At 49.2% G+C, this 128,675-nt stretch overlaps 3 protein-coding genes, 1 long non-coding RNA gene and 1 other non-coding gene across 5 annotated transcripts; 3 read left to right on the top strand and 2 right to left on the bottom strand.

Moving 5' to 3' along the window:
• The first annotated feature begins 67,602 nt into the window (after window positions 1-67,602).
• Window positions 67,603-67,730, top strand: LOC134557370 (U6atac minor spliceosomal RNA). The gene has a single exon (XR_010082040.1). It is a non-coding gene; the product is annotated as a U6atac minor spliceosomal RNA (small nuclear RNA).
• A 1,334-nt stretch (window positions 67,731-69,064) lies between these two features.
• Window positions 69,065-79,905, bottom strand: WDR5 (WD repeat domain 5). The gene is made up of 14 exons (XM_063409545.1): window positions 79,751-79,905; window positions 78,039-78,229; window positions 77,182-77,290; window positions 75,853-75,926; window positions 74,853-74,942; window positions 74,201-74,290; window positions 73,463-73,546; window positions 72,586-72,641; window positions 72,387-72,433; window positions 72,157-72,232; window positions 71,792-71,825; window positions 71,014-71,088; window positions 70,667-70,754; window positions 69,065-70,180 (listed from the first exon to the last, which is right to left on the bottom strand). The coding sequence occupies exons 2-14, from the start codon at window positions 78,117-78,119 to the stop codon at window positions 70,080-70,082; spliced, it is 1,005 nt and encodes a 334-aa protein (XP_063265615.1). The 5' UTR covers window positions 78,120-78,229; window positions 79,751-79,905; the 3' UTR covers window positions 69,065-70,079.
• LOC134556989 (uncharacterized) lies at window positions 79,592-85,701 on the top strand. The gene is made up of 3 exons (XR_010081970.1): window positions 79,592-79,741; window positions 82,071-82,220; window positions 85,607-85,701. It is a non-coding gene; the product is annotated as an uncharacterized LOC134556989 (long non-coding RNA).
• A 2,332-nt stretch (window positions 85,702-88,033) lies between these two features.
• BRD3 (bromodomain containing 3) lies at window positions 88,034-124,174 on the top strand. The gene is made up of 12 exons (XM_063410187.1): window positions 88,034-88,167; window positions 103,985-104,311; window positions 104,906-105,043; window positions 105,996-106,143; window positions 107,570-107,784; window positions 109,534-109,905; window positions 114,189-114,317; window positions 114,692-114,883; window positions 115,203-115,438; window positions 115,939-116,231; window positions 118,011-118,139; window positions 119,291-124,174. The coding sequence occupies exons 2-12, from the start codon at window positions 104,111-104,113 to the stop codon at window positions 119,404-119,406; spliced, it is 2,169 nt and encodes a 722-aa protein (XP_063266257.1). The 5' UTR covers window positions 88,034-88,167; window positions 103,985-104,110; the 3' UTR covers window positions 119,407-124,174.
• Window positions 124,175-125,718: 1,544 nt separating this feature from the next.
• Window positions 125,719-128,450, bottom strand: BRD3OS (BRD3 opposite strand). The gene has a single exon (XM_063410188.1). It carries the CDS (start codon window positions 128,432-128,434, stop codon window positions 128,165-128,167), a length of 270 nt encoding a protein of 89 aa, XP_063266258.1. The 5' UTR covers window positions 128,435-128,450; the 3' UTR covers window positions 125,719-128,164.
• Window positions 128,451-128,675: the final 225 nt, after the last annotated feature.

Below are 128,675 nucleotides of genomic sequence, written 5' to 3'. Positions count from 1 at the left end.
GTTGGAAATGCCTCTACCAGGCTGCCCCAGTGCCAGGGTGCAAAGCAGAGATGCTTCCTGCTGTGCTGTGCCTGCCAGGAAGGACAAGTCCAAGGTGGAGCAGGATTTAAGAATCCACCTAAGGGTGATGCTGCAGAAAGAGAGGGTCCTGCAGGACCTGGCTGCTCAGCTGTGAGTCTCCTGCAACTCCCAGCCCTCATTATTTCACTCCAAGTCAGCGCAGCAGCAGTCAGACTTCAGAGTAAAAACTGTCCTACTTTCCAATGACTGCATGCAGCCCGTGCCTCTGATTCCCGCTGCTGCGAACGCGCACTTGCAGCGGCGTGGGCCTCTCAGGTCTGGGAGGTTCCCCTCCATCCTTGGGTGACATGAGCTGAAATTGGGGTTCATCTGTCTGGCCCCAGTGCAGTAAATTGTCCCAGCTGGCAGCAACGTGGGGCAAGGTGGCTTCAGAGCCAGATGAACCCACCACAGGAGCATTGCGGCCGTTCACTCAGTGCAAGCACGTCTGTCACAGCTCTGCAGGGACCAGACACCCTCAGCAAATAAAAAATGCCTTTTCTTCCCCAGCCTCACAGCACAGCGGCTCTGCCTGGAGCCCAGAGGCAGCACAGAGCTCCCTTGCCTTCCCTTCCTCCTTCCTTCCCCCTCGCACGCGGAGATATTGCGTTCATTCATCTCGGCGGCCGCGCCGAGCTCGCGGCCCGGCCATACATTATGGTGATGTAGGTCTTCATTTCACGCTGTCAGGGGCTACAACAACTGTATCCATTACCCAAGAGGCCAAACAGGGCAGCTCCCCTTGCTCCTGCACCTCTGGGGCTGTCCCCTGGCCCTGTCCCACCCGTGAGGCTCCGGGAAGGAGGGCAGTGCCCGGTGCTGCGGGTGCGGGATGGGGAAAGGGGGAGGCAGGAGGAGATGGATGGCCCCGAGTGCCACGGACACAATGAGGTAATTCCACCCGGCAGAGCCTCATCAATCCCCCGGCTCCAGCACGGCGTCCCCACGGCCACGGATTGCCGGGGCCATAGCCCAGGTGTGTGGCTGTCACAGAGATAAAAGAGGCTTAATTAAGACCCAATAAGCTAAGTGATTTGTTATCTCGGCGCAATATATTACTCCAGCCTATCGATCCCAGGGAAGCACACGGGTCTGAGAGCCACCGACCAGGCTGGATCCCTCCTTGGTGAATATCCACCCTGGAATTCCTGCTGGAGCACCAGTTCCTGCTGCTGGCTGCTGGCAGAGGCCAGGATCCAGCCTGTAAGGTCTCCCCACTGCTGGACATACCCACAAAGATATCAGCATTTGCTTTGCCTGAGGGAAGAGCACAGTGAAATCTGGGAAAAGGCAGTTTCCATAAACCAGCATGAGCTCAGCTGTGGAGTGGGAAGGCCCAAGGGCTGTCCCTGTCCCAAGCAGGGAGCCAGGTCCTGGACACACATGCCATGACCTTGGTGCTCCAGCCCAGCCAGCTCCACACATCCCCAGAGCTGCTGAAACATTCCCTTCCAGCTAAGATCAAACCATTTATTTTTCAAAACTTGAAGGAGGGGTGAAGGGGAGAGGGAGGGGAACCCAATTCCTTTAACATTCGAAATGTTAAACTGTTCATGGAGTTCTTTGATCTTTTGAGGTTTTGCTGCAAAGGGAACACCCTTTCCCTATTGGTTTACTGAGTCACGCTTATTACTTCAATGCAGAAATATCCTTTATGTCAAGTGTATAAATATCCAGCTCTAAGCTTCAGAAGCCTTTTTCTTTTTTCTTTTTTTTTTTCTGTCTGCCTTTTTTTTTTCCCCAGAGGAGCGTGTTTCATGCTCTCCCTGAGCTGCCTGCACTCCCCCTTGCAGTCACTTCTCAGCAGGAAAAGTGGGTGCAGGCAGCACCCAGGGCCACCCCTCTCTGCATCCTCCCCACATTTCTTGTGGGGAATTCACCAAAAAAGCAGGAGGGAAGAAGAGAGCAGAACCTCCAGCCTGGAATTGCGGATGCGTTAAGATCCCGGGATGCCTCTATGGCGAGGAGGTGCCCAAAAAAAACTCCAACACGGGCTGGGGAGCGGCTGCACGGCTCTCCCACGTTTTCTCCCGCATCTCCAGCATCTCCGGGCCGAGGCCGGGGTTCAAAGTGTCCGCAGGTGCGGAGGAAAAGCCCCGGGCTGGCAGAGCCCGGCTGGCAGAGCCCGGCACCCGCCCGGACCTCCCGCAGCCCCGCTGGAGCCGGGCCGCTCCTCCCGCCTGCCCCACGACTTGGCCCCGAGCTACGTCTGCGACTGGGCTTGTTGGAACAGTATTGATGGCAGGCAAGCCGGGGCTTGAGCCCCGGGAGGGTTTGCTGCCTTTGGGAAGGAGGCGGTGATGCCCCTGCGGGATGCAGAGTGCAGCAGCCCCTGCTTTGTTGGAGCTTCCTGCCCTCCAGGACCGGCCATCCCGGTGCCAGGGGTGTGCCAGGTAGTGCAAGGCACGTTTTAGACCATGGCACAGCTCTGTGTTTCCTTCTTCTTCAAGGGAAGACCCCGCAGTGCTCAGCAAACCGTGAGCCTCGCTCAGAGTTTAGCCAGGCAAACGGAGACATTCCCGACAGCCTCCCCAAAATGGGACAGCATTCCTGCTCCAGCCAGCCTTGGCTGAGAGGAGTCAAAAAGCTCCTTGTAGGAATCACATCTGCTGTCCAATTCTTGCTGTGAGCTGAGATGGATGCTCAGAGCTACCTCAAGTCACCACCTCTGAGGAACACCGAGCAGACCCCTGAGCAGCTGCGTGTTGTCCTGTGTCCCCAAATCAGGAACTACATCAGGAATGACAACCTGGCGAGCTGGGGCAGCAGCCAGAGACCTCCCCTGGCAGGGGGATGAGGGCTGGTGCTGTGTCAGAGCCCGCTCAGGGATGTGTCTGCCCTGTGTCCCCCCTTCCTCTGCAGCACGGCACGGCAGGGATGCACCAGCATCACCCCCTCGTGTCACTTGGGGTCTCAGATGCTTTTGCTGGAAGTGGCACATCCAGGAATGCTGGTGGGCCCTGATCCACCCTTGACCATCCCAGGAGCTGAGTGTGGGAGCTGCTCTGGCCTCTCCAAGCCCAGGCTGATGAGGCTCCTGGCTAACACCCATCCCTGTGCTCCCTCTTCATCCCAGCATGGAAGCGGGGCTGTGCTTTCCTTTTTCTTCCCTTTTTCCCCCTTGTTGGAGGTCACACCCTCCCGTTACATAACCAGGAGCCAGCTCTGGGCAGAGCAAGGAAACTTGACATTCACATAACCTGCCAGGCTCCCTCCAACAGGGATTATTAAGTCATTAGAGTCTGTTAGCAAATTTTCCCAAATACTTTTTGCTTCTTCCCAGGGGCACCTGGATGGTTAATGATCCCAAACTACGGGCTGGGTTTAATTCACCCACTCTGGTCAAACAACTTCCAGTGATCCTCAGGGTGTGGGAGAGCTGGAAGGAAGGGGTTGGGAGGGACCCTTAAGAAAATCCCCTCCAAAGGATGCTCCTGTGGAATGGCAGAGGGAGGGAAGGGTTGGCAGAGGGAGAGGGGAGAGGTGCCCACGCCAGGGAGGGGTGAGGGGGTGATTGATCCCCATCCTCCCTCAGTAACACACACCCCCCTTCTCTCCTCGGCTGAGCTGGCAGCCCAGGGCAGTATTTCTAACAGGCAACTGTATTGCCTAACTGGAGACAGAATAAAAAATAATCATAAAAAAACCAGTCAGGCAGGCCAGTTGAGTAGACAGGAGATAGGTTTCACCCACCTGCAGCTGACTTGTCCTCACGTTCTCAGGCTGAGCAGTGTGCACATCAACACCCGAGCATCTGAGGCTGGTGACAGGGACATCCCCTGGCCCCAAACCCCACCCAGGAGCAGCACCAATTCAAAATCCACCCTTTTATCAGAGTATCCATCACATTTTTGTGCTTGTTGAGGAGCAAAGTCTGGAGGAAGGGTTACAACTGCAACCCAAGGCATAAAGGGGAAACCCCACAGCCTCCTCTTATTTTCAACCCATGACTTTCAATAAGAATATTGTACACTTAAAAGGATTTCTGATCCATTTGGCATTTAGAAAAGCCTTCATAATTTTTAAGAATATCAGTAAAACTAGCAGTAATAATGAACTGATGTCTACTGAAGGGTGCCTCCAGGAAACTGTGAATAATTTCAGATAAGCAGTACAACCCTCTGATCTCCATGACCCCACAGAGGAGGCTGTGATTTCTGTCCCAAGCCATTTTTGGTTAATATCTGTGAGGAAGTCACCTGGCTACATCCAACATGAGGTTCAGCACTGGCATGGGGCTGCAGAAATCTCTCTGATTTCCCAGGAAAGTGCAAGCACCTAGAGCACCCCACAGCTCCCAAGACAGAGGATGGAGCCTTGAAATGGATCCCCTGACAAGGACCAGAGATCCCGTGGTGTCACCAACCCCTTCACCACTGGGCAGAGAGCAGGGAACCAGTGAGGCAGAAATCCACCTTCTTTGCAAAGTTGCTCGTGGAAAGAGATTTGTCACAGGAGCCTGTTTGCTCCAGAAATAAATCTCCCTTTAAGGCAGGTAAATCTCATGCAGAATCTGTAAGATACCCTAATGTGGCATTAAGCTGAAGTTAAGGTTATATTCCTCCAGGGATGCCAGATGGGATTTGCTTTCCTTGAAGACAGGACACATATTTTAACTTTAATGGGTTGATGGAACCCCTTTTATCTTGTAAATATGAATGAGGAAGGGGGAGCTGTTAAATAAATGGAGGGGTTTTACCTGAACCTTTTTCCCTGTCATTGGCTTGGACTGTGCTAAAGACCTTTGTTTTCTCAGCGGAAAACTCGCTCAATCATTCAGAAAAGGAACTAAATGCTTTTTGAGAACATAACCTTTATTTTCTAGATAAATGGTTCACTCAGAGCAATTTGCATGTGGGAAGCTGGTATATGGCACAGGGAAAAAAATTATATTTAAAACCCAATAGCAATGTAGGTCATGATACAAACATCTACTGCTGAGATGACTTCTCTGGGGTTGGAGAGTTAGGGAGCTCAAGGCAATGTAAAAGGATGGGGAGGGTTTGTGCAGCAGCTCAGCTCAGGGCTGAGTGGGCACATGGAGGAGTGAACTGATCCACACTGGTCCGGATGAAAGGGGCTGGGCCCTGGGAAGGTGCAGTCAGCCAGATGAGAAACTCTGCAAATGGTTCCCACCTCCAACACCTGCCCTGGAGCCTGGTCCCCATCCCAGCCCCTCTCTCTTTCCAGAACTGATACCACCAGCAGTGTCCATTCCCTGGAGCTGTCACACTGACCCCAGTGACCTTTGGCCACCTCTGCCCAAGCACAGTTCCCACAGCAAAGCCATCCCAGGGAGCTGCTGCTGCCACACCAACAGGGAGGGCCAAACCAGCATCCAAACCATTGATTCCTGATGGTTCACCTTCCTCCAGCAGCTGCTTTCCCTAAAGTTCTCCAGAACAGTGCACCCCAAAACTTCTCATCCCCCTGTCTAAGCTGCTACAAACAGACTCACTGACCCAAATCACCCAATCCAGCCCAGAGGCAGCCCCCAGACTTCCAGACCTCGGGCTGGGAACTCCAACCCAGCTCTCTAAAGTGAGAAAGGACCCTGGGAGGCATCGACCCTGCTCCAGGCTGTGTCCCTGCCATGGCGAGGAGGAGGCAGAGCCTGGGAAAGGCGCCGGGAGCAGCTGCACTGGAGCACGGTGCCAAGCCCAGCTGCTCGTTAATTAGGGTAACATGTTGTCTCTTGTACACACCTCCAAAGACGCTGCATTAGCTTGATAAGTATTTAACACTTGGCACAGGGGGAAATTTCCACTTAGCATCCAGCAGCGCTGAGCAGCACGGAGGGAAAGGTGGCACAGGCAGGGCAGGAGGTGGCACAGCGCTGGAGAATCCACTTTGCCCTGCTGGGACAACACCAGGCAGGAGCTGAGGGGTTTGTGGGCTCTGCTATCACACTGGGAGCTTGCAGCCCTGGGATAAAGCCCTGGGTTTAATCCACCCCTCTCCTGGGGGTTGTGGCTGCTCGTGCCTTTCTTTGAGAGGCTTTTGGAGCGTGCTGGCCGTGACGGGCGCGCTGCGCCGCGCGCATTGTGCCGGGGTGCAGGTACCGTGCAAACACACTGCCAGGGCAATGTGCTGCTGCCTGCCTGACATCTTCATCCCCACAGCTGCCTTCCTGCAGGGGGGCTGCAGGAAAAAGGGTCAGACAGCTCCTGGGACAGCAAGATGTCCCCAGAGCTGAGGGAAAATGAGCTGGGATCCACCCAGGCTGCAGAAAAATGGTCCTCGTTGCAAAACTCACCTTTTGCAAGCACAAATCCCTCCTGAGTGGGGAGGGATGAGAGTGATCAGACTCTCTCCAGCTTTGGGGACTCATCCCAGCCCCACATAAATTGGGGTGGGGGAGCTGGTCCCAGTCCATCAGGCACTCCCCAAGCCTTACACAGGGGCCAGGCAGCAACCCAGCCTCCTCTTTCCACTACCAGGTTACATTAGCATTTTCCATATGTTTCAGTGCAGATAAATCTTTTGTCTGAATCGAAATCAGTAATTATGAGTCAGTGTTAGCACACAGCAGGTGAGTCAGGCACAGAGGCATTTTTGCCTCGTACCCTCAAGGTCTCAGACATTGCTCTCCCGAGCCTCCCGTGTGTGGTCTTTGTTCAGGGCTTTCACAAACTTCATGGCCAATCCACCAGCAAACCCCAGCCAGAACTGCCACCTCCTCCTCAAATCCTCAAGGTGGGAAAGCAGCCTCAGCACCTGGGAAATGCACAGGTGGTCCCTGCTCACTCCATGCCCTGTTCACTTGTCTCCAGCTCTGGCAGGACGTGGGTTGTTCGAGGGGATGTTTTATAGATGGGTGCGGCTGGTTGGAGATTTGTCTCCCCACACCCTTTGATCCCCCAACTCATCTCCTCACCCCATCTCCTCTCCTCACACCCCCGTGGAGTTCAGCCCCATCCTTCCCCTCACTGTGGCACTTCATCCTCCCACACAGCAGGCTGGGCTCTGGAGAAATGATCAAACCCTCAGAGGTGTCGTGGGCTGCGGGCTGGTTTGGTCACCCAGGTGTGTGGAAGGAGCTCCAACCCCACAGCCACGAAGGAGAGCCCATCCCAATTGCTGAGCCAAGCTTTAAAGATGTGTGGGCAGAGCAGTACATGGCTTAAATCCTGCATCTCTGCGAGGGACACGTGTTAATGTCACCAGGGTGAGACTCACCCACGGCTCCTCTGCTCCCTCAGAGTGGAACTTCCTTAGGGGCTTTGCCCCAAAAAGACAGGAAGCTCATGGCTCCAAAAGTTACTAGGAGAGAGAACACAGTCCAAGATACCTCCACATCCAGCATAATCATCTAAATTCCATTTAATTTAGAGGGTAACAGCACCCTGAGGAGTGCCACGAGCCAGCACCACACACGCAGGGGAGGCAGAACATCCCCACACTCCTTGTCCGAGCCACAGCAGATAAAAATCCCTCTGGCATGAGCCAGGAAGGAGCTGTCAGCCCCCAGCCCTGCGCAGAGGAGATTAGCCCAGCAAGCCTGTTTGCTTTCTTTGCCTTAAAGCACGCAAACCCCAACAAAACAGACTTTGTTTACTGCCCGTCCTAAACCGCTTAGGCAGGGGAGATGAGCTGAAAGCTTAGACACGCTGCAGAGCTCCAGCCAGATGTGGTTTCCAATGGCCGAGTTAGGCACCTCTGAAACCTGAGGTTTATTAATGAAGGTGCCTGCTGAACCATAACGAGCTGTTGTAATTACCTCGGCCACAGCATCCCCGCGGCCGGACAGCACCGCCACGAGCGCCCGGCCGAGTGACCACAGCATCTTGGGGAGGTGAGGAAATAGGTGAAGGTCACTCCCCACGCTGACAGGCTCTGGTGGATGGCTGGGGAGAGATAACAAACCATCAGGGTCACCCCGATAAGGGATGAAAAAGCTCCAGAGATGAGGAATAATGATGTGTGAAGGGCAATGTTTCCCTCCCGATGACAAGCTCCTCATCAGAGCCCTCCAGAGCTGAGGGTGCCCTGCTGAGGGACCAAGCCCAGCTGGGCAGCACGGAGGTGTGTCTGATACTGGGCAGGAGAATCCTTCCCTGCATCCCAAATGGTCCCTTCCCAGTTAAACCAGTGCAAGGAGCAGAAAGGAGGGGCGTTCTCCTTACGGCAATTCCATTAGTTGATCCCAACACCCAACTCCAGTGGTCACATCTGGATGAGCTCTTGGATGCTCAGGAAATGACGCTGGGCTGTGTTTAGGTAGGAGCAGCTTCAATTGGACTCAGCCCAGAGCCCCCAGCAGAGGGAATGCAAAAACCACCATGGCTGAGGACCACAGAAGCATCTACACCAAACCACCAGGTTGATGGAGACCAGGAAGATCAAGGAAGACAAATCCCAGCATCCAGGAGGGGGTGACAAAGCAGGGGGCCCAGGTGACCCTCCCCAGTGGGGGCACAGACCTGTCCCCCTCCCCTGTTCCCCAAAGCACAGCCCTGCTGATGGAAGTCAGCACCTCGCAGAGCAAACATTCACTGGGAGCTTTTCACACCTGGTTCAGCCTCTTGAAGTTTCACACCAGTGAAGAGCTGTGACCTCAGGAGGGAAGGGTATCAGCTGTATTTCCCAAATATCAGCAAATTGTGTGAGAGAAAGAGATATGCTAAGGGGGCAGACTGCTCAAACCATTACCATCCTTCTTAGTACCACTTAGCTGAACCGTTAAAAAGATCCAGGGCTCCCAAAGACAATTAAGCTCAAGGGAAGCCATAAATCTCAATAAACATCAAGCCAAGTTTTCTTCACTGCTTGAAACAACAGATATAATTTCATTGGTTACTGAGCTCATGCTCCCAAAGGGATTTCAGATAAAAAGCCACTTATTCAAAACACCAAAGCCAGGCTTCTCCTGTCTCTCAGGCTACCGAGGGGTCAGATTTCCCAGCATGGGAACATGTGCCCCGCGGTCTGCAGAGGTGGAGCCTGGCTGCAGCAAACCTTGGCAGATTTATGATGTCTGTGGCACGGCACTGCGACCTGCCACCAAGGTCAGGCACCTGCCTGGGGACGTGGCTGATCCCAACGGGAGGCAGCCACGGGGCAGGAGGGGACCTGGATGCTGGGCACAGCCCTCCACCCTCTGCTGAGCTCGGCAGGACGTGGAGCTGGTGGAGCTGGACTGCTCTGGGACCCCAGGGACCAAGGTCACGCACGGCCAAGGTTGTGGGGAGCATTTTCTGTATCTCCAAGCTGGCTCCCACCCCTGCCTCATTATCTCTGAGGTACTCAAGGAGCCCAGAGGGGCAGCACAGAGCACATCAGCTCTCCTGGCTGCCCCAGCAGCCTGCTGGCACGCTGCCCTTGTGCCGTTTATCCAGCTCACAACCAGCCTCTCTCACTCGTGTGCTTTCCACTGCTGAGATCAGAGTGAGAGCCATGCCAAGGCAGCACATGCCAGCCTCAAGTCCTCACTCCAGGGTTTTTTCCTGGCAGGTTCTGTGCTCAACAGGGCTGGGGCCTCGGTTTTGACAGCTCTCTGCAAGGTCATTCCATCTGCCAAGCGCTGCTTCCTTGTGCTTTGATTTAAGTTCTGGCACGCTTCTTGTATTGATTTCTCTCAGATGTATTTTATGGGGAATAAGCACTCAAACCAGGAGGCCAAGACCTCCTGCATTGTGCACGGCATGGTAATGGATGAGCTCCTTCTCACTCTCCCTCCTTCCCCTTGTCCCCAATTCTCTCACCTTTTGTTTAATCCACTTGCAAATGCAGTGGGGTGAAGGACACCAAATGCACAAACACACGAAACGCCCCTGCTTTGGATGCTTCCCAGGGGATGGCTTTGGGCTGAGAGTAGAAAAACTTCTCCCTGTTTTGGTCAGGAGTTTCAGCTGCAAAAGCATTTCCCTGGTTGAGGCTGCCTGTGGGATCTCCTTGACCACTGGGCAGTGGTCAAGAGCCTCAGGAAGCATAAAGAATTCAGCCTTGTCATTATTTAGCACCTAAGAGCTGCAGGTGGTAGAACCGACTCAAACCTCACCTTTTCTCCCCAAGTGAAACCATCTTTAGCACCAGAAATGCCCTGACGGGAGGGCAGGGAGTGTGTCCTCATATCTGTGCTGCTGTCTGTGCAGACTACCCAGGGCCAAACACATCCAAACATTCCAGGGAAGGCTTTTCTGCCAGCTGAAAATCTCCTGAGCTCAGCAGAGGAGGAGGCACGCGGGATCCTGGGGGACAGCCTGAGCTGTCCACGTTTCCAGCCCGGTGGTTTATCAGCATCCAAGATGTGCACTCTGCGTTTGCTAGAGGTGACCTTGGCAGTGCTGGCGTCCTGCTTAACCCCCAGCCTTAGGTGAGCCCTAAAAATCACCACCAGAAACAGCAGAACATTTCAAGGGACAAACCCTCAGCAGACTCAAGGGATGGGTTTTCCCTATTTTTGTAAACTGTTACTCCTTTTGGTGTCATGAAGAGTGACATCTTTTTAGTGTGCTAGTAGAGGATTTCCAGAAAAGGGGAATAGAGAAGTTCTCACATATAGGAAAGATTATATAGTTAAAATATTGAAATGACACTCAGTAATTCTGACATTTTCTGACTTCAAACCATTTCAATAATCCTTAATGTTTCTGTTTGTCACTTATCTACCTGTATAAACTTGAGGGGTTTTTCAACCACAGCACTGTAATACAGTAAATTATTGCCTATCACATATGCATCCACTACGTATGTGCAAACATAAAATATTAAAACTAGGAAGAAGGAAATTAGTGTAGTGGTTCTGTAACTACTTGGGATCCCTATTGCCAGCATCAGGTTTCCCAAAATCCCGAATCCAGGCTGCTGAAATGCCAACATTGGTGTAAAAATGAGGACTCCAAAACTCCCATTCAATATATTTCCTGTGACGACACAAACCCAAGGAGTCAGGATTTGGAAGGCAGCCCTCGTTCTGTCCACGGGAGGAATAAAAACATGGTTATTGTTTTTCTCAGTGAACTGCAAAGCCTGTTTTTAAGTGAAACCTGAGCTTCCCATCCCATCACGTGCTTCCAGGAGCTCGAGCTTTAGGAAGACCAAATACTTTGAAACTCTGGATAAGACCATTAGAGTTGCTTAATTTCCTTTATGTCCATCTGTTTCAGTTCAGCTCAGTTGCTTCTGTCCCAGACAAGACATTTGGCTCTTCTAAATAAATCTTATAGCCCATTTGGATTAAAGACTTTCTGATGCAGCCTCTGAATATAATCCCTCTGATTTGCATCTCAGAGAAATCGAGTTAAAACCGGGTAAGAACCATACACGGAGTGCTTGGAATTGCTGGAGTATGTGAAGCACTCACGAGGTCCCATATGGATAATGGTGCTTTTGTTTGGAATTTATCGGGAGCTGCTGCGTTCCCCTGGCTGTGGCCGCGCCAGGCACACTCCGGGGCTTTGGAGGCAGACAGGGTGAAGACATAATTGACTGGTTTTGCTGTTGTCCGAGGCTCGAAGTCTTACACCCCAGAACCCGAGAACGCTGCGGGGAAAGTGTGAGACGCACTTAGAGACTCCGGGGCGGCAGATGCCACCACGGGGACAGCGGGGGACGAGCGAGCGAGCGGCAAATCACACCCGAGCTCCATCAGCGCGGGGATTATTCCGTCCATCACCTCCCAGAGGTGTTTTTCACATCGAGGGAGAGCGGGGAGCCTTTGCTCACCGCACGGGCAGCGCTGGCAGGGTCGCTGCGCTGCTGTCGCGCTGTCCCCAGGCTGGCGCTGGAAGCTTTATCCCGTTCTGGAGCGGGTCACGGGATGCCGGGGTGCTATTCCTGGCGGTGACGCAGCCGCCTTCCTGCCCAGGCAAATGCTTTTTCCCTTTCCGTGTCCCAGGGTACCTGTCTGTGACACATGCCTTGCGAAACGGCTCCGAGATTCCCCAGATAAGCGGCTCCGTTCGAGGCTGGCTGCTGGAGGAATTTTGGCAGCAGCCCAAGCGCTCCCTCGCTGCTGTCCCACTGATTCCTCTCAGGAGCGTTTGAAGGCTCGAGGTGTTTGTGCTGCTGAGGCGTGGGAACAGCTGCTTCCCTCTTTTTAACCTTCAGAGCGGTGAAATCCTGGGGAAAAAAAAATAAAAAAGGGAAAGTTACATAACTCTAAAAAAAAAAACAACCTAAGCAAAGCTTTGCTCCGCCACCAGTGCTGCCCATGGCAGAGCTGTGCTCTAAATGGATCCAAGACCCTGTCACAGCCTCCTTCAGTGACATAATTAGGAATTGTAAGAGGAATGGACATGGTTGCAAAGTGCAACCCTGCTCCCAAAGATCCCAAGATTATCATCAGCTCCTCGGTGCGGTGGGGACCTGAGTCACAGGGCAGGGAGGAGGTTTGGGTATCAGCCCTGCAGGGTTCCTGCAGAGGATCAGATCCACAGCAGGACTCGGGCAGGAATCCCTTCCATAGGGCAAAGCAGACACCCACGCTGCTAATAATGATAATAATTAATTACAAGGACAGAGCAGAACTGCCCCAGCCTGAACCTTTACCCAGAAAAACCTCATTTTCTCTGGATGAGAAGAGCCTCGGGTGTTTACCACTGAGGAACAGGGGGGAGAGCCGAGCTGGACCCAGCACAGACCATCTCCCCCTCCCCTCTGCCACAACCCCAGAGCCGTCCCAGAGCCATTAAAATCCAAATTCATTTCCACAGCTTGAACCGACTGCCTGTAATACAGAATCTGCTGCAGCTGTGGTTCAGTGTGGCACCTGAGAGCTGGGAGGTTAATGACACAGGGCTGTCAGCAGCCTTAATTATATTCCCATTTTTCCAGCCCCTGATTAGCTTTAGAGCTCATCTGGTGTCAGAAATTTGGTGCCTAAGCTTTGACAAAAGTGTTTCATTATTACTTAATAAACGGGCAGAGAGGGAGGGCACGTCTTTAAGCTCTGGCTTGTAAAAGCTTCCTCTTTTTTCAGCTTTTTTTAAAATTTAACCTCCCAAAATCTCCCTTACCTCAGCCATTTGGGCTGACCCCATTCTCAGTGCCCAGCCAAGAGCCCCCCACATCGCTGGGACCCCCAAACCTGTCTCAAATTCCCCCATAAATGTGCTCTGTTCAGCTGAGAGCCTGCTGCTCTCTGGCTGCTGATGGCCAATTAATAAGAACCATTTATTACTGTTCTATCACCCCTAAAATGAGCCAGGTGTTCGCAGGGAAAAAATAATAAAATAAAAGGAGATTTAAAAACAATAATAATAAAAGCACAAGCTTCAAATCAAAGGATCCAAATGGCTTAAAATCTAAAGCAGAGCTTAGGTTCTTCTCGAGATTCAATTTCCTCCAGCACCCAGTGAAGTTAATTAGCTTGAATATTAATAGAGGTGGTGAGAAGGAGCCTGGTATCTTTTAGCTCCTTCTCTAAAAACGCAGTGAGCTCCACCACAAACCTCCCTGTCCTTGCTCAGACCCCCAAAGGCAGCTTGGCACCCAATTCCCAATGAATTCCCCCCAGATTTTTTCATCCCTGAAGGTTTGTCTTTCTTATCCTTTTGCAGGAAAATCCTGGGGTGGAAATTTGGGCAAATAATCCCAAAATACTGGACCAGTGCTCAGGATTGAAATGGCTGGCGCTGCCTGAGTGCCTGGAGGAGGTTTTTAAAGCCAAGCGTGGCTCCTCAGCATCATGAGCTGGATGTTCCCTCCCACCTGGCCTGGCAGTCAATCCCCTAAATCCCTGCTGTGTTTGTGAACATCGCTGACAGCGTTTTCCCTGTTTCTGTGAGGATGAGAGGGGCCTGCCCAGCAGAGCACTCACACGGGGCAGGGTTCACGGTGCTGGTCTCTCTCTGGGCTTGGCCACGTTCATGGCACTTGCCTGAGATGAAGGACGCTCTCAATGACTTTATCCTTGACCTCTGATCAGTCAGAAACCAGGGAAGTTTCCAGCACCTCCAACCACTTAATGTTTAACTTTTGCTGTAGCTTCTGGAGACTGATACAATTTTGGCTTTGCAAAGGCAGCTGGGGCTGGAAGGAGCTGACTGCAAATCATTAGCAGGACTCTTCTCACCCTGGCTCTTGGCTGTTTAATTGCCAGGCAGGGCAACATGAGACATTCACTGCAAAAAGCTGCAAGCACGTGAAATTCGCCTCGTTTGAGGTTTGCTTCCAGCAGAGCAGGGAGTGATAAAAACCAGGCTGATATTTATGGAGCCACTTCCAGTGTCCCCAGTGGTGGCAGCACTGGAGTTTGGCTCAGAAGGTTTCCAGAGGCTGGAGGTGGGCAGGGAAGCAAAAAGAAAATTCAGTGAATGGCCTCAGCCCAGCACAAAGCAGGTGTGGGATATTTTTGGCACAGTCCCACCACGGTGTCTGATGTTCCTGTCCCTCGAGTGATTAAAAGAAACCCCATCAAAAAGGGACCCAGGGGAGGGTTGGTGACTTCTGTGTGTGCAGCTTATAAATTATTCCCATGTCCAGGAATACCTGAAACTATTGGAAAGAATCCACCTCCTTCCCTTCTTCCTCCACATTAAAAAAATAATTATTTGTTGAGGAGGGAAAATCATCTGGAACAGGAATGGTTTTCCATCAGTGAGGAAAGCTGAGGTGGTGTCTCGTGATGGGTGAGGTGGACATTCCCTCTGAATGGAGGAGGACTTTGGTCCAGCTGCCTCCCAGCAAGGCACCAGTACCCCCAGTACCACCAGTACCACCAGTACCCCCAGTACCACCAGTACCCCCAGTACCACCAGCCCTGCAGCCTGTCCCCATGCCATTTGCAGGGCTGGTGACGAAGGGCAAACACCAAACGCTCATTGCACGGAACCCACCCAGGCTAATAACAGTATTAATTACAGCACACGGCCCCTTCTTCCCACTGTAAATCTCTATTAGCAATAAACTGGAAGGGTCATAAAAAGGAGTTTACAATGAACCCACCAGGCAATATGTGCCTGAATCCTTGGCTTTGTTGCAGCTGGCAATAAAGCCCTCTTTTATTAGAGCACATACCCTGCCCTGGAGATAACGTGCAGGGCCCAGGACTCCTCGAAGAAAATGATGCAAAGCTGTTGTGTTGCACTTTGATTTGCTGCAGAGCCCTGTGGAGGTGGGAAAAGCCGAGGGATCCGGGTAACAGGCTCCTGTTCCCTCGCTCCCAGCCTGACACTGAATCACCAGAGCGGGAACAGCCTCGGTAATTCTACATCGTAAACGTTCCCCTGCCCTGCGGGGGGGGGAAACTCGAGGAAACAGGGGAAAAAAAAAAAGGAAAAAGTAAAATAAGGGGGGAAAAAAAAGTTGGAGGTAAATTAAGAAACACAAGGAAATCTCTGGTGTTAGAACGGAGCAGCAAACAGTTGTGGTGGTGTCATGGGCAGGGGTTAATGTTTAAGCTTCTGTTTTTGTTTATAAAAGTCAGGAGCAGATAGTGCTGAAGATCTTGGGCACAGATCCATCCAGGGGCACGAGGGCCAGGCATGGAACAGATTTGTTGGCTTCCAAGTCCTAGGCAGGCTGGTTCCAAAGGAGGAAAAATATTAAATAGAAGGAAAAAACCCACCCAGAATGCACAAAGCTCAGTATCTGCAACTTGTGGGACATGAGAGAAGCACGCAGGTCCCAGAAAAGATTTCCCCCTCTGCTTTCCTCCCCAGCAACCACAAAGCTGCACTTTGATGCTCCTTGTTTGCTTTGCTGAGGGACAAACTGACAGGATCACTGTCAGAATCACTGGACAGCCCAATGCTGCCCCTCTTCCCCCTCCTGTCCCAGCACAGGGTGACTTCAAGCCCTAAAATGGGGACCTGCATCCTCTGGGCTTGCAAGACCCTTTAAGAGGCACCAACACTCATTAATTTAAGCTCAGTGGAAGGTGCTGTAGACATGGGTGTGAAATCACCAGTTTTTATTAGCTCGCTGCTCAGGTAAGATTGTTCTGAAGTGCAGATCAGCCGTGTTCTCTTATATATCTTATATATCTTGCAGTCTTAAAAGTAACAATTCTGTCACCTCTGCAGCCATTTCTCTGCTGTTTGCAGCCTTGCTGGAGCTTCAGTGTTTAGCTGGAGGGCTTCATCTCCTTCAGACAGCCACCTGTCAATTATCCATCCCCTCCATAAATAAAATAAATGGCTGGTGGCTTTTGTTATACCCATAAAACCTCGTTCTTCCTCTGTGTTTGCAGTAAAGCTGGTGGCACCACGCTAGAAGACAAACAGATTTTTCCAAGGAGTTTAATACCTGGCTGCAGCACTGTGGTTTGGACTTTCTTTCAAGCTGAAATTCAACCACAGCACTTCACACTGCTGCCTTTATGCTGCTCTGAGGTGTGTTTCCATTCTTGTAAACACTCACAGTTTTGGTGCTGCTCTTGGGCAGGTTATTGTCCCTGGGAATGTCCCAGGCCAGCTTGGACAGGGCTTGGAGCAACCTGGGACAGTGGGAGGTGTCCCTGGCCATGGCAGGGGATGGAATGGGATCAGCTTTGAGGTCTTTTCCAGCCCAAACCATTCTGGGATTTTATGTCTGCTGCCATGGACAATGGTGAGACCCCGTTGTGGTTGTCAGATGAGCAAGACAAGTGCTCTCCTCAGTGTGGCCTTTTTAAAATTCTCTTCTCCTTCCACCTGCTCCAGAACTTGGCATCCTCAGGGAAATCTCTCATCCCACTTCTGCACTCTTCTCTTCCCAGGTTAGAGCTTTTCCCAGCTGGGTTTGCAGGCCAGACACACTCTCAAAAGTCAAGAGGAGAAAAACAACACGCTGGAAGCGCTGGAGCCCTGGGCCTGGCTTTTTAAAGATGAAAATTCCGCAGAAAAATTACTCATTGTTTTTTGTGGCTCTTTTACAGAGACAGAGAAAGAAAAGAAACTGATGTAATAGGAGATATTAGCCAAGACATCTGACTAAGGCACCTCACTCCTCATCCACCACATCCAGCCCACTTGGAACTGCTGCTGCCAGCCCCAGCCTGGGCTCTGCTCCTGCTGCCTGATGGGGCACACACAGGGCTGGACCCCCATCTTTGGGTGGGTCTGCAAGAACCACCCCAAAATCAGCCCCTGAACCCACCCCACAGGGGGAGCAGGGGAAGATGGGGAGCACCACCAGCCTGCAGCCAGGCTGGGAAGGGACCTTGGCTCTGTGCTGGGCCCTTTGCCACCAGCCTGTCCTTCCCTGTGCTACTGAGAGTGCCGGGGCCAGCGAGGCCACAGCTCCTGAGTCATCCCCATCCAGCCCTCCCCAGCTCCAGCTCCCATCCATCCCCATGACGCACATGTGGGAGGGGACATTTTATATATATATATATGTATATGTATTTTTACTGCAGCTGGTGGCCCTGTTCCTGAGGACAGAGGAATTATAACCCACTGCTTTCACGGTGCAATAAAGAGCATGTGTTGTACCCTGCATAAATTTAGGTCCTGAGCTAATGAGCGAGGAGATTTTTCCCCTTCTCTGCCCTGGACTGTGCAGATGAGTGCTCACATTTACCCAGCACAGGAGTGGGAAGGGCTGGCTGGGTGAGAAGTGGCAGCAAGGCACACATGTGCACACACAGGGACACATGGCCCTGTGCACACTCAGCCAGAAAAACGCTGCCACTCTCTAAATCTACCCAGCAATCCCGCGCTAATCTGCTCAGCCACAGTCCCAAATATAACTCGGGGACAATAAATAAACTAACAGGAGTTAAATAAGTTCAGCTTCTTAACCTTTGCACGGATCAATCCCTGTGTTATTTCATTTTCCCCTTGTTTCTGTCCGTCCCCACGTCTTGTTCCCTGCTTCTCCCTCCCTGTTGGCTTTGGGGACAGCAGGGCACAGCAGCCAGGAAGAAGACCCAGATCTGTGAAAAAAATAAATCACCAACCACTTCCTCTCTGAAACCTGAGGTTGTTGCTTCCTGCTCTGCATCCTCGATCTCAGGAGGTTCCATCTCCAGGAGGATTAACACCCTCAGGGTGCAGGAGTTTAAAAATCCCGTGTTAAAAAGCTCTGGCCGTGGCTCCTGCTTGTAAATCCCACTCTGCCAGTCAGGAGTGAGATGGTTTTGAGGTCTGTGGAATACCTGGTGCAGCATGTGCTGAAAGAGAGTTTACCCTGTCTTTCAGCATGACTCATGCCACACACTCGTGGGGAAAGTATGATGCTGGCACCCAGCAGATGCCACACTGGAAGGGGACAGTCCCAGCTGCCCTGCTCAGCACATCCACCTTCTTTATTACCCATCCCAGTAGGAATAAAAGTCTTTCCTCCCAGCTGGACTCGCTGTTCCCTCAAGAATGATGAATCTCCAGCCTTGCTTCTGCCAATCTGCACAGGCCAACAAATTTTAGGTCTTTTTCGAGGTGGTCAGTACAGCCACCACCCTGCTTTTTCAAAATCCCAGGAGGGTTTTTTACTCTGAGCTGGGAAAAAGAAGCTGTTTTCCAGACTCCCACCCTCGGAGGATGAGTCGGAGGAAATTAGCGATGATGCACCACTGAAAAAATCAAATTGTTCGAGCAAGTTCAAAGCTGAGCCAGCCTGGAGACATCTGCACACCACATGCCAGGAGCAGTGGAACACCAATAAATCCTCGCAGGATGGCACCGAGGGAAGGGAGCTGGAGCTGCTCAACCCAACTGGGAAAGCTCCCAGTGCTTCTGTTCTGAGGTGCCTGAAGGGACCCAGTGGAAAGGAGGGAGAGCTGAGGGAAGTGAGGGAAGAATAAGAATTTTTTGGGAAATATTGAGCTACCCCTATTCATAGAATCCCAGACTGGTTTGGGTTGGAAGGGACCTGAAAGATCTTATTCCAATTCTCATTATTCCAGGTTGCTCCAAGCCACATCAAACCTGGACCTGGACACTTCCAGGTATCCAGGGGCAGCCACAGCTTCTCTGGGCAACCACAGGGGCCTCCCCACAACTACCTTCATTTTGGATGTGGTTATTGCTCCAGTTCCCAGAATGAGGTGACCACTGAAGTCTATTTTCTGATTGAAACCCAAAATCATTAGGCCAAATCTAAAGAAAACCTTTCTAAAATTGGAAGGCAACCATGAACTGAGACGGCAGAGAAAAAATGGAGGCGAGAGTCCAATTTTATTTCTGGAGAAAAGGCTGGTTTTAAAATAAAAATAAAAGAACCTTGCCAGGTGAAAAATGTCCCTCCCCTTCACCAGAGATCGATAACACGACAGGATCAGGCGCTCAGGCCAGCTGACCTGTGGCTGTTTGCAAAAGGCTTTCACTCTGCCCATGGAGCTCAGAGTAAAAAAACTTTACAATGTTCAAAGAAAAGTGAGTAAACAACCCAAAATCAAAGGTCCAGCAGCTTCTCATCCAAATGGCCTCAAGATCATGCATGGTGGAGGAGGAGGTGTCAACCCAAATGGGAAAATCCCGCTGTACCTGAGCAAAACAGGAGCTTTGCCATCGACTCCAACAGAGGCAGGAATTATTCACTGTGTTTTTCTGAACTTCTGTGTCATCCTCAGCTCCATCCCTCTGGATTTTGTGGTTGAGGAAGCGCCAGGCCTGGAGCAAGGCAGTCGTAGGAAAACTTTCTGTCCACATTTAGCAAGCACAAATATCCCCTTGTGAAAATCCACATCAGTGTGGCGGGTGGATTCCTCCACCTGCAAGACTGGGCTGGATTCTTCCACCTCCTCCAGGCTGGGGTGACAGGAATGCTGTGGGTGGGTTACCTTGCTGGGAATTCCCACACTGGCAGGTGCCACACTCCATCCCCAGTGCCCACAAACTGGGTGAAGCTCCTCTCCCCTCCCAGCTCCAGCCTTTCCATGGCCCCACAGCAGACATTGCCTTTTCCAAGGAAAAATTACAGTTGAGCATCGTTTGAACAGCATGGCCAGCCCCATGGTCCTTATTATATAGGAAAAGCTCTCCTGCTCTCCAGGCACAGAAATTCAAATAAATCAAAATACTCTCAGTGTCTGAAATATCCATCAGTTATGGAGAAAGGAGACAAAGGGAAGGAGCAGGGTTAGGGCTGGCCCACAGCTGAGGAAGAGACGTGAGAACAGAGCCTGGTGCCTGCCCTTCCTCTGAGAGAGGAGTTTCACACAGACCTGAAACCAGATTGTCAGAGCAGGGAGTTTGCAGAAGTGCTCCAGCACGGGGGGACTCCCATGGGGATGCTCGAGACCAGACTTTCCTGAAGTGCTCACCTGATCTGCTGCGCTTTTTGGAAAATCTGACCCACAGAGCAGATAACTCTAGACACTGCTGTCTCATATAGGTATAGCTGACTCAGATAAATATATAAATGTATGTGTGAGTGGCTTAACACACTTGCCTTCCTTCCTCCTCTCTCCCCCCAAGTTTTGCATGTCTGAAGCTGTTTCAGATAAAAGATACTCAAAAATGAAAATGCATTTGGGATGTCTGGGAACTGAAGAAGTCAGACTCAGAGAAAACCAGACGAGGTTAGAGCCCAAAAATCCCTGTCTCCTGCCAGGAATCTCAACCCACTGCTGACTGCAGGTCGAGGCTCCGTGTGCTCGGCAGCAGACAGGGTTTTTTCCAAAGTGTATTCCATCAGCAGTAATGGGTCTTTCCTCATAAGCTCTGTTTTCATAGTAAATCTTCAGTCTTACATTGCATTACAGAGTTCAGCTGCCGCTAATCCTTAAAAACAATTCATTTCCAACTGCAAAGTGCAATAAAGAAAGGATAATCACTATTAATATTAGTTATTGTTATTGATTTCAGCTTTAAAGAATTGATTTTCAGTCCTGGCTGCATTTATGAGTCTCTTTGCTGAAGATGCATATACAGGGCCCACCACTATTTTTAGATCTTTGCCCCAGCTCCAGGAGGAAGAGGATGGAGAAGGCAAGGGAGAGACCTCATGGGGAAGATCCTGATGGGTGAGGGAGGGCATCTCCATGAGGCTTCACGTGCACACATGGAGGAAAACATGGAGATTAAAAGGAAAATGATCAGTGCTTTCTTCCAGGGAGTCCTCCCAGTCCCTTATGAGCCATAAATTCATTTTTACCCCCTGCCAGTGAGTCTTGCTTTGCCTGGAGTTCTCCTGCCTGACATTTCTCCCCACTCCACCCACAGTTTGAATGCTAAATATGGCATTAAAATAGAAATGAAGTGGTTTTAGTGGAGGTGACCCTTTCCTGTGGGGGGCTCAACCCTCTGGGGACACTCAGCATCCTCCACCAAGCAAATCTGAGTGAGGACCCCAAAACAGGCAACGAGCTCAGGATGGGATGGGATTCCAGGGAGGATAATCTGGGCAGGAGCTCAGGGATGGGATGAGGGTGGGCAGGTAGGAAATATTTTACCATTTGTGGTCAAAGCAGAAGCCCAGGAAGAGATGCTGAGAGGAGACAGTAAAGTTTCAGTTCCTTGTTTTTAAGGCAAGAAGGGGGTTGGGTTTTTTGAATCAACATCTTGCTTCAAAAAGTCACTAAAGTTCTGTCTCAAGGGCATAAAAATATTGAGAACCTCAAAAGCAGAAGGGAAGGGGTTGGTATTTTAGGCCACCAAAATGTTGCAGTGGGCTTAGACTGAAAAAATTTCCAACATATTGCTTGGGAAGAAATTTTGGAATTTTTTTGCAATTCCAGTCACCCTGCAGCAAACGCTTCTTTTCCCCAGTTGTTTGAAAATGGCAGTATATATAAAAAATTCCATATGTAGCTCTATTTTCTGTGAGCTTTAAAAGCTCTCCCTCTAGATAGTTTGAATATAATCTGGTGAGGATGTGGGAACGAAACTGGGATAAAAACCCTTAGCCTAGCCTGCAAAATAATTAAATGAGCGTTTAACCAAGATCATTATTTTCCACAGTTTTATTTATATGCAAGATTGGATACAATGGTCTGGAATATTGTTCCACACTATTACTGTGCCATAAATTATTCGAGCAAAGCACAGCAAGGCATCATAATGCAATATATTTTTATAGTGCCATAAAGTAATTACGCACCAGACAACAAAATCCTACAGAAGTGACATATTTTATGCTTAAATTATAATTACATTAAAAGCGTCTCTTCCATTTGATGTTTATGGAGCGCACACAACGGCTGTCGGGAGGCCTGGGAACAAAGGGGATCTCTCACAGAAAGCTGGGCTGGGCCAGAGAGATGCAGCTGGGGAATACTCCTTGAATTTTGGCATTTTCAGAGTATTTCTGATAATTTTGGCAGTGTCTCAGCAGCCAAGCTCAGAGTGACACCACTGTTCCTTGGGTTAGGTCTACGGATATAGGCCCAGCTAGGAAAAACAATGCAATCTAATGGTGTTCCAAGAATTGGGCTGGGGTTTTTTCCCTTTGTTTCACCTCCCCTGGACATGAGGGATGAGGAATTACCGAAATTAACATTTGTACCCGCACAGAACTCAGCTACAAGGAAATACAACAACCTCCCTCGAAAGCCGCCTCAAACCATCTTCTTCCAACACTGTTTTTCTATAAATCTTGTGATGTTCTTGGGATAAATTCAGTCCAGATGTGGGAATAACACCCCAAAAATTGCACTTAGAGCAAGGGGTGGGAAGATCCCAGAAAAAAGAAAGGGTTCTTTGGCAGGAAGAGCCTGGAGCCATGGATTTTTCACCTCAGAGAGGTTTTGGCCTGCAGAAAACCTCTTCAAATGGGGCCTGGCGATTTTTCCTCACGGATGGTGCCTGGTTTGGGTTAAAACCAACTAAAAAATCAGATCAGTGATGCAAAGAGGGGTTGTTAATCCAGGGCAGCTGCAGGAGGGGCGAGCCATGGGGCAGAGATGCTCCCATGGGTGTCCTCGAGCCAGGATCTCCTGTGGGAGCAGAGGGCAGGAAAGGGGCAGCTCTGCCCAGGGGACATCTGGGGACAAATCCCCACTCGGGAGAACCCAGCGTGTGCACAGCAGCCGCTCCTGGCAGGGGAATTATGGCTCGAGCCTGCAAGGAAATGGCTTCTGTGGTTGCAACCCAGCTTTTCCTGGAAAGTGCCCAGCTCCCACCTCGCGGCTCTTCCTGCGTGACTCACGGGCGCGGGCTCCCCAAGGTGGGCGTTTGGCACCCTGTGGAGGCGGTGACACCTTCCTAGAAGTGTGACGGGGACCGTAACCGGCGAGACAGCCAGGGGAGAGCGTGGAGGGCTGGGCCCCTGGCTCTGCCAGGCCTGGCTTTGCTGCCCGTGTGTTCTGCCGCCTGCAGAAGACGCTTTGCTGCTGCGTGCCTCAGTTTCCCCATCCGTGCGGGAGGTGTGCGTGAAGGGAAGGAGGGCAGGAGCTGTTGTGAGCCAATAACGCTGTGCAAACACTGCCACACTCAGGAGCGGGGTGAAGATACACAGAGTGCCCTTCCAGAGGCACCCAAACCTACAAAACCCGGGCTGTGAACGAGGGCAGCTAAAGGTCCTGGGAAGGCTGCATTGCTCTGTCTCTGTTTCTGTACCCCCACATTAACTAACCAACTAACTAACTAACCAACTAACCCATCTGTTTATCAGTCTACTCTCTATTTATCTATCCACCCCCTGCATATGGAACAGCCCTGCTCTTCCAGAGCTGACCCCCTTCAGAACAAACCCACCCTGCAAGGGTTGGTGTTTTGCTAGAGAAAGGTCACTTCAGCTGTTTGTGTGAGAGCTGAGGCCAGCTCAATATCCTTCCTGTCCTGACATCCTTTTCCAGGCCAAAGCCCTTTCTGGAAGCACACAGAGGAAAAGCTCAGAACAGTATCTGCCTTTACTTCCCCCTCCTGGGCTATGTCCTTCGGTGTCCCACTGTCCAGGGGTTCTGCTCTGTGCTGGAGGAAGGAATGGATCTTAAATCATGTCCACACATGGCTGCTCCCCTGGTTTACCCAACAAACAGCGAGGTCTTCTGGTGTGTGGGAGCAGCCCTTAAATTCAGTGACCCAGAGAGCTCAGAGCAGAGCAGGGATGGTTTGAAAGCCTTTCCTGGCTCCTGTGGTTTCTCTCCTCTTGGATCTTTGTCGTGACATGCCCAGACAATGTGACAAGACCTGCACAAACTCTGTCAGCCTCACTGTGCTCCCTCCAGCACTGAGCTCTTCCTGCAAGCTTACTCCAAGAGAAAGAGCAGCAGAGATGCTGCAGGCTCTGCTGGGAGAGGAGAGGGCAGGGGTTAAATTCAGGCCTTGGAGAGCTGAAATATTCCAAACATAAGGCGGATGTGGCACTTCCCAGGCTGCATGTAAATCAGAGACACATGCTCCCTCTGCTATGGCAGCACATGTGAGCTGTTTATTTGGAGGACCCACATTGCCACTTATTTTTGTTTCCACCCCGTCAGGACTGGAAGAAGTTTGCTCCAGCTCTCCATGGCAAAATAACAGAGTGTCTCTCCTCCCCCAGGACCGAGGACATGAGAGCTACCTTCAATTTCTTGACCAAAAGAACTCAGCGTTGCCCTTTTGAGATGAGCTCCAGATCCCCCATCACCCCTGGAGCTTTCTCTCCCTCTGAACCCAGCCAGGAGCAACTCAACATCAGGAAACAATTCCAGGGACTGTTCCACATTAGCCACAACCCGATTATTTTCCACAGCCTGGTGATGTCTTCCCACACCCCTTCCCTGGCCACGGCGATGCCATCGATGGCGTTGGGCAGGCTGGGGGTGACCAGCCCGGGGACAGCCAGGAAGGGACGGGCAAGGTCTGTGCCTTTGCTGTTTGCTCAAGCCTGGGTTTGCCCCAGTGCTGGCAGCAGCATCCTGGGGGTGAAGTCCAGTGCTACGCTGTCAGTGGGCAAAGGACACGGGCACTGCGGAGATCTTTAGGCAGCCAGAAGATCAAAGGGGACAAATGTCCACGGAGGACAGAATGACAAAGTCAGGGTGAGAAAGGGTTTCATGTCCTGGGCATGGGCAGTGCCCTGAGAAACTCTCCAGTGCAGCAGTGCTCAGGGCTGGCTCCAGCTTCCCTCTTGGGTGTCTCCGCTGGGTATTTTGCAAGCAGAAACTCTTCACTGGCTCAAACCAGCCCTGGCTTCAAGCCAGGACCTGTGGCTGTGGTCAAGGCAGGGCTGAGGCACCCCTAACAAGCCCAGCTCGCTCTGCATCAGCCCCCACACAGCCCAGACTGCTCAGTGTGACTTTCGAGGCTTCCCACCCATCACAAGCTCCTCACCTCCTCCTCCATGACACCCTGGCTCCTTTTGTGCCCAAACTCCATTTATTTATTGCTTGAACGAACTCCTTTGCTCAGCACCCAGCCCAGGCTGGGCCAGGCTCCCCGCAGGGCTCACGACACAGATTACAGAGGTCTGCAAATGGGGTTTGGGGTCCTGGGAAAGGTCCTGCTGCCATCCCTCCTCTCCTCTTCACTCTGAGCTCTGTGCTGGGGCGGCAGCAGCGCAGCACCACGGGCTCTGCCTTTCTGCAGGGTGATGAAGGCTCTGCTGGGCTGGTTGGAGTCACTTACCCCGGAGCTCCCAGCACCACAGCAGCGCTCCAGGAGCACAGTGATCCCTCTGGAGCACAGCACCAGCTGGGTCCCCCCAGAAGGGTGTATTTCTGTGTATTTCTGTGTATTTCTGTGTATTTCTGTGTGTTTCTGTGTGTTTCTGTGTGTTTCTGTGTGTTTCTGTGTGTTTCTGTGTATTTCTGTGTGTTTCTGTGTGTTTCTGTGTATTTCTGTGTATTTCTGTGTATTTCTGTGTGTTTCTGTGTGTTTCTGTGTGTTTCTGTGTATTTCTGTGTGTTTCTGTGTGTTTCTGTGTATTTCTGTGTATTGCTGTGTGTTTCTGTGTGTTTCTGTGTGTTTCTGTGTGTTTCTGTGTATTTCTGTGTGTTTCTGTGTGTTTCTGTGTATTTCTGTGTATTTCTGTGTGTTTCTGTGTGTTTCTGTGTGTTTCTGTGTATTTCTGTGTATTTCTGTGTGTTTCTGTGTGTTTCTGTGTGTTTCTGTGTGTTTCTGTGTTTCTGTGTATTTCTGTGTGTTTCTGTGTGTTTCTGTGTATTTCTGTGTATTTCTGTGTGTTTCTGTGTGTTTCTGTGTATTTCTGTGTTTCTGTGTATTTCTGTGTGTTTCTGTGTGTTTCTGTGTGTTTCTGTGTATTTCTGTGTATTTCTGTGTATTTCTGTGTGTTTCTGTGTGTTTCTGTGTGTTTCTGTGTATTTCTGTGTTTCTGTGTATTTCTGTGTGTTTCTGTGTGTTTCTGTGTGTTTCTGTGTGTTTCTGTGTGTTTCTGTGTGTTTCTGTGTGTTTCTGTGTGTTTCTGTGTATTTCTGTGTATTTCTGTGTATTTCTGTGTGTCTCTATCCAGCTGCTCCCGTGTGACCGGAGCAGAGAGCGAGGGCTGGCCCAGCTCAGCCCTGTGGAAGTGGCCTTGTGTCACCCAGGGAAGGCTGGGCCCCCGCTGTCCCCATCAGCCAGATGTGACTTGCCCAGTGATGTGTGAGCTTCAGCTTTCTTGGTTTTCCTTCCTCCCCGGTGCCCCCAGCTGATGGCAGGGACTGGAGGAGGCAGCTGAGATGTCAGGGATGAAATCTGCTGTCCCCCAGCACGCAAATCCTGTCCCCAGTGACAGATTCACCCTGACCCCTGTCCCCTGTAACACCGGGAGCTCCTGGGTTCCCAGACCTCTGGGTGAGTTTTGGTACCCAGCCATGCACAACCTTCCTCCTCTGGTGGTAAGAGAAGGGCACAGAAGAGAGAAAATGAACCTGGATCCAACATCTGGTTCCCCCCAGTCCCAAAGAGGCGGAGGGACTGGTGTAACTGGTCAGTTTAACAGGTGGGAGGCTCACACTAGGCAGGTACAGGGACCCAAAGCCACTCTGGAGAGGATGCAGAAAGGCTCTTCGCAGCCATACACCAGCTTGGTTTTCCCTGCTGTATTCAGACTGAGGTGTTGATCCCTGCTGAACCCAGGACTGATAAGAAAGAACCCACCTGGAGCAGCCCCCACAGCATTTTTTGGCTCTGTGATGCCCATACCCACCCCACAGCCAAAGCTCCCAGACAAATCAGGAGTTTGGAGCTGCTGGGGCTTGCCCAGCTGGAGGGGATGTTTGTGAACCCACTCACAGCACCACAGTGCGAGAAAAACAGCCAAGGGGGGCTGGAGGAGACAAAAAATCCAAAACACAAACAGAGCTGGGAAGGAGGGAGGGAGGGGTCTTTGCTTTTCATGCCCAGGTGAGGCACGGCAGGGAGGAGGAATGTTTTCCTCCAGATTCCCTGGGGGGACTGGCCTCACCCCTGAGTCCCTGCTGGGGCACCTCACCCTGAGCCCCTTGGAAGGCAGCAGCTTTGGGGAGGGGACAGCAGAGTCCCCACTCTGCAGCCTCCTCCATCCCAGGGACTTCTGGAAACTTCCCTGAAACCTGGCAAGGGCACAGGCGATGCTTGCCTCCCACTCCACACAAATCAGCCTTTATCTCCTGGCTAAGTGGGCGAGAGGTGCCTCTTCTGAGGCTGATGAGAGCCGGGAAAGGGCAGTGCCCACAATGGCTCTTTGTAACGGGGCTGAGGAAGGCCGGGCAAGCAGAACAGGTTTGCTTCACAAAGACCAAAACCCTCCCAGGAGCAATTACCAGGGGATCTGAGGGTCAGAAAATCCCCAGTTGCCTGTAAATTGGATGTAAGGACAGGCTGACCTGTGAGGACACAGGTAACGGGGTGAGAACCATTCAGGGAGGGCTCCTGGGGACGCTGCCGGGGGTGGAACTGCTGATCAAAAATCCTGCACGGCCAGGCAGCTCCCCATGGAGACAAGATGTGGGGAAGGACTGACTCCTGCTTAATTTGGAGCTGGAAAAGATCACACTGCCTTAGATGGCTTGGAAGCATATTGAGCTGACTGTCGTGGTCCCAGGCTGTTGTGCCGTGTCAAAAGAAGACGTTTTGATCAGACTGAAGCAAAGGAAATGTTGAATTTTCCCTTCAGGGAAAGAATTCCTAGGACTGTGAATTTCATCCTGGCTGGAGATTGCCCTGCTTCAGCATTTCCCATGGGACAGAGAGGTTTTATTCTTTTTTTTCCAAGCTCTTGTCCTCAAGACCTTCTTCTGAAATTCTGGGCTTAGTCTTCCCAGAGGGTCAGGTTTATTCATAACTGAGGAGGCCAGGAGGCCTTTTAAGCAGTACTGTAATTACAGCTGAAATGTCCAGACTCCAGAGAGAGCAGCGGCTGAAGATGAGCACAAAATGCCTCAGGAGCCTGGAGGAAATGAGGAGATCTGGCACACGGGTTTGGACAGCCACGGATATGCCACGAAAGCCCTCATTAGTGTTATTCTACATTATGTTTATGGCCATAATGCCAAGGCAGAGCTCCCACAGGGACACCGTGCAGGAGCATCACAACAAACGGTGGTGAATGGAGAAACATCTCCCACCTGCTGCTGTCAAAGGCTCTTTCTCCTCTAAATGCAGCAACACAGACTCAGAGGCTGAGCCCAGGCACTGCAGCTCGGCAGCTTTAGCCCACAGACACCTCCTGAGTCACGGGATGGGTTTCTATTCCTGTTTCCTGTGCTTTGCAGGCCAGTTTGGTGCGAGATTGTGTCACCCACACTCACACAGACGTCTGTGTTGAGGCCCTGCCACCTCCATCCCCTGCCGTGCTGGAGATTTCCACCTCCACCTGCCTGCACAGAGCAGGAGCACAAGCACAGCCCCGTCCAAGGCTGGCTCAGCTCGGTGCCAGCCTGCAGGGACACGCTCCAAAGCGTGGCAGCTCCTCATGGGAATCAGAGCAGACAATTTCCAGAACACACCCACCTGTTTCGCCATCACTTCCCAAATTTTGGCCCTTCAACCACCCACGCCTGTGAAGCACATTCCCAAATCCCCTTCCCACCTGCTGTACCCGAGACTGGCATAACCTCAGGACTAAACCAGTGGATGGATTGGGGATTCTGCTTGCTGTTAATAACCCACTGCCAGCCCAGAAATGGGATCAGCTTTTGCTCATGGCAGCAGATCCACCACTGGTTCCAAGAGTTTTGGGGCCTCCTCAATTCAATGTTCAGACTCAAAATGCAGGGGTTGACCTGAGTGATCATGAAGAGCTCAGAGATATTTGGACACAAGAAAGGCCCCAACCCAGCAATGCCAAGAACCAGCTGCACTCTGAAAGCTGCTGAATCTTCTCTCCTGCCTCATTCCTGCCAAGACCATTCCAGGTGAATCTTTTACAGCTCATTTTTCCCATCCAGGAGAAGCCCTCATCAATGCTTTAGTCTGTGCAAAGTGCTTGGAGTTCTACAAACTGCCCAGTGCTGGTGCTAAGGCAGATGTTGAAAGCAGGGCTTGGGCTCCATTTGGCCCAAAAACTGTTTGGATTTTGATTTGGCCATGCTTGCAACAATCAGTTAAAATTTAAGCAATGCCCAGAAGTCCTGTTGGCCAAAGGACATGTCTGAAGTGAGGTGTGGGGTTAAATCAGCTTTTCCAGTGGAGCCTAATTGAGTTAAGCATTCCCAGGATATGCCTCAATCCCTACACCTTTTCCAAAAATGAGATGTGAAGATGAGCTTACTTCACCTGGATAAAGACTTGGAGTGTTTTATGCCCAGCTAGTCTTTCCCAAAACATCATGTTTTCCATTAAAGGGAGCCATTCAGGAAATGAATGACTCCAAATTTCCACTAAGGTTGAAGCCATGTAAACAGGGACAGTGCCCAACAGTGCCACCCCTCTTGTGTCACTGGCTCATAGCTGACAATGATGGAACAGCTCCTGATCCCACTGTGGCATCAGAAGCTCCTCGTGATTCTGCAGAGCTTTTGAGAACTCGAGTTCCCTTCTGCTGAAACGATTCTCACCTTAAAAATGAGGCTGTGGAGAATTCACTGCAAATCCCTTTGCATTTCCTTAGCGCTGAGGAAATGAGTGAGATCAACTCCAAACTTGCAGCGAGCTTGCCCTGCCAGAAATATTTGTGCTTGGACCAGCAAAGCCAACCTTCCCAGGCTGGCTTGGGAGAGCAGACGCTTTGTTTTTTGGCTCCAAGGGAAAATGTTGCCAGCTGCCAGCATTTAAAACAGCAGTGCTGCTGCTGAGCACGAAATCAGCCAGGCAAGACATTGTGATGGGGAGACAGAAGGGAAGAAAGCAGGGCATGGACTCGGTACAGAAACCACCATGCTGAGAAACCCAGCTGTGACCCAGAGCTGGGGCGTGCTCACAGTGAAGCCAGATTAAATCAGGAAATGGGGATTGTTCACTTCTTGTTGCTGCCATCCTTCACCCATTTGTGCCAGGAAATGGGGCAGGAGCTTCTGAAATCCTGCTGGTGCCATTTCTGCCTGACCCTGCCCCTGGTGTGACAGCCCTGATCCATGGGGCAACCATGGATATTGCTCTGGGAGGGTGACTCAGTCCCACTGAGGATAAACTTGAATTTCTTTGAGAGATGATCATGTTTTTTCATGGGGTCCATGGCTGTGGTTGCTCCCACATCACACCCTCATCCTCCCAGCCTTTCCCCCTCTCTCCTCGGCGCTTCCAGAAGGAGCAGCAAGATGAAAGCAGATGTTGGCAGCTCTCAAGGCTTCTCTTTCTGAGCCAGGCAAAAGTGACTTTGGTTTTCCATGCTGCTCTAGCAGAATGTTCTGACTGAGTGCACGAGTGGATATGGATTTATGGGGAATTTACCCAACGTGTTGGGAGCTGTAGAATCATATATATATATATAAATTCTGTTTCAAATCAATAACCCAGGACTGTTCCCCATAAAACCAAGAATTTACACAAGCAAAAAGAGAATTAACATCAGTGTGTTCCCCACAAATAGAAAGTTTCACAGAGTTTGGGTTTTGTGGGCGTACATTTCAAAATCTGCCCACAAATGTTTTCTGTCTTAAACACCTCAAAAACTTCCCAGCGAAAAGTGACAGAATGTATCTCTCTGCAGTCAGAAATGGGATTGCAGCATTTATAGACACAATCAGGCTGGTTTGCAGCTAATTAGCTCCCATCCAAACTGCATCGCTGCTTGAATAAAGCTGTAGGAGACCCAGGGCAAGTTTCATGATCAGGAGGTCCATGGGGGTTAGAATAAGATGATCTTTTGTGTTCCTTCCAGCCCAAATCATTTTATTATTTATTATGAATCCATGCCAGAGGGGCTGGAGTTCCATGGAAGGCCATGTTGATGCCACTTTGAACATTTTCATGTACTCCAGAGAAAATTCTTCGAGGTCCCCAAACGTTAAAATATGAGTTGGGAAAATATTCTGAATTCCTTTGCAATAGTGGGGGAAAAAATCCAAGTTAAATCTGGAGTGTTTTCCTACATTTAAAATAAGAGCTTTAAATTGCATTTTATTTTAAGGGGCGTTTCAATTTTATATTTATTTACATTCAGTGATGACATGAAAGGCAAGAGTGGTTCCTGCAGCTGGAGGATGATGAAGTTTGAGGGAGATGCTCCATGCAGGGAGTTGTGCTGGGTCAGAGCAGCAGCAGCCTCCCAGTGCTTCCATACTCAGCTGATACGAAGGAAAAGCTCCTGCTGTCTCCAGCCAATTGTAATTCAATTGTTAAAAAAAAAAAAAAAAAAATTGCTCCAGGTGGCAATTTGGCATCTGCTTCCATTTCCCCCTGCCGTGAGGGATTGCAGGCACCGCTAACGAGGGGCTAATTTTGCACACAGTGGGCCAGATCTGGGCTCCTGCACAGCCCAGGGAACACCATGGAATGGGAAGCAGCTCATTCCAGCCGAGGGGATAAACCCCAGGAATCCTCCCTTCCACTCCCGGTTGCGACAGCAGCTCGGAGCTGTGAGTTTTGGGCTGCAGCCTGGGACGGGCTCTGGGGTTGCTGTTTGCATCTGCAGCCTCTTTAAACATTCTCGTGCCGTGTTATCGCTCCGGAATTCCTGAGTGCTGAGTCCCGGCCTCAAGCAGCCAGAGGAATTTGCTCCCCAAGCATTAATGCCTCCTTCTTCCCCAGAAGGATCCCCTGGGACGGCTCCTGTTGTGCAATGAGGGTGGGCTGGTGTCCTGCCAGGCCCCAGACCCGGGCTTGGGCTCGGTCACCTCATCCAGCTCTGGCACAGGAGCTGGGAGGTGGGACCATCATGAGCCCAGGTGGGACTGGGCGATGGGACCATGGTGATCCCAGATGGGACTGGGTGATGGGACCATGGTGATCCCAGGTGGGGCTGGGTGATGGGACCATGGTGATCCCAGGTGGGACTGGGTGATGGGACCATGGTGATCCCTGTGGGACTGGGTGATGGGACCATCGTGATCCCAGGTGGGGCTGGGAGGTGGGACCATGGTGATCCCAGGTGGGACTGGGTGATGGGACCATGGTGATCCCTGTGGGACTGGGTGATGGGACCATCGTGATCCCAGATGGGACTGGGAGGTGGGACCATGGTGATCCCAGGTGGGGCTGGGACAAGCCCAGGATGAAGCAGGACTGGACATGGCTGAAGAGCAGCAGCCTCCTCCACCCCTTCCACCCCAGGGGCATCCAGGTTTGCACCAACCCAGCCAGAGGCAGAGGTGGGACCTGGTCTGGGGACATGCACCACGTCCTGGATCCCCACTGCTGCTCCCACTGAGGCTCAGGACAGCAGCAGAGGCTTCTCCACTGGGCTGTGGGACTCCTCACTGCAGCAGAATTCCTGCCTGGCCTGAGCTCACGAGGACTAATCTGAAGTTTTACCACACAACAGCAGTAGTTTGAAATGCAGAGACATGGGGAAGAGGTAGAAAAGCTTCTGGATGAAAACCAGGCAAATTCCTTGAGTTTGGAGGAGGCTCCTCCGCATCTGCTTTCTGCAGGGGCTCCTGTCGGTCCTGCTGCTGCTAGCGCAGAAAGGCCGTGGGACAAACCGGGCTGCAGGGCTGGGGAATCACCCCGGGAGAGCTCCAGAGGAGCCAGCAAACTTTTGCAGAGTCTTTTTTTGATGACAAGAGCGTTGTGCTGACAAAACAGCCCATTTTCCCCGGTCTAACCCCCTCGTTATCAGCGCTGCGTTGCAGGAGTGTTGGCTGACGCGGCAGACGAGGATTATTAAGTTGTTGACAGAGAGCTCATCCACTCCGAACAGTTATCGTGGCAGGGAGCATCCAGCACGCAGGCAGCTCCTGACAGGCTCTCTCATCAGCCAGATGCCGAGTGTGGGGGAGCCTCCTCCAGTCTCACACCCCGTTTTCCCCCCTCTTATTGTATTTAAATGAGTCTCCCAGCAGCGTTATGGTTGATTAGCCCTGCAGAGAAATTCATGGGGGCACGGGCATAAATAGTCTTGGAAATGGTTCTTAGCTGTCCCTCCAGGTGAGTCTGGAGGGAGATAGGAAAGGGATGTATTTGGGGGAATACTGCAGTGATTGCTCTCCTAATGGCCAGAGAGGAGCACAGGACCTTCATGGATGGGGAAAACCAGACCAAGGGCAGAACTTCACCTTGCCAAGACCTCCATTGCTTTGCAGATTTTGGTATAAGGCTCCTGATTGCACCAAGTGGCTAAAAGCCATGCCAAAGGCCGGGATTAGCAGGGCAGGGCACTGTTCAGTGCTTCATTCCTGAGCTCAATAAATGTATCCCCTCCTGGAAATGCTGCTCGATGTTAACAGGATTAGTGGGCAACCTCTCAGAGAGGGGCAGGAAGGAAGGAGGTGGCAAGGATGGAAAAAAGGAGGATGGAGGCTGGTGAAGTGTCCTTAATCTTGCTCCTCTGCCCGCTGGGACGCCGCGCTCCCTCCCCGCTGCTCTGCCATCCACACAGCTCCATAATCACAAGGAAGCAGCAAGACCAGCCCCAGCCCGTGGTGCAGCACTGCAAAACTCAAGGTTTCACTTTGATCTCTGCCTGGAAGATGAAAAGTCTTAATCAAGGCTGAGAGCACGTTAAACAGCAGTCTCTAAAATAATTGGGCACTCTGGCCTCCTTAGGTAAGTGCAAAAAGAGGGGATTATCGTGGCTTGGGTAGTCAAACGTGTCCAGGCTTTATCCTGGCTGGAACAGGGCACAGGCAGAGGGAGCAGGGCAGTGCAGGCTGAGCACACCCCGCACTGGCCTTGCCAGACAATCCAGTGGTCTCTGTGCTCCCAGGATTGTGCTGTTCCCTGCTCTCCCCACGAGCTGGCTGCTCTAAATCTGGCTGGGGCAGGGCTGCCAGGCTGGGCCAGCACTGGCCTTGCCAGCCCCAGGAGCAGCTGCTTCTGCAGAGAGGATTTGTCTGCCTGGAGAATCCAAGGCTTTTACTTCATTTCCCTCAAGCCTTTCAAAAACCTCTGCCTGCAAGGCCGAAGGAGACTTTAAAAAGGTTTTGAACTGGTGGGATGGACTCCACAAAAGGATTGTCTTCCCAATGCTCTGAGGATGATGTGCAGGGAAATAGGGACAACCATGGCATCCAGAAGAGCCACACCATTGCAAAAAGCTGCAGAAATCAGGAGGGATGGAAAGGAGAGGGATGAACTTGCTCCTTTGGGCTCAGTGCTTGAAGAGAAAACAGCAGAGCCAACAAGGCAGGAGGTATCCTGGACTTCCAGCCCAGATGATGCCACTGGATGCTGGAGCAGGTCCCAAATGTGCTCATTCTTGTTGAAGGTTTGTGTCACGTTGGCTCCCAGCCCCTCACAACCAACTCCACCTCCAGCAACAGCACACGAGAGAGCGAGTGCACCTGGCACAGGGGGGTTTGTGCCATGGAAAAGGTGCTCTGCCCCTGATTGGAAAACCTAATTAGCAATTAGAGAGGAAGGAGCATCCCATCAAGGAGATCTTCAAGTTCTTTTCCAGCCCATCAGGTTTGCAGAGAGCGAGGGAGCAGCTTCTGGAGCCACAGGGGAGCGGGGGGGATGGAGGGACGAGAGGATTGTCTTTAAGAATGGAAAGGACATGAGACAAAATGTTCTTGCTCGATGTTATAAACAAGCCTGAAGTGTTTTGAAAGACTCTGTCGATATAAATTACTGACAAACGAGACACTGGAATTGCAAAAGAGGAGCCCAGCTGGAGGAAGGCTGCTCGCAGAGTGCCTCGTTGCCCACCCCAGACACTCAATGCGGCAGCAGCGCTCTCCTCTGCCCTCCCACATTCCTCTCTATTCTTCCCCTCTCGAATGGAGAAGAGGCATCAAGTCCTCAGTGTGAGATGAGTGCATTAAAGCATCCTCCAGCCCAGCCACTGCAGCCCCGAGAGCTGAGGGAATTTGCCAGCAGAGCTCTCTGTGCAGCATTTCGGGATAATTCCCTGTTCTGTGGGGTTGGGAGATTCGCTCAGCAGGGTCTGTGTCCCTGCTCCTTCCCGCAGGCAGCTCATTCCCATCCCCACAGGATGGATCAGGGAGCTCCTGGCATCCTCCATGGGGTAAATGTGTGCTCAAGCCAGGGGCAGGGAGCAGCTGCTGCACCATAAATTCACAGCTTTGGTTACCTCGTGTTAATTTTCTCATCTGGCTGTACCTTGGGACAGCAGCCAGAGCTCTGCGAGGAGCAGCCGTGGCAGTGCCAGTCTCAGCTGGGCTGTGGACAGCCCAGGCAGCAACCTTGGCAAAGAAATCACCCAAAACAGAGCAATGCTGATCTCTTAGCCACAGCCTGGAGTGATTCCAGCTGCAGGTACAGCGGTGAACACTCACAGTGCTCACACCCACACTGGGAATGCTTCAGAAGCACAGAATCCACAAAGGTGGAAAAGATCTCAAAGACCATCAAGTCCAACCAGTTCAGATAGAGGCCAAAAGTCTTTATTTTTAGGGGTGTTAACCCTCTGCCAAAGAGATAATTGAAAATAACTCTTTGCAGAGTTTGTTGGTGTGGTCAGCTCCCAGCCCCAGCCCCAGCAGGGCTCTGGTGGCAAACCTCAGAAAGATTTTTAATCATGACAGTGGGAGTTAGGTCTTCAAAACCTCTCTGCATCAGAGCTTAAATTGCTAAAACAGCCTGGAGAAGAGAAGGCTCTGGGGAGACTTTCGAGCACCTTCCAGTGCTTAAAGGGGCTCCAAGAGAGCTGAAGAGGGACTTTGGACAAGAGCCAGGAGTGACAGGACAAGGGGGAATGGCTTCAAACTGCCAGAGGACAGGATTGGATGGGATTTTGGGAGGGAATTCTTCCCTGTGAGGGTGTTGAGGACCTGGCACAGGGTGCCCAGAGAAGCTGTGGCTGCCCCTGCATCCCTGGAAGTGCCCAAGGCCAGGTTAGATGGGGCTTGGAGCACCCTGGCAGAGTGGAAATGAGATGAGTTTTGAGGTCCCTTCCCACCCAAACTGTTCTGTGAGTCTACAAAAACAGAGGCTCCAAAGCCCCTCAAAGCATCTGTTTGCACCTCTGGCATTTTAACCTTGAGCCTTTTGAGTAAAATTGATGAAACATATGAAAAACCGGAATTTCTGCACCCAAAGTCTTCCTACCAATTCCCAATAACACCCTGTGGATGGCACAAATCAGGGGTTTGCACTTTTTCCATGATGTCTAAAGCACAGATGTCTGAGCAGAGCTCCAGGAAGAGAACTCTGCCTGCTGCAGAGCCATGGCTTGCACATGGGGATGCTTTAAAGCCATAAGAGATTTCCAGCGGGCCCTACTGTACCTGGGCCTCGAGTTCAGAGCAAGGGGAGTGCTGCAGGGGTGGCTTTAGCAGCTACATAAATAAACTGGAGTGGGTTCATCACCACTGAAACCAAACAGGGCTGGGATGGCAGGAAGCCAAGCAGAGAGATAATATTTTTCTTAGATATTAGCCCAGTATGAAATCAGAGCAGAAGAATACTCAAAGAAAGCCTTGACAGGGAATAATGAGATTTTCAGGTGGGATTTTAAAATTTTACAAGAAAGCTGAGAAAATGATGAATTCTAAGCATCCTTCCTATGATTAAAGAGTCTCAGTGCTACCCCCCAGAGCGGCACGGGTAGGAGGTGCTTCTCAGAAGGATTTAGTGGTTATTTCTGCTTCTTTCTGTATTGTGGGGGGCTCCAGGAGATCCAGAGCTCATCTGTCCTATAGCAGAGGTGACATCAGTGCCCACCAAGCCCTGCCCTGGCACGGGGGTCACCGTGGGGCTGGGGGAACAGCAGGGCTGCCCTTGGACCGGGGTTTTGGGGCACTTCCCAAGGAGGAGAAATCAAACCCAGCCCGGGATGCAAGGAAGGATCAGAACAGAAGGTGTTCTCCACGTGCTCATTGCTGGTGCTGGGTTAGCTCTGCCTCCCTTTGGGGCTAAAAATACCTTGCTGGGACACTTGACAGAGGTGCCAGAGCAGTGACAGCCTGGCTTGGGGACAGGGGAGTGGCGCAGGTGAAGGGAAAACAGCGACAAAAACCCCATTTCTGTTTGCAGAACGCGTTGGGTTGGATGGGACCTTAAAGACCATCCCTGATCCCGACCTTGCAGCACGGGACACTTCCCCTGGCCCAGGTGACACCGACAGATCCCGTGCGGGTCTGGCTCCGGGAGCAGCGCTCTGGCTGAGCCCGCCCGTGTCAGCCGGGATGGGGAAAGCTGAGCCGATGGACGGCCCGCAGGAGCAGAACTAACGAGCCAACAAATCAGGCCGCTGCCATCTCCTCCGCCCCGCTCTGTCTGCTTCAATAACAGGCGATGGGGGAGGCTCCCGGGACTGCTGAATGGCTCGATAACCAGGAGCCAAAAACATTCAAAACCGCACGTCTAAATTAATTCATCCCAAAGCATCCGCAGACAGAGGAGGGGAGGGAGGAGGTGGAGGAAAAGGAACAGAGGAAGGAGAAATGACTTGGCTCCTTTTCAAGCCCTTTCTAAAAATGCTGAAAGAGTTTGGCAATACTAATAAAAAACCCAGTGCAGCAGTTGCCCTAATTTCTCTGAGCAACATCGCTGAGAGGCAGGCGACAGGATGGCTGTGGCATGTAAAATTAGGGATGAAAAGGAGGAGGAAAGGGTTTGGATGTCAAAGCGACGGTGGCAGGATGGAGTCTGACAGGATGGGCACGGGATGGCTGAGCTGCTGGATCCCCGCTCAGATCCCTCCCTGCTCCATCCCTGGCTTCCAGAGCTCATCCCAGACCCCCTCCCAGGGCTGGGAGTCTCTCTCTGTGCTCGTGGCTCGGCTGACTGCTTCCAGAATGGCAGAGATGGGTTTGAACAGCGTGCAGTGTCAGCCTGTCTGCTGGGATGAGGCTCAGCAGGGCTCCAGCCAGAGGACAGGAGCAGAAAAGCCACACGGTGCTATTGCAGCCAGGCAGCCCAGGCAGGAGGCAGCTGCAGAGAACAGTTTTTCTCCTCAAACAGCGTGAAATCAGTACAGGAGAAAAGTTGGTGACCAACTCAGCCTGGGAACTCCCTCCCAGGAGGGTGAGAGCTGAGGGAGAACTGAGGTTCCTGCAGGTATGGGCAGTGTGGACAAGGTTTTCTGCAGCACCATCTGCATTTTGGGCTTAGTTTCTAGTGTTTGTCAGTCTGGAGGAACACTGGCAGCACGAGGCATGGTCACTCCCAGTTCTTCACACACTCAGAGGGTGTTGTGGGGTGCTTTTGAAGCTGATTCATCAATTAATGTCTTTAAACTGGAAAATAATGTCTTTAAATTGAAAGAGAATAGGATTAGATGGGATATTGGGAAGAAATTCCTCCATGTGAGGGTGGGGAGGCACAGGGTGCCCAGAGAAGCTGTGGCTGCTCCATTTCTGGAAATGTCCAAGGCCAGGTTAGACAGGGCTTGGAGCACCCTGGGATAGGTGTCCCTGCTCCAGGCATGGAACTGGATAAACTTTAAGGTCCCTCCCAACTCAAACCATTCCGTGATTCTACAATTCCACAATTAATTAAAGAATCCCTCAAGAATTTCAAGCTCAATCCATTAGATTTTAAGTTTCCAACACACAACATCGTGTCAGGAGTTTAGATGTCTCCATTCCAGCCCGTGGCTGGTTTTCCCAACCCTTGAATGATGACATTTTCAGGGCAGTGGCAGACCCAGGCCCATGTTGGGGGTTGCTAAATTGAAAGGCCAACACTGCTGTTAGAAACACAACATTCAAGGCCTGCAAATCACCAGCACAAGCAAGGTCAAAGCCATCTTTGAGTCATCCCATTGAGTTTTACAGAGATCTGTATAAATAGCTGGAGAGGCTAAAGCTAAAGGCTGAGTGCAAATACTCCCAGTGCTGCAGGACTTGGTGACATTCAGCCAAAAGGTCACATCTCTCACCATGCTATTTGCATTCTCCATCCACATACAGCAGGAGGAGAGCAAAGGAGCTGCAGGAGGCAGGGAATGGGCTGGAAATGCTGCCCAGCCTCTGGTTGGGACAGGACCTTGCATTTCCTTCCATTAATTTAACTATGAAGGTTTCATAACAAAGCACCTCATGGGGTGTTGGGTCTGCTACTCCCTCTGGCCAAGAGTGAGGACAACCACGTGTGGGGACAACCCAGCAGACCAAGCTGGGACATTTTGGCTGCCACATGAGGCCATTCCCTGCTCCAGCTGGGACTTCTTCCCAGGAAGATGCTCTTGTAGGGACCAGTAAAGAACAGGATATGGATGCTGAAAACTTGAGCAGAAAAAGAAATCAGGCAGCAACAGCAGAGTCTGAGTCTGTGTGAAGTCAAGTCACATAACTTCTTCACACTGGCCTGAGAAATTGTGAGGAGGAATCAAAAACAATCTTTGGAAGGTGAAAAACCACTGAGGTGGAAAACTGTGAGTAGGTGGTGTTGTTTCTGACTTGTTACTTACTTGGAAAAAATAATCAAGGGATGTTGTTCTGAGTGTCCAATTATTTCTCTTGCTCGAAATTGTCTGTATAAAAGACAATGTAAAATAAAGTCTGGCTCTTTGCCTTCTGAGAATGGAGAGTCTGTGTCGTTGTATTTCAGCTGTCCCTAATCCTACAATGACAGATAAGGCTCTACCATTTCTCAGTTTAAAGCTCTACCAGGGCTGCTTCAGCCTGAGGGAGGGGACTTTTGAAGAAGAAAACCAGGAGCTCGAGCACCATCAGGATATGCAGCATTTTTTGGGTGCTCCTCATCCCAGTGATAGTTGAGGGTAATTAAAATTGCAGAGAGAAGCTCGCAGCCCTTGGGAAGGGAACCACTGGATCTCTGTGTGACTCCAAGCTGGCCAGCTCCAGTTGGGATGAGTGAGAACAGTGTTTTTCTGTCTCCCAGAGCTGGTGTTTGCTATCTGGGGAGTGTGGGCAGGGAAGAGGTGTTAGGAAATCTCTCTGACTCAGCCTCAAACGTTGCTCAACTGAAATATCCACAGCAAAGCAGGGTGCTGCAGCTGAGGGATTTCTTCCCCAGTTGCAGAAGAAGGGATGGCTTGAAAAGTTTCAACCTCCAGCTAATTTTAGATGGACTGCCCTATTATTCTCCAAGCTTACATCAGTTAAACCTTGTTTTTCTGTCACACAGGACATGGGACACATCTGTACCACTGAAGATTGGCTTAGCCAGAGCCTTTCTGAAGCCTGGGGCTTGCTGGATTGAATCACAGAATCATTTAGATTGAAAAAGACCTTTAAGATTATCGAGTCCAACCCTATTGATGTACCTATGTAATGTTTAACTTCATGGCACTATAATGCAGTTAGAGAGAACTCAAAGGCAAAACTCTGCTGTTCCTAATGCAGTTTCTGCTGATGTCTGAGGCACCTCAGACAGCAAAATGCATCTTTTCAATCAAGGAAAAAAAGGCTGCAGTGTCCACAGACCTGGTGAGGTGAGCCATGTCCTCAAAGTGCCAGGAAGGATCAAAGTTGGACGATCTCCTCCTGCTGCCCAGAACACGCTGGGTTGTTGCACCAACTTGTACATGAATTTAAGTCCCAGGTAGGATTTTAACCACAGCAGAGGGTTGGGAAGAAAGCAAAGGTTCTCCAGAGGAGCCCCAACTGGAATGTGGGCTGTGCTGTGATGGAGACTGCTGGTGGGGTCTGGCTTGTTCCTCTCACAGGTACCAGAGGCTTTGAATGTCCCCAGGATTCTTAAGGACAGAGTGGGCTGGGGAGGTGACTGCTCAGACCTCAGCCAGGGGAAACCATCCATAAAGGCTCCAAATAGGAAATGCCTTCAAAAAATTTAGGGGAAAAAAAATAGTCCTTGCAGATCTTATCTGGGGGGAAATGGGAATGAGGCTTTTGGGAGGAGGCATTTCCCACCCCTGCGGGCTGCCAAGGGCCCTGTGCTGCTGCAGATCCCTGGCAGTGGCCTTTGCAGGATGCAGGAGAAGGCCTCTGAAACATTTCTTTCAAAAATAGAGCAGGGGTTACCCTTTCTTTCCAAACTCCTCCCGGGAAGGAGCCGCCCTCTCCCAGCGCCTCTCCGTCCCCTGGCTCTGTGCACATTAACCCCAAGCCACGAGGGTCCAGCCTCGCTCTTCCCCGGGCTCTGTGGTCACTGCTCATTCCTGGGGAGCAGCTCCCACCTCTCCTGCTGGTGGCTTCCCACATGGCACCAAAAAGTCCAAGGGAACACCAGGGAAAGGTGGAAATGTGTTGGAACTTGGGGATGTTTAAGGTCCCTTCCAACCCAAAGCATTCTGAGATTCTCGGATTTAATGTCAGGGCCCTCCTCTGCACCCCAGCAGGGCTCCAAGCCAGCCAAGCAGGAGAGACTTTCCAGAGCTTATGGCAGAAGAGGAGCTGCAGCAGAAATTTTAGGAGAAACGCCAGATCCCTGCAAGTCATCAGCGTGAGACAGCCCCAGGTCTCTCAAGACAGATGTTTCCAGATGTGGCCAGGCAGCTGGACTACCTTACAGGCAAAACAATGGCCTGGCCAGAGGTTTGGTGCCCAGAGGGTCACAGGGCAGTTCAGCAGGGGGTGAAGGGTGCTGATTTGGCAGATTGCAGGTGGCAAAGCCCCACGGGTCCCCTTTGAGTGAGGATCACCCCATGGATCCAGGCCATCTCTGCTCCTGGGTCTGTGCCTATTTAAAAATCAATCAAACAACCCTGGGCTTCTGGAAGGGGCTGTGACACTCTGTGGATGTGGCTGGAGTGTTTTTAAGTCCCCTCTCTGGAGAGAGCTCTGCCAGTGTCAATGGAACTGGCATTTAACCTTTTCCTGGGTCAGGTAATTTCACTCCATTCAAGCCAGGATCAAAGGTCTCTTCTGCAAGGTGATAAAACACAGTCAAAGGCCACGTTCAGATGGATTTGTCACCCAAACGAAAAGGAAACGGGAGATTGTTCAGCCTGGAGAAGAGAAGGCTTCATGAAACACCTTCCAGTACCTAGAGGGGGCTTACAAGAAGCCTGAAGAGAGACTTTGACAAGGAGGGCAGGGTTAGATGGGATATTGGGGAGAAACTCTTCCCTGTGAGGGTGGGAGACCCTGGCACAGGGTGCCCAGAGCAGCTGTGGCTGCCCCTGGATCCCTGGAATGTCCAAGGCCAGGCTGGACAGGGCTTGGAGCAGCCTGGGATGGTGGAACATGTCCCTGCCCATGGCAGGGGATGGGACTGGATGAGCTTTAAACTCTCTCCAACCCAAACCAGTCTGGAATTCTGTGAAACAGAGGGAGAACAAACCCTGAGCATCCCCATTGAATGGATGAAGGGACTGGAGGGGAAAGAAAACTGCAGGCAGGCAGGGAGCTGAGCTGTTCCCTCTGCCCTCCCGAGCATCCATCCCGACCCCGCGGATGCTCCCGGCGCTGTGGGAGGGGTGGGAGCTCCTGCAGCTGCATTACCTGCAGGGCATGCGGGCTAATTACCAACCACGCAGCCAGCAAATGGCTCTGCCAAGGCAAAGTGTTATTGACTGGAGCAGAGTGCAGGAAAATGGCCCGATCTCAGCTAAGGTAACCTCCTTTTTCTAAATGGTTAATCTCCAACATTAGAGCTGGTGTGTTAAAGGAGGTTTAGGGCAATTTAATAGCTCATAAAACTTTATGGTCCCAGTTGAAATTGGAGTGATAACTCTGGAGTGTAAAGCTATACTTTGCTAAATGTCTCCCTTAGATTTTTTATTTTATTTTATTATTGGAAACTTAACATCTGCTACAGCAAAATAAAACGGAGCCATTTGCACTGTTGAGAGACGTGAGCATTCTGCTTCTCTTCATTCTGTTTATATGTTTATTGCTTAAAACTTTGGCGTCGATATTATCCTTGATTATTAAGATTTCAATCACTCTGAGGAAGGGAGAGATAAAATAAGCCAAAATAGAGCCGTGATCAGTTTAACTTGTGGGCAGAATGGAAACCAACAGGATGCCAAATCGCAGACATTGATATTGCCTGGAGTCCTCTGAAATGTCCATTAATGATTCCTTGGCCAATTTCTGTCTGTAGCAGTGCTACATAAAGGAACACACAAACCACCATGGAAGGGGAAACAGGGAGGATTTGGAAGGTGCTTGGCCTGTGACAATCCCTGCTTTGATGCTTCAGTTTCCCCAGATGTCAAATGCTGGTGACTCCTCATAAGTGGAGACCTGAAAGCTTCATCCCAAAGGTGAAGGGTCATTACTGCCCAGGGATGCCCCAGTAAATGCCAAAATCTGTGGCAGAGCTGCTTTTCCTGAGTCCCAGCACTGTGGAATTCTCTACAATGCCCAAAGCATTATTTTTTCCTCCAACAAGTACCTATTTTCTACTCTTCCCCGGTTCCTTTCAGCATAAATCTCAGCTCACACTTCCAAGCCACGTATTTAAGGGGGGAAAAGTATGTTTCTAAAAAAGAGCCGTGTGAGAAATGAACCGGGGACTTACAGAGCCAGAACAGCCGCGGCTCACACGGAAAATGAAATTAAAATGTTGCTGAGCTCCAACCAAGGGTGCTCCAGCAGGGAGGGGGTCAGCGAGCCCAGCACAGGCTGCAGTCCCTGGGGAGTGTTAAAGGAAATTTGGGGTTTATTCCAAGATCTTTGTCTGCCAGCAGTCTGGTTTAAGCCTGGCTTTAACCCGGTGTCCCTTGCTCAGCACAAGTCCTGGTGCTGCATTACCTGGAGCCTCTGTGGGCTCCTGAATTGAGATTTCCCCACTGCCAGCAGTGCCCCCAAGAATGCTCCCCGTGGTTTTGCGTGTTCAATTGTCACTTGGAACAGACAAAGCCCTTCTGGCACGGCCCTGCCAAGAGCAGGATGTCGAGTACAGGCTTGAAAGGCCTCGTTCCTCCCAGCCAAGGCCCAGCTCTGGTATGTCCCCAGACGGGCAGGGCGGCCGGAGTGTCCACACCGCGCTGCGTGGGAGTGGGCAACGCACTGCTCTTGAAAAACCGCTTCCTCCACTCTCCCCTGGCGTGTTTTCCACGCAGAGAAACCCCCATTCCCTTCAATTCCACCCTAATTTTCCCTTTTCCCTGCCTGCCGTGTGCAGGACAGCTTTGCACTGGTGTTTTCCTGTGATTCAGCAAATTGCAGGGCAGCAGCTGAAGGGTTAAAGAGCCTCTCGTTAAGTTGCCCCCGGGGATCCTTCCCCAAGCCTCAGTCTTGGCCTTTGCTGAAAGATTTCCTCCTTCCCTGAGATGTCATTTAGGCCATTAGGGGGATCTTTTGCAGGGAATAATGCCTACCCCTTACACGTGGTCCCCCTTAATTAGTAATTAGGATAATGCAATATTGAAAAAGCAAGGCACAAATTTAATTAGTTGTGTTTTATTAGAGTAACTAAGGAGAAGGCCCCCGGACTCCACGGAGGGAGAGGGATCGATACTGAACATCTATTTTCACTAGAAAACAATTGCAGCTGACGGGCTGTCCGTGTGGGGAGCCACCCTCAGCCTCCATCCCTGCCTGCCCAAGGGAAGGGGCAGCACAGGAAAATAAATGATCAATACCTCCAGAGAGGCTCTGTGTATTCTCAGTGAGCGTTCTGGAGCCGATAATAGGAGCTGACACATAGCTATGGGGAGATGGCCTCCATTGCTCAATTAGCTCATTATCTTTTAACTGTTCTGGTTCAAATGATGGCACAGGAGCTTGGTTTTTGCATCTCTATCCATTTTTTGGTGGAGTTGGTGAGTCTGCTTTGCAAGGAAGCCCCTTCCCACTGCTGCCCTCTGGTCCCTGCCCACCCTCACTGGCCCAGCACGGCCGTGTGTGCTCAGTGTCTGCTGGAAAAAGCCACTGTGTCCCTTTCATGGGGTCCTTCCCATTCCTGCCCCACCCCTCAGAGGGGCTTGGCATCCTCTGAGATGAGACAACACTTCTGTTTGCTCTGCAAACCCTCCTGGCTGAGGTCTTGCGAGAGATGTTTCCTCTTTGGCAGGGCTGCTGCTCACGCAAAGCTGCTTTATTTACACGCTTTCATCTCAGCACGAAACCTCCCACCTGGGCACACACACAGCCCTCGTGCCAGTGCCAGGGAGTGCCAGCCCTTTGCATGGCTTAACAGAGCCACCAGACACTTCCCAGTCTGCCTTTTCCTACCTCTGCTTCTGTTCCATAATTTTTCTCCAGCCTTCCTACATCTTGTGGAGTACAGACAGCAGGGCCCTGCTGGGCCAGAAATCCTGCATGGTTAAAATAAAGGGACTTCATGCCGGCACTTGTAGCTCAGACAGGAGGATAAAAGCTGGAAGAAATGAATTATTCTTGTCTGGTTGTTTGAGGGAGAAATAAAAGGGTGGCAAAGAGCAGGAATGGCCACCTTGCTGAGGGTCCCAGGCCAGCAAAACAAGACTCAGACCCATGTGGGCTTGATTACAGGTCAGGCTTCAAAATAAAACCCAACACCAATGGTAAAGATAAAAGATGAACTCACACAGATTTCTCAGCCTGGGTGCTTGGGCCACCCGATGGTGACTCCCCTGCAGGAGAGGGACAGTGTGACACAAAGGGAGCTGGGCTCTGACCCACCCTCCCCACGGGCTGCTGCAAACAGAGCCTTTCACGATATTTAATGCTCTCCAGCACGGTTTGGTACATGGAGATCAGTCAGGCTCTGATAAGATCATAGCAGGAGGACAGGAGGAAATTGCAGTCTTGCCCAACGCTTGATCTTGCGCTGCTGAACCCGCTGTATCTGCGTTGTGATGGTCCAGCCTTAATGGCATCGTATTAAGCTGACACAATGCAGCCCCGTGACCTTGTGATGCTTGATAGCCATATGTGCTATTTTAATGAAAAATCGGGGCTTAAGTAAATGGCTGCCCATGGCTGAGGGCTGTTAACAGGATCTCGCTCCGAGCTGGGGGAAGGGAAGGGAATTGGGATGTAATAGCCATAATCATCCCTCAGTCAATGACCTTCTGTCTCCTCTGGTTGTGGCCCATGGTGCTGGTGGAGAGGCAAACCCAACAGGACTGCTGGGCTCTGCCACTGAGTCTGTGCACTCAAATTTGGGTTTAGGCCTCAGTTTCCTCCAGAAGGAGCTAAAAACGCTGCCACTGCCACACCACTGGGATGCTCTGGGGGCAAAGCACAAATGGATTCAGAGCTGTTCCCCATTCTGCAGCCTCCTCCGTACCAATGCCCACCTCTGGGAGCGGACACCCCTTCTGCTTTCCTCCCCCAGCAAATTGAAGCTGTAAATATCGATAGCCCTCTCTTGCAGGGTTTTTTAGTGCCCTGCCATACTTAGGGACTATTAAGCGCACCCATCATTACTAACCTGCGAAGTAAATGCGTCCTAATGGGCAGGCGAGCTACGCTGGCCCCAACAAATCATTCCTAATGAATAGTACCTGGCACATCCATCACCCTTAAATGCCAAAGCAAATCCATCTGCGTTAGCCGCTGAAAAGAGCCAGGCAGAGCCGGCCCTCCCTTTCTTCCCAAGGTAGGGGAGGGTTTGGCTGGCGATGAGCGTGGCTGTTTCCAGCCTCTCTCTTCCCGTTCCTGCAGCCGGGATCTCGGAGCGCATTTCTCAATCGCCGGGCTGCTCCCGCACACAATGCCGGGAGGGCTCTGGCAGCGGCATGAAAGGCTTGAAATAGAAACCAGCGTTTGTCCCTCGCGCTGCACACAATGCTGGCCTGACCCTCTGCCGACCTCACCCTCAAATCTGGGGTTCACAGCCCCAGCCTTGAACCCGGCTCTGTTTTTTCATGTTTGGCCTCTCTATTTCCTGAGGTCAGGCAGCCCACCGCTCCATTAGCATGAAGCAACTCAGGGCTCATTTGCCAAAACTGACATCCTGGGAAAGTCCTGATGAATTTATGAATTAGAGGCTACGGATGCCAGTAAAAGAATTAAGGGTTTATTTATTTATATATGTATTTATTATTACTATTATTTGCAGGAAATCAGCTGGGATGCTGCTTGTTTGCTTTTTCTGAAAAGCACCGCCAGCCTTGAACGCTGTGTCAGCAGCAGTTTTCTTTCAGAGAGGAAAAAACACATTTTTTTAAGGTCTGTTAGGGGTTGGCGTTTTCTGGGTTGGGTTTTTTATTATTATTATTTTTATTATTTTTGGGTTTTAAAGGAAGGGCCTGAGGAAGAAAGTTGAGCTAGCAGGAAGCCGAGGGAGCCAGCCCGGCACCCCGGCGGGGCGAGGCGCTCCCACCTTGCGGGACGCGGGGATTGCGACACCCCAGCAAAGAGGTAAAATTTATATCCCATAAATCACATGTCAAGTGCCTGCGAGGAGAGGTCATTAAACAGATGTATGAGGCAAGAGGCAAAGTCCATCCATTTCAGGAGACGCTCCCAGTGTCAGCAGCTCTCCAGAAGTCTCAAGAGGCAGAGGGATCCAACCGGCACGGCAGCAGCTCCCCTGATAGTCTCTTATTTATTTCCTCCTCTATTTATTTGATGGCATTTTCTTTATTGGAAGAACTTGCCGGGCTTTGCTGTCCCCTGTCACAGCTGCCCAGTGCGGGGGCTGTGGGAGGGGAGGGTGGCACATCAAACAGCTCGGGAGGCACGGAGGGATGGAGTGATGGATGGAGGCTGCCCTGTGATTAATAATCAAACCAAGAGCTTTTACTGGGCGTCATGTGGAAAATGTGGCTTTGGAAACATTTGTCTTCATCCCACAAACAACAAGTGGTGTTTCTTTCCCTTTCTTTGTTTCTCTCTCCACTCCCCCTGCCCCCGCCTTTCCTCCCTCCCTCTCCCTCTTTTTGCTTTTCTTGCCCAGAATCACTGATTAAAATCTTTTCCATGCTTTACCTGCTCCAAGTGGCTCCTGTTCTGGTTTGATTTATGCTTTGCTTATCTCAGGCTTCAGTGGGAAAATAATGACTAGATAATAAAGAGCACTAAGTAGCTTTTTCAAGTGACATGCCATCCGCTGTGGGACTGGGTTCTGCAGGAGCAGGGAGGGAACGCTGGGATGGCCTCGGGCCAGAGCAGAGGGAGGAAAACAGGGGATAACGGGAGGACAGCCACGACCCTGGGCCAGGGGTTCCTTAATGGGTAAAAGCTCCAGGCACCCTCCAGTGGATGCCTCAGCCAGCCCACCACAGAGCTGCTGAGGGGCAGGGAATTTCACCCATGGATGTTGTGATTTCTCCAGGGCTTTTGGCCAGAATTCCAGTGGCTGTGGAATTCTCCTTGTTTTCTCCCGGACAGACCCTGCCAGGAGACCCCCAGCTCTGATCTACAGCTGATCTGGGGTGCCCAAACCCCGCTCCCTCCTGCAGCTCCAGGTCTTGCTGCTCCCAATGGGTCTGAAACAGCTCCAGACCCATCAGGCTTCACCCACAGCAGCAGGGATCAGGATTTACTACAGGGCTGGGACTTACAGGATTCCCTGCCTCATTCCTTGCTGTCTGCAGGGCCACAGAGCTCCCCTGCTCCAGCTTTCCCCAGCCCTTTTCCCGGTGTCATCTGGTTAAAGAATCGCCATTAATTTCAGGGTAGGAAGGACCCATTGTTTACTCTACGCTCGGGGAAAAGGGAATGGTTTTGTTGCCAAGGAACTATTTTTAATTGTAATGTGCATCCCTCATGGTGCCTGCAGTGTGGGAATAGCAGGGAAAGCGGGATGGGAGGCTGTAGGGATAACTGCTGGGCATCATCCCATGGAAAACCTCGAGGTGTCTGCCTCGCACCCAGTGATACACAGGAGTGTTCCCTCACCCCGGGAAGCAGCAGCAGCAGCCTGTCCCTTCCAGTCCACATTCCCAACAAATCATCCCCAAAATGTCCTGCCCAGCACCCAGTGACACACAGGAGTGTTCCCAAATCATCCCCAAAATGTCCTGCCCAGCACCCAGTGACACACAGGAGTGTTCCCTCAGCGGGAAGCAGCAGCAGCCTGTCCCTCCCAGTCCACATTTCCAACAAATCATCCCCAAAATGTCCTGCCCAGCACCCAGTGACACACAGGAGTGTCCCCTCAGCCTGGGAAACAGCAGCAGCAGCCTGTCCCTCCTAGTCCACATTCCCAACAAATCATCCCCAAAATATCCTGCCCAGCACCCAGTGACACACAGGAGTGTTCCCTCACGCTGGGAAGCAGCAGCAGCCTGTCCCTCCCAGTCCACATTCCCAAAATGTCCTGCCCAGCGCCCAGTGACACACAGGAGTGTTCCCTCAGCCCGGGAAGCAGCAGCAGCCTGTCCCTCCCAGTCCACATTTCCAACAAATCATCCCCAAAATGTCCTGCCCAGCACCCAGTGACACACAGGAGTGTCCCCTCAGCCTGGGAAACAGCAGCAGCAGCCTGTCCCTCCCAGTCCACATTTCCAACAAATCATCCCCAAAATGTCCTGCCCAGCACCCAGTGACACACAGAAGTGTTCTGCCCTGCACCCAGTGACACACAGGAGTGTCCCCTCACCCTGGGAAGCAGCAGCCTGTCCCTTCTAGTCCACATTCCCAACAAATCATCCCCAAAATGTCCTGCCCAGCACCCAGTGACACACAGGAGTGTTCCCTCAGCCCAGAAAGCAGCAGCCTGTCCCTTCCAGTCCACATTCCCAAAATGTCCTGCCCTGCACCCAGTGACTCACAGGAGTGTTCCCTCAGCCCAGAAAGCAGCAGCAGCAGCCTGTCCCTCCTAGTCCACATTCCCAACAAATCATCCCCAAAATGTCCTGCCCAGCACCCAGTGACACACAGGAGTGTTCCCAAATCATCCCCAAAATGTCCTGCCCAGCACCCAGTGACACACAGGAGTGTCCCCTCACCCTGGGAAACAGCAGCAGCCTGTCCCTTCCAGTCCACATTCCCAAAATGTCCTGCCCAGCGCCCAGTGACACACAGGAGTGTCCCCTCAGCCCGGGAAGCAGCAGCAGCCTGTCCCTCCCAGTCCACATTCCCAACAAATCATCCCCAAAATGTCCTGCCCAGCTCAATTTGAAGAGAAGAGGAGACACGAGCCAGCGCAGGCCTCGCGGCGTGAAATTATCACCGAGCGGGGATCGCGCGGGTCCCTCCCGGCTTTGAACAACCCCAAAAAACCAGAACTCCTCTGGATTGCCTGCACACAGCCGGGGCTGAGCTGGGTGGGGGAAGGAGGGCTGTGCCCGTTTCCTTGCCCCCTGTCCCTGGCTGGTAGCCAGCCCCCGACACCTCTGGCAGCGCCGGGCGCGCGCTCGGCGGGCTCTATAAATACGAGTGCATGACAGATCTGGCACCGCGTGTTCCTGTAAGTGATGTCATCTCTGGGGGGGTTACTTAGCAACCGTGGAAAATGTTTTGGAGGCTCTAATTTTTCAGTATGGCAAAGCCATATATTTATGCGGCTCGGCTAATCAGCTCGCTGGCGAGGCAGCCCCGATGAGCTCATTTTCTTCATCATTATTTTATGTGAATTGGGCTTTTAGCACTAAAGAGGCCACAAAGATTTAATTCAAAAATGTGATTGCTTTATGTTTCCAGGGTATCATTAACATGGCATCTACGCAAATAACCATGGTAACAAACTGGTAATTAGTACATATATGGCACTTATTATTAATACAGAAACAGGACAAGTTCCAAATCAGCACAGATTACAGTACATTATTACCATAGTAATTACCTGCAGTAACACACACAAATTGAACTAAATGGCCAATTGAACTAGAGTGAATGGCTTTTTATTCCAGTCCCTAAATAATGTGCATTCTTGGCTGAGTAGTTCAAGGTAAATAAAACTGTTTTTAATTTATTGCCAAGGGTTTTTTACCCCCCCTTTTGGTGGGAAGGGCTGGGAATGGCAGGAGTCAAGAACTTTTTTCTTTGCTGTGCTTACAGTATAATTATTGTACAGGCTACGCCATTCCTGATTCCCAGAGAAAGACAAAGAGGCTAAAAGTTATTAGTTTATTTTATTAGTGGGTTTATTTCTCTAATTTCAGCCATGAAGTAATGTTCAGTGTATCTACAAGAGGCAATGCCAAATAAAGTAGGGTCCAAATCCAGTCTTTCAGTCCCTGGGTTTGGCTTTTTTTTTATTGACAGAGAAGGAATATCTGCATTTGGAGTAGGTTAGAAAACTGAACTTTTTGGAGAGGATCACATTTATTAAACTAATGAAAACACAAGAGTTTGGCCTAACCCTTCCCCTATGGGTTTGAGGTATATAAAAGTACTGAACCCACAAACCCTGAGTCAAACCCAAGCAGCCAAATGCACTGGTTGGAGCCAGCAGTGCTGAGATGAGGCCAACCACCAAAAATAGAGGAAAAACTCAAATTTTCTTCTTATTCTCTCCATTTTGGTACATTTTATCAGTGCTATCCCAGACCAGGGAGGGCTGGAAACCTTCTCTTTCTGGGGTCCTGGAGATGCTGAACACCCTGGGCTCGGAGCAGCAGTGGCAGCAGACTCCTAACCCTTCAAAGATTAAATCCATCCCTCCACCCTAAGTAATTTTATTTTTCCCTTTCTAAATGGAAATAACATTCAGAGAGACACCTTCAGAAGGAATCTCTGTCTGGGATCTGTGTCTGCAGTTTGCAGACCTGGGAGCAGGAGCACACACTGCACTCACTCCTCCTGTTCGGGGGCAGCCCATCCTGCAGGTGCATGCTTCAAGACCTATTTTTTTTCTTTTTTCTTTTTTTCCCCCAGCTTTGCCTCCTGAAATGATTCTCCTGGGTTGTCTGGATGATGATGATTTTACCAGTCACCACTTTTTCTTGGGAGGGCTTTCTTCCAGCTGACATTTTTTCCTGTCCAAAGCCACACCGAGCAAATTCTCAGCATGCAGAAGTTCCTTGTTCCCCCAGAGGAGGTGCCTCCCCTCTCCCCAGCACCAGCAAGAGCAGAATGAAAATTCCAGCCATTCACAGATTATTTTTTTTCCTCCCTTTCCTTCTCTTTCCTTCTAGACGAGCATTAATATTTCCACTTGCTGTCGGGAATTCAGACACCGCCGTTCCTGGAGCAGCACTGGATTGGGTGTCCACGCTTTGGGATGGAGACAGGCAGTCTGTGAGGGCTTCAGCAGCTGGCACAGCCCTGGAGAGCATCCCACACATGGATCTGCAGGAGGGAAAAGCTTTATTGTGCTTTTTACCCATGTGCTTCTGCTGGAGAATTATAGTTCCTTTATCAGGTCCATCTCTCATTGTATTTTACCTTCCTCAATTCATAAGAAAATTATTATTTTAGCAGGCAGGCATTTAATTAAGTTTCGCTGTGTTTGCTTTGGCTCTCGCAGCATGGAAAATCTCCTTTTAACAGCCATCCCTTGAGCTTTGGGTTCTGATCCAGCCAAACTGCCTGGATGCAATCCCTTCTCCCAGCAGCTCCCTTTCTCCTTCCAAACCCTCCCAGCCCCACTGGGGTGCTCCCAGTCTGCCCAGCCCTGCCAGGAGCACAAAATAAACCCTCTCTGAGCAGGCAGCAGGAGCTCAGCACTGCTTTGGCATCGTGGCTCCTGCCCACTCCTCCCCTGCACCCCCGCCTGACTCACAAACTTCCCACTCCAAATTAACACCCATTAGGGCTTATTTCCATCACGCTCTTCCCACACAGCCACAGCACAGCTCTGCCTGGGTTCAAAACAGGCACGGAGATGTGTTCTGAGCTGGCTTTAGCCCAGTTTTGTTTCCTGGAGGGATGTTGCCCTCATGAGAGCTGAAAGCATCATTTTGGGGGGGTGGGAGCACGGCAGCTGCCCCTGAGGAGCTGCTCCCTCCTGGGCTGGGTTGTTTCACCCATCAAGCCCACAGAACTTCAGTCCCAAGGAGGAAAAGGCTCTTTTTCCTCTGCAGTGCCACGAGCACCTCATTTTTGTGAGGTAAGAGCTGCTGTTGATGTTTTGGTTTAATTTAGGCAAAAAAAAAACCAAACCAAAACAAATCTGATTTGGTGTCCTCAGCTCCCTGCCCTGCTCTGCTGCCAACCCTCAGGATCTGGGACCTTTCTCAGCCTGAGCAGAGGCTCAGGAACCCCCCTGGCATCAGCACCTTGCTCTGCCTCCCCCACCTGGGATGCAACATCTCCCCCGACCTTAAAAACCCCAAAAGGCCAGAGCAGGGCTTGATTTTCCCTCTCCCCTCCTCTGCCCTCCTCTCGTTGCTGTTTTGTTTTTGCAGTTGCTGCTGTTGCCATGCCATCTCCTTTTGTTGCTATGGATTAATAGTGTTTTTTACTTATTTTTATGTATGTCCTGGGAACATGATTGCTTAATTTGCCCTGCAGGTTTGTAGGCCTGACAGGCATTTCCACATCGTCACCTTATCTTTATCCAGTTCTGGGCTGCTTGCAGGACAAATACCTGCAGAAATACCTGTTCCTGTGGAGGTTTGGGACAGGTATTTGTCTCAGCAAGCGGCCAGGGTGGGAGTGGTGGGGACACACTGTTCCTGCAGCCTGTGCTGGGCCCTCTCTGATGTCACAGGATTGTTTTTTATCTAACCCAGGACAACACCTCAGGAGCCACCAGCTGGATGATCTTCCAAGCCTGGCTGGGAGGATGGGCTCCAGCTGTCCCCCACGGACCCCCAGGGTGACACAGCTGAGGGGCTGCATAAAATATATTCATTTATTTCATTACGATGGGCATTGAATCAGGATTTGGGCTCCAGGTCTTTCTCTCCCTGGAAAATCCAGATCACTGGAGAGGGACCAGGAGTCCCCAGGGAGCATCTGAGCTGTGCCATGGGAGAACCTTCAGTGTCCAGCACGGAATATGGTGCTGGGAGCGAGGCTGTCACAAAAGAAAAATATGAACAAAGTGTTTTCCAGTGGTTTTAGGAGGTTGGTTTGTGCTGTGGAGGCAGAAGGCTCAGCAGATCCCAGTTCATTTGTGTCCCACAAACCCCAAGGGCTGCTCCACCACTGCCCATGGCCACCCCTGCAGTGTCACTTGTCCCCAGCCAGCCCAAGAGAAGGATTTGCATAAGGAAACCACTGCAGGTCTGTGGTTTGGCTGTGGGGAAGCACAAAGGAGGATCAGGGGGATCTGCTCTGGGTCCAGCTCCCTACACACCCCTCCTGGGGCCATCCTGTGTCATTTTGTAAAGTCAAACCTTTCATTGCTCTGTGTCTCCATTCTCCTCACATGAAACAGGGGGAAAAATTCCATCCTTTTGCCCCATTATTAAAAACTTCATGGAATTGACTTCATCCCATTATTATTATTATTTGTGCCTTTGGCTCACCACAGCCCTGATGCACTAATGAATATGGATACAGGGACACAGGGATCAGCCTCTTCCCTCCAGCAATTTATCTTGCCTCATCCCACCGGGTCATCTCCAAGCAGTGCTCAGACAAATTTGCCCCCACAGCCGTGATGTCCCTGGCTTGCACACATCAAAGGGGAGCTGGTGACATCACGGAGATCACAGAAAACATCAACTCTGCCTGTCTTGGAGGAAAAAACCAGCTCCTTGCAGGTCCACAGCTGGTGGGGCTCTTAATCACACAAGGAACATTCCAACCATAACATCCTGCAGCCTCCCTGCCACCAGACAGCGCCTTTTATTAGGGTAGGAATGTGTCTTTAATGAACTGGAGGGTTTTAACTTGTCAGAGGGTGCCAGGGATGGGATTCACTGCAGTCATTTTTGGCCAGGCTGTTGTGCTGTACCGGTGCCGTGCCGGTGTGAGGATCCTTGTTCTCCTCCAGTCCCCCTTCCAAGGGGGGGATTCACCTCCAGGGGCATCTCACAGCATCTTCCCTCTGCTCCCATGGAGATCCATCCTTGTCCTGTGAGGAGAGGGGTTGGAAGCACCTCTGAGCCCCAAGGCCAGGCTGGATGGGGCGTGGAGCAGCCTGGTCCAGCAGAAGGTGTCCCTGTCCATGACAGAGGGGTGGAAGAAGACCTTGAAGGTCCTTTCCACCCCAAATTCCATGGTGAGTGAGGCTAAAATCCTCATGGCACAGGAGCAAACCCGTTCTTCACCTTAATTACCCCTGCCCTCATCAGCGCCCTGTGTTTGCACAAACTGGGCTGTGGGGGTGGGAGAGTTCCATGGAAATAAATGTTTTCTCCGGTTCCAAAACCATTGTCACCATCTTCCCCACTGCTGTGTGTGTTTATGTGTGTGACCCCGTGGAATCCTGCAGGGTTTGGGGCTTTATTCTGGTGGGGTTTTTTTAAGGTTTTCTTTCACCCTCTCTTAAAGCAGCACCTGAGGGAAGGCGATGCTGAGAAGTTGCTCCACCACAGAGTAACAAATCTCTCGTGTTGTTCCCTTTATTCATCCTTATTCAGAGACTTCCAGGCCCCTCTGAAGGGCTGTTTGCTGCCATCAATCCTGGAGGAGCCCGTGGGGGCCGGGAGAGGAGCGACACCGGAGATTTGTCCTATTGATTAACCCGGGATGGGAGGAATCAAACACCGCGAGCAGACAAACGCCTGGGAGGAGAGCAGGGCAATTGTCAGGTTTGCTTTGCAGGTTATTGGGTTTGGAAGATTTCGTTTTTCTTTTCCTACCTGGAGGCTGAAAGAAAGCGGTAAAACTTTCCTAAATTCCTCCTCGTTTCCCTGTTTGAAGTTCCCCAGTTAACACCACACGCCAGAGAGAAAAACCCCCCTCCAAACCCCCCCTCTGCCCGCCAGCCACAAGTGAGATCTCATATTATTGCCTCTGACAGCTCTCATTCCTCAGGCACTTTCTTTTTCCTCCCTCAAAGGAGGGGGAAAAAATATCAAAGGTTTCCAAACCTGAGCACCTTCTGAGACTGCAAAATGCAGCCCCACGTCGGGAGGGATGCTCGGAGCTGGCAGGCAGGAGGGAGGATGGATGCAATCCTTGGGAAGAGCTACATGTGTTTGCCATTGCCTTTGCCTTGGGCCCTTGGAAAATGTTTGTAGTTTTCAATTAATCTCATTAGTTTGGAAGTAGACGGAGGGGCGGGAAATCAAAATAATTTCTGGGGGAATTCTCTTTAATGACTTTTTAAAAACATGTAATTGAGAGAGGTGGTGGTGGAAAACATTTTAATGGTGCTGAAACAAGAGGAGGGGGAGCAGTAAGGAATGTTCAGGAAAAGCCTCGTGTGAGGGGTCTGTGGGGACAGGGCTGAGCTGAGGGGACACACTGGGGCTGCTGTGGGGTCAGCACAGGTGTAGGACCCTCAGCCAGGTCCCTGGGCTGTGCTGGGGAGCCACCCTGGCTGCTGCCAAGCCCTGGAAGGGAGAGCCCTGCTTGCCATCATCGAGTCAGCTTTTCTTTTCCCTTTGCTGCTCTCCTGAGGCTGAGTTTGCAAGGCTGGAAGGAGTCGGTGGTTCCTGCAGTTTGCCTCTGCCTCACTCCCTGACTGTCCCCAGGGCGCTGTGGTGACACTGGGCTGCCTGGGAGGGTGGCCTGGGGTGAGGACAGGGCCTCCCCTCCATCCCTGCCCATGCACTCAGGGCACAGAAACCTCTCTGCCCCACAGAAACACCCCCAGCATCCCCCCAGAGAGCCCAGCACACTTTGGGGACACGGGACATGCTGAGCATCCATCCCACTCCTAATTCCCTGCATCCCAATTAACCAGTGGGGAAGAAAGAATTGGTTTTTTTTCCAGGAGCATCCTGTGGCACTGACAGCCAAAGCCACCCCCAACCCCTGTCTGTCCCTATTCCAGCAGAGGTGTACCCTCCTCTGCAGGCTGAGCACTTAATTGATTGGATTAGCCCTTATTTACTAATTAGCGCAGCCGGGGAGCGCTCCCTTCCTCCCCGAGCCGTCGGTGTTTGTCAGCAGCCGCCGTGATTCATTCCTGCCGTGTAAAACCCCGGCTTGGCCAGGCTCTGCCAGGCTCTGCCCAGGCTCTGCCCACCTCTGAACTCGCTTTATTTCCCCTCGTTCCGCGCAGAGTTTGGTTCTGCGGGGTTTAACGAGTCCGGGAATTGCTGTGGCAGAGGCAGCGCTGACAGAGACACAGCCTGAGGGGAGGGACACGGCACCGGCACCCAGGGGAGCTGCCCTTTGTCCCCAGGGAGGTCCCCGCTGCGAGGACACGATGTCTGGTCTGTCACACACCTCTCTCCATCCCTCTCCACGCTGCTGCCCACGCCAGTCTCGCACTCTGGGTGTTCATCCCTCCCGCCCCAGCCCAAGACTCGCTGGCTGAGGACAGGGCGGGGGGGGGGTGCCTGGGGAGGGGCAGACTGCAGGAATAGACCCACTGTGCCCCAAGATGGTGATTTTATAACCCTCTCGCTGTGGGGTTCTCATTCTCACTGAATGAGAATTTGGGGATTTGAGGGGAAAAATATCACCTGGCATCACAGTGTCTAACCTTGACCCTGACCCTAACCCTGTCCCTGACCCTGATCCTAACCCTGTCCCTGACCCTTTCCTCGTGTTTTCTGCCATTATGCTCCTGCCATACTCCCAACTGCCCCTCTGAAGGACATCAAAGAGCAAATGATGCCAGGAACATCCATCCATCCATTTCTCCATCCATTTATCCATCCATTTATCCATCCATCCATCCATCCATCCATCCATCCATCCATCCATCATCCATCCCTCATCCATCCATCCCTCCCTCCATCCCTCCATCCATCCATCCATCCCTCCATCATCCATCCATCCATCCATCCATCCATCCATCCCTCCATCATCCATCCATCCATCCATCCATCCATCCATCCCTCCATCATCCATCCATCCATCCATCCATCCATCCATCCATCCCTCCATCCATCCATCCCTCATCCATCCATCCATCCATCCATCCATCCATCCATCCATCCATCCATCCCTCCATCATCCATCCATCCATCCATCCATCCATCCATCCATCCATCCCTCCATCATCCATCCATCCATCCATCCATCCATCCATCCATCCATCCATCCATCCATCCCTCCATCCCTCCCTCCACCCGTCCCTCCTCTGCCGCAGGCCAGGGCAATCAGCCAGAGCGGCCCCAGGGTGTGAGATGCTCAAACCACCTCAAGGAGAAGCTGCAGGGTGTGAATCCAGGCTGGATAACCCCGACACTCACATCCTCTGCTGATCCATCAGCAGGCTCCATCAGGGGATGTGAAGGGAGCTGCTGAGCAGAGGAAGGCACCTTCTGACTTCTCAGCAGCCAAACCCTTGTGTGCATCACTCAGAGGTCCTAAGGGCACACACAACATAACACCTCTCCCTCCCTGATGCACAAAACCAGGAAAAACATCCCAAAATAGGCGTCCAAGGGGCAGGTTGCTCTGTGCCAGGGCTGTTCAGTGTGGAGGGATACTGGGGCTGTGAGAGGCACAGCACAGAGGAGGAGCTGCTGCCGTGTGGCTGCACCCAGCACAGCCCTGTGCTCCCAGGGGAGGTTTGGCTGGCTGCAGGGAGGCAGGGAGGCAGTTCCTCCCCCACACTCTGCTCTCTCTGCTGCCAATGGATCGATTGTGCTCGGAGGGCTCGGGGCTCTATGTAGGTCAGGCACAGGGCTGGCTCCCACAGCGCCATGGAGTTGTTTAAACTGAGCGAGGATCCCCCTTCTCCCTCCACCCAGCCCTCTCCACGGCCAGCCCTTGGCACAGGGCAGCCTTGGCTCTCATCCTAGAGGAGCAGAGCACTGCCCTGGGGCTCAGGGCTCATTTTGAGCACGGCCAGTGTGTGTGTCCAGCTCCTGCCCCCCAAGAGCCCCCCGAGCACAGCGCTCCCACGAGGAGAGCTCGCTGCTGGGAGGGGGAACGGGTAGCATGACCCAGTTCATGGGTTTCTGTCAATAAAGCTGGCACTGCTCCCTCTCAGCTCTGTGAAGTGGATGGGCCTGGAGCAGCTCCCAGAGAAGGGGAATTCTCAGTGCAGCATCCCCCGGGAGGAGGGAGCTGGATCTCATCTCACGTGCAGTTGTTCCCCTGCTCATCCCCGTGGGGATGGAGTAGATAAGAGACATCCCAACCTTCAGCCCTGGGAGCTGCTGGGTTTGGCCACTCAGCTTTAATCCCCTCTAGAAGCCTTTATCACCCAAGGAGGAAACCCAAATCCTCTGGTACCCAAAGCTCCTCCTGGAAGGAGAGGGAGGCATGGAAAGGGAGAGAGAGCAGAGGAAAAACTTGGTCAAACAACAACAACAAAAAAACCCCACTCTGTAGTTCAGCACAAACTTTGTACTAGTTGAAGATTTGACCTTGTGTTCTCTCCTAGGAACAAACAAGAGCAAAACGAGGATCATATTATTTTGCCTGAAATTTGGAGTGGCTCAGACCCCTGCTGTTCCAAGCCCCTGCAATGAATGGCTATAAACAAGATGCATTTCCAGAGAATGAATTAAACACTGAGCCTGAGTACTGACTGTGTTCGAGAGATGTTTATTTGTCCTTGCTGCCTCTCCATAAAGAGTTGCACAAGGACTTACTAAATTTTAACCCCACATTGTTCTTGGGTAAACACTGCTCTTTATCCAACGTCAGGAGTGCTTGGAGCTGAGATAAGCTCAGGTTGGCTCGTGCTCTCTGGAGCATTCAGCCTCTTGGAACCAGCAGTTCCCAGACCCCAGGGCATCCACATAATTCCCAACAGCCTCCAAACCTCTGGCAGCTTTCTGCATTTTTATGCCAAAAAGGGGGGTTTTTTTGCAAGAAGTGTAGCAACTTTTATCTCAGCTCTTCTCCTTATTTTGGAAGGAGAAAGGGGGATAAAGCATGAAAAACTGGTGATAAACTGTTCCAGGAGCTGTGCTGTGACTCCCCAACAAGTCCCTGTCCCCACTTCCACCACCACATGGAGCAGGGGGGTTGGAATGAGGCGATTTTTAAGGTCCCTTCCAACCTAAACCCTTCCATGGTTCCATGGTCCCTGCCCTTCCACAGAGATGGAAATAGTGAAGCTTTGAGAGCTGCCTCCATCCCAGTCCCTACTCTGTCATTTCCAGAAGCACTGGTGAACACACTGGTGTTCATATACACAAAAAAAAAAGGCTAAAGAGGGATGAAAACTACTGCAAACTTTGTCTGCTTTGATTTCCAGAGTCTGCACAGCCTTGTGCTTTTGGACCATCTGCTGGCATCCAGCGGGATGGGGAGTTTGGTCTGCACAGCCATCGGCATCCAAGCAGGAAGAGCAGCTCGGAGTGCAGCATTTCTGGGGGAAAAACACCCCAGGTTTTGCTGCTCAGGAGGGAAAGACTGAGTAAAAGTGGTGTAAAAACCAGCCCAGCTCTCCCTGCCTTCCAAGGAGCCCCTGAGAAGTGCCCCCTCCCCACTTCCAGGGGTGTTTTGTGGTGTTTCCCCCACTTTGGGGGGAACATCACCACAGGATGTGAGATGCTGAATGTGACTCTCCCAAAAGAAGAAGGATCTGTGCCTTGTAGAAACATTTCTGAACTCATGTTTGTTCCCTCTCCTGGGTCTGGGCAGAATGTCAAAGCCTGCTCAGAGCTGGAAATATTTTAAGACTAGCACTCACTGGAGACTGAAACAATGGCAATTCTTCAGCTACTGAGGCTTTTATAAAAGGGCTTTTGACACAGAGGCTGCTTAGGGTTGGGGGTTTTTTTCCTTTTCCTTTTTTTTCTTTTTTTTTTTTGGTTGGATTTTCTCCCAGAAAACACTGTGCTAGTGTCCGTGTGTATGCTCGTGCACACACTTTTGGGTGTGCAAAATAATCCCTGTGCTTCCAGCAGGGCCAAAGGTGGGAATGCCCAGGAGATGCCTCCAGCCCTGCTCCGGCGAGGAGGAGGCAGCAGCTCACACGGGATCCACGCAGCCATGCAGGAAGAAAAAGACATTTTAGAGTAAATGTCAGCTTTTGCGTTTCTGGGTTTGGGGCTTTTTTTAAACATGTGGGTGGGACTTTTAATGCCCAGATGAAGCTGAGACAGTTTCAGTCTCCAGGGCTTATCCAGAAGATCCACACAAACACTATGGAAAGTGTCTCTTTGCTCAGGGAGGATGAAATTTGACACCGCAGAGATTTTAACCCGGTATTCCAGCGAGGAGCCTCGGTGGTTAGCGTGTCATATCTGATAAAGGCTAATCAGACCTCCTTCAGGCACCATTCAATTCTTATTTCCATCTGCTTCCCATGCAGATTGTGTTATCCGTGATATGGACTCGTGCAGGCAAACCAGTGCGAGTTCTGCTCAGGAATCACAGGGTCAACAGTGAGGAAGGACACGATGGATCCCCCAACCAGAACCCTTGAAAACAGCCCAGGGAGCTCCCAATCCTTGCTGGGAAACCAGCAGCGTCCAGCACCAGTTTGGACTGGGGTGGGGAGGGGATCCCAGCGGGCAGCAGTGCATCCTGCACGGCCCCATTGCCTGCCCCAAGCTCGGAATGCCCCGGCCCCAGTGCCAGCCCTCGCAGGCTCCTCTCCCTGCCTGCAGCCTCCTCCCCGATTATCCCGGGCTCTGTTTGTTCAGGCGATGTGGATTTAGCTCTCCAGCCTCATGTGCACTGTGTGTATAGGGAAAGATAGATTGCCGCTACTTTCCAGTATAAATCACATTCCTTACAACACTCCAAAGTAGCATTTTCAACCTCAGGGTGCTAATAGGATCCAGCAGGAGAAAGAAATGTCAGCTAAGTAGCAGGCGCTGTTTGGAGAGTGCAATGGAGCTGATCCACAGCCCCGGGGCAAAAGGAGCAATCCCAGGGCAAAGGTTAAAGAGTTCAGGAGCACTTCAGCCTACTTAATTGCAACAGGCCTCTTACACGGTGTAAGATGGATGGCTGGAGCCGGGCGAGGGGGGCAGAGCGGGGCCAGCAGCATCGCCCGCCCCGGGAACCGCCGGCACAGAGAGGAGAGCACCGGGATGGAGCCATGGAGGCACCGCGGCCGCTGCTCGCTTCTCCCCAAAACGCTGCTGGGTGGCAAAGCTGCTCCAGCAGCATCCTCAGACCATCAGCTCTGCCCCATCCCCATCCTCAGACCATCAGCTCTGCCCCATCCTCATCCTCGGGCCATCAGTTCTGCCCATCCCCATCCTCAGACATCAGCTCTGCCCCATCCTCATCCTCAGACCATCAGCTCTGCCCCATCCTCATCCTCAGACCATCAGCTCTGCCCCATCCCCATCCGCTCTGGATCAATGGGAATTTACACTGGAGAGGCCTTTTCCAAGAGCTCAGCACAGGCAGATAAATAACCAGGAGCCAGAATAACTCCAGCTGCCAAGGAAATGTTTCCTGCTCCCCCGAAAATCAGAAGAAACGCTTTAAGGGGAAAGAGGGGGAATTGAGTGTTGTTGCTGTTCTTGTTTTTCTTCTAGGGTTTGTTTTCTGATTTCCTTTTATTTGGAATCTTCAGAATCTGAACGTGTTTTGTATCAGTCCCAAGGTGTTTCTGTTGGGAAGGTGCCTCAGATAATATTTTTAGTAGAGTTTTGGCTTGTTTTCTGACACACATCTGAGAAATGCCATCAAAAGCTGATGTTTTGCATGGAAAAGGTCTTTTGCATTATTTTTTTTTTTTTTTTATCTGAAGAAAAAAATAGAATAAAAATATTCCATCCCATTCTCAGAGCGACGTTTATGCTGTTTCCCTGGTGATAAAGGCACAGGGCTGGCTCTTGAGACAGATGCGTTTAATTCCCAGCTCTGCCGCAAACCCCCGCGATGACCTTGGAGCAGCCGCTCGGGCTCCGATCCGCACGGGATGGGATTTTCCTGTTAAAGCTCCCGTTTGGCCTCTCTCCGGCTGGGGAAAAAACTGTCTGCAAACCCCGCTGGTTTCGAGTGGGACCCTGTCCCGCAGCCCAGCTCCCCCCGCCGCTGCCGGGGGTGCTGCCGTGCACCGCAGCCCCGAGCGCGCAGCCCCGGGATGCGGAGCGAGGGTCGCGGATGCCCTCTCGTGGGAAAAGCGGGGCTCGCCCGCTCTCCCGAAGACCCCCGGCCCTGCTCTCCCCCTGCCCCGGGCACCCCCCGAGCCCGGGGAGCATCCCCGACACCCTCCAGGGCGCAGCGCTCGGCACCTTTTATTGAGGAGAGGGGAGAGGGGCGCACCCCGCATCCCGGGGGGCTCAGGACAGCAGCAGGGCAGCCAGGATGCAGGGCAGCAGGAGGGGCCCGGGGGGCGGCCGGGGGGCTCCGGGGGCGGCGTTGCACAGGTCGGTGTCGCAGCAGTGGATGCGGACCCCCGGCAGCTCCTGCTGCTGGCAGTGGCGGGAGGTGGCACAGCCGCTGGTCAGAACGATGCCCAGGACCACTGCGGAGCAAGCACAGGGACGGACATCAGGGGGACAGAAGGGCGCTGTGACAGCCTGGCACAGGGGACAGGCCCCGCAAGGTTGGGTTTGGGGGCTGGAGCAGCCCCCGGGGGCGGACTCACCGCTCTCTGTTTTAATGCAGAACCGGTGCTTGAAGCCCTGGTGGGACTGGGAGCAGGTGATCACCTCGGGCTTGGAGCACCCCATGTCCACGTTTTTGGTGCCAACCACGATGTTGCAGCCATAGCACTGGAGTCCAGACACTAAACAAGAACCAGAAGGAACACGGCTGGATTTTTTTTCTTTTTTTTTTCTTTTTTTTTCTTTTTTTTTTTTCTTTTTTTTTCTTTTTTTTTTTCCAGGGGGGAAAAGACTTCAACTCGTTCCGAGCTGCTCTCTACCGACGGCTTCGCAGCGCTCCCTGCCTTGCCAAGTCGCATTAAGGCAGAGCCCAGAGCTGCCCGTCACTTGTTTACCCAGCGGGCCCGAAAATACAGACTCATCTCCCACTAGAGGTCAGTGCGAAATCAGAGATTAGCCGCAGATTTGAGCTGGGATCAAACTGTGGCAACAAGGGAGCTTTGGAACAGGGGGTGTAAAGAGCAGGTGGAACCTCACAATCGCACACATCACCAAAACAGGGCTCGGTCGCACTCAGAAAAAGCTTTTCCTTTTTTTTCACCAAATTTCTCCAGTTCAGCTGTGCCTGTTTTGGAGGTATTTGCTCCAGAGGGATGGGTTTATCAGCATGGTTTGGTTTTCCCCCTGGACACAGCCCTGATGTTATCACAGGGTCTATCAGGAAGGCAAACCAGCTCGGAAACAGAAGGGAAATCCTCCTTGAGAGCAGAGAGCCACCGTGCCTGTGACCCCAGGCCTCAGTGTGTCCCCAGGGCTTTGCACACTTGCACTGGCGGCAGCTCAGCCCTTCCCTGCAGCCACAGGGTCTGAAAATTGCCAGAAATGGGAATTTCTCCGGTTTCTAAAAAAAACAAACCAAACAAACAAACAAAAAACCCACTACCACCAAAACCAAACACAAAAAACCCCAACAGCTCCAAAAAGCCTTCAAAGGATATTAATTTACACCATCCACCTCTGCTGTGGAGGTTAAACCTCTGTTGATTAATCAGATTGCTGCCATTACCTTTCCTCACCTCTGAACACTGACTCAGATCCTTTCCCAAGCCCTCCTGTGCTCCCACAGGGATTTTGGGGGTGGTGAGCACCCTCACACAGCCAGAGGAGTCCCTGCCCCGGCCAAATCAGAGAGAAGAAACCCAGGGGATCCCAAATCCTGGCTCACTGCCCTTCTGTACAAAACACGGTGACATTACCTCCACCCTAAAACCACCAGCACGCATCTGCGTGGGGCGGGAGTGCCCCTAAATTCACCCCGAGGATAAATCCCACATGGGCAGCTCGGCTTTAGGGGGGGACAAACTGCGACTCTAAGGCACGGCCGCACCCCGTGAGAGCAGCACTCACCCTCTGGCAGGACGAACACCACGGTCAGCAGAGGCAGGATCCCATGGGCACCTCCGGGCATGTGTCCGCAGAGCATGGGGGGCAGCTCGGGGGTCACCCAGAGCTCACGGGGTGAGCGCAGGGTCTGGGGGAGCGGGCTGAGACCTCCTCTCCTCCCGGCTCTTCGCCCCTGCCGTCCTCGGCGCCTCCTCCTCACCTGGATCCCTTCCCGCGGGGTTCAGGAGATGCCGTCGGTGCAGCAGGGATGTGGCTGCTGCCCGCTTGCCCAGCCAGCCCCTGGCACCCAGGCTCCTTATGTCGATGTTTAATTTCTCCCTTTTCCTCTGGAGAAATTCCCCGATTCTCTCAGTTCATGCACAGACCTGAGTGCGTATGTGCTACCCTCAGTTATTTCTGTCCTATTTCCTCTGTCCACGATCACTTCCCATTAATACCACCGTGCAGCAGCTCTTGGAGAGAAATTCTCCCTAATCAAGATTTAGTTTTAAATCCACTTCGAAATCCTCTAATTCAGTTGGATTAGGCAGAAGGGGTTTGGGGAGATGTATGGTTTTACTTTTTTTTTTTTTCCCATCTCTTTTTCCTCTCTGAGCTGCCTCATCTTCATGAACGGACCCACCGGCTTTCTGTGACATATTGTGCTATTTAAAGAGGAAAGGAATAATTTTATTAAAGAGAAGCAGTCAACTAATTTTAAATCCGAGACGTGAGATCCTCTAACAAAGTGCAGCTCTGGGGATGGCCCTGAGGTTAAGGGGAAAACCTGAAGGAGAGGGAAGAGGGTTTGAATGGAAAGTGTGTGTTCACACACAAGAAAATAGCTGCTTTAATAAAGCAGGGGGAGGTTAGAGCCAGCCCCGGGCTTGGATCAGCTCTGGAGGGAGCTGGGACTGCCAGGGGCTTGGGGAGGGGACAGGGGGACAACAGAGGAAAGGAGTGAGCAGTGAGGGCCAGGGTCACACCCACATGGGACACCACGGATGTCCCCAGCTGCAGGACCAGGCCCCCAGCCCCCTGCTGGCTCCTGCAGCGCTGTCCCCACAGGCAGAGCCCCAGCTCTCAGCGAAGCTAATGGGGCTTGGAGAGCTAATGCTTACTAATAAGAGAGCGCGACCGAATGCACGGGATTAAAAAATTAAAATGACAAAATAAGCTGCTTATGTGGCTCATCCAGCAACTGCCTGCTAGCAGCACCTGAAATCTCCCACCCTGGGCACCCCAGCCCAGCAGGCCCCTCCTGTGCCAGACACAGCTCCCAGCCAGGCAGGAGCTTCAGCATCTTCATCAGCAGGGATGCTGCTTCATATTTCACCCGGAGGCAGCACAAACTGGTCCAAGGAGGGGCATCTACAGCTCAGGAGGGGTGGTTGACACCTGGCAGAAGTGCCCAAGGAATGCAGCTCATGGATTCAAATCCCTTAAACCACCCACGGTGTCTCGCTTGCCTCAAAACAATGCGATTGTAACAAATGTCTGACACAGTAAAGCCTGAAAGCCTGGGGGAGAAGGGATAAAAGGCAAGAAATGGGATTGATTTAAACGCATGCATAAATCAGAGCATTCAATAAGGAGGGGAAACTAACTTTTAATCCCCTAATAAACTCATCAGTTATCTGGAAGGGGCAGCCAGGAGCAGCCTGAGCTCTGTGGCAGTGATGCAGCATCCCTGGAAGTGTCCAAGGCCAGGCTGGACAGGGCTTGGAGCAAGCTGGGATAGTGGAAGGTGCTCCTGCCCGTGGCAGGGGTTGGAATGGGATGAACTCTAAGGTCCCTTCCACCCCAAGCCGCTCTGTGAGTCGGCGATGCAGCAGCTGTGCACATCTGGCGGGGCCGGGGCCGCGCACACCCCCGGGCGCTGCACCTGGATCCGCAGCCCCAGCAGGAAAAGCGAATCCTCCGCTGGTCCTTCCCTCTGGAGCCCAGCGGGAAGGTCTGGGACAGTCGCAGGGTCGGGGGATGGAGCGATGCCTTGAGGCGGCACCGGCGGGACCCGCCGCGGGATGCTGGGGGAGAAATCCCGGTGGGAACAGCAGGTCCCCGCGCTGCTTTGAGGTGTTGCTGTGCTCATTTAGAGAGTTTGTCTGCTTTTCATCCCCTTGGGATGCCGAAGAGAAAGGCCTTAAGAAAAGGGGGGGAAAAAAACCCACCCAAGCGCTTCCAGCGCTCCCTGGAATCTGTAACTCGTCATTAGCGCTGATGGAACTCGGAGCGATTTACCAGCTCCGGGGCAGCGGGAACACGTCGGGAATCGGCTCCCCCCTGCACCGCTGCTCCGGCTGCGGGAGATTCCAGCAGCACAGCCCGCGGTGCGATCCCGCTGCGCTCCAACCCGCGGGATACCCGGCGGGAAAAGCTCCAAACCGCGGGATACTCATCAGGAAAGCTCAAACCCGCGGGATACCCGGCAGGAAAGCGCAAACCCTGCGCTAATTCCGCGGGTGCGCCGCTCAACCCGCGGTGAGCTCATCCCAGCGGCACCGCCCCACTCCCCGCCCCGCCGGGGGCGGGACTCGAACCCACGAACCCCGGGCGCGCCCGTCCCCGTCAGCGAGGCCAAAGCAAAGCCGCACCCCGCGCGTCACGGGGCAGGGAGGAAGCTCCGCCTTCTGCATGCTGATTGGTTAGAATTGATGAATATATTAAAAATGTCGGAAAAATTGCGCATTTAGCGATTTTATCGAGATTTTTAGGCGTTTTAGAGCAAATCTGGATACAAAGTAGGAGTTTTTAATGGCGACTAGAAAGAGGTGTCAAACTGAGTGGAAAAATTGTAGCTAAGATGACTCACTCTGTCTTAAATAGCTGTAGCTTACTGGAGGTTTAAATATCTCTGGGTGTGACAACGCAGTCGTGTTGTATGAAAGGAGAGAAGGTTAGCACTCCCCTTGATAAGGATGGAAGAGGCCCTTGTGGCCTATACAACACACATACGGTTAAGGCACTGCCACCTACTTCGTGGCATCTAACCATGTTTTTTTTCCTTTTTCCCCCCTTTTTTCTTTGCCGAGACCCTATAAACAAAAGCAGCAGCCTCTTTTTTAGTCGCCCGGCTCGCCTTTTCCCTCAGCTTACAAGTCGTCGGTGGCCCCAGCGGTAACTCACCCTCCCTCAGCATGCTGTAATACACCCTAGCTACTCAGCCCATAGCTAAAATAAAGTTACACCTCCCTTACTCCAGCCCCTCCAGCCAGCTCACAATCCTCGTTTCCAAGCTGTGCTTGAGCTAATCCTGCCCCTCCAGCCTCCACAGCCATGCCAGGCTGCACAGAATTAGGGGTAAATAGAGCTCATGCCAATAGGCCACAGCATTAATCCCAGGTGGGATAATAAGGATTTAGACATAACCTTTATGAAGAGCAGCTTTACAGCAGATTCTGTACATTAGGGGGTTTTTCTAGCCCTGTTCAAGAGATTTCCTCGTGATAACAGAAATTCCATCTCCCTTCTCCACAGCTCTGTGTGGCAGCACAGCTGGGCAAGCAAAGCCACTCACACACATGAGAAGCACTGTGCCAGGAAATATTTCTGAATCAACACTAAAAATGCTTTGCTGGAGTAAAATTCCACCTTCTCCATGCTGTAAAGCAGCACAGCCACATCCTGCATTGAAGAGTTTCACTAGCCTTCAAGAATAAGGCTGAAAAAAAATCATGAGTTGATCATTTTAGCAGTGACACCGAGTCTAGACACAGTGTCCCTTCCTGGGGGTAATGAAAAACCTCCAAAGGCACTGGTATTATTAATAGCCAGCTCAACATGAACTCTATTTTTATATTTTATAAAGAAAACCTATGCCTCATGTCTTGCAGCTCTTTTTCTCCAAGGGTTTCAAAGCGAGGCAGCCTCAGAGCAGCACTCCAGAGGGCTGGACTGTAATTGATTTTCTGTTATTACCAAGCACACGAGATAAATACCAGAAAAATGAGGTTTTGCTGCACCAGGAGCAAAATATCCCCTTGCAGCAGAACCCTTTGGGTGCAGTAAAACTCGTGCCTCTGTGCATTTCTTAACCAGCACAAGGTAAATCCTGGATCCCTGCCCATCCTGCAAGGAAAGGGCAGCAGGAATTGTTTCCCTCGGGCTCAAGCTCTCTGGAAGGGGTTATTTCTGCTGAGGACACCTTCAGCTCAATCCTTTTCCGGTCATTAAATAAATTTGGACTTGTGTTTGTTCCTCTTTTTCTCCACACTGCTGCCCCTCATCCTCCCTCACAGGAGTTTCTAGAAAATAGAAAATTCCCCTTAAAAATGTTTTTGAGAGAAGCTTCCATGGACACAGACGCTTTACACGAGAACACTCTTAACCACAAACATACACATAAAATCCCACCTTTTTATTATGGCACATGGTATTTTTCTGGATGTGTAAATACCACATGGATATGACAAAAAAGGGAAAGAAATACCAATGCTGAGATAGATACAGAGTCATGCCATTTGCAATACAGCTTCATACCATGGATTGCCAAGATACAAAAAGTCTGGGTTTGTTCCTTTTTACATTGAAATAACTTTACAAGTGTTCTGTGAGTTGGCTTTAGAACCAGAAGAGGCAAAATAATAATAAAAAAAAATTAAAATATGCTGAGAACAACTACAAGCAGGATTCATTTTAATGGTTAACAGAAGAACTGTAACTTTGCTCTAGAACAGCATCTATTAAACACACGTAACAAGAGGTAAGCAACTATACAGAAGGTAAGAGATTCCACCACAGGAGTCAAATCAGGGGCAGGAAGAGGGAAATCTGGAACTGCATGGTTTTATTTGGTCACCAAGTTTGAGCTGAGTGTTTTAAAATGAAGCACCTTTAAAGATGCAGTACTCCTATTTAAAACAATACAGAAACTTCCCAAGAGACTAGAAGCTACATTCTGAAAAAAAAAAATTAAAAATAATAATAAAAAAAAGTAGACATATTTTTAAAAAAATTCCACACATCTCTAGGCTTGTGACTTAACTTACTGGTACAAAGTGGACTGGCAGCTCTTCTTTAAGCAGCAACAGTGCCCAGAAGCAATGCCACCAGAAAATACAGTATCTTTGGGGTGTCCAAGACTTCTGACCTGACATCAGAATCATCCACTTGTCTGCCAAAATATTAGGCAAGAAAAGGAGACACTGCATCTTTTTTTTTGTTTGTTTTCCCACCACGTTGAGCTAAGATGTTTTCTTTGGGCCAAGACTAACAGAAACCACTTTATCAAATGTTCTTCAGGTTTCCTGCCAAACTGGATTTATGGGTGTTTTTATTTTTTAATGATTTTTTTAAAAACTTTTTGTTTGTTTGCTTTTTTCCTGACAGTCTCTAAAGCAATCCTGGAACATTTAACAGTCACTCTTCCACAGTTTAATTGTTTTGTCGTTTTCTAGTGCCGCTGATGCGATGATGTTTTCTGTTGGGTGACAAGCTGTGGAGATGACAACATCTGAGCAAAAAGAAAAGACAGAAAAATGGAGTTATTTAAATCTGGTTCACAGCAGGCATTTCTGAAAATGAGCAACTGTGTTTTATTAAGCCAAGTTATTATTTCCTCGTAGCAGAATTAAATGTGTTATTTGTAAATATCTTACAACTCTTCTGTGAGAGGAAATACAAGCAGGAAAGAATTTGGTAGCAAAGTGTTTGACACATTTCAGAAGGTGAGAACTCTCTAGATTCAACTTCTTGACCAGTTCTGTGCTCAAGCAAATCTCCTTTGGCAAAGTTCTCATAGGCAAAGAATAAAACATTTTCAATGCTCATAAAAACCCTTCATAAAAAGGAGCAAAACTCCAAGGATTCAATTGAGCTTCAGCCAGTCAAGAAATGGTGAGTCTGAAGAGTCAAAATTGGTATCAGAGAGAAAATGCTCAGGCTAAGCCTGATGATATGAGGGGTATTTCATTAATAAAAGCAGAATCCTCTCCCTCACCTGTGTGTCCTTGTAGTTTCTGTACAATCTCTTTTGTCTGAAGGTTCCAGATATAAACCAGGTTGTCTTCTGAACCAGACACGATCCACTGGAGGGGCAGAGAGAAAACACAATTATCTCAATCTTTTTGATCCGTATCCAAGAGCTATTTCTCAGTAAACATTTCATTTTTGCCATGTGAAAGGGAGTAGGAGGAAAAGTCAGGAAACCTGAGCCCACCTAGAGAGAGACACAGAAACCAGCAGCCACCAAAGGAGGTTTTCCAGCCCCCAAATCCTCTTTTATCTACAGAGAGGAGCAGTAAAAACTGCACATAGGTAAAAATAAATAATCAGATCAACACCAACCTTTCCACCAGTGACAGAGAAATTGGCAAATATGCAGTACTTCTCATTTTTGTGTCCTGTGTACGTCTTCAGGCACTGGAAGGGAAGAGCCACAAGACATTAATGCAGCTGGGAGTTTTCTCAGTCATGGACAAACTCTCTGGGAATAAAAGACTGAAGTATCAGCCTGTGTTTCCCACCCTGCCAACTGATCTGGAGGATGCAGAGGGCAGCTCTGCTCTAAAACCCAAAACAAAGCCCTGAATTTGTCCCATTATAACAGTGAAAGAGATCAAAGGCAATTTATTGGTCATGAAGAGAAAAAAATGCAGAAATACTGCTGTACTTAATGTCTCAGGGCTATGCAGAAGGCAAGTATTTTCTTTTTTTTTTTCTTTTCAAAGACATCTTTAGTCAGAATCACAGAACAGTTTGAGTTTGAAGGGACCTTTAAAGGTTTGCCAGGAGCAGGGACACCTTCCACTGTCCCAGGCTGCTCCAAGCCCTGTCCAGCCTGGCCTTGGGCACTGCCAGGGATCCAGGGGCAGCCACAGCTGCTCTGGGCACCCTGTGCCAGGGCCTGCCCACCCTCCCAGGGAACTTTCTTACCTGAATCCACCCTCTTTTAGTTAAAAACCATCACCCCTTGTCCTGTTGCAACAGGCTCTGCTAATATCCTCTCCACTAAAGGGGTACTGACACTTTTTTCTATAGTACTTATATGTCAAGTTTAAAAATCACATGTAAAATCCGATTTTCCTAAAAGCTTAGTTAAGGCTATATAAATATAAAGAATTACCTTTCCTTTGCTGTAGTCCCAAAGTTTGAGAGTGCTGGAAAACAAAAGAAAAACAAAGATTTTAGTTCTTGGGTGAGGTTTTTTTTTCTATCTGAAAAGTTCCCAGCAGCTGAAAAATGTTCCTGCATAGCAGAGTTCCAGAAGTCTACATGGATCACTTTAGCCTGGCTTTGGAATGCAGGGTTAGTTAACCCCAAAATATCAATTTTACTGCTATGCATTCATATTCTCCTCCACAGGAAACACTATATATAAAGTCATGTATTATCATTACTATGACAGCCAAAAACCAAAATAAAGCATCATCTGATACTCCAAATTTCAAATCTGTGTGTTATTCTCTTTTTTTTTTTAAATATACTTACTTGTCCAAAGTTGCAGCTAATATGTATTTGCCATTTGGTGAGAACTTCACAAAGGACACAGGAGGGTTATCATCATCTAGAGCAAAATTAAAAGCAGTGTTATAAAGTGCACAGCTGTGTTGTCTCACTGACAGAGGGCTTCTTTTGACACTCATTTGTTTTTAATAGCTTCACTGAAACACAGAAAATCTGTGTGAAAAACAGCCCAGACAAGAAGTATTTCTACTTACCAATCAGTGTTTTCAAGCACTGGCCTGATGCTGTATCCCAGATTCGACTGGTAAAACCACACAAAAATCAGTATTATTTGGTTTGAAGTCTTTTATTAACATTTTAACATCACAAGTACAAGGGTTTTTTTTTCTTTTTAAAGTATTTTTAAAATGCAAAAGGTGCAAAGAGTGATGTAGACAGGAAATAACCACTTACCAGAGTCCATCATAGCTACTTGACACTATCAGGGATCCATCACGATTAAAATGCACCTGTAATATTATTAATACTAAGTATTAAATTAATAACTTTACTCATGTACATAAAGATCAAATGTTTAAACTCCACTGCAAGGCCTTATTTTCCATGTCTGACATGGAACACATCAGCAGAATAAAACATGGATAGAACCTGATTATTTTAAGGGCATGGAATAGAACCTCTTATGTAGCCACTCATGTTTTAAGGTCAATTTTCTGCTATTTACCTCTAAATAAAAATTCTTTAGAATTATTAAGAGACATTTTAAAGTGTGAAATATGATTTACACATGGCAGAACAACCATGTTAGAAAAAGCACCATTCAACAAGTCTGAGGTTCAGATTTTTTTCAGTGTTCTTCATTTCAAAGACATTAAAGGTTGAACACCTTCTGGTTTTCTTTAATTGCAATGAATATCGCTGTATTCCAAGCTCCTTTCTCCTATGGAATGACTGAGATTTAAAACAAGAGTGTTCTGTGGAACAGCCCTGCTTTGGATTTCAGTAAGGGCTTGGAACAACACAAAAGCAAGAGAAATGCAGGTTGCTCTCTGAGCATCAAGTGCCACAAATCTGTGTCCCAGAATGACACTCAGGCATGCCTGGCACACCTCTGCAGGATCCACATTTACAGCCAGGACAAAAATCCACACTGATCTTAGAGAACACACCACTCATTTCACTCCCACTGCCCACTGGCAACAACCACAGCCCAGCCTGGAAGCTGTGTAAGGGCTTGGTGACAGCACAAAGCCACCCCACCAGAGGGGCAGGAGAGGAGCTGTGCTAACAAAACAAACATTTTAGTGTTCACTGATCAGGAGAGACTTACAGCTGAAACTGGGTCAGAGTGAGCAGGCAACGTCTTGAGGCACTTCCCTGTTTTCACATCCCATATCCTCACGCTTTCGTCAAACTGCAGAGGGAGAGAGGCACCAGGGGTTCAGTCAAGCACCTGATTGAGGCATTATTCAGCTTGGCTACAGCATGAAATCTCATCCCAGAAAGCTCAGGACACAACCACCAGGCTGGGAACACCTCCCTGAATTCCTTGTCTCCATGCAGGACACTGAGGATGGATTAAGGGCTTTTCCCCAAGCAAACACAGCAGGGGCAATGCAGAGCTCACCTGACTACAGGCTGTGTTTGTGAGGGAAAACACAATTCAAATGGGCTGTGTGATTCATATTCTTTCATTTAATATTGTTTTCAAACCATGATCTGACCCAATCTGCAGAGGGAGAGGTGATTAGAAGTCATCCTTTAGCTAAGGCAGAATCCAGGTGATTAGAAACCATAAGTTGTACTAAAAATTCTGTAATCACTACTTATAAATTGTACTACATCAATCCTGCCTGCAGAAATCCTGTGCCATTCTAATCATAAATTAGCGTGCTACACTAATCATAATAATCTGTTAAGAAAATAAAGCTGTAATTGTAGCTATGATTTAATGCCATCATCATTCTGCCAAGGATCCCTAAAGAACCTGTCTGTCCCTTTAGTGACAAGTGACAGAGTGTGCAGTACTTGCTTCCCACAAAGGAAAAAAAAATTAAAAACCACTCACTGAGCCAGAAACGATGAGGTTTGACTGAGGGTTGAAATTGCAGCAGAAAACGTAGTTACTGTGCCCTTTCAATGTCTTTAAGCACTTACCCTGAAATAAAATTCAGCAGAGTTAAATACACAGCACCATAAAAGCATCCAGAGAGACCACACTAAGGTTAATCACTGTGCAGCACAGAAAGAAACCATCTCTAACCCCAGATTTAGATGGGCAGAGGGCCAAGCTGCAACAAAACAGGAAAGAAAAAAAAAATATACAATCATTATGATTGCAGACAAGGTGCAAACTCTGGGCAGCTCAGGAGGATCCAAACCATTTAATATTGCTGATCAAAAATCAACCAAATTATCCAATTCTCTCTGTCATGAGAGAATGAGGGGGAAAAAAACAGAAATAAGCGTGGCTGGGATAAGAAGCTACAAAAAGGTTTCATCTGAGAGGCTTTTTGCTGTGGTTCCATCTCCATATTCAGGCTTTAGTGCTCTCTCAGGCTTCTTGTGGTATCCACAAGCATCCCACTCTTTCCAAGAGCAGACAGCACAACTCATTCATCCTCACAGCCCATTCACCAGCTTCTTACAAGCACAACACAAGTGAAAAAGCCAATGCTGGAGAAAAATGAAGGTAAATAAATAACAATTCCTGCCCTTACCGAGCTCACATCCCATATTTTGAGAGTTTTGTCATCGGAGGCAGAGACAAGGAGGTTGGAATCTGATGACCAAGCAACATCAGAGATCCCCTAAAACAAAGGAAAACAATTCTCTTCTCAGCTCTGTTTGTTCAGCCACACAGAAAAGTGGAAAACACAGACTGCAGATTACATTCCCACTGAAGCTTGAATGAAAATTCAGCACTGAGAGTCAGGAATTCAGTGATTTTGCTGTGTTAAGAGCTCCTCTGGCACAAGTTCATTTTAAGCTGAGCCACATACTCTGAGAACATCAGTTGCTCATTCACACAGTTCTTTCTGTGGCCACCAAAACCCTTTGTTGGAATTCTTAAATAGAATGCTCATAAATTAATCTGAGTAAGTGGCTTTTCCTCATGACAAATGGCTGCTCTTTACAGTCCAAGTCTCCAAAGGCTGGAAAAGATTCCAGTGGTTTTTCTTTTGATAAATCTTCATTTTTCCTCATAAAACTTCAGCATGTATAAAACTTTAAAAAAAAGGAAAACCAAAGGGCTTGGGAGTTTTGTGTTTTCTTTAGAACTTTGCAGAATGAGTAAGTGTTGTGTTTATGTAGGCAAACCCACAAGAAAAATTCAATCTCCTTAAAAGGCAAGTGTTTTGTTCCTTATACAAAGGAAAGATGGAACAAGACACAGTGTTAGCATTCACAGGATTTTCACCCAGGAATGCTGTGCCCTGTGTCTGAGGTGGGTTCTCCTGAAATTCAGGGACACAAGAAGCTGGCTGGGCACTGGGAATTCAGCTGTTCCATGAGCAGCCTGCACTCCACCCATATTCCCAGCCTGCCTCAATATTACTCCAGCAATTCCAGGACTATATAAACAAAAAACTACAAAATAAGACTGAAGAACAAACCTCGTACACAGGTAAAACTAACCAAGAATGGCAACTTCTGAATAAGGAAAAGAAAGCAAAATTCTTCCCAGCTAAATTCCCACAGTAATCACCTCATACTTACCAGCTTATGACCAGATATTGTTTTTTCAAACTTGCCATCATACGCTCCCCAAATTTTAATGAGTTTGTCAGCAGCTGGAAAAGAATGTGCCAGTTCAGAGGTTAATTAACAGCACCACCAGAGCTGTCCCTTCCAGGGGAAAGGAAATAAGTTTAATCTGTCTCTGGGCAGCTCTCCCTGCCCAGGCAGACCTCAGGGAATAAGGTGATACAGAATTGGTGAAGAAGTGATACAGAATTGGTGAAGAACAGCTTCCTACACAGCACTCTGCAGCAGCTGAGGTTACATAAGCTGCCTGGAATGCAGAGACACTCCAGCAGCTTTAGTTTCTCTCCTCACAACTTGGGTTTCTACTTCTGTTTTAGACTGCCAATGGTAAAAGTAGTGCTGGTCAACGGGAATGCTTGAAAGGCTTTTGCCCCAAAAAGAACAATAATTACACCATGAGCTGGGCTGAATGGATGCCTGCAGAAACCCAAACATATTATCCATGGTAACTTTCAAAACAAGCCAGGGGAAAAAGTTGCTATTTGCCAGATACAGAGTTTGGAAAACATGTTCAGGGGAGAGGGGAGGGGGACACTGTAAGAATGATTTATATGGCACAGTGCAATGGTTTTATTGAGGCTGTTTGCAATTCAGTCAAAGCCCCAAGCCATTCCCATCTCTGGAAGATGTTCCAGTGACCCTCATGTCATATTCAACATTTCCAACTGCCCTTTCCTTACACATGGATCCTCTCTGGATCACTGACAGTCACAGAGGCACAGTCTCAAGGCAAAGCTGAACACCAGAAAAACCCTTATGAAATACCAAAGCTGACAGAAAGGGAACTTGTTCTATCACTTAAGAGGGCAAGCAGAGAAACACTATTTACAAAAATCTTCTGCTCTCCACTGGGGCAATCAAAGCCTCTGACTGCAACCACCACAGGACAGAGCACGTGCATCCAACTCTGCAGCCCAGCAGCACCTTCCTTATTTCCCACAGGAAAGGTTTGCCTGTAGATACTGTGCATAAAATTCAGTTTAAAAGCTTAAGCTTCTAGTGATACAGAAAAGCACGAGGGTTTCCTCTGCACAGGAAAGAATCCTGCCTTGGTTCTTGCCCGTTTGCTAAGGAAAGCTGAACAGGTGAGGCCTCTCCTGGCAATCCAAAGACCCAAAGTAACAGGACTTCAATCAAATTATTTTAAAGATTGACAGCTTTGGTATCACTCTTTTAAGAAAAACCATGACATGACATCCCTCCTCTCCACGATGGAGATTGCAGACCTTCTCCAAGGCCCACATTTGTGTCTGAAATGAGATAAAAGCAAGCAATACTTACAGGAGCTGGCAAGCCACTCTCCATTAGGACTGAACTTGACTGATGACACTGCCTTTGTGTGTCCTGCTAACGTGAACTTGAGAGCATAGTTTGGCTTTACTGGGGCAGGCTGTAAGAAAAATACGTGTGAGTGAGTTAAATTCCAAATTTAGGACCTCAGTGGCCAGCTCCAATCAGTGCAGAGGAATGGACCACGTGGATGTTCACAATAACAGAGATTGCAGCATTTATATCACCTTCCCATTCCCCTCCAAATTCAAAAAACAACCAAACAAACCAAACACCTTCTCAGTGTGAGAATGATCCAACAGCCCAACCACAAAGTGCCTGGCAAGTAACACTCTGGATATTGATCTGTGCAGTGCTTTCAAGTGTTTACATTTTCACCCTGACCATGAATTAAACCATGGCAAACTCCTCCATGCCCCTAAAACCCCACTTTTACCCTTTGAAAAGGCTTCGTGGTTAGACAATAACACCTCCTTTGAGCATCCCCAGGCTTCAAAGAACCTCAATAACTGTTTCCCCACTCCACAATTAGAGATTCACCAGTTCTCCAGCCACCTCCAGGTATTCCAAGAATACAAACAAACAGCCTTTGTCATGATCAAAATGACAAGAAGTATTTCACTAGTGAGAACTTCCCAAAACCAAAAATCAGAGCACTTTTAGCACTGCAGCAGAGCTGCATTCCATCCACTTTTCCCATAAAATCCTCAGCATGAGACAACAGCAGAATCATCCACATGGAAAAGATCTTAATTTACAGGAGAATTCAAATCCCTGGTTCTGATCTGGCTGTGTTCAGGTAGTTCCTGGTGGTTTTACAGGGATATTTTTTGGGGCCCCACACACACCTTGCTCTGATTGGTCGAGGAGGAAGGAGTAGATTGTGTTTTGGTGGATTCTGCATCTGGCTTCTTTTCTTCTGTTGCCATGGTTCTGGAGCTGGCAAATGAGACTTATGGGTGCTTGAAGGGGAGAATGAATGTGCTGCTTCAAAAGGCAGCTCTTGCCACCGAGAGCAGAACCACGCTAAAAGGACAACCTGGAAGAAAAACAAAATATTCTCATTAGCTGTCAAGAAGATTCTCAGCATGCACAAGAGTGAGATTGGTCAACGTGCAGAAACCAGAATGAAAACTCCTATTTATTATCTGTTGAGCAGCACAGCAGAATTTTAGGCCTTCAGACCCACTTATGTGCAAGACTGAGAAATCAAGCCACTGCCTTGATCACTCATGGGAAAGCTTTTTCCAAGCTTTTTCCAAACAGAGGCACAGCACAAGAGCTTTGAGGTGTGGCAGGGTTTTCATATCACAGAGCCAAAAACACTTGTAAAAAGTATTTAGTAAAGGGTAAATACAGTAGTTTGTATGGAAGATGGAAGGCCTTTCTATTTTAATTTATTAAAGTAGAGAATACGAGATGATAAGGAACACAAAAAATAACCAGCACTTGCAAAGCTTAAGACCCGACTAGATTCCTTTCACCTCAGAATGTGAATATTTTGGTGTCATATTTCCCTGCTGAAAGGTCTGAGCATCAAACCATCCCCTTCTCCACCCGAGACTTCTCCCCGACTGGCAGCAGCCCTGGATCAGCCTCTCCACACTCGCTTTCTGTAACAAGACCTGATGGAGTGCAGTGCCAGGATTCCGTAATCGGGGCCGATGCTGCAGAGGGAACAAATCTCCACTGCAGCTCAGGCACATTTCAGCTCAAGAACAGAATCACCCCCAGCTCACACCGCCAGGATTTGCCTCCTAAGTGCATTTGCAACATCGCAGCTCCTTTTGCTGGTGGCAGCACATTCGGGAACGAGAGCGTTCGCTCTCAGGATCCGCTGGCATTCCAAGCATCTCCTTCCCGGGAGGGAGCAGAGCAGGGCGCTACCAGTTGCCTGCCGGCTGTGCTCGGTGTGGGGAGATCCCAGAATCCCAGAAGGGGCCAGGCTGGAAGGGAGCAGCGGCTCCTCTGCTCCAGCAGGGTCATCCCAGAGCACATGGCACAGGATCGCATCCTGACCATCTCCAGCCAGGGACACTCCCCGGGCCATCCGGGGGCCACGATAAGACATTAAAACTTTCCCAACGCAGATCCTGATGCCTTTTCATCTGGAACTCATCTGGGAACTCGGGCCAGCACGCAGCGCGCCCCCGAACCAGCGCAGCACCGCTCCCCGGGCCCGGCGGCTGCTCCGTGCCCGGTCCGGGGGGGCTCCCGGCGCATCCCCCTCCGCCACGCACGCGGTACCGACAACACCGCAGCCGCGAACGGCCCTGCCCTCGCTCCGGAATGCGGGGATGGCCGGGGGGAGGCCCCCGACAGCCCCGGGGTTTGGGGAGGGGGTGAAGCCGGGGGTCCCCACGCGGTTGGAAGGGAGGGGGGCCCGGGCCGGGGGGAGCGGAGGGGCCGGGGGAGCGGGCGGGCTCCGCGCGCGCCGCCTGAGGGGAGGCGGCGGCGCCGCGCGCGGGCAACGGCGGTGCGGGAGAGCCGCGGGCGGTGCGGGAGGCGAGGAGCGGACGGGAGACGAGCAGACGCCTCGCTCTTCCTCTCGGTGACTTACCGGGGGATGGGGACGGGGAAAAGGGGGGCGGCCGCCGCCTCCTCCGCGGCGAGGGAGGAGCGCGGCCGCGGGAGGGGAAGGGGGGGGACGCGGCGGCGGCGGCGGCGGGTCCGGGTCCGCCAGGCGGGGAATGCGGGCCGGCGCTTGCGCGGAGCGGGCCGGAGGCCGCACAATGCCGCTCTCTCCCGGGAGCGCTACGGCGCGGCCCGAGAGCCAAAAGAGCGGCGCGAGTGCGCGCACGGGCGGGGCCCATCCCCGTGGCGCCGTGCCCGCCCCTTCCCTCCCCTCCTTCTTTCCCCTCCCTTCCTTCTTTTTCCCTGCTTTCTCTCCTTCCCTCCCGGCGGCCGCTGCCGTTCCCCGCTCGCTACGTGGCGGAGGGAGGTTCCGGTGTGGGGAGCGGGCTGTACACACCGGGCCCGGGGCCGTTGAGCCCGGCCGGGGGGGGTTAGGTGTCGTTGGGGTGCGTCCACAGCTCGCCCCGGCGGATACACACCGATAAAAGCGGCTGTGAGAAGCGCAGGCCGATTCACACCCCTGTAATAGTGTGTGTATAATGTGTGTAATGTCCATAATAAAGTCTGTGAGGTGGGGGTCGGGCTCTTCTCCCAGGCAGTCGTCCTCAAGCTGTGCCGGGGGAGGTTCAGGCTGGACATCAGGGGGAATTTCCTTATGGAAAGTGGTGTGAAACGTTGGATCGGGGGGAAACATTAAACATTGGAGCTGCCCAGGGAGGTGGCGGAGTCCCCATCCCTGGAGGTGTTCAAGCAGTGACTGCATACAGCACTCAGCACCGTGATTTAATTGACAAAGTGATGATCAATCAAAGGTTGGACCCAATGATCCCGGAGGTTTTTTCCAACCTGAGTGGTTCTGCGACTCTCTAATGCTGATGTTTGAGCCATTTAACACTCTCCTGAGTGAGAGGGTATCTGAGGCAAGGTGTGTTTCTCAGTATATTGTCACACAAAAAGCCCTGACTCAGAAAAGTGTTTAATTCACGAGGGCCAAACAGCCCAGTTAGAGTTAAACATGTGTTTAAGCACTTTCCTGGAGAGCAGTGAGTTATTTCTGAACCCACACGTTGCAGTCTGCTTTCAGTTAAGAGGGAAGAAAAGGAGACGTGTGTCATTTATTGGCCCTTTAATACAGGAAGATATTTCGCTTCCAAAAATTCTAGTGGCAGTTGAGAAAGGAAACGATGAAAAAAACCTATGGTACAGTGAAGCCAAGGCCCTTCTCCTCCAGCCTGGAATCCTGCAGCAGAAATGTGGAGAATTAGTCCTGCCCTCTAAACTCAGGGAGGTAAAACAGAGTTAGAAGAGCTGCACACACACTCACCAGAACAATATTAGGAAACAAATCCAGTTAAATCCCTGGTGCTGATTCTTCCAGATGGTTTTAGCTTAATGTTTTCAGTCTTTTAAACAAGGAATATGAAATAAAATGGCAGAATACAAATGAGCAGTGTAATGCTATTTATAGAACTTTCTTGTGGCAGAGTGTTTTTTGTTTATTTCATGTTGGAGATAAGTTCGTATTTTGACTCTCAGTGTCTGCTTTGGGAATTTTTGCCTGATTTTTTCTATATAGGTAGAAAACACATATAAATATATTTCTGTATGTGTAGAAAATACATATATGTGCATGTATAAAAATCCTTATCTGCTCTGAATAATACCTCTCTGGAACGTGAAAAATGCAGCCTTGACTACAAATTAAGTGTAATCCTAAACAACCCCTTAGCCTCTAAGTGTCCTGGATGTTTTTTTAAACTAGTTTAAAGTATGATAAACACCATTTGGCCAAATGCCTGATTCCATGCCAGGCTGGGGTTTTGATAGCGTGAAGCTTTCAGAACCACCACGAGCAGGGGCATTTCTTTGGGACTGCAGAACATCCGCAGGGCTCTGCAAAGACAAAAATTTGGATTAAATTTCACTTGATAGTTATGAATCATCTGTGAGGGTCTTTCTTGCTCCCTCGGCCAGGCTTCCACAGCTGGGATCAGCAGGATGTGACATCTGTCCAAACTCTGGAAAAGCGTGGGGCTTGGCAGGCTTCTCCCTCCTCAAATCTTTCATTCCCTTTGCTTCCAAACAGTCTGAATTTGGGGATGTGCCAAGTGCACTGGAAAAGACACCTGCCCGAGGTGTTTGTGGGAGAGCAGCTTGCCATGGTGATGAAAGGGAAAGGAAAATGGTTCAGATTGGAAGGAAGCGGCTGCTCCCAGCGTTACTGGGGTCCCTTTGGGTGCCTTTCAGGGTGTCAGCAGCTGAGGCTGTGGCTCCTGCCGTGACCAACATGTGTGATTTTGTCCCAGGTTGCACAGAGAGCAGAACTAACCTAGTGCTGCAGAGCTGATCCAAAGAACGTTCTTGTTTGTGGAAAAGCTCCCAGGAAGTTCACTACAGCCTGGACCTGCTCTTTAGACCTGCCTGCTGCAAACCAGCTCGTGCTTACGTTTGTAGTGGTGAGTAATCAGACCGGGAGCTTACAGGCTGTGTGAGCCCGTGTTTATGTTTTGGCACAATTAGCAATCTCAGCTCACATTTTTATTTACTTGGGCCCCTCAGCAGACAGAGGAAGTGCAGAACAGACTCGCTGTGTGTTACACTCTGCTCCAGAAACAGGGAGGAAGAACTCAGGAGAGACCTGCTGCATCTTTAAGGCTTCTAAAGAGCAGCTGATCCCTGACTGTTTCTGGGTGGTTCCTAACATGCTGCTCTGTTTTTTTGGTTTTTTGGTGTTCTTTTTTCCCTAAGTCCCAGATACATCACGTTCATATGTTTCTTCTGGGATTTAAAAACAAACACTGAACCTTTTCCAGGATGATATTTCTACCTCCCCCACTACACTCTGAGCCTTGCTTGCATCACTGCCAACATTTGTTCATTTAAAGCTAGGAAATCTTCAGCCAGTGGAGAGCAGGTAGGATTGGAATCATCCTTCCCAGTGAGGGATGTGTACAAACACTTAGTCCAGGCATGAGGGGCCTGTAGAAGTTGAAGAACTCATTTCAGTGTGAGATCATTGAACACTGCATGTATCAAACCCTTGTTAGTAAAGACCTGGTAAGAAACATGATTTTGAAGAGCAGGTCAGACTTCCCACAGGGTTTTAGTCCTGCTTTGTGCTGTAAGGCATCATTCAGCCCAAACTGCCCCAAATGCCAGCCCCAGCCAAGTTAATGCAAGGAGGCTGCTGATTTGAGAGCCTCAGCCTGAATCACTCACGCTCTGACTGCCAGACGTGATGACAGCCTGCCTCTCCCAGCCACTTCAACTGGAGCAGCAGGTTCTCAGCACTTCTGTGAATCAGGAGCTTTGTTCTTTGGCTGCAGCCACGGTGAGCAGGACAGTTCAATACAATTCACTCACACCCCTGAAATAGTTTTAGTGAAATCTATTTATTGCTCATTGTCATTTACAGATCAAGATGTTTGAAGGTGTTACTGTTTGGTTAGAGGATCTCTGTGCCATTCTCTCCAGTCTTTGTGAGAGGGCAGGAGGAAAGTGTAAGGAAACACAGAGGAATCCTTTAGGGCTTTGGCCTGCTGAAGTCTGGCATGTTCCAGTGTCTGTTGGTTTCAATAGCACACACTATTCACAGCCTTGCTTACCTGTGCAAACCACTGTGTTCACAGCAGATGCTGGGGCTCCACATCACACTGAATGTCCAACAAAACCATTCAGATGCAGGTAATTTCCAAAGGAACATTTTTAAGATATGTAGCCATGTTGGCTGGGCAGTTTCTTTTCCATTCCCAAATTCTGTGATCGAGTCCTTTCCTCTCACAACAATTTAGGCCTTTGCTCTGCCTCTTTCCTTACATAGAAATCTTAGCCCACTGTATCCCAGTCTCCAGCTCCTCCAAATAAAGCTCTTTGCTCCATCCTGGTAAGACACATCACAGTCAGACAGAAGATGTGGGCTCTTCATGCCCTTCCTGTCCATTGCAGTGGAAGCACTTCATCTCTACTTCACTAGTTTGAGAACTTCCAATCTGGAAGAACTTTATTTAAATCTACTCTGGACCCTGCACTGGCTATTGGCTGACTCCAGACCACTATTCAGATCACAATCAGAACTCCTCTTTGCAGATGAACACAAGATCCTTTAGGCCTTGGGTTGCTCAATTCTTTCCTGTCATCCCTTCAAACAGCACAGTTCTGTGCCTTTGGGGCATCCTGGCTCCTGGCTTCCCAGTCTGGGGGCTCTGCTCACCCTTTTCCAGATGAAGAGGGAGCACTGAAAATCCAAAAGCCCTGCAGGCACTGACATTCCAAGGAGCCAGGGTGGACTCACTGACTGGCGTGTCCAGGCTCTCAGAACTACAAAGAATGAGTCAGAAATGTTGAGTCCCAACTGTGCCTCTGCCCATGATTCTCTGCATCATCATATTCCCTCTCAGCTTCCTCAGCTGAAAAACAGGAGTCATAATATTTCCTTACCTAGAAAAGCTGTTAGGAGGATTATTGCATTGTTGTGAATTCCACAGATGAAAGGTACTACAGAAGAACAAACTGCAATTATTGTTTCAAACCTCTGCCCTAATCCTGTCATCCTTAACTTACTGAATAACACTTACTCAATCGAGGAAATCCTGCCACTACACTGAAGATGATCATTGGAACAGATGACTCTCTGTTGTAATAAGAGCATTTATCCCCTTGTGTTCAACACCCTTCTGTCTGACACCAGAGTGATCTGAGTCATATAATCTCCCCTTGCAGTGGGGAACTGTGGTTTTGATGGTGGAACAGGCACAGGTGAAAATCAGAAGCTTGCAGGAAGTACCTATTGCAAAGATCAGAAAAATGGGTGTTCCCAGCAGTCCCTGATTCCTGCTGAATGCTGTTGGGTGCAGTCACACAAGGCACTGAGTGTGGCCCATTCTCCCAAAACTGATCTGTCCCACAAAGTATCTCCTTTTCTGCTTGCATCCACTCTTGGTTTCAAAACACTCAACACTCCGTGAGCAGAGAGGCAAAAAGTGCTAGTGTTTAACAGCCCTGAAAACCACTCTGGTTTTGCACAAAGAACATTTTTCTTGTTGAAGCCTGTGCACAAAGCTTCTGAGAAGGATGTGGGTACCACTGGGCATTACAGGTTAAAAGTATTACAACAGCCAGGAATAAATACATGGCAGGTATTCGTTAACAAGGCACTAATTGGGTAGCTAGAGATGCAGCATAAAAGACCACAGAGGGCAATTCAGAAGCTTTGGGTGAATCTGGGTTGCTCCTCTGAGCTTAGGGAGCAGGAGGAAGTAAAGCTGCTGCTGTAGGTTTGTGTTTTATGGAAAAGCTGGAGTTAAGGTGTCTCAGAAGAGGCAGCCTGTTACATCTTGTGTATGAAACTGTGTGACAAAATCAGTTCAGAATTTAATTTAAAGATTACGACTCTCTTCTCCTCGGTTGAAGTGCTTTTACTTTGGCTTTGGTAACTTGAGCTTAAATTGTTCTGATTTGATTTCACTGTACCTCCTAAGGGGCTTATTCAAACTGAGTCAGCCTGTGCCTGTTTGGCTAAACCATTATCTGAACTCACTGTCTTGCATAAAGAAGGCTTTAGGGATCCCAAAATATGTTTGCTTTCCTAATCCCTTGGAGGATGCAGTGGGGTTCTTCAAGCACAAGTCTGCAGACCTACAGGTAGGTGTGTGAGTGATTGCTGTGTTCCAGGTTGAAAGCTGATAGTGGTGAAATCTCTGGGGACAGTTTCCCACGTGAATTGCTTTGCCTGCTCAGCCTGCTGCATAATGAACACGACAATTTGGGATGAAACTCTCTTCCACCCACCCTGGGTGAGATAAGGCAGGATAAGGTGTAATTGGAGACTCCTTTTGGGTTGCAGTTTTGATGCACCCTCCATCATCGTGCTCCTGACAGTGGATTTGCAGAGAGGCTCAAACTCCAATATTGAACTTGTGCACATTTACTGTGAGGTGAGTCCTCTTCTAGCTTGGAGAATTTTATGCTCTCACAGAGTTTGTGCTCTCTGGCTTCTCTTGTCACTGCCTTTCTGCCTGCACTCCCCAGTTCCTCTCTTTGCTCTTGTGCTCTGTGTCTGTTCATGGGGTTGCTGAACACTTTGCATTAGGAGACCCCTGTTCAGTTCCTAGTGGCTCTGCCAAGTCTTACATTGCAGTCAACACTTCTTTTGTTGCAGGACTTAGTCTTAAACTAAAATATAAACACTTTTAAAAGCCAAGCTTTCAGATTATGATTTAGCTGAAAAGGAGTCTTTTGAGTGCATGGGGTCCATTTCTCCCAGTGTTCATAATGAATACTCAGCCCATTTCTCCCTGCCCCCTCCCTTGGAAAGCTTCAGCTGCCAAATTTTCCCAGCCCCCATGCCTAGAGCTGCAGCAGTTTTCATTTAGGGGCTCTTTGGTCATGCTCATGCTTTGGTGTCTGTGTATGTTTTAGGGCATTCAGGAATTCCTGCTCTGGTTATCCAGGTGGATCAGGTTCATCCTGGAACAGAAGAACTGCCCTGGTTCCCTTCAGCTCTCAAATGCTTTGATACACTTTTGGTCTTTTAGATTGCCTTGAAAATTAATTTAGAGCAGAACAATGGCAAAAAGTGCTCAAAATCCAGTCCTTCCCCCTGCTCCCAGGTATCTGGACTTCAGGTCACTTGTGGGCAGGGCAGAGTTCAGGTGGTGTTTCAAAGGGATTTCCTCTCTTTTTGGCAACCAGGTTTGTGAACACCACAGTGAAGTGTGGTGGTTCTCCTTAAGAATTCCTACAATTTACTTTTTTCTTACTGCTTGCATGCTTTGTGCTCTTGCAGAGACCATGTGCTCTGGGCCTGGAGGGTGGGGAGGTGATTTTGGGGTACCTGATGGTCAGGTCAAAAGGGTGACCTGGCAGGAGGGAAGCCCAAGTCTTACACACTCACCTTTGTGTCTGTTGATGCAGGTACACCAAATGCTACCTCAGTAAATGTTTCCAAGAGTGACAGAGTTGTGAGCAGGTTTCTGGTTCCTGAATTTGCACAAGCCTTGAAGCTGAGTGCCAAAAAAGCCCTTTTTTAGGGGAGGTTGGCTAAGGCATGTGCACAATTTTGATTCCATCCTGAGGCAGCTGCAAGCATGGCTAAATGGAATTCTCTTAAGCCTGTACAATCTTTCTGATTATATCATACCTCTGGAGAAATTTCAGTCCCATCGGTTGTGTTTTTCTAAAGCTAATCTTCTGGAAATAAGGTCTTTTAGTAAAACTGCCTTCACCTTATGGTTACAATAAACTGACTTATTAATTGGCATCAGCATGTGGCTGTCTGAACCAGCAGCGTGGCAGCCTCTGCTGGCACACGTGTCCACAGAGAAATCCTCTCACTCTGCCTTATTCCATATTGGCACTCAAATGTTCCCCTCATTTATTTTCCAAGAGTTCTATTATATTTTTTTTTCTGCAGCAATTCAGTCATATTTTGGCTTATAAGAATTTTTTTGTTTTAACTTCTGTTTGCAGTTGTGGATTTGCTTTAGGACATGTGCTGTGTGGGTCTGTTCCTTGGAAGTGTTTGTAACAGTGCTGATGTTTGTTGATGCTTTTATGGTGGTGTGCTGGTAAAATTCACATTGTTTTCATTGTATACATCAGATTAATTTCTGTTGTTTTCAGCAGTTGACAATGGTATGAAATGCACCAACCAGTGCAAACTACATCGGGCTGTGGGTTTTCTTGACGGATTTTTTTTGGCCGCTCACTACTCCAGCGTGCATCGGCGGCGGGCTATTTTTATTGCAGCTCGTATTAGTTGTTGCGTAATAAATACGAGAGCGCATTACCCAATGCAAACCGCGATTTAAAAACAAAACAAAAAAACCCCACACACACAAAAAAAAAAAAAAAAAAAAAAGAAGGGGGCGAGAGCAGTTGTGATTTCCAGCTCGGCCTCCCGCAGCACGCGTGGGTCCCACTCGCGTTTCCAGCCGCACTTTTCAGGCTCTGCTCGCACCTCGGGCGGACGGGGGAAGCCGGGATTTTCCCCGGCCATGTCTGTCCGGGGGACACCCGCCCGCCGCCACCTCCGCGGGGCCCCGTGTCGCGGGTCCCCCGCCCCGAGCCCCGCCGGGCGCTTCCCCGGCCGGGGACACCGCGTTGGGCGGCCCGGCCGCCCGCTGACCGGGGCATCACCCCTGCCGTTCCCGTCCCCTGCCCGCCGCTCCGGGGAGGGCGCGGGGGGCCGGGGGGGACCCGCCGGCTTCTGGGACTTGTAGTGCGGGCTGCGGCCGCCGCTTGTGGCCCGGCCCGGCCCGGGACTACGGTGCCCACATGGCCTTGCGCCCCGGCGCATGAGCGCTCGGGCGCTGTAGCGCATCTATTATACTGCCTTGCCGAGGATAAAAAGAAGAGCAACTGGAGGGACTGTAAGGCAAACGTTGCTGGAGCTGCCGGGGCAAAGTAATCTATTTAATCTTTCCCTTTATTTGTTAGATGCTTGGGTGTGCATTGCTAGCACTGGGCCATGGTTTCTGGAGGGAGGGGGGCCGGGGAAGAAGGGGGAGGAAAGCAAAACCCACTTGGGAAAGGCCAATGCTGATTTTTTTATTATTTTTTTTTCCCTCCTCTCTTCCTCTGCTCCTTCTTGTTGCGAGAGCCCCGCGTCGCTCCCCGCGGCCCCGCAGCCTTTGTGCGCCGCCACAATTGTAACAAAGCGCGGCGGGGCTGGCTGCAGCCTGGCCATTGATTTCCTCCCGGCCCCGCCGCTCCTGCCCACCCTTTTCTTCTTCTGCCGCTTCTTCTCCATCTTCTGCTCCCCCTCCCCTTCTCGCCGAGCGCCCGAAGACGCCCCGGCCGGGCGCAGCCGCGGCCCCGCCGAGCCCCGCGCCCCAACGCAGGACGGGCTTTCTTTCTCTTCTCTTCTCTTTTTTTTTTTTTTTTTTTTTTTTTTTTTGGTTTTTCGTCTTCTTCCCCCTCTCTCGCTCGCTTTCCCTCGCTCGCTCTCTGTGCCCGCCATCTTTTGAAGGGGAAAATTAGGGGCGAGGAAAAGGAGGGCTGCAGGCGCTCTTGAAAACAAGGAAAAAAGAAAGAGAGGAAAAAAAAAAAAAAAAGAGGGAGGGAAGAGGAGGGAAAAAAAAAAAAGAGAAAATTTAAAAAATAGCGCGGAGGAAAAGGGGAGGGGGGGGACTAAGCAGCCTCCAGCCCCCGGTGCCGGCGGTGCGCGGGTCCCCGCGTTTGTCGCGGCCGCGCTCGGGCGCGGAGCGGAGCCCGGCGGCGGCCCCAGCCCTGGGCCAGCGCCCGCCTGCTCCGGCCATTTCCCCGGCCCCGCCGCTGCCTTGGGAGCTGCAAAAAGGTCTGAGCAGGCAGCGGATGATGGGCTGGAAAGTGCGCGTTTCGCGTGTTGTCCGTGTCCGCATGCAGTTATTTGTGTATGTGTGTGTGTGTGTACCCAGCTGCTCCGCTCGTGTAAATATCCGGTGTTTACCAAACTTTCGTAAATAAATGGAAACCCAAGGGTTCACTGCCTAAACTTGATATGCTTTCTAGGTGTAAAAAGAAACGCAGATCGCAGATTTATATATAGAAGTGTCACGCTATAAATAATGCTACCGATAATAAAATGTAAAACTTCAAAACTCAGCCGTCCTTCTCCTCCGTTTATGCTTCTTGTTTGGGTTTGGCACCTCCCTGGGCGCTGGGGATAGAGCATTATTTGTAGCCTGCTTGGTTTCACTTTCAAACAAAGCTGTAGTGTTCAGGTCGCGGGTCTGTGCGTGTCTTTACGTGGTTGGGTCTCGCAGGGTGTTAATTCAGAGGGTGTTTTCCTCCACAATTGACTTTTGACAACGTGGAGAATGCGTTCTGTCAGTTTTGGGATAAATGTTCTGTGACAGTCCCAGAGTGGGGATGTTCCTTTTAGCTGATTTCTTCAGGAGCCAAGAGTTACTAAATAAACTTGTGTGGATGAGCAAATGTGATGGCTTCACTAATATTTCAAACTTTTATGTGTAGGTTTTGGTGGGGGGTTTTTTTTGTGTTTTTGTTTGTTTTGTTGGTGTTTTTTTTTTTTTACATCTGAAGTTCCCTGACACTGCTAAATAATAGCAGGTTAGGAGCTGACATAATTAGCAAAGCACACCTGCTGTTCCTTGCTGGGAATAGAGAAGAGCATTTTTAATATGCTTGTTAATATTTTTAACGTGTACAGTGTGAGTGTGCTGGGGGGGTGTGTCTATATGAAACTGGAAGTTTAGTTTTAAAGCTGAAACTGTTGTCTTTAATTCACACAGTGCTAAGCCAAGGTATTAGAGGGGACTTGGTGACTACCATATGTGCTGCAGGATCTGGGTGACAAGTGCAGATTAAATATGCATCGATCAAAACAAACAAGAAGTCCCCAAAGCAGTTGGGTTGCTTTACAAGCAGAAAAAGCCACGATCTGTATTGCTTACAACTCCCTAACTGCTTGAGTGTTCTGTGAGTGCAGGTCCTGCCTCCTGATCTGCAGATCACAGCGCTGGCAGACTGCTGGGTGTCTCATTTTTTTAGCACAGAAGTTTGGGGAGTTTTTAATAATAGCCTGGGAGGCTCCTGCTGAAACAGAGTAACTCCAGACCTCAAAGCCTTCCTTTTTGGAAAGAAGAAATGCTAAGATTGTGTGTTTCTTTCTCTTTAGTCTGCACTGGATAAAAATACTCACTCATGCTTATTTAGTGTTTTGAGACAATGTTTAATAAAAGGGTTGGGCGGGGGGTAGCAGTCTTATACAATGTTCAGCATAAGCTTGATTGCAATATTGTCTCTTCAGTGCTGAGGCATTAGCTATTGCAGTGAAAAGCTTTTTAGTTGTAGTGACCTATACATGTGGAGTTTAAATTAAGAAAGAATGCACGTGCAATGTGAAGTGTCTCAGGGTTGTTTTCAAAGCTGACTCTGGAGTATTAGTTCTGTTATCTTCAAATAAAAACTAGGCTTCTGGAAAAAAACAAAAACAAACTGGTGTCATTTAGGCACCAAAGTGCTTACAAAAACTTCAGTTCTTGTCATTTAAAAAGTATTTAGAGGAAAAGCATGTTGAAGTCTGAGTTCCAGCTCAGTAAGCGTGCTGGGCAGCCTTGTCCTTGCACTATCTGTGTTTAAAGAAGGCCGATTTTGTTATTAGTCAGTGTCTGCAAATGCAAGTGTTTCTGTGGGCTTCGTAGCTGCTTGTGTCTCTGCTGTGTTTAATGACTTAAATCACAGTTCTTAATAATCCTGCAAAAGGCCTCTTTGCTGAGTCAAGAACTGTGTGTTTGAAACTCATCTCTTAAGATGGAGCAAGTCTAAAGGAAGTGTTTGATATCCTCAAACCTCATTTGCAGGCCAGGGTCCAGCCTGCCTGGCCTGAGCGTGAAGGCAGCACTGGGCTGGGGCTTCCCGGAGTTTTCCCATGCACATCTTGGTTCATGTTCTGAATGATGCTGTTTAATATTTACCATTTCCCTTCGAGGGGAGACACTTGTGCAGTGGGGTGTGGGTTTCCAGCAAGCCCTGCTGCACTCGTAGGATCTCACTCCTCCTCCGGGGAGTAATCTGGGAGCCTGATCGCTCTTGTTGACAGCACAAACAACTCGGGAGTCAAATCCCTCTCCTCGGCAGCAGCTGAGTGATGTACTGAGGTCTCATATTTCAAAGCCTTAATTACTTTTACAAAATATATTACTCTGTCTACTTTGGTAAGCTATCAGGTGCTTTCAGCACAGGCAGAACTACACTTTACTAAATAAATGAACAAAGAGTGTTTTGCATCTCAGTGTTGTTGATTGTTTCTCTTTAATCCTGGTTGCTCCTTCTTTGCTAATTTGCAAAATTCATTAATCCTCAGTGGGTTTCCCAATCATTACCATGAGCCATATGTTTTGTTTTGTTGTACGTGGTGTTGGTTTTCTTGGGTTTTGTTTTGTTTTATTTCATTTTGCCACATTATTCTTTAGTAATAGCCCAGAAGCCCGTTGTAAGCAGTGGAGTTCTGGGAGCTGGGAGGGAGCCATTGTGTGCTGTGCTGCTCAGTGAGCTGTCAGGACTTTTGGAAGGATCTGTGCATCTCCAGCTTTTTATTCTACGGGATCTTACTGCGACATCAGGCTTGTTTTGTCAATCATTAGTGCTTGTTGGAGGTGAAAAACTTTCTGTGGCACACAAACTCTTTAACCTGCTTGTTGCTAAAGCCAGTGTTGGAAGGATGTAAATTCTTCTGGAGAGCAGTGCAGAAATTCTCTGTAATATGCTGTGTTTTCTAGTAGCCCTTTTCCCTTCTTCCTGATAAGATACTGACTGAAGAAACTCACCTCTATTTTGGGTTCCTTTTGCACCTTTCCAGGCCTTGGTCTCTTTTCAGCAGATGTCATATTTGGAAATGTTTCAGCAGCATGGCTAACCTGATCAGTGGAGTATTTTTCTTCTTTCCTGGGAGCAGGGCTTTCTCCTCTCCACCAACATTGCAACAGGTGTAGCAAAGATGATTTGAGGTGAAATTTCTATGCTTGAGGGACCAATCTGGAACAAATTTCCCTGTCTGCACTGATCCCATTTATTGTCAAACTTTGAGATTTAGTCTGGGATGTGATTGACACCAGTCTGCTTTGGGAATGATCCTGTTTGCTCCTGCCTTTCCTTTAAAAAAGAGAGAAGCAGGGACAGGGAAGGATTTGTGTTCCACTCCTGGAGAACTTTCCTGACACAGGTGCTCTGACATCCCTGCAGAGCATGCACTGGCACAGATGTACAATGTTCTTCACTGGGACTGACTCTCCTGTTGTAACCAAACCCTACTTATAGTGAAGAAAATGCACATTTTTCCTTCTTGTACTTTGTCTTTCCAACTGCTCAGCTCATCCTTGTGTAGCATCACAGAGGGTGTCTGGTTGGGGGTCTCCCTTTCTCAAAACCCATCGATATGGCCATGCTGAAATAAATCTGTTTTCTAAAACTGCCCTGGTCCATTGGTTTGGCCATAAGCAAGTGCAGAGTTTGCAGTCCAGAGGTTTTTGCTGGGAGAGGCTGTAGGATGTAATTGCCTTTTTGCTCACCAAGGCTGGTTTAGGAACAGTGTTATCCGTGAGCTGTAATGAAAGTGATAAACTGAGCACATGTGTGTAAGAATTGTGTCTGAGTTTAGTAGAGAATACTGTTCCTTCCTGGAAAGCAGTGCTTTTTGCAGCTTTTCTGTTGCTGCTACAGTCCTGCTCAGGACCTGTGAAATAATGTTGAAGTGCAGCTCTTCAATGAAGAGAGAGGGAATGTTCCTCCGAGTTTCCCTGGGAGTAAACGCTTGCCTGAGTGGGAGTATTATGGATCAGCCAGTGTGCTGAAAGTATATTCCTTTCCTAGGCAAGAACAAGCCTCATGGGAATCAGTTGGGATACTTGTGTGCACACTGTCATGGTCATGTTTCCTTGGACTTGAGCTTCATCCATATGCAGGAGCTCTGAGCAGCTTAGGGCTCGTGTGCTCTAAGCCTGGGTGCTCTCAGCAGGAGCTGTGCTGGGGGGGCTGTGCTCCTCCTGGCAGGAGCCTGTCCTCCTGTCCATCTGCCCTCAGATGGGGTCTGAGGCAGTAGGGAGCACCTTCCCCCCTTGTCCTGACTCAGCAGCCTCTGCTCCCTGCATAGGGAGGGGTAATAGACTTTAAGATCCAATTTTTTCCCTTTCTCACAGACCGTTTGGGGATTTAATTCAAACGCACAAACTCAGAAACTGCTTTGATGCTCTCTAAGGGAGCGGCAGCAGCTTAACTACAGCAGTTTGTTCACACCTCAGCTGACCTGGAACTTCCTTGCATAGCTGAGCGAGTTTATGGATCTACCCAACCTTGGCAAAATCACTTTTCATCGGAAGTAGTAGACCCCATTGAGCCTTTTGTACTTGTGTGGCTGTGTTTGCTTTAAGTTAACACACAGAGTTATTCCGGGACAATGTGCTTGTTCAAACACAGGGCACTTCAATTGCTTTGGAAACAGATAAAGCCAAGCTGGTGGGAGTGTGCACAAGGGATGAGTGGTGGTCTTAAATGGGAGGGTGACTGGTGTAACAAGTGGCTGCAATAATTCAGCTTGGTGTGTGGGGGCTCTTACCCTGCCCCATTACCAGGCCTAACGTTACTGTGGCTCAGCTAACAGGCAGTATATTTATGTCATGGTAATTCAATCCCTTTAATTTCATCCTTCATCCCCTTAAACTGGCTTGATTGTCGTGTATTGATTTTAGGTGGACTTTGCATGGGAAAGGTGCAGTGCTGTAGTTGTAAACCCAGAGCATGATTTAAACCAGTGGCAGCTCATCCATTTTTACTACACTTGTAATGCTTTCTGTCCAGAAATGAATCTGTTCTTTTTCAAAATAGTAACTTTAATCATTTCAATACATGAAAACAAATTAAAAAGTTAAGTAGGAGAAAATATTGGAGCACAAGAAGTGTGCAGGGGAGGTTGTTGATGAAGATATTTTCTCTAATGAATCACTTTGGTTCTGCTCTGTACAGTGAAAGGCTTCAAACAAGTTAACAGATGGATCTGGGTCTGTTTATTAGAAGTCTGTTGATGTTTGCATGGAGCTGCCCCTGAGGAGAACATCTGTAGCACTTGTAAATCATATTAATAATGCTGATATATGGCCTTGCAGAACTGGTGGTGTAAGGGAAAATTGCAGTGTAGGTTTTTAGCTCCACAGAGCAGGAAACAACCCTTTAAATAGGTAATAAGAGGAATTAAGTGCTGTTAGCAAGGGCTCTGTATTTTATACTTTGCTCAGAGTACTTTCTGTACTAAGTTTCATTAAGAGGAGGTGATCTTCCTGTTTCTGTAGCCTCTTAAACTCATCTGGAGGTGGAATTAGACAGTGTCTAACCTCCTTCCCTAACAGATGTCACTAAGGACCTTTTGGGTGTTGTGGTTTGTCTTTTAGAAACATTTTTAAAGAGTGCTGCAGTGTGGGCAAAGGGATAAAGCAGATGGCAGATTTAGCTTTGCACTTTCTTCCAATGACAAGGAGTGTTATACTTAGTCAAGAAGTTGTTTTCAGAAAACCCAGTGATGGTATTTGAACATCCAGTAAATACAGGTTCCTTTGTGCTATTGCTTCTTTTTTTTCCCCTTGCTTTAAAATTTGGTGCAACCATAAGACTGAGAAGGAGTTAATCTATACATGCATGGGAAAAGTCTAATAACTTTAATTGCAGATGGCAGTGGAAATACTGATATCCCCATTTTCCAAGTGGGGAATAACCAGCCTGCAGCCTGGGGTGTCAGAACTGTCAGCAGGCTGGCTTGTAGTGGGAGTTTTGTAATTCTGTGCAGGTACAGCAGATGCTTAGAGATGCTCTGCCCAGCAGGGAAGTAGGTGAGCTTTTGTGGCTTTTTTTTTCCCTTTTTTTAGACATTTCTTCAAAAAGCTTTCTGTGCAATAATCTCTCTTTTTGGAAATCAAAGTGCAGAAAAAGAAGCAATCATGATAAAACCTGTTGTGGAAAGGCTCTGTGTCATTTATTCACTGCATGCTGAATCAAACGGAGTGAGTTTGAGGCTTTTCCTTATACTGTAAAAGTACACAGAGCACAGTATACTTTTTCAGGACTCAGATGTTTAACTGTGCAGATCACATCCTTTAAAAAGCAGAAAACGAGGGTGTAGATGTACAATAATCCCATTAGGAGTTCTGGACCCTGTGTGGGTGTTCCCATGTTCCGCTTTGCTGCGAGTACCTAAATGCTGCTGCCGTGCATGCATCAGCTGAAACTTGGGACAGGGCCAGAGTGTGTGTGGGTTTTTTGTTCTTATTTCAGTTAGTTTGGTTGGGTTTTAATAATTTAACTGAAATGCAGTGTGTTGACCTGCTGCAATTGGCAAAACTGCTGGAGTCACAGGATGAATGGTCAGGAGCGTCACCGTTGGAGAAGTTGTGCTTTGGAGAAGGGAGGCTGTAAAGGAATAAGGGAAATATGGGAAATCAGGAGGCAGAGCCTTGAAGGAGATGAGTTATGATGCTTTAGCCTGTAGTTCAGAAAAGTAGTCTGGGTGTGATCCAGCATTTAACAGCAGCCTGTGGTCAATCACATTTTTAAACTGCATGAAGCAGGGAGCTTTCACTTCTCTCACTCCTCTCTCACTCTCCTCACTCTATTCATCTCTCCTTTCTTTTCCTGACTTTCTCTGTGTTTTGCTTTCTCCCAGAGGGTGTAGGTTAGCTGCTTGTTTCTCTTGCAGTTTATCTGCTCAGTAGTATTTATAGCCATTTCTATCCACCAGTTTTGTTTCCTGAAGGAAAACAAGCAGAAGCAGCCCCAGGCTGACTTCTGCTGAAGCCACTGAGTATCAGGTTAAGACTATTCAGCATTATCATCCAGTTCTGAAATGATTAACAGCCTCAGCCTGCTGCTTGTCACTGGGGTGGTGTGTCCAGGATGGACCTGTTGCTCCTGCACTTTTTAGCTGCGTGGTTTCCTCTTAACAGCTCTCAACAAGTGAGATTTTTGTCTTTTACTCTGTGTGCTGTGGCAGCTCAATTTTCTGATGGCTGGGCAAGCAGGAATTCAGAGATTTCCTGCCTCTGAGATCTGTTACAAGCAAGTTCAGGCTGAAGGAACATCAGCTTGTCACAGTTTGTCTCCCACTTTCAGAGCAGTTGGTGATGCTGACGTGAAGGATGCTTAGAAAGGGTGACTGTGGTTCAAACCCAGGCGAGGAAATAGATTTGTAGTTCTGGTTGTTCTTGAAGTATGGATTTGAATACAAAAGCAGAGGTGAGCAGAAGTGGAAGAGTAGATTCTGTCCCTCTGTGACACTTCAAGTGATAGTAATTCCAGAAACACAGAGAGATGCAATAACAAAGAAGGTGTCCAGCAGACAGCATTTGTGCCAGTTCTGAATTTGCAGAATTGGCCAGCCTGCAGAAGTTGTGAGTGGAGCCTTTTGCTGTGCCTATCAGCAAACCTTGAATTTGGGATCACCAGAATTTTTTCCACTCCTTGGCCAACTTTCATGTAAACATAGAGATATCTCTTGATTAGGTTGCAATTTGGTTTTGTGCTGTTTTAGGAAGAGTGATGGCAGAGAACAGGATCCCCATGCTCCTGCACCCCTGTGCAGTGGGATTTCTCTTGCTGGGACCCCGTTCTGCTGCAGGGAGGGGGTGCCTCTCCAGAGCTGACTCCCTCAGCTCTCCCAGCTCTTGTAACTGAGACAGCGGCAGCACCCACACGTCTGATCAGTCTGACAAGAGTCTCCAGCCCCAGATACACAGCACTGAACCTCCCTTGTCATTTTACCTCTCTCTGACAGACAGCTGGAAAAGGAATTGACTCAGGCAGAGAAACCACCAAGTGTGCAGAGCTTCAGTTTGTTCCTGCCTGTGCTTAAATCTTCCTTACAAAGAGGTTTATCTTGATTGACCAATTAGTTGTATCTTGCAGGTGATAAGTCTGCAAAACCCTCTGTGGTGAGGTGCTGAGCCACAGAGACCTTGCAGCTTAGTGAGAGGGGAAAGCTGCTGAGCACTTTGCAGGCTCGGGCTTGAAGTGGTTCCTGAATCCCAGAGGACTGGGCTGCTGGCTGTGTTGTGGTTTGCACTGTACTTCCAGTGTGCCCTCAGCCACGTTCCTGCCTTCCCCGAGCTCTCCTGCCCCCTGTCCTGCTCCTGACATGCTGAGAGCATGGATGGTATGTGGCCGTGTGCCAGCACCTTCCCAGCGCTTCCTTTTCGCCTGGTGTCCCAGGCTGCAGGGCTGCTGCTGCACAGGGGCTCTTAGGGGGCTGCAGCCACCCCTGCAAGTGCCAGGACTTGCCAAATATGTGTGCAGTGCACTGGATAAGAGAGAAAATCTGCTCTAAGCAGGATCTTTTCCCTGTAAATTTTGGCTGTCTGGTTTCTCCCTGGCTCTGCCCCCCATGAGGTGTTGTGAGTTCAGCCCTGTGGGTCACACAAGGTAAATCCATTGCATCTCCACCTTTCCCCTCTGGGGAAAGATGGCACGAGCAGAGTCTGCCCAGACATGTGGTTATCCCAAACACTTCACTTGCTGTGCCAAATCTCTCTTATATAAAAGCCCAACAATTTTTTTCCATTGCCATAAAGGTGTAATTTGTGTATCTTGTGCAAGGCACAACCACCAGCATTTTCCTGCTAAGCACCTACCCATTCTCATCCTGTTGATTTGGATGTGCAAGCCACCAGCTGCTCCAAGTACTCTGGAACCTGTTCATGGATTTTATTTATTACAGCTAAGCATTTGTTAACTTTTTCACGATAGGCCACCCAGTTAATTTGCTGAAGTACCCCCTGGCTGATTTTTTGCAAGTGCAGTTCAGCTTATCTGAGTGCAGACCTTACTGAAGTCAGGGCTTAAAGCTGGCTGAGCTGCTTCAGTCAGGAATCCAACACAGAGTAAGCTCTGTAACCATTCACTTTTGCTTCCTTCTGTAGCCTTTTTAACAAAACTCTGTAACTCGGGAGCTTGAACAAAACCAACACAGTCTGAGTTGAAATTTGCCTCTGTGTTTTCATGGGACCACAAAAAGCAGGGCAGGAAGAGATGTCCAGAGGTCATTCTGTCCTCCCCAAGAAAGGTCAACCATGCCTAATTCTTTACTGACATTGGTCTCTTAAAACTATTCTCAACACTAAATTCAAAGCCATGAAAATGAACTTGGTTAAGGGTTAAACATCACTCCCTGCACTTGAAACTGCAGCCTTTAGAAATCAGTTGAGCCCCATCTGATTTGTGTGTGACATGCAGCTAAATTCCTACCCAGACTTTATCAGAAGGTGCTTCCTGTGGCATTGGTGACTTGGGGGAGAGAAATAGTCTGGCCTCAAATTAGCAGAAAGTCCATCACTTTATTCGAGGTGCCTAACAGTGTTTATAAGTCTCCAGTGCTTTTACTAAAGTGACTTTTGAGTACCCCTGGGTTTGAAGACATCTCGTCAGAGATCTTAAAGCAGCATGATTTGTGGGGAGCACGGAGTAGGCATCAAAACTGCAGACCCTTGAAATTACCAGTTACTCCTGGCTGATTCCTACCTACTGGTTAGGAACCCACAGGTTCCTTACTGAGGAAACACCTGCTCTTATAATAGCCAAGGAGAGACCAAGGGTGGGAAAGCCATCTGCATAATCTGATGAGCATTAAACCAAGCAAGTCAAAAGCCAAGGAACTGACTTAATCTGCTGTGATCTTTTCCCCTCCCTCATGCAGAGGTGAGCTCAGGACACAGTTGCATCTCCCAGTCTCAGGATGTTATTAGGGCGGTGCTCAAAATAATATGCATGGAAAGCAAATCTGTGATGTGTGGAATTAATGATTTGGGAGACAGCAAGGACGGCTGAATGGACTTTCAGAGTGCTGCAGTGTGCCATAAGGGGCACTACAAGCCAAATTCCCAGCTCCTGCAGTGAAGCCAAGTGTAAATCCCAGTGTCTTGAGGGGGTGGCATGTGTGTAGTGTGTGTGTCTGTCTGCCAGGGCAGGCTTGGCTGATAAAGCAGTTCGTCTGTCCTCAAGTCTTGCTCTCAAATTGCACATCCCCTGAGTTTGAAGACACCATCCCTGCTGACATGTTAGTAGGTACTGAAAGCTGCCTGTGGTTCAGTTCCTGTGTGGGGCTGGGAAGGCAAAGGAGGAGGAAAACGAGGCATCCACAAGTTTTATTTCCTTCTGAGGAGACTGGAGGAGTGCTGGTGTAGCCCTTACATTCTACAGCCATAGAATGAAATGGGTACAACCCTCATTAATAACTTTACTTGACTGTAGAGAAAGTCTGGGCAAGATGACCAAAGCTGGGCTGCTTCTCTGACATGGGCAGTAGCACATGGTGGCAAATCTGACCAAACTTTGGGAAAAAAGACACTGGGAATCTTCTTTGGAGGCTGCAAGGAGCCAACGTGGGGAAGCAATGCTTGGAGGCCACTGCTCTGGCTGCCCTACTGGCAAATTTTGGGTCTGGCTGCTGACTGGGGTGCTCTGGGCAAGTCACCTCACCATGGTGTAAAGTGTGAGTTGTGAGCAGCAGCCCTTGGAGGAAGGAGCAGGGTCTTTGTGTGTGCAGAGTGTGAAGTGCCAAGGGACCTTGGTCTCTGCCCAGCCTCTGTGTGCTACTGTAATGTAAATAAAAATGTGCAGATAACAACGAGGTCAAGGAACATCTCTCAAACTTGATAATTTTCCCTGATGGGAAGATTTATGTGGCTGTTTCTGGCCAGGCTGGAATTGTGCCAGATTTTGATCAGTGTCCAAGTAACCACGCAGAAATACTACACCAAGGAGGGGAAAACCCAAGGAGCTGTTGCACTGCCAGGCTGACATAAAGCTTGCTGTAAGTTTGCAGTCAAAACAAACCCCATCGGGTCCTGCACGGGAGCAAAGCATCCCTTAAATGTTGGGCACTGCCAAAGGAAGTGGCAGAGCCTTGGCTGGAGCAGCAGGAGTGCTGGCACACTGCACACTTCACGGGGCTCCAGAGCTGCTTTTAAAATAGTCCCCACCACTGCAGACAGGAAAATGTTACCCTGCTAGTGCAGGGAATTATTTCCATGTTTTCTCCATGCCAGCTGTCTCTCCACTGGCTGACCCTGTGCGAGAGGCTCAGTGAAAGAAAGGATTTTTTCAAAGAAAAAAGATCCATCCAACCTCGCTGGGTTTTTTGATGCCTGGTTTGCCACACTGAGATTGCAATTTAGCAAAAAAATGACTTAAACTCCAGGACTTAAAGCCTCCTTCCTTTGAGGTTTTGAGTTTTGTTTTTAATTACTATCTCAGACTGAATAAGAAGGAGAAGCAGTGTTCACTCTTCGTATGAGGCAGCACTTAAGGATGCATTTGAAACTTGCAATATCAAAACTACTTGTGCAGACAGAGAAATCAAGAACAGCTCCTGCTACTTGAACATTATATGCCTGAGGAACAGGATAAGTAGTGATTTAAAAATTAAAATTTAAGAAGTTATTACTGCAGGGCTAAAAGAAGTCTCACCTTAGCCCCTCAGTGGAAGGTGCACATGATGTCTGGTTTTGGCAGTCTTTGCTCCAGGCTTATGCAGTTATCTTGTACAGTGATGTCCTGGATCGCTGTCCCTAATAGTTTAAATATTTATTGATACCAGAGCAGTTTCAGTAGGTGCTGGAGTGCTTAGACAAGAGCTGTGTAATTCAATTCTACCTGCAGTTATGGGACAATTTGTAGAAGCTTGCTTATTTTTTGTCTGTGTGTCTACTAAAGTGTCCTCTTGGATGATTTGTGTGGTAATTTGGGATGTCAGATGGTCAGGGCTCTCATTTCCCTCACTTAATAAATGATGTTTCACATGGAGTAGATTTCTCAGGCAATAATTACTTTTAATTCAAAGTCATTGCCTTTTGGACATTTTCAAAGCCTTTTTACCCTCATCTTCCAGATTCCTCGTAGTCGTGCTTTTTACATTCTTAAAAATGATATAATTTTGAGTCTTAAGGAATGGCTGTAGAAGCAAATTCTTAGTTTTAAAAATTACAAAGTGATCCAGTATCCAAGCAGCTTCCCCAGCAAATGGTGAGGAAGCCACTGGATAAGGGTTAAAGGTGCAGTGAGGCACAGGCACATTAAAGCTTTATTTATGGCAGGACAGTACTTCCAGTGCTGCCAGACAGTCCAGGTAGCTATTTCTGTCTTCTGCAGCATCCAGCAGTTCAATGCCAGTGCTGCTGGGAGGTTTGGAGCAATTTCTGGGTGTAAAAACCAGCGTGTTGTAGGGAAGTTAAAGAGGAGCAGGGAACCGACCAAGTTGGCTGTCTTGGTTCTGCCCCTCCTTGTTTTGGTAATGTTCTTAATTAAAATCCTTTCGGAGTTGTGTCACTGATGACTGTTCCATCCTTTTATGTGGACTGTACAAGCCTTGTTTAAGCTTGGGGATTCCAATGGCCCTGTGGAGAGGCAGTGCCTGTCCCAGAGAGTTTTCTGTGCTGGGTGGGGACAGAAAGGAGCTCCCACTATCTCCATGGCACAGATGAGGAGCTGTGGGGTGAAGATACTGAAAGCCTTGGCTAAGGTCAGGGAGAAAAAGTCTGAGAGAAGTAGAAGCTATGGATCTGTGGTTTATTGAATTACAGTTCTGGGGTTTCATACAAATTAATTAAAAATTCTTATCAAATTGGAGTTTGAGAGGTAGGACATCAGGAAATTCAAATGAAAAGAGAATCATATTTAGCCTCAGGTTATTTAAAGAAAAGACTTAAGTTACACTGCGTAGTTTCAAACTTGTGACCCAAATGCTCTCTAGCAGTAGGAATTGCTCTCTGTGGGTGTTTTATTTCTCCTCAATCCTTGCACTCGATTCAGTTTGTTAATCAAGAAGACAGCAAACAAAATGCTTCAGTGGTGGTCACCAGGGGCCTGCAGCCAGCGTTGCATTCTCTGGGATGATGGATGTTGCTCAGAAACCTGAATCCATGCAGGGAGCTCCCCAGAAGGAGACTGACTGAAACTTCCTAATTGTCTTTTTTTTGTTGTTTTTAATTCTTTGTCTATTTACCCCCCTCGATCTGAAGATTGAATTTTGCAGTGTTTCTGCTGCTGCTTTGACTTGATGGAACACTGGGAGAAAATGCTTCCCCAGTTTCTTCCAAATCTGAAATCCCAAGTACCATTCTAGTTAGGAAATTCTTTATCCAGAGGATGCCAGCATCCCTTTGGTGGTCACCCTGCCTGTCACCAGCAGCATGATCAGATGAGAGACCAGTCCTTTTGGAGCTAAGCTGGGCTCCTGAGTTATCAAAAACAGCAACCAGAAGCCTGATTCTGGAGCTATACTCAAATCCATGGCACAAGAGAGCCCTAGTGGCATTTTTCTCCATCCTTGGAATATTTTGTGAACAAATGGTGGCAGCATCAGAACTGGACTTGGCTGTTTCCTGCACAAATAATCACATGCATTCACACAGGGGTTTGGTTTAGGTTTTTAGCAGTTCCCTCCCTCTCTGCTGCAGATCTGTTTGCTTGTACACAGCTATTTTGGTAAAATTTCCCCAAGTTAGGTATGTGTTTACTTTTTGCCTTCATCTAATCAGCAGCTCACAGGGTAAGTTGGTGTTCTATATTTAGTCCAGATATTCAGCAGGGATGATTAGGGCTGTATTAAAGCAGAGGTTTTTGGGTTTTTCCTAGGATGTCTTTCTGCTTTTTCCTTCCTGTATTGCTGCAGCTTCTGTCCTTGCTCATGTTTCTCTGTTCAACCAAGAAGTGTATGTCAGAGTATTTGTATGGCTTTCTAAACATATTTGAAATAATATGCCTCTAGAAAGTGATTGTGGTCTGTTTGCCATGAGATCAGAAGCTGCAGTCCTGATGTGAGCTGAAATATCCAATGTTTTTGGAAGATGACATAGCAGAGCTGTTTACCATATGCTACACAAGGCACAGTGATAGTGGGCTATTTTTACCTCTGCAGTTCGCAGAGGGAAAGCCAGAATACAATAATGCAATTTATGTATTCTCCTCTATTTCAAATATGGCTTTAAAGAGAGAACATGACAGCACTGTCTGAGCCAGGTCATGGGATATCAATGTAACACCAGTTATTATTTGAGCCTGGATCTCTTAACTTTGGTACAAAACTGAGGTCAAAACCAGTCAGGTGTGTGCAGTAAGAGACATAATAAGAGATTTATGAGATTCAGAGTGCAAATCACTTCAAGTTGGGCTGTTTCTGGTGACACCTTCCACTCACAGCAGTTCACAGCATCTCCCTCTGCCCCTTCTTTCATTTCCCTGGACTGAGGTCCTCTGGCAGCTGTCCACTCTTCATGTCAGGATTTCAGAGTGCCCACTGCACAGAGCAGAGCCCCGTGAGCTGACCCGGTGCCAGGCAGCAGGGCTCTGGAGACAATGCAGTTCAGTTTACACAGGGCTGGAAGCTATGGATTTAGCAGCTTGCATCAGTGCATTCATGGGAGTCTGCATTACATCCTAACTCTATTCCCTGAGCAGATTCTTAGTGCCCTGAGTGTTTTCTTGACATGAAGATGCTCTCTGAGCCAGCTAAAGCAACAACTAGTCCCATGAAGCTTGCTGTGTCTCTGCAGCTTTTGAATTTGGGAATTCAAAGCTGTTCCACTGTCTCTTGGGTGTTGAGCTGTGCCCATCTCCAAGATAAACTGTGTTCCAGGAACAAAGTCAGTGGGGTAAAGAGCCTGAGTTTAAATATTGTCCACAGAAGAAGTGTCTCAACCTGCCTGCTTCAAAAACCTGTATTTACACCCTGCCCTCTCTCTGTCTCTAGTTTGCTCTAGGTTGCATGGTTGCACCCTGGCAATGGGATGTCAGTCCCATTCAGGGAGCATAAAGGAAGAAAGGGAATCTCCCCGTTGCTGCCGCAGTGACAGCGAGTGAGAGCCCGAGCAGGAAGATGTCGACAGTCACGTCAGCCATCCAGGCTCCTCAGGGCCCCGTGAACCCGCCACCTCCAGAGGTGACAAACCCCAACAAACCCGGCCGCAAGACCAACCAGCTGCAGTACATGCAAAATGTTGTGGTGAAGACCTTGTGGAAGCATCAGTTTGCTTGGCCTTTCTACCAGCCTGTTGATGCAATTAAACTGAATTTACCGGTACGTGTGCTTCATTTTCTCAGCCTGGAAAGCTTTGTGTTGGTCAGATCAGTTTGGGGATTGCTTAGAATGGAAGTATCAATGCCTGGGGTGGTGTTGGGCTCAGCCAGTGGCTTCCTGTGCAGCAAGAGAGGCTTTGGTCCTTTAATCCAGAACAAGAAGATGACACTGCACAGCCCTGCAGCATCCCCAGGCTAATCACAGCCTGTGCAGGTGCTCCAGAGCCGCCCAGGGAGAAACTGGGTTAACAGGTGGGAACCTTTTAAAGGCCAAAATGCTCTTAAAATTAGAGACTGAAACTTTGAGCACAGTTTTAGCCAGCCCTGATAAACTTCTGTTAGTGCCAGAGGCTGCCTTTTAAAAAGAGAGGCAGAAATGCAGATTCCCAGACTGGAGGTTATGTGTTTTGGAGTCAGGTTGGTAATAATAGTAAGACTGAAAAGATACAAATTAGAAAATAAATGAATATATATTTACATTTACAATTTCCACAAAATTTGTTTTTTAGGAGGGAGGATGTGGAGAAAGCAGGGATTAGAGGGAGATGTGAACAAAACTGAATCAGATGTAACATCTTCCCTGTTTTTCCAACAGGATTATCACAAAATAATAAAAAACCCCATGGACATGGGGACGATCAAGAAGCGCCTGGAACACAACTATTACTGGAGTGCCAGTGAATGTATGCAGGATTTCAACACCATGTTTACAAACTGTTACATTTATAACAAGGTAAAAAAGATCAGAAAAGCCTTTAGAAAACACCCACCTACCCCTGTTACTGTGCACATTTAGAATGGGGCCGGCTCCGCGCCCTCCTTGCAAGGATTTGAAATGCCACTAATTGCAACCACGTTACTTGAAATGCACAAAGCTGTCTTTGTGCTGCCTCTTTCTTCCCCCAGACTAGTTACAATGGCAAATATGCCTTTTAATTATAGGTAGATTTCTGTTCTGGGATTATGCAGCAAGTTTTTACTTCTTTTATTTTCAGTTAGGAGTTTTCTGGGATGAGCTGCACTTAATGCAGTGCTCTGCAGGTGTTTTGAGGTGCTTTACTGCTGTGTTAGGCTGTTTGGCACTAAATAGTATCTGTTAGCAGCAGAAAGGAGTTCAAGAATCATAGATCTGTTCTTGGACTCAGTCTCCATAAATATGTTCATACTTACACACATTTAGATTGACTATTATTATTTTGGGTTTGGCTTGTTTGCTGTTTTGTTAGGTTGTTAAAATTCTTTGTGTTCTGTTTTCTCCAGTCATTTGTCATCATAGACCCAGACTGGAGAACAGCTGAAACAAACAAATTAATTAGTTTGAGCCACAGAATGTGTGTTTAGCCTCTTCCCTTGGACCTGCTGGCAAGCAGGGATGGACAGCTCATCCGTTCCAGTTTGCTGCTTCCACACTGCTGCACAGGATACTGGTTTATCAGGCTCCTGCTGAAGTCCTGATAATTCTCTGGATGTAGCACCCTTAGGGGCTGTAATTATTGCATGCTAGAGCAGAATAGAAGAGCAGGAGAATGGTGAGCAAGGAGGGAGAAGAGCTCATCTGTTTACTGTCAGCATTTGAATACCATAATTTATTTGAAGGGCATCAGTGTTTTCTAAGCATGATCTTCAACCTCGCTTCTTCAGATACGTGAACGATACAACAAAGGCTCATATTCTTCTTTGTGCAGCCCACAGATGACATTGTCCTCATGGCCCAAGCCCTGGAGAAGATATTTCTGCAGAAAGTTGCCCAGATGCCTCAGGAGGAGGTGGAGTTGCTACCCCCAGTTCCCAAAGGCAAAGGTCGCAAGCCCTCAGCGGGCACACAGAGCGCAGGTACGGATCCAGCAGGGACAGGAGTGTTGGGAGCTGCTCCCGTGGCCTCTCCCTCCTTCCAAACTGCTGGATTTTGCAGATGGTGAAGGCTGGGAAGGGAGAGTGTGGTCTCACAGTTAAAGCAGCGGGGAGGAAGGTGTGAGATGTCTGGGTGATGCACACTCAGGGTTTCAGGACTCCTCTGTCACAAGGCCACCCTGCATTTGTCACACCAGTGTTGCCATCTGTGACTTGCCCATCCTGGCAGCGCTTCAGTGAGGGAGGGCAGTGCTGCTGCTTCTCTATGCAGAGAAGAAACCAAGGCAAGAAAAAACAAGGTAGTCAGAAATGCCAGTCTGCTGCCAGTGCCAGACCATGGCATGGAAAGTCTTTACAGAGTTGGGTTTACACAGCTCACCCTGGGTCCTAGCAGAAATCTGACACAGCAGACTTGGACTCTAATTTTGCTAATTCCCTAAACCCTGTATATTTTTCTTTTGCACACATGCTTACAACATCATAAAATTAAAGGATTTATTAAGCCATTGCAAAAGGCTGTGTAGATCATTACATATCAGTGGAAATTAAATTCAGTTCAGCTTACCTAGAATTGATTTTAAATGGATTTAGGACTAAAATCTCCAAGCATGGTAAAACAGTTCATAAAGGACCTTGTGTGGGCTGAATTAAATTATTGTAGTTTGTTTTTTTTTTCCTCTAAACAAGGTCTAATTGTTGCTCTGGGAAAGTCAATTGTTCTTCTGTTTTGCCACATTTCAGGTGCTAAATGGAGCTATAAGTCTATCCAAGCTCAGAGAAATTAATGATGATTTATCTTTTCAACATCCTTTGATAAAACATAGAAGGGAGGATTGCTGCTTTGGTTATTAAGTAGTAGGTTCATCCCCCTTAATGTTACACCAGTAGGCAGGTTTTTAGCAGTGCAGGTGCAGCATCAGGAGGCGTAAACTCTACTGAGGATCATAAAATCTGAAGTTGGAAGGGACCCACAGGAGTAACTGAGCCCAGCTCCTGTCCCTGCAAGAGTCCCACCCTGTGCCCTTGTGGGAAATCTGAAGTGCTTTGGACTCCTGGCTGCTCAGGTGGCTCGGGGCAGTGGTTGTTGTTGTTTGCATGGTACAAACACCTTCCACTGTTCCATGTCCTGCTCTTTAGCTGAGCTCAGTGCAGCTCTGGGAGCATCCAAGGGGTGAAGACTGTCCCAGAGCAACACACACTGCGTGTGAAAAGCTGGAATTATTTTGTACAAGGACTTAGATCAGCGATTCTTTACTTTTGTTGTACCCTGGGTGTAACAGCACTGAGTAAATCACCCTGTGTCCTCTGTGCTCTCCCTGGGATCCCTGTGCCAAGCCCAGCAGCACCAGTTTGCTCCCAGTTTGCTCCTCCCTGTAACCAGCAGCGCCTTTCCCCTCTCGTTTGAAAGGAGCGCAGCAAGCCGTGGCCGTGTCTTCCGTGTCCCCACCGGCCCCGTTCCAGAGCGTCCCTCCAGCCGTGTCTCAGACGCCCGTCATCGCCGCCACCCCCGTGCCAACCATCACCGCCAATGTCCCTCCTGTCGCCGCCCCTGCCGCCGCCGCCCCGCCGCCGCCCGCCGCCCCCATCATGCCCGTGGTGCCTCCCACGCCGCCGGTCGTCAAGGTAAACCCGGGCAGCTCCTCGGAGAGACAGCGCTGCTGAGCAGGGCTGCACTGCCTGCCCTCGCTGCTGGCTCCCCGCCCTCCTGCTTTCAGCGCTGGTTCTTGAGTTGGACAGGGTTGAGAGCAATTCTGCCAGTTCTCACACGGTGCGGCCGAGGTGGTGGCACCTGGGCTTGCTGCAGCGCAGTTCCAGCCTCTCCTTTCGCAGCCTTCCCCTGTGCAGCTCCTCCAGGGCTCTTGGAATTCTGTATTTTGCACCAAATAGCTCAAAGCATCTCTTCCCTGTCTCACTGAGCTCCTGGTTTTACTGGGGCTGTTCTTTTTAGGTTTGCAGCTCAGAGCATTTCTTCCCTGTCTCACCGAGTTCCTGATTTTACTGGGGCTGTTCTTTTTAGGTTTGCAGCTCAGAGCATCTCTTCCCTCTCTCACTGAGCTCCTGGTTGTACTGGGGTTGTTCCTTTAAGCTTTGCAGCTCAGAGCATCTCTTCCCTGTCTCACTGAGCTCCTGGTTTTACTGGGGCTGTTCCTTTAAGGTTTGCATTAGGAATGTTCCTCTCTGCTTTCAACCAGTTCAAGACAAGCCTGTCACTCCAGTTGGAGGAGACTGATGTTGCCTGCAGGTTTTGGGTGCATTAGTTCTGTCTTCCTTACTGAGTAATCCTTTGGGAGTTGTCACTGGTGTTTTGCTATTTATTATGTTAATTTATGGGTAAATGAAGACATTATCTAAATAATTGAAATTTTCTTAGCAAGCTGTGTATTGCTTTAAAAATGATGAAAGCATAGCTCAGAGAAAGCTGGAGGTGTTTTTATCTAAACTGTGGAATTAACTGCAACAGCTTTGGTTGTGAGGTTGCTTGGACCAGCAGAGGCACAGAATTGTTTTACTTTTTAACCCAATAGTTTAGGAATTGCTAGAGAAATTGTAATTCAGATCTTGCAGCTAAGCTGTCCTCCTCAGAAACCTGTCTCGTATATCAGTTTCTGTCCAAATAACTTGCTTCTGAAAATCAATTTCATTTTAAAACTCAGGGATGAACCCAGAAGTGAGTTTGCCAAATACACTCTGCAAAATTAATTCTGCTTGGGATTTACTTAAGATTTCCCGTAGATTTCTCTCAGGAACTTTTTCCTCCCTATCTCCCTCTCTGGAGAAATAAATCCTTCGTAGGACCACGAGAGAGCTGACTGGACAGTCACAGCTTGAATTTATGGGAGAGGGTTTGTTTGCTGAAGGCAAAACCTACCTTAGCACACCTACTAAAGACAGGAGAGGGAGAGCTCATGGGTCTTTGGTGATTAATATGCTTTGGTTCAGAACTTACAGCCTGATCCTGCCACTGGGGACTGAGACATGTGGTTCAGTTACTGACACTTGCTCAGTCCTGAGCTGCAGTAACCGACTGGGCACCCTCCTTTCCCTTGGCAAACACGAGGTGAGATCCTGCCTTCCATCTCAGGGAAACATCCCATTCTGCAGGGATTCTGCATCCCATTCTCCAACCCAGGCCCATCCCATTCTGCAGCCTGGCTGGGCTGGGTTGGAGCCTTGCAGATGGTTGCTTACCCTGGCCCAGGTGATGTGCAGTGTTACAGCCATTGTGTGTTTGAGTCTCTAGTCACAAATCCCATTTATCCCAGTGAAATAACTGGGCTTTTTTCTACCAGAGCACAGGCAAAACTAAGGCTGAGCCGTGCTGGGGTTTCTGCTGGGTGTGTGCTCACAGAGCCTGTCCCTCTGCTGTTTCAGAAAAAGGGAGTGAAGCGGAAAGCAGACACCACCACCCCCACCACGTCTGCCATCACCGCCAGCAGGAGCGAGTCCCCCACGCCCCTGTCGGACCCCAAACAGGCCAAAATCATCGCGCGCAGGGAGAGCGGCGGCCGCCCCATCAAACCACCAAAGAAAGACCTGGAGGACGGAGAGGTCCCTCAGCACGCGGGCAAGAAGGGCAAACTCTCTGAGCACCTCAAGTACTGTGACAGCATCCTCAAGGAGATGCTCTCCAAGAAGCACGCAGCCTATGCATGGCCCTTTTACAAGCCCGTGGATGCAGAGGCCTTGGAATTACATGACTATCACGATATTATCAAACACCCCATGGATCTCAGTACTGTGAAAGTACGTCCTCATTTATCAACTCTTCTTTGCAGGGGTCTCTCTGGTTGCAGAGGATTGGTTCCTTTGTGGGAGGGGGAAGGGGAAAGGGTGGAAACAGAACCTGTTTGGAAACCAGCTGGATATTTTTATATTTTATTCCCTTTCCCTCTCCCTTTTCTGCCATAACCTAGGACAGCTTTTTTTTTTTTCCTGCCCTACAAAGCAGATGATGTACACAAAGCAAAGTACAATGACATCCTCTCCTCTTTGTGGATAGTCCAGGTATTTAAGTGGTGTTCTTAGGATTGTGTTGCACTCTGAGAGGAGGAGGTGCTTTATTTCCTAGGATTCAATTGATGGTGTCCCATTTCCAGAAGCTGCTGCCTACCTACCTGGTGGTGGCAGATAGGCTTACACTGAGCAATTCAACTGGAATGTGATGGCACTCAGGGAGATGTGTGATGGTTTTGTGGTTCATGCTTGGCTCCTCAAGAGTTTAGCTTTGTACAGTCCAGTATTCTTGTTTCTCCTAGTAGGTTTGGAAGTTTGCTGAATCCCTCCATGAAGCAAAGCTGTGTCTTTGTAGTTCCCATCTTGTGAGCCAGGCTCTGGATTCTGTGTTGATGGAGGGGAGGCTTCCACGTGCAGGAGGTGAAGATGTTGTTGCTGGCTTTCACTGGCATTGCCAGAAGGGTTTTACTGCCAGCTGAGCCAGTGCCTGGGATTGTCTGAGTGCCCAGGTGACAAAAGGGCAGCTGTGGTTGTGCTTCCTGTCCTGTTCCTTGGCAGATCCTGTGTGGTACCCGGGAGCAGCGTGTCACACTCTGGTGTGCCATGCATCCACCCTAGGGATGCTCTGGGTCTCCAGAGATACCTGCAGCCTGCTAGTTGAAGCCCCAGGTGTTTGCAGGAAGATTAGAGATGGACAGAGTGAAATCCTGACCCTCTCAAACTGGTATTTCCATGTGAGCTTAGGTGATTTCTTATTGCAAGAGATCCCTGTGCTGTTTTCTGAAAAATCTAGGTGCAAAGCTGTGATTTCTTGGGTTGGTGACTTCTCATACTTAAGCATCTTTAAGGCCCTGACTTCATTCTTTAAAATTGTACACCTCTGCCCCTTTCTGGCAAGTGCAGGTGATATCCTCCCTCTGCACCTGACTAGTGTAGTGTAGAAAATTGGAGACAGGTTGATGACAAACCCAGTGGAGTCTTTTACACCTAAAGACTCTGGGTTTCTCATTCCACATGGCAGTATTTCTCTTAATAAAGCTGTTTGAAGTGCTGTCTGGTATTGTTTTTTTATGGAGTGTTTTATTGTCATTGCTCTTGGCCTGTAGATCATGGTGTGACTTCTCAGAGATGCAGCTCGTAATACCTTCACTGCATGGAACAGAAACCTGCCATTTGCAGGGAGTGTCATTTTCCAGTGTCAGGGACTTCCTCTGTGGCTCTGAAAGGTTTTTAGATTTAATTCTGCCCAAGTGACAATGGCTGTGATAAAGCAGCACAGCTAAGGGCCTCCAAAGTAACCTGGGAGGAATTATGTGAAAAAGTAAAACACAAGCATTGCTGCAGCTGTAACACATCTTGTCTCTTTGCTTCTGAGGCTGTGTTAGGTTTGATTTTCCTCAGAGAATATCCTTCATGTCCAGGAGCATTTTTTTCCCTGGCAGAGGTGTCTCCAGGAGGATTTGGAGGTTGTTTTCTCTGTGTGTGGTGGAGGAGGCAGGTTGGCTGTTGTCACTGTGCCAGGGACAGGTGAGATGGAGGGGCTGTAGCTGGGCTTGTTGCAGCCAGGAAGGAGCAGAGGGATGTGCTGGAGCTTGGACTGAGAATGGGAGCAGCTGAAGGGACAGGATCTGTGAGCTCATCTCCACCTCAATCCTCTTTATCACAGCCAAGGAAAGAGCAGAACTGCTGGGAGTAGGACAGGATGGAAGTGTGAGGAGAGAGAGGCAGCAGCTCTAATTCCCTGTGAGGAGTGGGATGCACTGAGGCTGCAGCTGCTGCTGCCCTGTCCCCAGGCAGGCAGGGACCACTTGCACAACATCTCTGTCCCCCTCTGTGGTGCTGGGGGACCTGGAGCTCCTCTCCTGCTCCATCCTCCGGCTGCCAGGCCCCAGCAGTGACATGGATGTCTCTGCCTTTGTTTTACTCAGTGGTGAACAAGTAACAAGCCTAACTGTGCAAGAGGATTTCCACAAGATGTTTGCTTTTGGAATAAAGCACTTCCTCCAGGGATGTAACTCTGCTCACTCCTTAATTTTCCTGCAGTGAACTGCTGTAGTTTCAGAGCTGCTGAGTTCAGGGTCTTAAAAGTGAGGAGACATTTTTTGGAGGAGACATTCTGTGTCCTCTGTGGGCAGGACAAGACTTACCTTAGAGCAAGGGACATGTTAGACATGAGGAAACAAATTTATGAACAGTAAAGATGATTAAACAATTGATTGAGGGGAAAAATGAGATTGCTGTGGCAGATGCTGTCTGTGGGACAGAGGATGGGTGACTGACTCCTGATTTCCAGTTGTAAATGTAATCACTTTTTTTGGTAAGCAGCTGGATATCTCCAAGTATATTTATAACAAAATATTTCAGCCCCCTATTTTAAAATGCTTTTCTTTCTTTTATTAAGCTAATTATTCTTTATAAGAAAACAAAACAAAAATTCATAGCTTAAAACTGTAGGGCTAGAAAACTGTTGAGTTTGGATGAAAAGCAAAGCCTCAGACACTGGAATGTATTTCACAGGCAGTAATCAGGCCCTGAGTATGCCAAACAAATATAAAAAGGCCTTTCATGCAGTAAGATGTATTTTAAAATAAACGGGCCCTTTGGTTTGAACATATGTTTTGCTTTGGAATTGGCCCGAGAGGCTTTTCAGACAGGAGCGCCACAAACTTTATTTCCCTTTGTGCCTTTGTGCTGTGGTTCCAGGCTGGCTCCTGGTTCATTCACCAGGAAAATGAGGTCTCCTGACAAAAGTTTGACAGATTCTGACTGCAGCACAGCAGGGAGTGAGGCTGCAGGGGTGTCACCCTGCATCAGGTCCCTCAGAAGCTGAATCCCTGGAGGTGAAATTCTGCCCTTTTCACCACAAAAACTCCAGGAGTCATTGCAGTGTTTTAAGACAGAAGGTCTGGCATAGCTGTGAAATTTCTGTAGTTCTGTGAAAAATGGGAATTTTGTTTGTGTTAGGAGTGGGTGCCAGACCCTGAGCATCCCTGATTGCTGTTGGGATGGGGGATGTCTGTGTGTCTGTCCCCATCATGTCCCCAGCCTGCCTGCCAGTCAACCCTTCCCTTCTCTGGGGACACAGGTGCCCAAGACATACAAAAGGGAAGCCTGTAAGCACTTGGCAAATAGAGAATTTCTTTAAACCCAGGTCTTTTAAATGCAAATGCAACTTGGTGTTAGCTTCTGGTTCCTTTCAGCAGGAGTAATTGGAGCTAAGGTTTTATACATAGTAGTAATATATGCATAAAATCAATTAAGTGCTAGGAATGCTATAAACTGCTCTCTAAACCCAAGTGATGGAGTCCCAAACAGCAAGAGAAATGGCTGGAAGTGAGAGCTGAAAAATAAGAGAAAGGAACAAGGTACAAATATTTGACATTTATCCTCACTACTCTAGGAAATAACATTATGAGTAGGTTCATAAGGGGTGAAGCCTGTATCCCTTTCTATCAGTTGGACTTTTAAATTAAGAGTGGGAGTTGTAGTTTAACTGTAAATGCCTATTTTGCCGTAGGAATTGCAGAGCAAACCTCCTGCCCTCTGTTAGCAGGAAGTCAGTTAGATTTTCGTGATCTTTTCTGCCCTTTCAGATTTACAAGGCAAATATATCCAAGCATACATAGAAATGCACACTTCGGGTACTCCTGTAATTGTAACTTGCTTGCTGACTCTTGCCCTTTCCATCCATGATCCTTGTTTTTATTAGCTCCTGATCCATTCTTCTAAATGATTTTTCTAATGGTTTCTAAATGTTTTCTGATAGAATGTGGCCCCTGACAGATTTGTATTCTACTACTTAGAAAAGAAAGCCATTTAAGAATCTTAGTGTTTGAACTGCTATCAAATATCAGCTTCCTTGGTTGCCTGGTGTTTGTTTGCTTGCTTGACAAAGCAGAAACTCTGAAAGTTGTTTAGGAACCAATAACCCAAATCAAACTTCCATTCTCTTAGATGGGATTTTTGAGGCTGTTCTGAGGTTCTCATGTCCTCCATGCAATTGCTACAAATGCCTTTTGCTTATGGCTTTTTTTTTTATCTTTCTCCTTTCCCTTTGGCTTGTTTATTTGCAGAAAAAGATGGACAGTCGGGAGTACCAGGATGCACAAGGTTTTGCAGCAGATATCCGGTTAATGTTCTCTAATTGTTACAAGTACAATCCTCCAGACCACGAGGTGGTGGCCATGGCCAGGAAGCTCCAGGTAAAGGTTTTTGCAGATGCATCTGCCAGAGTATTTTCAGTTCAGGCACAAGGTGAGGTCCAGGTGTGGATCTGCTCTTGGCACCAACAAGGGAGATTCCTCCAGCCCTTGGAAAGAGCCTTGTGCTCTCTGCAGGACTCTGTGCTGTTCACATGGCATGGACCCAATGCCACGTTCAGCTCCTAAAATATTCTAATCCTTGGTTTTAAAGCAGTTAGAGAATTTTCTTGGGCTTTCCAGACGGGCAAGGATATTCTGTATATTATTATTTACTTGTAATGCACAAAGACCCTGCCCCTGATGTATATAAGTGACAGGAGCGAGCTGTTTGTGGCCGAGGCTCCTTTGGTCACCACTTTTCCTCCTTTTTGCAGGATGTCTTTGAGATGAGGTTTGCAAAAATGCCCGATGAGCCTGCAGAGGCCCCCACTCCACCTCCCCCGACAGCGCCAGTGGTGAGCAAAAGCACAGAGAGCAGCCACAGCAGCGAGGAGAGCTCCTCCGACTCGGACAGCTCCGACTCCGAGGAGGAGCGGGCGACTCGGCTGGCCGAGCTGCAGGAGCAGGTACTGCACCATCCCATCTCCGTGTCCATGCATTAGACAGAGCACAGCAGCAGGAATTGTGTCCTAAAAAATCCCACCTAGGCTGGCATGCAGGGAAACATTCCCAGCCGAAGGGGAAAAGCATCCAGCTGTACCATCAGTTTGATGTAACAGTAATCTTTGTTTTTCTCAGTGCTGATACTCTTTCCTTCTGGGATCCCAGAGTATAAACTGCTTGATTTTTGACTTTAGGATATACTTAGACCTTGGGATCTAGAGGGGAGGGTTTGTGGAGGCAGCAGTCACCTTGCCTTGATGATTTTTCCCCTGTTTCTCCCAGCTGAAAGCCGTCCATGAGCAGCTGGCTGCACTGTCCCAAGCGCCAGTGAACAAACCAAAGAAAAAAAAAGAGAAGAAGGAGAAAGAGAAGAAAAAGAAAGATAAAGAAAAGGAAAAAGAAAAGCACAAAGTCAAAGCTGAGGAGGAGAAGAAACCCAAGGTGGCTCAACCACCAAAACAAACCCAACAGAAGAAAGCCCCAGCTAAGAAAGCGAACAGCACAACCACAGCTAACAGGTGAGAGCCAAGGTGCCTTGAGGGGGAGAGCCAAGAGCTTCCAGCTCTGTCCTTAATTCCTGGAGAAGCTCAGTAGTTGTTAATTTGCTGCTGAATACTGTTCCCATTCCCAGACAACTCCAGGGAGTCTTTAACTTGGAGCTGGCAGTGGAACCATTGTGTTTTCACTGTCCAGCTCTTTGAATCCCTGCCTGATTGCTCTCAGATAAGGTTTTGGGGGTTGCCTTTTGTGCAGCCACCAAGAATGTGCTATTTCATGGCTGCCCCCCTGCTGCTCCTTGGGCTCGCTGTCACACTTCACAGGGCTAAAATATAATAGGAACACAACAGCTGATCTCAGGCTGCTGAACTTTTTCAGCACTTGTGGTGCTGTTCCAGCCATCTGACGAGAGCTTCAAAGCCAAGAGCATGGGGACGTTTGTTCCAAGGGAGTTGAGGGGAAAAAACCGAATTCACTGCTGTGTCCTCATGAATGTTTTCATGCTTGACAACCTCCCCAGGCAGCCCAAGAAAGGAGGCAAACAGGCATCTGCGACCTACGACTCGGATGAGGAGGAGGAAGGGCTGCCCATGACCTATGATGAGAAACGACAGCTCAGCCTGGACATCAACCGCCTGCCCGGGGAGAAGCTGGGCAGGGTGGTTCACATCATCCAGTCCCGGGAACCTTCCCTCAGAGACTCCAATCCCGACGAGATTGAAATAGATTTTGAAACCTTGAAGCCCACAACGTTACGAGAACTGGAGAGATACGTGAAATCTTGTTTACAGAAAAAACAAAGGAAACCATTTTGTAAGTTACCCTCCCGGGGCACGTGTTCCCCTCAGCAGCTCTTGGGCTCAGCTTTGGAGTCAGGGCATGTGTACTGAGATTCTCTTATCTACCTGTTGGGTATGTGATGGCAGGAATTTTTAAGAGATTCTTTTCTCCTGAGAAAATGTACAGAAATTTCCTATTTTTCTCTGTTCTTTCTTCCCATGGTGTCCTGCTGCAGAGACCTGGAGAGTCAGTGTGTTCCTCTGCAAGACCTGTGGGATGCCTTTAGTACTTAGCCAGGCTCTGGAAGGCCCTGCAAAGGTTTCAGTCTCATTGTGTCAGGTGTTATCTGGAAGGATCAGTTTCTTATGCTGAATAGTTTAGCATCTAATTAGGAAGGAAATAAAAAACGTGGTTGGGATCCAAACCACCAAGGCAATAAATGATTTGCACAAGGTTACCTGGTTACCTGTGGATTCTGGGCGTGTCTGAGTCGTGTATTCACCCCAAAACAGCTTTTCCTGTGTGTCCTCATCACCACATTGCCCTCACCTCTGTCAGTCCAGAGGCTGAATGTCAGTCTGCTGCTGAGCGTGTGGTTCAGTGTGGGACAGACTTCATGCCTCGTCCACAAATTGAATTCTTGCAGCTCCTTGAGAGTTTAGCTCCAGCTGGACAGCAGTAGGATCACTAACCTGAAGTGCTCCTGGCCCTTTGGTGAAGGGAGTTTTGCTTTTGAGATTATGACACAAAAGCTACTCCTTGCTCTTGCAGAGCATCTCCGTTCCTTCCTCCCAAGATTTTCAAGAAGGCCTAAGCAAAGTGCAGACTTTCTTTTTGCTTTGATTTATTTTTTTTTCCCCTGAATCCTTCACTATTGGCATAGCTCAGGAAAGGATTTTCCAGAGTGCTTAGGAACAGGAAGCATCCTTCAATTTTGGAACCAGAGCATAGAGTAACACAGATAACCTCAGATATCCACCCTGTGAGCCTGGCATCCCTGAGGCTGGCTGGACTCCTGTGCTGAGTGTTCCCTCTTAGGACTGTGCTTTCCAGATTTCTTTTTTTTGTTATTTTATTTTTATATACCATTGCTTTAAAACAGCTCCCAGAAATGTAGGTATTTCCTTACTGGATCAGGCAAAATATCTGGCTCCTGTCTTGTGCTTCCAGTCCTGGCCAACACCTGTGTTCAATTACTCCTCCTTTGGAGGAATATTTCCTTTCCTTGGCAATGTGAGTGTTGCTGGTCCTTCTCACCCTTTCCATCCTGATGCAGTTACATTCCTGTTGTCTGCCAGCCTTTGCCTCACTTGGTTTTTAATTTGCCTTTGTTTGTTTTGTTTTCTGTTTAGAGCAACATAAACCACAGTAGATTCTTGCGTGAGGGGATCGGAAGTTTTAATGGCAGATGCTTTACTCCTGACAACCTTTAATGGGACACTTTATTTTACAGGGCAGAAAACCCATGTAACAATTCTGTAATTACAAATCTGTAATTATTGACCATATAACTGGCTGGTAAGTAACCTGTAATGACAAGGTTAATACGTGGATATTTCTATCTTCTAAAATACTTTCCAGAAGAGCTGTCTTAAAAAATTGCATGTTACAGGATGGTGGTGATTTGATGAGCAAGGCAACGTCAGGCATTATCTTCTCTCTGGGATGTGTAGTTGCTGTGTGAGCACTGGATCTTGGCAGTGTCACTGCAGAGTGTGCACACAGATGTACATGCCCTGTAAAATAGTGATGTCCACTCTTTTCCCCCTGCATCCCTGCACTTTCAGAAACTCTGCGTTCCTCCCCCCACAGCTGCCAGTGGCAAAAAGCAAGCAGCAAAGTCAAAAGAAGAGTTAGCTCAGGAAAAGAAGAAAGAACTAGAAAAACGGTTACAGGACGTCAGCGGGCAGCTAAACAACAACAAGAAGCCTGCAAAGAAAGGTAATGGCTTTGGGTTTATGTGAGAACAGCACCCCAAAAGTGGGCAGACTTTGTCACAGGGTCAAAACCTCTGCCTGGGGTTTGTCTCTGTGACAGGAACCCTCAGGGAGTTCCCTCTGAGCTGCTGTGTGGGGCTGCTTTGGTCCCCAGCCAGGTGGAGACTCCTGGGTGGTTCATAGGAGTTGTCTGGGAGGAAATTCCTCCTTCAGAGGGAGGGGGATCTTCCCTGTGCTAACCTGGAGTGCAGCCCAACCACAGAGCTTCAAAAATGGGGTTCAAAAATCCCAAATCCCCCCATAGCTCAAGATGCTCCAAAGGCTCCCCCAGTGCTAGCAAAGCCTTCACGAGGGGCGTTTGCTGTGCCCAGAGCTGACACTGCCCCACAGCAGAGCTCCAAAGGCTCCCCCAGTGCCAGCAAAGCCTTCACGAGGGGTGTTTGCTGTGCCCAGAGGTGACACTGCCCCACAGCAGAGCTCCAAAGGCTCCCCCAGCATGAGCAAAGCCTTCACAAGGGGCGTTTGCTGTGCCCAGAGGTGACACTGCCCCACAGCAGAGCTCCAAAGGCTCCCCCAGCATGAGCAAAGCCTTCACGAGGGGTGTTTGCTGTGCCCAGAGGTGACACTGCCCCACAGCAGAGCTCCAAAGGCTCCCCCAGCATGAGCAAAGCCTTCACAAGGGGTGTTTGCTGTGCTCAGAGGTGACACTGCCCCACAGCAGAGCTCCAAAGGTTCCCCAGTGCCAGCAAAGCCTTCACGAGGGGCGTTTGCTGTGCCCAGAGGTGACACTGCCCCACAGCAGAGCTCCAAAGGCTCCCCCAGTGTGAGCAAAGCCTTCACGAGGGGCGTTTGCTGTGCTCAGAGGTGACACTGCCCCACAGCAGAGCTCCAAAGGCTCCCCAGTGTGAGCAAAGCCTTCACGAGGGGCGTTTGCTGTGCTCAGAGGTGACACTGCCCCACAGCAGAGCTCCAAAGGTTCCCCAGTGTGAGCAAAGCCTTCACGAGGGGTGTTTGGTGTGCTCAGAGGTGACACTGCCCCACAGCAGAGCTCCAAACCTCCACGGCCACCACCCCGTGGGTCACCCCGGGGACTGTGTGCAACCCCTCTGTCTCAGTTCCTTGCCAGTGACCCCTTCCCTGCCTTGTTCCCCGCAGAGAAATCCGGCTCCACTCCCTCCGGAGGCCCCTCCCGGCTCAGCAGCAGCAGCTCCTCCGAGTCGGGCAGCAGCAGCTCCAGCGGCTCCAGCTCGGACAGCAGCGACTCGGAATGAGCTGGGACAGACACACGGACACAACCCCCAAACGGACACCCCCTCCCTGCCCCTGCTCTGCAGTGCCCCCTCCCCTCCTCAATCCCTGCTCTCGGGCCACGCTGGTCAGGTTTTATCCCCTCTCTCTTTTCTCTGACTCGTTTTTTATTTTGGTTTTTTTTTAACTCAGTGTTACAAAAGGTATCTTCCATTTTTTTGGGGGGTGGGGAGGGAGGGGCTGTCTTTTAATAGGTCAAAGATCTTTGAGTGTGTGTGTGTGTGACTAGACTTTATGACAAATAGTTCCCTTTGCATAAAGTCTCTAAAATTTACATTTATCTGGAGAAAATTGGTCGAAAATGGAAGGACTTTGAGCTCTTAGCAGGAGATAAATAGAAATTTCTGCAAGGTTTTTAGTACATTTTCCTCCCAGCCCTTCCCTCTCCCCAGAATATTCTCTTTTAATAAGCCTGCCTGGCTCACACAAGGTAAAAAACCATCTTTTTTAAAAGAAATCTCTGTAAAATGGTACTGTATCTGAAAGATGTTAGCTTTTGAACTAGTTGGTGTATTTGTTATTAGCACTAGTATTCTTAATCTCCAAGTCTACAGTGTGATGAAAATGTCAGATGCTATCATCTTTTTACATAAAAACAACAAAAAAATCCAAAAAAATTCTCATGTACTGTGGATTGCTAACATGCTTTTTTTTTAATCTTGGTAGAGGCTTAGGCACCTGTTCAGGAAGGTCTTGAAGCATGAATTTAACTTTTAAGCACACAAGCAATAGAAGTGGTTGCATTTCTTGGTTTTCCACTCGAAAGCTTCACTTTTCCTGGGGATTCATTGGGAAGAAGGGAGCAAGGGACACGCTCAAGTTTCTTGGGAATGTTATTTTTACTATTAAACAGATAATTTCCAGGAAATTGATGCTCTCTATGAAAGTTTTCATGGGACTGACAGGAGTTTCTTTGGCTGGAAGTTGTCAGCTGGAGCCTGGAGTGATCCCTGCAGTGACCAGCACAAGTCATGTGCTCATTACTGGGCACATCTTGGGGATTTTCTCCGTGACAAACACCTCAGTCTGGGCTTAAAATAAAGCAGCACTTGAGCTCCAGCTGAGGCTGAGCTGGCAGGGGAAGTGGAGAGGGATTTTGTGTGTGTTTGGCCTTTTTTGCTTTGGAGTTTGCTTTGCTTTTCTCCCTTCTCCTCATCATTCTGGCAGCGAGCTCCTAGGAAGGGGATGCTGCTCCTGTGTCAGGCAGGGTTCAAGTTCCAGGCACTGAAATGTTTTACCTCAATGAAAAGAAGAAAGAGGGGAGGGAGAAGAAAAAAAAGAAAAAAAGCTAATTTTTTTTAAAGTTTGCTATTTTTTCGGTCCAGCCTAACGTTTTGACCTGCACTGCTGCAATATACCCTGGTTTCAGTGTCCCTAATTTCATGTATATACCATGAATTTATTTATTAAACACCATTGGTCATTTAAAATGTAATAAAACCTAACAAAAGCAAAGCTGAGGTTCTGCAGGCCAGCAGACAGGCAGACTTTTAATGAGGTTTGAACCAGACAAAAAAAAAACCAACAACAACAAAGCAAATAAAAATCCACTACTTTATTTATATTCCTTGGACTTTCTACCTACAGGTGCTACAGTCCAGTCTCTTGTGTGTCTGGTGCTCTGTCATGTTTGGCGTGTTAATTTTTAGATTTTTTTTTCCTCTTCTTTTTACCCCAGCCCCCTTTTTTCCTGTTTTGTACAGATTTTGGAGACATACACTTCAACACAATTTTATTTTCTCAGTGGACATTCCCCCCCTCTTTTGTTGTGGTAGAACATGGGGGTTTTTATCCTTTTCTAATCCAGTTTTAGGAAAACATCAGTTCTATAATGATATCAAATTTGTAATCTGAGGGGCAGAAGTTTTATTGTAAAAAAAAAAATACAGAGTTTAACAGAAAATTCTGCCTTTCCATGTCCAGCACCAGCCCCTAAAACTGCCTCTCTCCTGTGGGGCAGCCCCAAAATTCACCTTCCTGTGCTCTCCCAGTGGTGCAAATTGCTCCAGATTTTATTTTCCCTGCAGGTGAGTGGCCCTGGAGGCCCCTCGAGGCCAGCAATGATTTCCTTTGCACGCCAGCCTGGGGAGCTGGAACAGGAGACTGTGCTGGGCTCTGGGGATGTCCCTGTGCTGGGAATCTGGGAATTCCTGCCTGGTGCAGCATTCCAAGGCTTGCACTTCCAGCTGCATCCATGCCCATCAGCCAGGGGTGATTTGCTGGACACTTGGGCATCTCAAAATCTGCTGGTGACCTGAGATTCTTTCCCACAGCATTTGAAAGAAAAATGTTCTGATTTTTACTGAAATTCGTGATTTTTCTTTTCTATTACCAATGAAGTTCAGTTCTGATTTTTTTTTTTTTAAGTTCTGTCCTTACAAAACCTTTCCCCAGACAGATCCCTGGTAATATATTTTCAGAATTTACTATGAGGAAATGTAATATTCACCTAATTAAGAGCTTGGGTTTCTTTTTAACGGGGTTGGGTTTCACCTGTGTTTCTCCTGTTGCCTGCGACTTGAATGATCGAAACCAAGGAATATTTTAAGGAATAATTGCAACCAATTCACTGCCACGGCATTTGGATAAACAAACTCCCAGTTCTCCCTTCCTGGGACCTTTTCCTGCATGCTTGACCCTGAGCTGTGGTGGTGGCTTCTGTGGGGAGGACAAAGCGGAGGTGACAGCATCACTGCCACAAAAAAAACCCTTGGGAATTTCAGCTCTGTCACCAGGAACAGCCCTTGGAACACACAGACATCCCTCAAGGAGCCACGGGGCTGTGCCATGAAAATTAATTGGGAAAGTTGGAGCCAGAGGGTTGTGGAGTGATGGGAAAAGGCCTGGCCTGAGGCTGGCTCAGCACTGGAGGAGGATCCCAGTTTGAGCTGGAAAACCATCCCAGCCTGGGGATTTTCAGGAGAACAACCTGCCACGGCCACCACGGAGTGGGGAGAACCTCCTGCACATCTTTGATCCACCAGCTGCAACTTGGGCTTCCGCTTACTGGGAAACTTTGCTTTGTGTTCCCAGCAAAATGGAGCAAGGAGAAATCCATTTTGGCACGACTGAGGGAAGAATTTGGTGACTCCTCACTTCCAGATGTTGTCCTTACACTTTTCCATTCCCAGCTTATTCGTAGTGCTCATTATCCCCACCATGGCCATGGGGGTGCCTCTTGTACATCCCGAGTTTCTCCAGGAAAGAAAAGATGTTTCCAGTCCAGAGCAAGTAGCAGCAGTCCTAAATGAGTTGGGAACTGAACCAACAGAGCATTTATTTAACTGGGTTTTATTGCATGACACGTCAGTCCAGATGTCACGAAACAACTTCGAAACGATCAAACATGCAACGTTTGAAAGAACATTTTTAAACTTAAGAATAAAAGAAAAAAAAAAGAAAAAAAAAAATTAAAATTTTTATGGTAGAATTTTTCTTGAATGAACAAAGTTTAACTTTGTTTTCCAGGGGAAACTTCACTGAAATCAGTATGATTTCATATGTATGCATACACACAGAGTTTTATTGAAACTGCTTTTTTCGGACAAATTCCTGTTTTGACAAAATATCTGACCAGACCTTTCTCAATCAACCAGCATTACTGCACCTTTTAAAAACTTTGTGAACCTTTTCTCTGATTGTAAACTCAGCCTGTCTCGTGGCTCAGTGGGACCAGAGGGAGATCCCCATCCCAGCGACCGAAGGAATCTCTCGGCTCTCTGCACACCGAATGTGTCGTCTACACAACGAAATAATTTCAATTTTTGTACTGATGTGGTTTGAACCTTGCCCACCCCCAGGGTCTGTAAGTGTAGGAGTGATGTGTCAGGGCTGTGTCACTGCTGGGAGGGTGGTGACTCCAAACACACACAAACGTCATTTCTGTGTGTGGAAATCCACACTGAGTTCCCCCTGCGCTCTCCTCCCTGTTCTCTATGTGGTAGAAGCAGACTGCAGTTACCTAATCTAGTTCTTTCTCTGCTTTGGGGACTTTTAGACCAGTTTTTAATTTTGGGTTTTTTTTTTCCTTGTTTTGGAAGGAATGGTGTTTTTTTAAAGCTGGGGTTGGAGCTGAGGGGAAGGGATTGGGGCATGACAAAGACAAACCACAACCTTTTAGTACTGGATTTTAAATTCTCAGTCTCTTCTCGACCCTGAGCAGTTACCACTAGGGCTAACTGTGGGCAGGCTCTGCATCAGTAAAGAGAAATTTAGGATTCCTTACACAGCAGCGTTATCTTGCTTGAGCTGCATTTTGTAAAGAAAATGGTATTTGCATATCTTTTTAAAATGTCATTTTTAAAAACTAAATTAAACTACCAGCTAGGATTTGACACAGGCCACATAGAACACAGCCCTGATACTGGCATAACCAATCCAGAAAGATTTGTTGTTGTATTTTTTGTTTTGTTATTTTGGGGTTTTTTTAATATTTAAAAGAAAAAAAGAAAATTGTTACTTTTCTGTATGATGTGCATGCAAATTTACCGTAACTCTTTTTCTTAAAACTTTTTAGTGCCATTTCTAGTATATTCCTGTAAATGTCAGTTATTGAAAAGAAATGAGTCAATGTAAGTAGTTTAGCTTGTTTATTGCAAATTGCTGGCCTCAAACAAAACAGAATTTAAAAAAAAAGAGTTAGAAAGTAATCTTTGATGTTACTGGTAATCATGGACCCTGGTCCTGGGGCATTCGTTTTGTTTTCATAATAAAAAGAAAACTTGTTTGGTGTGTGCAGTTTGATCCCATATTTTCCCCTCTCCTCATCTTTTCCAGGTGTGGCACAAACCTGGCCAGGAGCCAAACGTCAGGTATTGAATCCTGGTGCCACCAGTCCTGGAATAATGTGGGAGTTGTTTTGGGGAATGTCAGGCTCAAAGGGCCACTGCCCTCAGAGCAGGGGCAGCCTCAGGGGTGTCTGAATCACAGCCGAGTACCTGGAATAAAACTGCTTTAAATCCTTTTTTTTTTTTTGTGAGGGAATTTCAGCTGCTCCCATGTCCCAGGGCAGCCAAGGAAGGGCTCGAACTCTCCCCAGCATCCTGCAGTCTGCAGGGTCTCAAATTCTGTAAGAATTGCTCCTAACTGAGGTAAGTTGGGCTGAAAGGAAATGAGATTTCACCCAGGGGCATCTTGGAAGCCACCAGGACCTGCAGGAAGCGGAGGGACCTTGTCACCTGCGCCAGCAGCCAGGGCTGTGAGCTCAGGGTGACCTGGAGGGCTCAGCTTGGAGAGGGAGCCTGGAGCAGCTGGTGCCGGTGCCAGCAGAGTCCTGGCATTGCTGTGCAGGGGCCAGGAGCTATTCTGGGCATGGGAGAGGATTGGGGGTGGTTTTGCTGTTTGGTTTTTGTGTGAGGTGGGGTTACCACAGCCAGGCTGCCCCAGGGTTCGTCTTTCTCCAACCCCTTCCTGCTCACTGCCTTTCCAAGGCTTCAGCAAACCTGGCTCACTCTGTTCCTGTAGCAGTGATGCTCCCACAGGGGCTGTTTGTTCAACCTGTCCCCTAAACAATCTGCAAGGCAGTGAGGATGTTTGTGAGGTATTTCCAGGGGCAGCAGGCAGAGCTGTTCCTCCAGGCTGGCAGGAGGTGGAGGACACGCAGGACATGATCGAGGTTCAATTCTCCCTGCTCCTGCCTTGAATCCTGGGGCCAGCTCTGCAAGAGGGGCTGGAATGAGTCCAGAGCAGGGAACAGAGCTGGGGAAGGGTCTGGGAACTCTGTGCTGTGAGGAGCAGCTGAGGGGGCTCAGCCTGGAGGAAGGGGAGGCTCAGGGAAGCCCTTCTCGCTCTCTACAGCTGCCCAAAACAAGAATGTGAGGTGGGGTTTGGTCTCTCCCAGGGAACTACTGCCAGGACAGGAGGGAACAGCCTCAAGCTGCGTCAGAGGAGGTTCAGGTTGGACATCAGGAGCAATTCCTTCGAGGAAAGGGTGCTCAGGCCTTGGCAGGGCTGCCCAGGGAGGTTTGGAGTGCCCATCCCTGGACGTGCCCAAGGAAGTTCTGGATGTGGCACTCCGGGCTGGTGACAAGGTGGGGATTGCTCACAGGCTGGATGTGACAATCCCTGAGGTCTTTTCCAGCTTTGCTAATTCCCTGATTTCAGTGTGACATCCAGAGGCTTTCCTTAGCCCTGAGAGCGCTGCTGGCCTTGGGGAGCTGGAGGAGCCTCCCCTGCTTGGGAGCCCCACCAGAACTGAGGGGATTCCTCCCTCCCAAAAGCTGTCACCAGTGCCAGAGCCGTGGGCTTGCAGGGGGAAAAACAGCCACTCACAAAGCTGCATTCAAATCATTTTAATGCACTTTATCAAAGAGGCTACAACAGTGTTTGAAACGAGTGCATCACCACCACACAACTGGCTCACAGAAACAGCCACAGCAGCCACTCCACAACCCTGCTGTGACCAGGGACACAGAGAAATGGAAAAGTACAGTCACATTCACAGAGATGGAAGGACAACTCATCCTCTTCTTCCTGCACTGTCACATCCAGCCTCCATCCTGGAAGAATTTATGCACATTCTTACGGGTTTAGTCTTGTATAGTCCAATTAACACTCTGCAAAATAACTGAATTTTGGTTTACCAGCCACGTTAACAAAAAGAGACTGATTACACCCAAAATAAGCATCTCCCTTACTGAAATTAAAAAGAAAATAAGCGTTGGATTTCTTTTTCTATAAGAAAAGGAAACGAACAGCCGGTTTGGGGGATGTGCTGTTCCTTAAACTCCCAGAGTTCACGTGCTCCCCAGGGCTGGCCTGGAACCCACCCCTCCTGCTTCTCCAGGTGAATCCACCTGCAGTTCCCAGGGGAGCTCTGGGCCCAGCCTGTTTGAGTAAATGATCTCCTGTGCACTCAGCCAAGAGCTGCAGGCCCGGGTGGGTCACACATCCCTGGCAATGCTCCCCCGGCACCTCGCCGGGTTTGTGAATCTCATTGAACGCTTTCACCCGCTTGAAAAACATTTATTCACTGACTTGTCTCTCCTCCAGAGCTAGTCCTGACAAAACCAAGAGGGTTATTTGTGTGCAGAGCAGTGCACGGGTCTGCAAAGCAGCGAGGTGCAGCAGGTTTAAATCTATGAGCACACACACACGAGGTACCAAACACCAACACATGCAGAAATAGTGCTTGGAAAAAGCAGCGAGCTGCCTGTGGTCTGCAGTGCTATGGAGCAGGGCTGAGGACACCAAAGCTCTAAGATTTCACTCTAGAACAGGTGTGTTCTGCTCAGGACATTGAGTTCAGCAAGGCTGAGTGTCTGTGTGTTCGTTGTAGCATTTCACCCACACGGGAGAGGTGGAAGAGATTCTTCACTGTATTTAAAAAAAATATATTAAATAAATAAAGTGCTTGAAAAAAATGCAAAGGAGGTTTTAGATAAATAGAACAGAAGTAATGACTGTGCCTAATAATAGGCAGGTAAATAATCCATCCTGAAGCTGACATCAAATGGTGATTTGCCTGGAGCTAAGCCTGTGCCCAGGCACTGCTGGGTTGGACACACGGCCTAGGCAGGACAGAAAGGGCAGAACCCTGAAGAAGAACTTTCCTGCTGAACCCTGGGCTATAATTCACACCCCTGGAAGTGATAGTTCTGTTCTTAACAAAGATTCAGGTGCTTGCTGGGCTGAGTTTCTCAGCGTGACCTTGCCTTGAGCAAGTCAGGATTCAACAGAAACTTAAACCTGAAAGCAGCAGCCTCTGTGCCCGAGCAGGGCAGTGCTTCTCCCTCCTAAAATCCTCCAGTTAATCGAAACAATCCCAGACACAACTCCTAAAATACATGCACCAAACCTACGATCCAACCTGAACTAGAAGTTAAACCCTTCCAAGCTACTGCATGCGTTAAAATTTGAATGCAAAGCGGACTCCAGAGTGGCCTCTTTCCCTCTGTACCCCACCTCAGGGGTGGGGCTGTGCTGTGCAGGAGTTTCCTCGTGCCCCTGAGGATTTGTGTGTATTTACAGGGGTTTCTTGCTGTTGCTTTCCTGCTCCCTCCCTTTCAGGTGCTTCATTCAGGGATCTGTTGCTGAAGCTGGGCCAGGGATCTGCAGCTCCCCTGACTCCAGAGCTCCTGTTATTTCCATGATCCCTCTGATCTGTGGGATCAGAGAGGGCCCCTTGCTTTGCATGAAGCTCCAGCACATCTTTCCTACCAGGTGCTTTAAAGGCTCGGATTAAATTCTCAACATATTCTCTCCCTGTTCCCACAGCAAACCACTCCTGGCTGGAAGAGACCACTTCAGAGCAGGAATCGAAGGGAGACAGAACAAATAATGGCCAGGTGGTTTTGGAGACCAACTTCTTAAAACCACAGCCTTGATGGGAACAGATCTGTGCTCGCCTCTGTCCCACCAGCACTCCCAGAGCTCTGGAAATGCAGCAGGACTGGCCGGTGAGGGTGGCTGGGGACGGTGCCCAGGTGCCAGCGGGTGTTTCTCAGGGCACACGAGCCACTTCCAAGCAACACATGGTCCAGCACGGCCCCTGCCAAGATGCAACAGGCTTGGGAGCTCCCCAGCGAGACTGGGTTTGTTGTACACACTCAACGACATGCAGAACGGGAGTCCATAAACAGCAAAAACCAAACAAATCAAATTTCAGCCTTCCCCGGCCTCCCCTGGAAACGTCGCTTCCTGTGCAGGGCTGTGAGAGGGAGGTGCACACCCACCTCCCCCAGCTCTGCTTCCTCTCCACGTGTGGATTCCCGAGGGTGGGAATTACATAATAGCACAGAACTTGGACTGCCCCGTGTCCCTGGAGACATCCAGCTTGTTTTTGTCCCGCACCAGGATGGCCTCGTTGCCGTACTGCGAGTACCACATGCTCCTGCTGCGGCTCAGGTACGTGTTGGGGGGAGCCGACTCCAGTTTCTGCTGCTGCTGCTGCCAGATGAGCAGGGAGGTGTCCCTGTACCTGAGGCGGGCGTAGCCCTCGGACAGGGCTTTCTCGGGCAGGGGCACCCTGCCGTTCATCACCGGGTCGCTCATCTGCCCGAGGAGAGCTCCGGCAGCGGGAGCTCCTTCCCAACAGCTCCGAAATAAACCCCGCTGGGCCCGTCCAGGTGGGTGGTTCCTGCTTGGAGCTCAAGGGAGAACATCCCAGGGACGGCTCTTGGGATCCACGAGCTGCTGGCACCGCAGGGCCCTAGAACCACAGCAGGCAGCCTGGGCTGGCTTCAGAACCACGCCGGGACTTGTGAGAGCTCATCCAGCGGTGCCACCGCTGCGT

The sequence above is a fragment of the Prinia subflava genome, chromosome 12 (assembly GCF_021018805.1).
Source record: "Prinia subflava isolate CZ2003 ecotype Zambia chromosome 12, Cam_Psub_1.2, whole genome shotgun sequence".
In the NCBI taxonomy this organism is placed as follows: Eukaryota; Metazoa; Chordata; class Aves; order Passeriformes; family Cisticolidae; genus Prinia; species Prinia subflava.
The sequence above is the reverse complement of the archived record's forward strand: the minus strand, read 5'-3'. Positions and strand labels throughout refer to the sequence as shown.

What these genes read in the sequence shown, in the direction of transcription:
- WDR5 (XM_063409545.1), bottom strand. Translation starts at nt 78,119, where the DNA reads ATGGCAACAGAAGAAAAGAAGCCAGATGCAGAATCCACCAAAACACAA. An exon ending in CCTCGACCAATCAGAGCAAG is followed by an intron (nt 77,291 to 78,038) that starts GTGTGTGTGGGG and finishes TTTTTCTTACAG; the next exon opens with CCTGCCCCAGTAAAGCCAAA. An exon ending in ACTCTGACCCAGTTTCAGCT is followed by an intron (nt 72,642 to 73,462) that starts GTAAGTCTCTCC and finishes ATAATATTACAG; the next exon opens with GTGCATTTTAATCGTGATGG.
- BRD3 (XM_063410187.1), top strand. Translation starts at nt 104,111, where the DNA reads ATGTCGACAGTCACGTCAGCCATCCAGGCTCCTCAGGGCCCCGTGAAC. An exon ending in AGCACAACCACAGCTAACAG is followed by an intron (nt 115,439 to 115,938) that starts GTGAGAGCCAAG and finishes CAACCTCCCCAG; the next exon opens with GCAGCCCAAGAAAGGAGGCA. An exon ending in CAAGAAGCCTGCAAAGAAAG is followed by an intron (nt 118,140 to 119,290) that starts GTAATGGCTTTG and finishes TGTTCCCCGCAG; the next exon opens with AGAAATCCGGCTCCACTCCC.
- BRD3OS (XM_063410188.1), bottom strand. Translation starts at nt 128,434, where the DNA reads ATGAGCGACCCGGTGATGAACGGCAGGGTGCCCCTGCCCGAGAAAGCC.